The 144,179-nt window shown below is 42.3% G+C and overlaps 3 protein-coding genes and 1 long non-coding RNA gene across 8 annotated transcripts in view; 3 read left to right on the top strand and 1 right to left on the bottom strand.

Annotated features, from left to right (window-relative positions):
- ADAMTS2 (ADAM metallopeptidase with thrombospondin type 1 motif 2) overlaps positions 1-23,552 on the top strand; it is a 208,881-nt gene extending 185,329 nt beyond the window's left edge. Inside the window, exons 16-22 of the mRNA XM_035105612.2 lie at positions 4,358-4,521; positions 5,405-5,561; positions 6,932-7,064; positions 11,519-11,726; positions 13,601-13,730; positions 14,356-14,445; positions 21,283-23,552. Of these exons, the coding sequence (XP_034961503.2) occupies positions 4,358-4,521; positions 5,405-5,561; positions 6,932-7,064; positions 11,519-11,726; positions 13,601-13,730; positions 14,356-14,445; positions 21,283-21,746 (1,346 nt within the window). The 3' untranslated portion in view covers positions 21,747-23,552. The remainder of the gene's footprint in view (positions 1-4,357; positions 4,522-5,404; positions 5,562-6,931; positions 7,065-11,518; positions 11,727-13,600; positions 13,731-14,355; positions 14,446-21,282) is intronic.
- A 17,916-nt stretch (positions 23,553-41,468) lies between these two features.
- Positions 41,469-52,973, top strand: LOC118080399 (uncharacterized). The gene is made up of 2 exons (XM_035105611.2): positions 41,469-41,677; positions 46,555-52,973. Exon 2 carries the CDS (start codon positions 46,557-46,559, stop codon positions 47,529-47,531), a length of 975 nt encoding a protein of 324 aa, XP_034961502.2. The 5' UTR covers positions 41,469-41,677; positions 46,555-46,556; the 3' UTR covers positions 47,532-52,973.
- A 6,325-nt stretch (positions 52,974-59,298) lies between these two features.
- On the bottom strand, positions 59,299-95,419 carry CNOT6 (CCR4-NOT transcription complex subunit 6). Of its 3 annotated transcripts, none has more exons than XM_035105610.2 (13): positions 95,274-95,419; positions 84,473-84,601; positions 78,694-78,807; positions 76,003-76,189; positions 73,341-73,426; positions 72,781-72,885; positions 72,624-72,692; positions 71,532-71,689; positions 68,937-69,091; positions 68,242-68,396; positions 66,955-67,182; positions 66,102-66,304; positions 59,299-63,322 (listed from the first exon to the last, which is right to left on the bottom strand). In XM_035105610.2, exons 3-13 carry the CDS (start codon positions 78,803-78,805, stop codon positions 63,110-63,112), a joined length of 1,671 nt encoding a protein of 556 aa, XP_034961501.1. In that variant the 5' UTR covers positions 78,806-78,807; positions 84,473-84,601; positions 95,274-95,419; the 3' UTR covers positions 59,299-63,109. The 3 variants fall into 3 exon arrangements, with proteins under 3 accessions (XP_034961501.1, XP_034961497.1, XP_034961499.1); XM_035105606.2 differs by having other exon boundaries at positions 66,955-67,185; XM_035105608.2 differs by lacking the exon at positions 84,473-84,601 and having other exon boundaries at positions 66,955-67,185; positions 95,274-95,413.
- A 142-nt stretch (positions 95,420-95,561) lies between these two features.
- LOC118080397 (uncharacterized) lies at positions 95,562-111,737 on the top strand. 3 transcript variants are annotated; one of them, XR_009557139.1, is made up of 3 exons: positions 95,562-102,886; positions 103,137-104,595; positions 108,692-111,737. It is a non-coding gene; the product is annotated as an uncharacterized LOC118080397 (long non-coding RNA). The 3 variants fall into 3 exon arrangements; XR_009557141.1 differs by lacking the exon at positions 108,692-111,737 and having other exon boundaries at positions 103,137-103,355; positions 104,463-106,067; XR_009557140.1 differs by lacking the exon at positions 108,692-111,737 and having other exon boundaries at positions 95,562-97,088; positions 102,752-102,886; positions 103,137-106,067.
- Positions 111,738-144,179: the final 32,442 nt, after the last annotated feature.

The following is a 144,179-nucleotide window of genomic DNA, read 5'->3' on the forward strand; positions in this document are numbered from 1 at the left end:
ATTGTTCTATCACCATCTTTTTCTGTACATTTGCTTTTACTGACAATGTGAAAGAGAAGAATTTCTCCTTATGAGAAAACTAATGTTATAACAATGATATTGCTGAATACCACCCCAATCTCCAAGCGGTTTGAGATTCCAGAGGTTCCAGGCAGTTATGCAGGGTTTGGTTTCCTTGGAATGAGGGGCAGTGGAGACTGTGGTGTCTTTAGGATATATGGTTTATTTACATTTTGTCACACACCCCCTCAGTGATGACCCCCGGGGTGGCCCGCACCCCACCCCCTTCCTCCGCCCCTGCATGCAGTTTCCATATTCATTTGTTACAGGGAATGTGCTTCCTCGTCAATGGGCTCACTGGTTCTGCTTTTGCATGTGCCTTTATAGCATCCTGGTGCATTCCGTTTCAGATTCAGAGCCATCCATCGCAAGGATGCTCAATCAATCACAAAGCTTAAACAGTAATTGAAATCCTCTGCTTCCAATTCAGCGGATCAATAATAGACAATGTCTTGCAGAGTGTTATTAATTAGAAGTGGATTCAAAACAAATAGCCTCGTAACTGCCATGAATCACCCCTCCCCCCCCAAGTTTTACTTTAGTAAATGCTTCCCCTGCACTGATGTTCCGTAGAGCCTCATGGGACTCATAGCATTCTTTGTACAAACCTATTCCTTATGCTCGGCAAACTGTTTCTGATGAAGCACAGGCAATATATAAACCTTCGGCTTTTAAAGCCTGGTATCGACCCTGACAGCACTTTAGGAAACGATCGCAAGAGACATGAGGGTTGGTTCCCCCCCCCCGCCCCCCAGAGCAACAGAGAAGGCAAGGCAACGAGTGTATGAAACTGCCGCATTTGGAATTATGATTTTGACAGTCAAAGTAGGAAGGAAGATGAAAGGAGACTTAATTATTTTTAGAGATTGGCCAGGAAATTTGGCTGTAGCAAGGTTCAGTAGTAAAGGCTGCAGCAACATTTGAAGTGCAGAAAAGAGATAGAATGAGACAGTAGACCCCTCAAGTTCAAAGGGGCCTCATCTAATCCAGTCACCTTCACAGAGGAATGATTTGCTGTACTTAACATCTCAGCCAGCTGATTCAGCCGAAGCGATTTCCTTAGGTAATTGATTCCATTTGCTAAGTTCTTTCTGAAGATTAATAAAACTCAGATACAGCATACGCAGTTTCAGCCTGCACACATGTAACCCATTTGCAGTCTGCTAGCCGTGTAGAGCTTATAACCAGGAAGTCATTAACCTCTTGTTTTTGCCATCTACCTGGGGAAGCTAAAACAGGGAGCCGTCAAACACCTCTCAGGCCAGAAGTTACCTTCTTGCAACGTTAAGCCATTGATCCAAATTCAAGCACAGGGATATATCCTTAAATGGGGTGCATATGGAAAACTGCTCCCTTTTTTGAAGTCAGTAGGGAAGCCCACCCAGGCACAAACTGAGCATCTGAAAGCACATGGAGCTGTGCAACACAAACATTTACCTAGAACAGCATGTGTTGGCGTGTCTTGCTGATTCAGTTTCAGTTTCTCATCCAGTATAAGACCTTCTCAGTGATGGTGTTGGGTAGTCCTGTGCATTTGTTTGTTTGTTTCCTATGTGTGAAATTTTCAGATTGCAATCTTATATAGATTTACCACTATGGGGCTTAGTTCTGAGTAGACACATGTAAAATTGCACTGCAAATTTTTTTTTATGAGGGATCAAAGGAATTATACATAGGACTAAGCTCCATTCAGGTGTGTAGCTGAAATAGTTACACACTCCACCTGAAAAGAAATGGAAGCACTGAGGAAGCAGTGGGTGTGGAAAGAGGTGTAGCAGAGGGATGATGGATCCACACCCCCAAAAAGCAGCGAAACATCCAGGTGGAGAGGTTTGGAGCCCAATTTCTCTCAACTTATTTGATTATCCCCATGTTGTTGAAACCTGAATTTATAGAAGGGAAACATCAAGATTGGTGTTATTCAAGTATAACATTGTGTGCACTACACAAACTAAATGGGAATGCCAACAGCTACAAACATACACTGAACTCTAGTGTGGAAAAGCTCTGAGTGTAATAAATTGTTAGTCAGACTCAGAGTAGACCCACTGTAGTAGTAGTAGTAGTAGTAGTAATGATAACAATAACAATAATAATAATACTACAGTGGTGCCTCCTTAACGAATGCCCTGCTTAACGAAATTTCCACTTAACGAAAGGATTTTTCAAACGGAGGTTGCCTCGCTAGACAAATTCGTTTTATGAAAAATGCGTCTAGCGAATTGCGGTTTCCCATAGGAATGCATTGAAATTCAATTAATGCGTTCCTATGGGCAAAAAAATAAAAAAAATATTCAATGCATTCCTATGGGATTCACTAGACGAATTTTTCGTTATAAGAAAAGACCCGTGGAATGAATTAAATTCGTCTAGCGAGGCACCACTGTAATAATAATAATAATAAATATGTTCTACTTTGAGAATGACTAACATGGTATATTTCTCAGTAAAGAGATGGTGCCCCTGAGCCGGTGCAGAGTGAATTTTCTAAACCACTTTCTAATTATAGAGGGACCCCCACAAACCAGCAAAGAACAGGTGGGTTTGTTTCCAAACACACTAAAGCCCCAATATGTGTGTGTATTATATAGTGAAAATCACTACACATACTCTGTGGCATTCTTATCTTGTTACTTCGTGAAGAAAACAAGATTCTAGGGCAGGGATCCAAAGGGATAGGGGCAGGAGACTTGTAATGCAACAGGCAGGGCAATGCTAACAGAAATTCATCTGCTTGATCTGGAAACATAATGCATGATTAGCTCTGTTTTTCATCTCAGAGCTGATGTAAGACACCATTGAAGCAGATGAAAAAGACCAGGTAGCTGAAAAGATACTGGGGATGAAGAGGCAGGACGAGTATTTGTTTTGGTCTGCTAGAACAGAATTCACAATAGACGCCAGTTGTTCCTTGTGAATGTCTTTCTTCACAGCTCTGTTATCAGATAAGTCCAGCTGGTTCTCCAATTCCAGGTCTGCAATGCAAAATCAAATGAATGGCATAACATAGGCTCAGCCCCAAACAATTTATCAACTCTTAGATAAAACAGCTGGCTGCACTGAGGGCTTCCTTCCAAGGGAGAGGGCTGTGACAGGGTGTGAGAGTCAGCAGTGTCTGTTGCCTGATGACAGAGTCACTCCCTGTCGAGTCTGCAGTGCCAACATATTTTCCTTCAAATGTTGGGGAGGCGGCGTCTCCATCTCTGCACACCATACAGAACAGCAGCAGCAGCTCCTTGTGGTGAACTTTGCTGAGACTCAGATCCTTATAAGGAGAGGGCGAAGTAGGCTGTATGCCTGAAACCCTTCTAATTTCTGGATCCAGCAAGGATTGAATTCCTGGCTCTGGGGCCCCTTCCTCAACTCCTGGTAGTTAGAAAGATAAAGTCCAAATTTGAGAGTAGAGTTGTTGTTGTTGTTGTTGTTGTTTACCGCCCTATACCCAAAGGTTTATGCGAGCTAGAAGCTGGCAGGTTGCAGGCTGGGCAGCTGGGAGACAGAGCTATGCCTGTTTTTTGTTGGAATCCAAGGCTGTGACTATGGGGTGATAATGCTCTGAACCCCTCCATCGTAGGCTCAGGTTGTCTATAGTATGTGTAAATAAGCCATATATCATAAAGACGCCACCTTACAAAGGAAACACATACCCTGGGTAAGTGCCCAGAACCCTGGAATCTTGCACTGCTTGGAGTTTGGGGTGGAGTACAATCTCTACATTTTCCTTCTGGTCAGTCAAGATAGCACCACCTACAGATGAAATGGTGGACAGGGTTTGCCTTGCAGGCAACTTGGGTCCCTGGGTACCTAAAGGAAGGTTAGCTCCATATCAACCAACAGATGCTGAGATCACCTGACAGTGTTCTTCCTTGGATCCACCCATCATCCAAGATGAGGGGGGATGGTCATCAGAGAAAGGGCATTTTTGGTTGCGGAGTCCTCTCCCTAAAGAGGCCTGCTTGGCACCTGCTCTGTTGTCCTTTTGGCAAAGCGCCCCTGCCCCCCCCTTTTAGGGAGTTTTTAGATCCTAGTCTGCTGTCTTATTAGGTGTTTTTGTTCTCTTTTGCTTTTATGGCAATTGTCCTTTACATTTTTACTTTCATTTTTATATAAACCACATTGGGATCTTCTCTTTTTTTGTGAAAGGCAGTATATAAGTTCTCTAAATGCATCTAATAAATAAAGCAAGCAGACAGACCTCTTCCTGAAGACTTCCAGTCTCAGAAAAAGAGGGAGGGCAGAGAAAGAGAGAGTGAACTGAAGTCTCTAGAAGATGTTATATTTGTCCTGTTATTTCTAGCCATCAAGAACCGAGAAACAGGGAAATTTATTTTGAACGAAGAGAACTACGTGCCAGACTCCAAAGTGTTTGTCAACATGGGCGTGGAATGGGAGTATCGGAACGATGAGGATAGGGAAATGGTGCAAACTATGGGCCCCTTACGTAATGGAATCACCGTTCTGGTAAGTAACTTGAAGATGAGAGTGTCTAGATTAGACTGAGTCATACGTACAGTATTTTATGGATTGCATCTGTTAGGACATCTGTTTTAAGAATCAAGGACATATTTAATGGTAACAACTTTATATATTGCTACATCTGTGTGTAGGGGTTTCAGATGTAGATGTCCCAAAAAAACAGACAAGCCGTGGAACTATATTAAGACCTGGAAGGACAATTCCTCCTCTTCTTTCTCTACTCCAAGAGGTTTGCCTTGTACCTACCTCATTGTCCTTTTAGTGCCAGGAAACAATCTTTTATTTCCCCAAGCTGTCTTTAATTTGGGTGTGTGGGTGGGTGTTGTTGTTATTGCATTTACTTTTAAATTGTTTAATTGTACCCGCAGTAAATAAACAAATTCTCTACAGCTGTGGTAGCCGATGTGGTGCCTTTTGGATGTTGTTGGGCTACAGCTTCCATCAGGCCAAGGCAGCAAGGCCAAAGGTATTTGGAGTTGTGATCCAACATCTGGAAGGCACCCCACTGGCTACCCTGGCTCTACAGTTTTGAGTGTCTCCCCACAAGGAACAGTAGTGGACAGTCTCTTGGTCCTAATCCTGCCCATCTTTGTAGTAAGCCCTACTTGCAAATTCTATGAGAAAGAGAGACATGAGTGTTGTCATTAAAAGTAGTATATATCATAAGAATACAGGACCCTGAAGGCCAATCCCACACCTGGACTGGGAGAAAAGTTGCCCTCTATCTCAAAAATGTGTTCTGAAGCTTAAATTTAAACAAGGGGGAAAAAACCTGCCCTACTTTTCATGCTTTTCATCTGTTTTCAAAATGCCTCTGTGATATTCCAAATGACCTTGCTGAAAATGTATGCCTTATTTGTCTGACCAGGCAATTCCTCATGGTAACGTCAAGATTACATTGACATACAAGTACATGATCCATGAAGACTCTTTGAATGTTGACAACAACAATGTTTTGGAAGATTCAGTAACATTTGAGTGGGCTTTGAAAAAGTGGTCACAGTGCTCAAAACCCTGTGGAGGAGGTAAATAAAGGGTGCTAAACTGATGAATATGCATAGCTTTCTGAGGGTTACTTAGGGGGCAGTCCTATGCACACTTACCTGGAAGAAAGTCCCACTGAACTCAATAGGACTGTTTTCCAGGTATACATGCATAGGATTGTACTATGTAATTATTTGTGTTCAGACATGCAGGTGTAAATCAACAGCAGAACATAGGAAAGGCCTTCACTGAAAAGCCCCATGTTTGAGGTGATACCTGTAATGAATTATCCACCCATTAGCGATTGAGTCACTAATAACAAATTTGTACATGTAAACTAAATCAAAGAGTAAATGTACCTGAACGTCCTCAGTTGTGACTTAATGGGTGGGTAAATGAATGAATAGCATGAAAATGCAGGTCTAGAAACATTCTCTAGACAGGCTATTTATTGCTGCTCATTATTCATAGTGTATTGCACATTTAGAAAGCAGATAGCAGGTTGAATGCATGAGGACAGCTCCATTCAGTAACTGAGAGAATATAAATGAATGGGTGCTGGCAACATGTTTTAATGTATAAGCATTTCAGAAGAGAATGTGCATTGTAGCCCATAGAAGATTGAGCCATGGATAACTGCTAGTGGGTTCTGCTACCTGCTTCTGGAAGATGTATACATCTAAATCAGGGCCTGTTCATTCATTTCCTGGCTCTCAAAATTCTATCTGTTGTGCAATTTAGGACCTGCCTCAAGCTCTCTCATTCCACTTTTACCAGGGCTGCCCCATCTATTAGGAAAGGGGAAGCAGCTGCCTCAGGCAGCAGGATCCACAGGGGCAGCAGATCCGCCCTTCAAGCAATACATTGCCTTTTTTTGAGGTGCCAGCAGCAGCTGCAATGTGATCTTCACTCCCCTATTTTCCCCTTGGGGGTGGGGCAGCATTTTGTAATTCACCTCAGGTGCCAAAATGTATTGGGCCAGCCCTAACTCTACCCAACCGTAATGTTTTACCACATGCCAGGTAGAAGGTAGCAAGTACACTGGAAGATCCCACATCTTTGTAAGTGTGGGATCTCTGGCACAGTTCAGACACTTTGTCCCCCCCCCACTCCCCCCAGGATTGTGCGTGGGAGCTCTAGAAGCTGCCGTTAGGCTTGGGGTTACATGAAAATGCTGGTTGTATGAACTGATGCAGGAAGTGAAACAGACCAATAGAGTACATAACATTGGTTTGTCCACAGGATTCCAGCCAGGTGATCTCTGAGGGTGGTAAATAAGCATCTGAATCAGGCCTCCCTGCAAAACAGAGAAACTCGCATTTTACCCCTCGCTTAATAGGTCTCATAGCAGGCTTCAGGGCATTCTGAGTTGTGTGGAATGCTGAAGATAACAGAAAGTCTCTTTCCTAAGGTCATCAGTTTACAAAATATGGTTGTCGGAGGAAGACTGACCACAAGATGGTTCATCGCAGTTACTGTGACTCCATCCAGAAACCAAAGCCCATTCGCAGAGTGTGTAATCTCCAGGAATGTTCCCAGCCAATGTAAGCATTTCTCTCTACTGGAATAACTCATCACTGTTGCATAATAATCAAGAAGTGCCTGGAACTAGCCTCAAATGACCTCTCCACTCCCTTCCTTTGTGGCTGCTTTAGGTTAGAACTGCTTTCTAGCCATGGTGTGTAGAATATTGCCCCAACAGAGTTATGCAATGATGTAATGTAATTCCCAGAATTTAGTTTGTTGCGGGGGGAAATTTCCAAAAATGAATGATTCCCCAATTCCAAAGTAGATTTTGATTTGGCGGCGGCGGCGGCGGCAGCAGCAGGGGGTAATTTCTGTTTTATGGATTGCATACCCATTATGGGCTGTTATTGCAGAAAATGTCAAAGACTAGTCCTAATCGAAACACCAATAAAACTCGCAGCCTAGCTTTTAAAGATGTGGGTTTGTTGGGGAGTGGGTGGAAAGTAGGAAGTAGGAATTCTTGGCTTGCAGAAATAACTGTTTAAGCAATTAGGATATTTTCCAATTTCATGCTTTATTCTTATTACAGGGTTTGGTTTTTTGGGGGAAAAGATATCAATTTTTAATGGCTTGGATTAGGATGGATGATATACTGTTTGGCCCCATCCACCTAAAGAAATGCAATTTAAGGATGTATAAACAGTATTATGGATCATTATCACTTGTTGGATAGAGAACAATGAACATAATTCCATCACACTCTCAGATGCACATCCAAGGGCACACCCAACTGCGAATGCAGTAATTCTGCACTTTGTTGCTTTAAATAGGGAGCAGATTCCAATGTGCTTTCATATTTGCATCCCCATTCATGTCTCACACAACTAATCATGTCATTATTGTGTTTGCGCACAAATAGAGAGGGAGCCTGTTCATCCTTTAGCCGTTAGAAAACTGTATAATTATTTTGTGGGCATCACAACAAAGGAGGGCACTGATCAAGAGCTTTATTTTTGTTATTGTTGCGGGATTTTGAAAGTGAGTAGCCAAATTAACAGGAAATGGATGGGCAAAGATACCTCCAACCTGCATTCTGGCAATTCTGTCCCAAATCACTAGGCTGCAAGGAGTTGGAATCTTATTTTATTTCTCTGTTTAAGTTTCTAATGCATCCATAATGCACAGCTTGTAGCAAGTAACAACACAATATAAATAAAATTAATTAAAATTGTCACATGCTCTTTGGCTGGCCCTCAAATGCCAACTCAGACAAGGGAGTCTTTACAGTGCTTCTAAAAATGACTCTGACTTTGGTAAGTAAGCAAAGGACAGGAGTTCCTCTGTAGTAATAAAAAGCATTGATAAATATTTCTATGGGTGGTATTCAGTTACATTTTTACTCGGAGTAGATCCATTGTGAGGAATTCAACGTAGTGATATAGCCACTGCTTTTTTTCTGGGGGAATGAATACCCCTAAACATTTTGTGAATCAAAGTTTGGCCACATTGAGGGGCAGTATTTCAATATGAGTAGGAAAATGAGAGATACCCCTAAACATTTTTTGAGGGAAAAAGCACTGGTTACAACAGCAGTCACTCTGCCAACCCAAGCCTTTTAGCTTGCCAGGTGGAACAATCCCCCCTCTCCTCTGCTGGTGCACTGCTCTGTATATGGTTCTCCCAACCCCTGCCCAAGCCAATTTTGGGGGGTGCATGGGGAGGAGTGTGGGGGAAAGCCCCCTTGCACTAGCAGGATTCTTTGGGTTGGCTTCTGCTAGTGGCGGCACTTGTTAGTTGAATCCGGACAATGAAATCAATGGACCTAACTAAGGTCAGTGGGTCTACTGTGAATAAAATGTGGCTGAATGTCCCCCTATATGTGCTTATGCTATGGTCCAGAATTTTCAGGCGCTATAGATGTTCCTGGTTGAACTTAAAGAACATGAGTACCGTAGGCAGGCTAAGGCTTCAAAAACCCTTGCTGGGAGTAAGTCCCATGGAATGTGGTGGGACCTACTTCTGAGTCAACATACCTAATACTGTTCCCGCGAGGTAAATAATATCCAAGTCATTTTACATTTCAAAAAGATGACCTTCAGTTTTGCCCAGAAGGCAGCAGGAAGCCAGTGCAAGTTCTGGAACAATCTGTGCAACGCCCTCTGTCGTTTTGCACACCAGCGGGAGCTCACAAGCAGTCATCAAGGACAGGGCTATGTGGCCAGGGTCCTAGGAGAAAAGAGGTAGGAAAGGTAGTAGGAAAGAGGCCCCAAACCATGGACATTCATTTGAAGGTCTTTAAAGGAGCATGTGTAGATTGGGGGTGGCACCTCCACTGTGACCCCAGACCCTCCCTACAACATGTTCATTGTACCTAAATTTAAGGTCTGAGAGAGCACCTTCTAGGCCAGGCATCCCCAAACTGCGGCCCTCCAGATGTTTTGGCCTACAACTCCCATGATCCCTAGGTAACAGGACCAGTGGTCAGGGATGATGGGAGTGTAGTCCAAAACATCTGGAGGGCCGAAGTTTGGGGATGCCTGTTCTAGGCATTCCCAGGGAGACAAAAGTGGCCATTAGCTAGTTTGGCCCTAAATGATCAGGAGGGGTGTGAGCACCATCTACAGTCGGTGCTCCTGTTCACCCAGACCCCAGTCTGTTATTGAACTGTGTTTGCTCTTAGACTTTTTCGGGTACAGGAAACTGGGCTAAATGGAGCCCATTTAGGTTAGGAGTCTAACCTGACTCTCTAATGCACTTTGTTACATTTTCCACTATTTCCTTGGCAAAGCTTCAGGGTCAGAGGTTTGCAATGCTGGAGTTTTTAATGTTTGCATTTTTAGGACATAATTGCCATCCTCTGTGTCACCAAGGCTGGCTCTCAGCAACAGTGGGGTGATGAATGAAACTCCTTTTAACCCTACTGGGAGTTGCAAGCAGGCATCCTTGTCAGACTTAAAACTCCCTTTGCATCATGGTGTCTACTGAATTTTGAAAAATCCAGAAAGTACAGAGGTTAATATTCTATTCATTAGCATTGTACAGTAAAGATTTAGAAGGACTTTAGCGCTGCTCCTGAGAGAAACACATAAGATTGCTCTGAAAGCTTTATAATGGCAGGACAAACTGCATTACTGTGGCCCTCATTCTTTTTCATGCGGTTCCTTGGTTGATTGCTGAATTGCCAGCGTATCCAAAGCAGCAAATTCATCTCTAAGAATTATGCTGCTCCTATGCCAGCATCTACCAGCAACACTTGTTTTAGTGGTTTATTCCCCCTGCTGGTTTCCACATGAATTATTTAGAACATTACAAATAGCTGTTGTTACGGAGCCTAGAAGGAAATTCTTTTCCTGTAAATCCAGCGAAGCTGCCACAGACAAAAAAACAAACAAACATTTCTTGGAGAGGGATCTAGCACAATAATTCAGATCACTGTTAGGGTGCATAATGAGATCTCGTATCTTTTGTGCTTATGTAATAATATCTGTCGGTTTAATGGCTCAGTTTTTTTGTGGCCGTGTGAAGTTTCCATGATGAGCATTAGAATCCTTACGTTTAATTTTAATTTTGGGCAAAAGTTTAAAGATGTCAAACTAGGAAGAGGGAGGGCCATCAAAATGGTTTCTAACCTACAGGTTGTTTTTTTTTAAAAAACAACAACTACAAAGTGTTGAAGAGGATCAGTGAAGCTCCTGGCGTAGAATGTTTTGTTTCCTTCAACTGTCATAATTCAAGAATGGAACAAAATTAATAACTTGGAAAGATAATAATAAATTCAGTGACAGAAAACAATTAATTATTCAAATTAAAACAACAACATTACACAGATATAATGCCATGATTAAGCATTCTTAGAGACGTCCCACTAGGTTTTTCTTCCTTTTCAGCTTGAGCAGCTCCATGCCGTATCAATCATTCCATCATAGCATGCCTTCAGCTTGCCAGACAGAACAATGCAACCCCCGTGTAATCTCCCTGGAACCAAGCCAATTTAGGGGAGGGGGGAAGCTGTATTGTGCAAGTGGAAAGCCTTGCACACTGCTTCCACTGACAGAACTCACGGGTTGAATCCTGCCCCAGATGGTTCACTTGTCTCCTAGACAAGAAAGCAGCTTCATTTGACCCTTCTGTTTCCTTGCCAGAAGTTTGAATTCCTTCCTGCTTAGGGGAAGACTGAGTGAAATCAATGGGGCTTATGTTGGTCATGACTAAATTGTCCCATTGATTTCAACTGGTCCACTCTAAGCATGACCAAGGCTCAACCCAACTCCATGTGCCCTACATCAGTTGTGAAAAACTCTCACGAGTAGGTGGGGGATTAGGGCCTATAGGTTTCCCAGCTGGTGTAATGCGATTTGCACATGTGCATCCTACCTGATTGCCACACCATGGATATGTGTACAAGATGTGATGAGAGAAGCTGCCCTGAAACCTTGACATAAAGAAATATCAATCATCAAATTATTATTGTGTGACTTAAACATGTGCAATATAAACTCACCAGCCCGGACTTCTTTTTTCATTGAACCAGATGGGTTACAGGAGATTGGGAACCTTGCAGCAAAAGTTGTGGGAAGACAGGATATCAGGTACGTTCTGTCCGCTGCATCCAACCGCTGCACGATAACACAAACCGCTCTGTCCATGCCAAATACTGCAACAGCGATCGCCCAGAGGGCAGGAGGGTTTGCAACCGGGAGCTTTGCCCTGCGCAGTGGCGGATAGGACCCTGGTCACAGGTAAGCAGGATTTTGTTCTGTTGTTCAAATTACATTTGGAAGTGCCTATATTAATAAGGGTGGTGTCAAATTTGCATTAGTGAATTGGTTGTGAGCCTTAGTGTTTCACATCATGGGGGCGGGGGGAAACATCAAATGTCAAGATTGCACAAGATGCATGTTTGTTGGTTAACTTCCATAATTGTGCAGCAATATAACCATACTGTTAAAAATAAAGAATCTTTGCCTGTCCCTATACTATATTTGCACTCATCTGACATAATGCTGACAAACAGGTAGGGGGGTGGGGTGGGCAGAGTAAGCAGGCAGGCAGATGGGCACCCCAGGCAGGTCCTCCCATGTTCTTCCTGTTGCCACTGCCAGCTGACCCAGGTGGGTAGAAGAAAGCAGGACGGTGGTGCAGGCAGGCAATGCAGGTAAGCCGACAGGTGGAGCAAGCGAGAATGCTGGCAGCCCAGGCAAGCCTTGCTGCACTTCCTCTGTTGTTGCCAGCGCTTCTGCCACTGGTGGGGGAAGGGGGATAAGGGGGACTTCCCCCATCAGTGGCCGCCACACCAACACCAAAAGGAAGCCCACAAAGGCTTGGCGGTGGTGGGAGGATAAGGATGGGGACTAAGGTGGGAAATACTTTCTCCCCTTCTTTGCCCTCCCACCAGTGGGTAGTGGCAGGGTAGAAGGGTGCCCACCCACCTGGGATGGCAGCAACAGGGAGCATGGGGATGTTGGGTGAGCTATGGCAGAAGGGTTTGAGAACAAGCTGTGAGATGGAGGAGGAAGGACGGGCAAGCTGTGAAATGATGGGGAGGGGTTTGAGGTGAGTAAAGAGAGGGAGAGGCACTAGCCAGTTTTAAAGGCAGCATCCTCTAGAGCAGTTATAAGAATTGTGTTTGGCTGACACCCGGAATGTTAGGTAACTGGGTCACAGGTGAGGGGCAGAAACCTTTGGGGATATTCCTAGTACTACTTTGTACCATGTCAGGCTCCAGTGAGGCTTCATAGTCCCAAAATCCTGGGAGCGACTTTGTGGGCAAGAACTGGACCATGCGACCTGCCATCAAATCACAAGAATGCAAAACTGATCAGTGCAAGAGAGCAGAGACTACAAACCCATTACTGAGACTAGGGATGGTATTAACCAAATTTTACTTAGAGTTGGGTCCATCAATTTCAGGGGATCTGCTCTGAGTAAAAAAAAATGAATACCACTCTGTGAGTGGAAGCACACGCCAGGAGCTGGAACAAACAGTCAAATGTTTGTCATCAGTTCAATGAATGCAGAATCTGAAGAGGAGAGGCATGTGAAGGCTAAGCTGTGAGGAGGATCACATCAAGTTATGGGGGTCAGGGAAGCAATCTGGAACAATGAACCACCCGGAGGGCAGTAGCCTACATAGCAGGGGGTGCATGGACCAGCAATTCAGGATGCTAACTTACTGCAGAGTTCTGCAGTTGCTGTACTCAGTTGCTATTATTATTGCCATAATTGTTACAAACACTTCAGACAGGCAAACACCCCAAGTCAGAGCCCTTTGTGGGTTGCATTATGCACATAGAACACAAATACGCATGCAGCTTACCTCTTTATTTCAATGGACATAGTAGATCCACAGCAAAAAAGAAGCTCTCTGTGGTCATTGGAGCTCCTTTGCTCCAAAGAAATACAAGGCTGGCTTGTTGTAATCTAACATTACCATATATAGCAGTTAAGAGTCCACTTTGGTTTAGGGTTCTTGGTTGTACTGATGACGACAATGAACAGTGGTAAGTAACGATAAATAATCGTTTTCATATAAATCATGTTACCTGTGACAAATGCCAACTGCCGATAAATTAGCAAAAGCCAAGTTGACTCCTAGTTTCTGTTTTCTCTCCAGTGCTCTGTAACCTGTGGTAATGGTACCCAAGACAGACAAGTTCTGTGCAGGACAAGAGAAAACGTTATTGGCTTCTGTAAAGAAGACAAGCCAGAGACAAGAAGGTTATGCATTCTACCTTTGTGTCCCGGTGAGTGTTGATCTCCCTTTTCTGTTTATTTGGGGTGGATGCTTTGTGACAATTGTCCCAGTGATACAATTAAATTTTGTAATGATTTTTTAGAATACAGTAAGCCTGCAACTTACACACATTTAACTTCTGTGTGTTCAGCTTAGCAAAAGAAATAAAAAGGGGGCAGGTGTCCATTTTGGTTCTCTGATGACACTACCTTTCTACTGGTGTGGTACATATGTTTTCAAACAGGTCCAGGCTGCAACATTTTTAGGCATACATGTTGCAGACTGGACCTGTTTGAAAACGTGTACCACACCAGTAGAGAGGTAGAGTCATCAGAGAACCAAAATCGTATGTGTGACAAATCCTTGAAATGGTAGGAAGCCTGCATGAAAAAGCATGTGTGTGATACACAAATTTGTTCTGTTTTGTCTTGACTTTTCTGCAGACATTTCACCAATGTGATGAATTTGAGTAGAGGTGCCCCAACTTACATTCTTTAAAACTAATAATGTACTGCTGTAGCTTTTCAAAAGTTATTTTCTTTCTTAGAATAGTAGCTACTGATTCTGTTTAGTCAACCAAAATGGTGCATTAAGAAGCTTACAAATGTGCTAATATTTTTTTCCTTCACTTTCAGGAAATTCATCTGATACATCAAAGAAAACTTACATGATACAATGGCTGTCAAGACCGGACCCAGATTATCCCAGCCAGAAAATATCTTCAAGTAAAAGACCCATTTATAACTCTGCCTTTGCCCTTAAATGCATGCCACATCAAATGTGGACTTTGCCTTCTGCTCTATTCTTCTTCCTATATGGAAAATTTCCTTGAATCTGCCAAGTCTTACCTTGGGCTGAATCTTTTTTCCCCTACGCTGGGCCTTGGCGCACAGTGTCTTTCTTCTCTGGAGATTGAGTAGCACTTGCTGCAGTGGCGATCGTGAAGGTGTTGGATGTGTGAAGTTGGATCTCTTCGGTGTGTTGGAAGTCCTCTAAAAAGTGAGCTGGTATCAGTTTGCTTGTTGATTGGTGATGGTGAAAAAAGGCTCCTAACTGGCTCATGATTTCAGTTTGATGGTGAAACCGAGAACTTATTGTGAATGTGATCACATCACAATAATGACACCTTGTAGTGCTAAAAGTTCTCCTTTTGTCTAAAGGTCCTCTGTCTCACAACAAGTTAGCTTCAGTGTTTTTGCAGGGTAGTCAAATGAAAGTGCTCATTCCATCATGGTTCTTAATAGTCTCATTGCTTCTTAAATCATGCGTCACATTTTTTTTAATCCCTGGCTTTAACATTTTCATTTGTTTCCATGAAAGAAGTTTATTACTACAGGTAAATGAAACTCTTGATATTCCTGTCAAATGCTGCTACTGTACTATGCTTTTATTGAAGCTCTTCTACCTATATTTTTTTCTTTCCAAAACCAGCAAGGGAATCTTCACACAATTTTGCCAGAAAGTTCCTTATGTTATTATAATTAATATTTTTAAATACATATAATGCAAATAGAAAAACAATATGGCAAAACATGTGGTCTATGCTACAGGTTGTGGTGTGCAGTATTTTAATATCATGGAGACAATATGACATTGTCGTGCTGTGCAATGTCAAGAATTGTTCAGCAGTGAACTCTTTATACATCATTGCATCCATCAGTCTTTTTTCACCATTTGCATGTTTGACTTGACTGGTTCAGTTGTGTGTGTGTGTGTGTGTGTGCGTGTGCGCACGTGTATGTTTGTGATCTATAGATGTGTCAACTGGCAAACATAACAGCGTGAACAATGACAGAATTACCTCAATTTTTATTGCTTTGTTTCATTTTGCTTAGGGAGAAAGAAACTACATTTAGAAAAATGCCTTAAACTTTAACTGCATTGGCATTAACCACCAGTTCCAGCTTTAAATATACAAATAGTGCACTGGTACCATGAATTGATATTCATGTATGGTGTTTTTACTTGAATGCTAAAACACTGGACGGACATTTGCACAGTCGGTGTATGAGAAAGGAAAGGATCACTACCCACCTAAAAAAAAGGGGGGCCATTGCCCAACTTACCCTGTTTTAACTGGTAGATATTGCTTCGGCATGTGTTTGTGCTGAAGATCTATAACTCACTGTTCATAAAACCACTTATATAAACATCAAATAACAGGCGCATATCAGTACCTGGGGATCATGGCAACTTGCTTGCTACCTTTCTCCACCAAATCATATCCCTTAGGAAGGTGGTCCTGTGGATCTTCTAACAATGTAGCACTTCAAAATTGTCATTATCATGTGATCACATATTTAAATTTTGCTGTTACTATGATGATTGCCTGCAACCTGTTAGTAATTTTACATGGCAACTTAAATGGCAAAGACGCGTTATCTGGCACTAAATACTGTTATGTAAAATAATTGGTGTTTAACTGTTATCAACTTATTCATGACTGTTAGTTACCTTTAAATAGACAACTGTTGAGTGATGTTTCAAGCTATGGATGGCTATAGAGAATGGTGCAATAAGGTATCTGGGCATTGTGCACTAGATCTATATGCACTTTGGTTTATCAGGGATATTTTATTAGTGTTTTGTATGTATTTAACATATTATTAAAGATGTGCCAATTCAGTTTGCTTTTCAATATTTTTTTATGAGGCCAGTTGAAATGTGTACCAAAGTGACTGTGCAAATGACTATTTTTTTCTTACTGCTCAGTTGAAGACATACTTCCAGTCTGTCATGCATACTGCAAAATAAAATAAGATGAAAGTTCAGCAGGTCTGGCAGTTTTGCTTTAGGAAAACAAAATAAACTTACTCTGACATATATGCAAGAGAAACATCCAAGAGTGCACCTTAAAGACTAAGGTTTATTGTGGCATAAACTTTTGAGTGTGCAACTGGGTTGCAGCAGACAGGCATTTATGCCCACCAAAAATATGTTTAAGACTCTGATTCTGTTGTTTTTGCTGCAACAGACTAACATGGCTATCCTTCTGTAGATTTCTTTATATAAAATGTAATTATGAATGGGAAGTATATTGACTGTATCGCAAGAGTCAATTATTTCATGTGACTCTGATCTGCATGTTTTGGGGGAATGTTTCACTGTTGTTGAAATAAGGCATTTTTCTAAAGATGCTTGAAGAGGTTCTTTGAACAGCCAACAAACTTAAGTTTGAAATACTTGCTATGATTTACTCATTTTATAAATTTGGTGATATTCTAATCCTATTTCTTAGAATGAGTTTATATATAAAGAATATATGTTTTTACAGAAGTCTAGGGAAGTTCCTTTTCTCCCTTATTAATTTAACCCAACGGGATTCGAGTTCATAATGAACTGCCTAGTTAACACAATATCACCTTTTTTATTGTTCTCTAGCCCTCAAAACAAAAGAACTGTTAGTTCATGTAGAAAGGGGCTAATGTAAAGTTGTCTTCATTAATCAATTCTAAATTTCCTAGACTGATATGTTTGCCAACTAAACACACTCATACCCTAATTTATTTAAGTAGAGGATGCGTGAAGAGACGCCGTGTATCCTTTCTAAAATCAGTGAATGTGTCTGCATTTGATCAGGTGATGCTTTATGTTGCAATGTGGTTGAGAGCCTGACACACATGCTGCTGCTATACCTGCCTGCAGTGCTTGTGACGTTGCGATGACATCATGGTTACTTGCACCCTTCTCCTTAGAACACTTGAAAATGTGCATTTGGAACCTCATGGGGGACCAATGCTGCTGGGAGGGTGGATTTCAAGCAGAGAAATAGAATATTGGGTTAAGCCCTCCTCCACAAACACCACTCATTGCTTCTCTGCTCCTTGTTGCCCACATTGGAAGAAATAGCTCCTGCTCTAAAAGGGCCATTGAGCTTTACAAATGGATTTTTACCATTTGAGCCCTAGTTTTACCAGGGCAGGCCAAATACGTTCTGGTGCTTGAAGCACTCTTCCCACTAATTAAGAAAAGGTGAACTATCATCCTGGTGAACTCCATGGAGGCTTCATTGAAATGGACAAGAGCAATACAAGGTTCATTTCAGTGAGGCTTGCACTGGAAAGTTTCTCAGTGGATTGTAAATCATGATGGCACATCCGACAGTTCAAAATCTGCTTCCTCATGCAGCTGCATCACTCAGGCTTACCTTATGTTAAGGCGGCATGGGTGTCCTCCAGAAGTAAACACATAAAGGGATGAGTGACAGGAACATATTCTTGAGCAGTATTGTGCATGCCCCAGGGACCCTGAATTTGATCTCGCTGTCAATTCCTTGTCCGTACAAAGGTGTTTGGAAGAACCTGCCTCCTGTTCATCCTGTATATAATAGGTGCAGGAAACGTTGGTGTTAGACCAGTAGAACAGCAGCAAAATGGCACCATCTACAGCTGTGAGAGCGGTGTCTGCAGGTTCAGGAGAACCTCAAGGTTTGAAAAAGCACTGAAAAAACCTCAGGGGGGAAACACCTAACAGGGAAACTGAGCATGGGGGTCAGAAACCCACGTGGGAAGGAGAATGGAATGGCGTGTGTTGAATAGGGAGCATTGTACATTACAACTGCAACATTTGCTGCCATGGTAAAGTTCTTTCTTTCTTTCTTTCTTTCTTTCTTTCTTTCTTTCTTTCTTTCTTTCTTTCTTTCTTTCTTTCAGTATAGTATTTTTCCCTGCTTTGAGAGTTCTCCAGAACTTCTTCTACAATGTATTCACATTGACCTTCAATTTTTCATCATTGACCACCCATTCTGTATAACCCAATGCCACTGTTAAATTCTTTTAATCCTAGGAGGCCATGAAGCAGAAATCCTTCTTTTTGGGCAGCTTACCAAACCTGCTAGCTGGATGTCAATATACTAATGTAAAACAAATCCTTGCTGTAATCAAAACAACAACAGGGATGCAATTAAAAAAACAACAACGTCATCTGAGCTTCTAAAAAGTTACCTGAAGTTTCCATTGCAGCCCCTGGCTAAGGAAAATCAGAGCCTAGTGGCCAGCAATATAGATTGATTGACTGCCCCAGGAGTTCTTCAACTTAATGAACCAGGAGTCCGTTTCCAGTGGCACAAGCTAAAGCTGGTTGTTCAGGGCCAGGGGTGTGATGTTATGTGAGAGAAGCTATTGGAAGTGCTTCAGCATTAGGGTGGGTCATAAAAAACTTTTTTTGGAAAATGTTTCCTCCCTTGATCTCATATCAGGCGTATGGTATAAACATAGTCAAATTTCAAATTTGGGACAAATCAGTTAATATTTAGACCCTGCTCCTACAGATTGAAATTTTGCCTCACTACAAGTGATGAAAACATAGGAATTTGACTCATTTATTCTCTGTATGTTAAATTGTGAACTAATAAACATAAATTTTAGTTTTATGTAGAGCAATAATAGTTGCATACTATTATTTTCTGCAATATTTATTTATTTAAGATAAAACATGTTGATAATTTACATGAAAAACCAATGGTTTTGAACAAATAATATGGAAGAATTAAGCAAACGGTGTACTAAACAAGTAAACATAAACAATAAACAATAAAACACCACTCATATTATGTGTTGTGTCAAAACATCATATTATACTTAATTACTTACGGTAGGTATAAATTGTACTAAATGCTTACATTTTGTGTAATTAATAAAATTATGCCTTATGCAATATTATACATTGTACATGTACACCATATTATATCATGCTAAAAATATGCTTTTATGCCTTACACTAAACGTCTATTTTGGTGCAAAGTCCTTATTTGTTTCTTGTTTTGGGAATTTAGAGTGATTGTTCATTGTTGTTTTGATGGTATCATCACGTCTTTTCTCTCCAATAACTATCCTAGATGCTCTAGTAACCTCCTTCACTGCACGTTCAACCATTTGCGAATGGCACTTGAATTTTGGAATTGTTAATGGAGTGGTCACAATATTTAACAGTTCATTGTTTGTCATGTTCCTGATTACTGGTGGCTCATATATGTCTCTGTTTCCGACCATTTTATCATTTGTTCCATACAGTCGGCAGATACGACAGGCACTAGTGAGCCACCTGCTATGGCTGCATGGGCCAATTCTGAGCAGCTGTAAGTCACTGCTGAATTCTCCAGAGATGAGTGCAGATGTAACTTGCCACAAATACTTTTTGTCAGTAGATAGATTTTTCCAAACTACTTATGGCATTTCTGGGATTGAATCTGATCGTGCAAAGCATTTATATTCAACAACTGGCAAATCAGTGACACTGGGCAGTAATTTCCCAATATGCCCTGAAAAGGTGTTAGCTCCAGATGTGGGTCCATCTAGTTCAATGATGAGATGTTGTAGAGGCAGTTCATTGGCAGGAAGGAGGCAAATATTCCATTGCAATGGCCGGCCAATGTCTATTTCAATAAGATGGTTAATTCCTCCCGGGGCACCTATGTTTGTGTTTGTCCCATCAAAGCAACTGCTGCAAGTAGACTCACACTAGGTCTTTTTCTCTGAGAAATGAGATAAGAGAATTTGCAATAGATTTCACCTTGCTATCAACTGGTGTAACATGACCACCAATGTAATTTCCATCAGGCAATGAAACAATTGAAATATGCTACTCTGTTAAATTTTATTAATTACACAAAATGTAAGCATTTAGTATGATTTATACCTAAGTAATTAAGTATAATGTGATGTTTTGACGCAACACATAATATGAGTGGTGTTTTATTGTTTATTGTTTATGTTTACTTGTTTAGTACACCATTTGCTTAATTCTTCCATATTATTTGTTCAAAACCATTGGTTTTTCATGTAAATTATCAACATGTTTTATCTTAAATAAATAAATATTGCAGAAAATAATATTATGCAACTATTATTGCTCTACATAAAACCTAAAATATATGTTTATTAGTTCACAATTTAACATACTGAGAATAAATGAGTCAAATTCCCATGTTTTCATCACTCGTAGTGAGGCAAAATTTCAATCTGTAGGAGCAGGGTCTAAATATTAACCGATTTGTCCCAAATTTGAAATTTGACTATGTTTATACCATACGCCTGATATGAGATCAAGGGAGGAAACATTTTCAAAAAAAAGTTTTTTATGACCCACCCTATTCAGCATGGTGACAGCAACATGCAACCCCTCCAGTGTGTCAGAGATGTTCATGAATTTCCACACTCAATGCCAGCTGCGGATACAAGTGTAAGGAAATTCTCCATGTGATTAAGGTAATCCATCTGGTGAGCGGTCCCTCCCAGACACCATATGGATCCATTGCTACACAATTGCATCCCATTAAGCAGCCATAATGTGTGTGAGTCTGAGGCAAGAGCATCTTGAAACCACAACATTCAGGAATGTAAGTGGGTCCCCTTCTAATTTGTCATCACATATCATAAAGCTTGGAGCAGTGTGTAAAATTCTGATGTGAAATTTTAGATCACTGCAAGAAACGTGAGAATGCTTCAGTCAAGGCCCAGTATCAGGTCTTAGTAATATTGTATACATGAGCCTCTAAGTTCAAGTTTGCTTGATTCTGACTCTGGTTTTATAGTATACACATAATTCCTGTTTTTCTCTTCCAGAAGAACGTTGCCAAGGAGACAAGTCAATGTTTTGTCGCATGGAAGTTCTCTCTCGGTACTGTACAATTCCTGGTTACAATAAACTATGTTGCAAGTCTTGTAAAATGTACAGTAACAAAACAGGAAGTGTAAACTCAACAGAATCCAACCATAGCAAGGCTAATGATATCGAAGAGGCTACCTCTCCAACACTTACAACACCTGTTGACGTTCACATCTCACATACCACTTCAGGCCCACCCATTGTTCCCAAGATAACCCTCACCGGTTCCAATGCAACTGAAGATCGGCCAGAAGGCAACACACTGGATGTTCCGTATAAAATTCACGGACTGGAAAATGAAGTGCCACACCACAACATCATCTTGCGGAGGAGACCACCTTACGAACGGACAAGGAACCAAAGGATTCAAGAGCTGATGGCTGAAAAAAGGAAACAAGAAATGCTCAGGAAATTGCATTAAAATGGAAAGATAACACAAAGTTGTTTTCCTCTCTTATAGAGAGATGTTACCAACTCTGCAGCAAAGCCCATGTCATCATAGAGACTTAGATACAAATAGTGGTGCTATGGCAGAAATGCCAGATGCTATAGCCTGCAATAAAAAAGAAATTTAGGATTATTTAAGTTAATATAAATATTATAATGGCTAGGGTTACAAGGTGCCACAGATACTAGTGCAATATCCTCATAAGTTCCACTGCTACTTAGTGGTGGTGCCTCACTAAGGTCAACAGGGTTCTTTTGTGGGCTCTCTTGTGCCCTCAGGGTATGTTCTTGAGTCCAACAGAATGTTTCTGGGGTGCACTCTGTAGAATTAAGAAGAGATTCTAATAGCTTGATCCAAATCCCTCAGCAATGTTTAGAGGCCTATTGATAGAACCTCAGCTTCAGGGAAGCACATGTCTGTGTTTTTTTTTTTAAAAAAGGGGGGGAAATCAAGTCCTAAATATACTTATTTGGAAATAAGTTCTATTTATTTCAGTGGAACTTATGTCAAAGTCAGTGTGCTGGAATCTGGTGTGCCATTTTTGCCTGTCTTTCCATTGAATTAAATGGCGGTGCTACCATACTCAGACGGCAGCAAAAAAAGGGGGGGGCTACCATGATATAAAGGACCTAATTCAGATCCTGTTTCAGGAATCAAGCATAAATCAAGCTTTCTGTTAACCACTTGAAAAACAAAGTAGGTCAGAAGTGATGCTACGTAATGTACAAAATCTGGTTGGGAAGGGAGGGTTCTTCAGAGGTTGCATAAGAAAGCAAAAACAACAACAGAATGATGATTACTACATGCAGCACAAGTCAGACCAAAGTAGCTTTTAACACTGTTGTCCTTGTAGAAGGAACATTTTGCATGCTAGTGTTGGGGGTTGCTCCAGTAAAAGGCATCATCACTGTATCTGCTTTTTCTCACACTTAGGGACCAATGCATTCTTAACATTAATCAATATACTAGCCCCAATCAACTTCAGCTAGAGGAGTAGCACACTAAACTTTAGCACCATGTTCTAAAATAATAGCATTCAGGAAAATAGGTTTTAAATTATTAATATATTCACTCACCGGATCGAGCTGCATTGCCCCCAGTCACCTCTGGTCTGAATGTCATCATCTTAAATTCCTGCAATGCAATTACTACAGAGTTTTAACGGTGTAGATCATTTCCCCCAAATTTTACCAATACTCCGATTCATTTAAATGACTGGATTGCCCTTTGATTTCATTTGGTGCTTTTTGTGTGTGAAGAAAATGTAGCTTTTGCTTATTCCGTTTTTTGTTTTTGTTTTACAGTGCAATGTTATGTAACTGTGATGGTGAACAACTTGGGTTTTCAGCCATTCATTAGGACAACTGTACTGTAGCAGAAGCAAACGCATGTCATTATGCATATATATGTATACACAGTACTGAATCGCTTAGCAATGTATAGTTTGACAGCCCTTTGAGTACTGGTTTCATCCCACACAGCACTTTCAGGAAGCTTGCAGCATCATAGTCGGTTATCATCCATATTAATTCCTGACTAGGTATGGTCTTAAAGCTTGAGCCAGCTCTGAAAACAAAGTTTTCCCATCAATTTAACTTGATAGTGAAATAGATCACACTCCCAGGGATATCTGCTATTTTTACACATCTAGTGGCTGCTGGGGAAAATGGCTGAGCAAAGGGAAATATTGTGGGTGCTATTGCTAGTAGTTCAATGGCTGCATGGACTAATAAGCGTGTGTGTGTGTGTGTGTGTGTGTGTGTGTGTGTGTGTGAGAGAGAGAGAGAGAGAGAGAGAGAGAGAGAGAGAAATCTTCCTGCCCTGACTACCATGTTTATCTGAGCTTCTTAATGCTTACCAGTTAATGCGAGATTCTGTTTTTTTTTAAAAAATATTTTTATTAATTTTCCAATTAAAACCAATTATATCACATTCAATATTTCAAATTATACACATATATATATCAATCAAACCGAATGTTATGCCAAATCATCTAAATAATTTATTTTTGGGTTCCCATGCTTCAAGAAATTGGGAATTCCTCGCAACTGTCCACTGCCGTCTTATTTCTAAAGTTCAAATCGTCCTCCAAGCTCATAATATTCCAAATCTTCCCCTTACAGTCACCTAGATGTTTTCCACTTTCATCCGATTGTTCCAGCTGCTGAGATAAATGTCAAACGAAGTTTCACAGATGTTCTTTCTCCTGTGTGAGTTAATCAGTCCAGCCTCCCCATAAATCTTCTTAGTGGAGCTCCCTGTTGCGACGGAGTAGCAGCGCCATCTTAAAAGGCTCAAATCACTTTCATTTTCTCTCATAGCCATGAAGATTTACGATTTATTTATCTTTATAGAATTTACAGCTTTTTCAGGCAGGCGACCCAAACATCCAACCATGAACTCTTGGTAAATTAATGGATCTCCTTGCCCTATAGCTGAACTTAGCTTCAGGTCGCTGCTCCAATTTAAAGTGCGTCACAGCTCATAAATCCTCCGAACGCGTCCAGAACTCCTTCCGTCTGACTAGGGGGGGGCTTTTCTCATCGGCAACTTCACATCTTTAAGAAATATGTTCAGTAACAACAGCTAACAAAGTTCAACTCACACAGTCTTTTGCTTCTCTTTCACTCCAAACAAGCCAGGACATCGCGTCCGGGAAGATACGAGGCAACAATATGAAGAAAAAATAAAAACTTGCTTCCCTTATCGCTCCGTCCCCATCAATCCTTCTTCCAGATGCCGTACATTCTTTGACTCCTCTCGCTCAGCAGCATAAAATTCTCAGCAGTAAACAGCGCTTCTTCCCCTCCTTCTGAAGTATGTCCATAGATTTAAGCCTAATTATCTTCTTTAACCATGGAAATCCCCGCCATGCAGATTAGCGTCCGGGAGTCCTGGCCGTCGTAAGTGCTCAGCCCAAGCTCCCCCCACTCCAAAAACAGTCGGAGTGGGTCTGGGGGCATCGCGGGCCAGCGGCCCCTCTCCGTAACCCCCGGAGAGGGTAGGGGGTTGCCATTTACTCCCCTAGCAACCGCCAAATTCCTTACGAAGGTCAGAGAGATGGAAAACAGGTCCGCCATTCCTGCAGGCGGAAACCGGAACCTCAGTTAATGCGAGATTCTGGATGCTGTTGCTGTCTTCATAATCTAACTGAACAGCAGCTCATTAGTACAAGTTAAACCACAGATTTCAGAGGCAAATTATTAAGCAATCCAAAATTTTCATTGGCATACCTTGTAAGTGGCAAATAGATGGTGGTTGTTCAAAATCATCCATGTTAATTAATGAGTAGATTCTATTTCAACCAGATCTAATGAGACCAATATCTGGATATCTTATAATTAGCCACATCACTCTTTTACATTCACAGGGAATAAAATTTGGCATGCTATTATCATCATGGCATACAATATAGGATGGGTTTTATATTCAAGCTGCGCGAGTTCCCCTTTTAAAATGTATTGCTCCTGATCTCATTCTAGCCACATGCAACAACTCCTGGCATAATCCCAGCAGTGTTAGTCTGCTTCTACACAGATATCTTTATCGGGATCAGGATGGTTGTTCCATGAGTGAGAGTTCCAACGTACAGTACTATTGACATAGCAGAACATTCTGGAAACAGTAAACATCTCAAGACTACTACCAGGGCCGGCCCATTCATGAGGCAAAGTGAGGTGAATGCCTCAGGTGACAGGATTCACTGGGGCAGCAGATCCTGATGTTCCTTAGCACCATTTTGGAGCCAAAATGTCCTGGGCTGGCCCTGGCTGGTCTTCCTCTGAAATTGTAGAACTCATCTGAAAGACATAGGTTTGCTTTTTTGCCAAACAGTCTGATTCCACTTTCTCTCGCTCTTTGTCCCCTTTCTTATTAATGCACTTCCATGAACACCTATGGTGGAAAATATTTCCCAAATGACAGCCTATTTAGTGGGAGAGGTCTTTCCAGTGTAAGGCCTGATATAATCTTAATCTTGGCTTAATTCAGAAGTTAGTTTCTCCGCCCTACCCCCTCAAAAAAAGGGGGCAATTGCATGTTCTGTTCTGTTCACTGTATATGTAGCATAATAATGTGGTCTGAAGAAATAATTCCCATGACAGCTAATTAATTTTATTGGAACTTGCTAATGATATTGGAAGCAATTAGGGGCATGTGTTAGTAATTAGGGACATAGAATTGCTCAGTTTTTCTGGAAAGGCAGCCACCCAGCAGAATGCTTTGTAGCACAATATTATGCCATCACTTCATGGAAATGAGGACAATTTCATACATATTTTTTTGTTCCAAACAAATGGATAAAAGTGGCTTTTGGTCTGTTTAGGCCACTATCTAGAGGTGCATTTGAATAAGAGCTTCACATGGCCAGTGGGTCTTTCACCTCGTATCATACTAACCCCCCCCCTTGATGTATTGTAAGCAGCTTTTAAAATGTTGGGGGCTTCAGTGAGGCAAAGAAATGGGGGGAGGAAGCCCAGCAGGGCACACTTGAGCTCTCCCTTACAGACTGAAAATGGTACACTGTGCCTATAGCCTTCATTAATGTGGAAGTCAAGTGGCAATGGGAGATATGTATTAAAGTAGCTCCACTATCCTTGGTATTTCTCCCCTCAAAAATGGTTTCCCCGTAATCCTGATATGATGGGGGAAAGGGCATCACTGCAGATCTTCTTGCTGTCCCATATTTATTTTATCACCTCAAGTTTTCCCATCCCATTGCTTCCACAAGACTCTTTGATACAGTGATAGGGCTTCTGTGCCTTTAAAACTCATATGGGTAGAAGTCTGAGAGGCACAGCTTACCTTATAACTGAAACTCGGTGCTGGGAAGAACTTCAGCTGTTAGATTCGTGCCTATTGTCCTGCTGTTCAGGGCATATGAGACCTACAAGAAAGAAAAAGAAACTGTTTACAAGTCCTACAGTGGTGCTGCCCAGTAACATTGGAGCACATTGCCAGCTAAATAATGAGAAAAGTACTTATTGTTTAACTGTTAATGGAGAAGAATTTCTATATTTACAAAATTTAAAATGTGGGCTTATTATTTTTTTCTTTAGAACATATACAGATCTTTTCCTTCCTCGCTGCTTCCTCTCTTTCTGCTGCATCTGTAGTTTTGTATTAGAAGATAACTTTACCCTGACCAAGGCACACTTTGTGACAGTACTTACTGCTACGGAATACTGTCACCTTTTAATTTCTTTTTGTATTTCCACCCTACAAAAAACAAACAAACCACAAAAGCACTGCCAAACAAAATCCCCTTTCTTTGTAGCTGTTTCCTAGTTGCTTTTTAGCGACAGAGGTGGCTGCCAGCATGTTGACAGAATAGGCTATTTACTTACTGCATGTCTAAGCATACATACTAGATATGGAAGTGGAATGCAAAAAGGGAAATCACAGGGGGAAATCAACTGTCTCATGCCTGACCCAGGCTGGATCTACACACATCAAAGAAGCGTTTCAGTTAAACGCGTTGTAAACTTTGTATGAGAAATCAGGTTAGCAAAAACAGGACTCCACGGTGCCATCTGCTTGGCACAGGGTTATATCGCACATGCAACGCATATAAATCACTTTTTCTTTACCAATTTAGCTGAGTCCTAGACTATTATAGTACTTGATTTCTCTTGTGCTGGAATAACTGGGTTAATTTTTGTTCGACGAAGCTTTCATAAGTTGTTGACTCTATTGTGGAGCATGCAATGTCTTCTTTTTCATTGTATACCTAGCACTCTACACAGTAGCCTAATGCTACTTGTCATTTTAAAGCATAGCTACGCCTCTGGTGCACCACAGTAGAGTGACACAGCTCTTCTAACTACTGCTGCCCTGAGTTTTTAGAAGAGGCTGGCAGGATCCTTGGCACAATCCACAAATGAAAGATAGTAAAAGACCCTATTCTTAAATGTGATAGTTTTGGTCCTGAAAACACTTGGAAGGATATAACATTCAATTGGAATTGGCAACTCCCACCCACTTTTTTTTCTTTTCTTTTTGCTTCTTTAATAGCTGCTTGATCTGCAAACCTGAGCAGATGATTATGTTTCTTTTCAGGCTGTGAAAGGCTTTAGTGGCTGGTTCCTGCAGCTCAAGGTGTTGCAAAGGATATTTTTCTAGTTCATTGAAACCCTTAAGTTCAACTGCCTCAGTAAGCGTGTTTCATGTAAATTACTGCTGCCCCCCCCCATTATTTTATTTTTTTACCCCTGTTAAAATCTGGCTGTGGCTGCATTGCCTTTAGCACCACACTGTAACTGTTTTAATCTATCCCCATATATCAAAGCCCTATGTTTTAATGTACAAGAGTTTTCAGAACTAAGTTATTCATCTGAATGCAGAATTTTCTCTCCTCAGTTAACACTGCCATTCAAAAGCTGTGCACCCACGGAGACCAAATTGGGGCCTTTAAACATGAGCATCTGACATGTGTTAGGCCCTTGACAATCCTGTGCCTACTGGCTCATTGTCCGAGGCCAGCTGTACAAATGGACCCACATCCAAGTGCAAGATTCAACATGCATTTGGAATTGCAAGGAAAATGCTCCTTGTTGCCAGGCATGGGTCCTGCTGGCGGTGGGTACAGGGAATTGCCAGCACATGCCAGATTTTCAAGCCTTTTCCAACAAGTGCCCTATGTCATGTGAACTGACCCTTAGAATGCCTTGCTTGAAATATCTCCAAATGGTGCTTCACCCAGTACTCAAAGGGTTTTTGTGATTTACTTTTACTATGTACATTTACATTTACTTCTACTATATTTACTCACCTACAATGCACAGTATTACCTATGTTCGTATGGCACAGCCATTCACATACAATGCATATGCCTTATCGTCAGCTGCAATGAATAGCCATGAATTGTATATTAAAATGTATATACAAATCAGAACCTTTAATTTTATAATTTATTAAAGTCCAGATGTCTGGGTTCTTTTGCAAAGGAGTTTGACTTTTTAACTTTGATTAATCAATCCGTGCTCCTAGTGCCGTTCGGTAGCCAGGGGGCTTAACCTTTTTCAAACCGCAACACTAAAGCCTGTTGTCTCTTCAGCCTCCATTCCTCCCCTCTGCACCCTCTATGACATGTCTTCAGTGTCCCACCACCATAGAATCGGAAGGGACACAAGGGTCATCTAGTCCAGGCACCCCCAAACTTGGCCCTCCAGATGTTTTGGGACTACAATTCCAATCATCCCTGACCACTGGTCCTGTTAGCTAGGGATGATGGAAGCTGTAGTCCCAAAACATCTGGAGGCCCAAGTTTGGGGATGCCTGATCTAGTCCAACCCCCTGGCTCTGAGACTTCTTCCTCTGGGACTTCTCTAGGGCAGCGTTTCTCAACCACTGTTCCGCGGCACACTAGTGTGCCACGAGACGCTGGCTGGTGTGCCGCGACGTGCGGCGACGAGAAGGGCGATTTGCATTGTCACGTGCCTGGCGGCCGCCAATACACAGCACTAACCCACCGGAAAGGAAGCCGGCCGGGTCACGATGCGGGGCGAGCGCAGCTCTCAACAGCCACCACCACGGGAGGGTGGTTTTAGACAAACTTAAAGAAGCTGGCTGGATGAGCTCAACCTGAAACTTGCTGAGCAAAGGATTGTGCTGGCAGAGAAATCAGCGGCTTGTGAAGCCTTATTACAGGAGATTGCAACCGACACAGCAATTGGCAAGTGTTTCTTACAGTCATAATTATATAGTCAATATAGGGCGGCACAGAGTTAAAATTTTTAACTTTTTTAATGGTGGTGTGCCTCGTGATTTTTTTCATGGAACAAGTGTGCCTTGGCCCAAAAAAGGTTGAGAAACACTGCTCTAGGGGGTTCCCCAGCTAGTGCCTTCCACCACTCCTCTTCATCCAGCCAGTCCCTGACAGATACTTCATTGTGGCAAGAAGTTATGAGGGTGAGCAGGAGAACTGGTGGGGGAATAGGACAGGTGGTGCAGAGCATTTAAATAACTGGCACATTATCTGGGGCAGGACTTGACAACTTTTTTAAAAAAACTGCATTGCTTTGCAATAAGATATGTGGAGGCCCTGTTTATTTGAAAAGATGCTATGCTAGTGGCACAACACTTCAAAGCAGCTTCCACTTCAACACTCTGCTTGACAATAAGTTCTGAAACCTTGAAAGCCTGTCTGTCCTCTAACAAAATAAAATATACAACCATCTCCCATGAAAGCACAAGAGTCCAATGATATATGGTGAACATCAGGGGTGAGATATGTCTCGTCCCCCCAGAAGTCAGTAGACTACAACTCCCATCATCCCTGACTATTGGCCGTGCTAGCTGAGGATGACTTTCCTACCCAGTCCACCCTTCCTCCCACAGGAGGCCAAGGTGGCAAGCAACTGCTGGTCAGTGGGGGTTGGGTAGAACAGACAGGGACCCTTTGGCTCCACTTTATGGCAGGGGAGGGCTGAAAGTTACGTCTCAGTGGATATTTTATCCACAGCCTAGGTATTGTCCAGCAGGAGGCTGCAGGATCTCTCTGCCCCCACCGTGCCCCAATTTCCTCAAGTGAGAGGGGGTCCACACTTTGACCTTGTGCTTCTGCTCATTTTAGGTCCTACTTCAGGCATCCCCAAACTTCGGCCCTCCAGATGTTTTGGACTACAATTCCCATCTTCCCCGACCACTGGTCCTGTTAGCTAGGGATCATGGGAGTTGTAGGCCAAAACATCTGGAGGGCCGCAGTTTGAGGATGCCTGTCCTACTTGTTATAGTTAACAAAACTGTGACTCTTAAACCACTTACTGCCTCTTCAGTGTTCATCTGAAAGTTAGGGGGAGGGGGAAAATATCCATTACTTCCAGAGTTATCATCTAATTCAGTACAACAACAGCTCTATGCTCTTAGATCGGGAAGAGATTCAACTACCGTATATCATTTTCTCACTTCCACAGCACTCCGGTTGCCTGACATAAGCACTGTGCAGTGCACCTGGAAATAAAACCTTTCTTTCTCCCTGTCTCAGAGGCATTAGTTCAATCTTCCTTGAACACCTCCTCTGGTGACAATAAAAACAGAAGATCTGCCTTCTTCAACCCTCTGCCCTTTCAGTAAATCTACTTCCCTTATCAAAGTTCTTACCGGTACCTGAAATTGGTCTTGTGTCAAGTTGGCCTTCAGTCCATACATATGCAAAGCTCTTGCCCTCAGGAGAGTGCTCCAATTGGCCAACCCCATGGGATGATGCTTACACTGCTACTTATGCTTTTGCTTATGGACAAGCTCTCAAAGGGGTAGAAATCACTGCTTGAAGACACCAGAGAAAAGACAGAAGCAGGCAGGCAGTGTCTCCAGGCCAGTAGCAAGAAAAAGTATCCTAAGGAAAAACTGGGCAGTGTAGAATATAGTTGCCCACAGTCCATTTTTATACCCTGGCAGAAACCCAGCTGGTGTGGCATGCATCTGTGTGGCACATCAGAAAAGAGTTGTGGCTCTGGGGCATAAATAAAATGTGCTGCCTCCCTATGAGACTGACAGTTCATTGAAGAGTCTCGCACATGCAAATGGCCCTCGCTCAGACAAACCTGCATGAAGCTCATGATTAACTGTGACTTAGCACTAGCTGAAAAGGTTAATCAACTAAAGATGATCATAGCTGTCCTTTTGTAACAGCCAACTGACTCATTAGGCCTCATTTTGCTTAAGCCCATAACCATAACCTTCAGTTATGCCACACTTTTGCAGTTATGCCATCCTTGGCATTTAATTAGCATTATATCCATCTGACATAGATGGACTGCCTTATGAAAGTGCTTTTAATTCTATACGTTGTTAGCTAACATCTCCGCGTGCCCTACTTGCATGCGTCAGCAACACATGGAAGCAAATGCTGAGGTAAAGGTAAAGGGACCCCTGATCATTAGGTCCAGTGGTGACCGACTCTGGGGTTGCAGCGCTCATCTCACGTTATTGACTGAGGGAGCTGGAGAACAGCTTCCAGGTCATGTGGCCAGCATGACAAAGCTGCTTCTGGCGAACCAGAGTAGCGCATGGAAACGCCGTTTACCTTCCCGCTGTAGCGGTACCTATTTATGTACTTGCACTTTGACGTGCTTTCAAACTGCTAGGTTGGCAGGAAAATGCTGAGGTACTTGCAGGCAATTCCTAGCTACAACCAGAAGTTAAGTTTCCTGCAGAATGCATTTTTTGCATTCTGTTGTCCTACCTTCTGGCAGTAGGAACATTATGAAAGAAAAATAGGTTCTATTTTTGACAGCAGAAACAAAGGAGGCATTAACATAAAACATTAGCGCCAAAGAGGACACATCCTGCCTTTTCTTCGTATTGTCATATTGTATCCTGCAGTCACCGCAAATTGTGAGTGTTTCATGGAGGGCATATTGGCAAACAATAAGCAAACTTTGTTCCTTCTGACCGCCTTGGCTCCATAAATTAAACCTACAGCTTCACCACTACTGTTTCACAAAAACTGCTGAGCTAGGGAAAGCTAGAAACCCCGTTTTTAAAGTATAAAGCTGTTTTGCTGTACTAAGCTTGTTCCTTGAGTTCCGCACCAGATCCTTTGAAGGGCAGAGTAGGTACCTGATGGCAACAAGTCAAAACTTCTTCTTATTCATTTTTAAGCTGACAGTAAAAGTAATCTGACAGTAAGAGATGGGTCCTATCTAGTTATGCAAAGGGACTCTGGACTAAGCCCATTAAAGAAGGTTGCCCAAGCTAAGGACCCGAGGCTGCTTGGCACATGATATAGTTGGCATGTGGCACTGCTGAAATAACATCACAACAGCTCCCATTCTGTGGGGGTACAGGTAACAGCATGTACATTCCCATTGCCTGTATGCCAAGTATACATTGTCTTGGCAGTGGCCAATCCAAAACATTGGGAATATCCTGTTATAAACTGCTGCTCCTACCTACGTCACACAGATATGGAGACCAGCCATACTATTAAGCCAGTTTTGGGTACAGTCACAGAGCAAATAAATGAATAAAATAAAATATCTGATATTATTCTATTTTGGATGTCCTGCTTCAGAATCAGCCAGATGCCTAAGAGAAGCCCAGAATCAGGATATGAGGGCAATCACCCTCTGATGCTGTTTGTTTTTCAGCGATTGATATTCAGAAGCATCTCTGATCCTGGAGGTAGCGTGACTAACAGATGCTGATAGCCTTATCATGCATGCCGGAAGCACAACACAGACTGTTCCTATCTCTGCCCAGCTGTCCTGTTCTGTAACTTGACCAAGTGGAGGAAGAGGGCATGCCCTCAGATAGCCCACTGCATTGCCTGTGTACATGCACAGAAAATGGAGTGGAGAAGCAGCACTGCCTTGCACCCTGTGAGGACCCTTCCACAGGTTTTTTTCCCCCAACCTGTGAGATTAAAGGTCTTGCCCCAAATGCCTTGGGCATCTGCTGGAAAAGAGTTTGGATTTGATATCCCACTTTGTCACTACCCGAAGGAGTCTCAAAGTGGCTAACATTTTCCTTTCCCTTCCTCCCCCACAACAAACACTCTGAGAGGTGGGTGGGGCTGAGAGACTTCAGAGAAGTGTGACTAGCCCAAGGTCACCCAGCAGCGCATGTGGAGGAGCGGAGACGTGAACCCAGTTCCCCAGATTACAAGTCTATGGCTCTTAACCACTACACCACACTGGTACACACCAGCACACCACTACACACCAGCAGATAATCAGCCCATATCATATACATTAATATATTTATTCATATATAGTGTCTGTAACCGCTAGCTGTTGAATGAAAATTAAACATAACATAGGCCCCGCCCTTAAATTTATAATATAAAGGAACTATGGGCCGTGGCTCAGTGGGATAGCATCTGCTTTGCATGCTGACAGTTCCAGGTTCAATTCCTGGCACCTCAAGGTTGTACTTTGTCTGAAATCCAGTCCTGGAGAGTCGCAGCTACTCAGTGCAGACAATATTGCACAAGACGGACTGTTGGGCTGACAAGCAGCTCCCTATGTTCCTATGAGGGTCAATCAATAAAAAGGAAAAGGGGGTGAACGTGAATGAAACCTGAATGTAACCGGCTCATTCCACAACGACAAAGTTATTCAGCAACACAAAGCCACTAAATAATATTGATTACAAATCAGACAAGTCATTAAATACCAGTTGCCAAGCCGCGTGACTGCAGACAAGTGTGAGTGAGAGGAGCAGTAGCCACACAGAGCAGGCTCCTGGGGCATTCAGATTATTATTATTATCAGTGCTTTTTTTTCTTTTAAAAAAATGTTTAGGGGCACTCCCATTTTCCTACTCATATTGAAATACTGTCCCTCAATGAGGCCAAACTTAGATTCACAAAATGTTTAGGGGTATGCGTACCCCTGTGTACCCCCAGAAAAAAAGCACTGATTATTATTATTTATTGAATTTATATACCACCCTATACCCAGAGGTCTCAGGCCGGTTCACAAGACGAAATCAAAATATAAAACCACAAAAAATACAATCAAAATATAAACAACAACCCAATAACACCCCCTAATGTATGGATCAGGCTACAAACCTGCCGGCAGCCAGGGAGGCAACTTAAACAGCCTAGATAGGCACATAGCTACAGTCTCAAACTCTAAGCCCTGTAGGCAAAGAACACGTCTCTCTACCCAGCTTGGTTCAAATGAAGGCTTGCAGTTCACCAGGTTATCCTTCTAGACTTTTCCACACAGAGAACTATAAACTGGACATACCAAAATCACTGGGGGGGAAACCAAAACACGCAGACGTTGATCTGTAAAAACAACGCCACCGTGGGCATCAGTTCTGCAGCATAAGAAAGAGCTTCAGATAATGGACACATTGTAGGCCATCAGCCACTAGATGTCGGCACATGAAAGCAAATGAGGGAATAGATGGAAAAGAATTGCTTTATTATTAGACTCCTGTGGCTTTTGAAGGGGGCTGGGTTTCTTGAGCACAAGGAGATAATATTGGCTTAACCCCCTTTTAAAAAAAAACTAAAGAGGAGCTACTGACTCTTAGCTTGAGTCCCACTCACTCCAACACATTTATAAAGGCTGGCACAGATAGCTGAGAGAGAGAAAAGCAGTAGGAGCAGCTTGCCCCTTTGTGCTACAGCCACACTAAGGGGTCTCTGTCTGCTTTTTTCTTTAACAGCAAGAGCTGTACGGGGTGAGGGTGTTAGATCTGGACTGCAGCACACAAGGATGGTGGGTTTAACCCTCTCCTGTGCACTTTAGTCCTGCCACACCTACACCAACCTGGTATTGGCCCCAGGAGAGAAGTTTCTATTGATAGGAATAAGAGCTTGCCTCCTGTATCATGCACCAGATTTGGAGGTTACAGGTAGGTAGCCGTGTTGGTCTGCCGTAGTCGAAACAAACAAACAAAAATCCTTCCAGTAGCATCTTAGAGACCAACTAGGTTTGCCATTGGTATGAGCTTCCGTGTTCATGCACACTTCTTCATGCATGCACATGAAAGCTCATACCAATGACAAACTTAGTTGGTCTCTAAGGTGCTACTGGAAGGAATTTATTTTGTTCAGATTTGGAGGGTGAGACTAGTGGGACCACAAGGGAAGAACACTAAACTCAAGAAAAAGGAGGAAACAGAAACATTTAGATCATATGTGTGTGCATGCCTTGGACATTTTTATGGAAAGGTCTGCAAAAATAAAAGTTGTAGTTTCTGAAATGGCAAAGCAATACTGCAAGGGAGCTCGCTCCTATTTTTGACTCATGTTTACTAAAAGACGCATGATTTAAATAATCAACACATGGAAATTCAAAGTCAACCTGCAAGATTACCCCTGTTGCCTCAATCTCTCATTAATTCCCCCCCCCACTAACAAGAGACCTCACAGTTCCAGCTAAACATGAGCTCTTGAAACAACATTTTCCATTGTGCTTCTTTAAAAAGAATGACCTTTCTGTTATTTTCCTCCAGGTTATCTATCTGGGCCCCTGGTGACTTTACAGGTGTGCTACTTCAGTAATTAGCAGAGAGCTCTGAATGAGTCCTGGATGATGGCTGGCAAAACCAGCCCTGTCTAGCTACATAATACCCACCCGCTCATTAACGCTTCCCAGCAATTGTCTTTGGTACATACCAGAGTATCTATCACTCATAAAGCACAACTGGCTAATTGGCTATGTAAATATAATTAGATAAGGCAAATGCTATCCACCAGCTCTGTCTCCTTTTAATATGTGGTGTAAATGTGAAGGCTGTCCATGATCTCATCAGTTGTTTGGTTTTTAAATATATGTTTAAAATATATATATCTCAGCAACTGCTTGGTTTGTTTAAACTTATGTATGCACAACAAAAATTGCATTAGCAATGTGATCTGATGACTCAGAAAGCCATTCAATGTGGCTTACTCCTAGCTAAGTGGGTACAGGATTGCTGTCCACAAAGATTTTTAGATAAACAGAAGGAACAGGCCAAGTTTTAAATTTTCATCGCTCCTCTCCTCCCACCACTAGGTGAAAGTTAAGTCTTTGCTAATTAGTTAAGTGATAGCCTCCTTTGGATACAGTACCTGTATCTCCCTGAATCGGAAATTTTACCATGGTCCATTCCATTCTCCTGTTCAGGACATACCTGGGAGATTCAAGGAGCAGATGGAAATGCTGTGCTAGCATCCTGGAACGACAGCTGCCTTCAGTAGATTAAGTGAAGATGTCGACCCAATGTGTGGCAGCCATGAAAAAGGCAGATTCTAGGGAGCCTTTGGAACAGAATTGAGAATGAAACTGCTAATTATTACAATGCGTTGAACAAATCTATGGCGAGGCTGCATTTGGAATATTGTGTACAGTTCTGGTCGCCTTACCTCAAAAAGGATATTGTTGAATGGCAAAAAAATTCAGAAAAGGGCAGTCAAAACAATCAAGGGCATGGCGGGACTCCCTGATGACGGAAGGTTGCAACGTTTGGGTTTTTTTTTTGGTTTGGAGAAAAGGTGAGTTAGAGGGGGCATGATAGAAGTCTATAAAATTATGCACGGCATGGAGAAAGTGGATAGAGAAAAGTTTTTTTCTCCCTCTCTCATGACACTAGTACTCATGGACATCCAACGAAGCTGAATATTGGAAGATTTAGGACAGATTAACCATACACTGGGGGCAGCAATGCTTTTGACGCCAGTTAATGGAAACCACAGGAGGCGAGAGTGCTCTCGTACTTGGGTCCTGCTTGCCATTTCCCCACAGGCATCTCGTTGGGCACTATCAGAACAGGATGCTGGACCAGATGGACCACTGGCCTGATACAACACACTACAGTCATAACTTGGATCTTGAACGTCTTGGCTCCCAAACAAATCGGCTCCCGAATGATCGAAACCCGGAAGTGAGTGTTCCGGTTTTCGAACGTTCTTTTGGAAGCCAAACGTCCAACAGGGTTTCCGCAGCTTCCGATTGGCTGCAGGAGCTTCCTGCAGCCAATCAGAAGCCACGCTTTGGTTTCTGAACATTATGGAAGTCAAATGGACTTCTGGAAAGGATTCCATTCAACTTCCAAGGTACAACTGTATTCTTATTTTCTTATGTATTGTGTGGGGTGCCCACCATACTGCGGCCTGTTGGAACTGCCTACCAGAAGAGGCGTATCCCATTTGCCAAGCATAGGGTGTGTTGCTACTCCTTAAAGAGGCTGCTGCCACTAGCAGTTTGGCTTCCTCCCTCTGGTTCTGTTTCCAAGCGCAATTCAATTAATTTAGCTAGGTGCCCCTAGGTGGCAGAACAGCAAGCATGGTGTTTTGATTTAAGGACCGAGCTAGTATAGGCACTGGAAGCTCATGTCACATGGACCCATCCTTCCTTGCCCCTTCATGGTTGTCTACCTTAGCTGCTGCTGCTTCTTTGGGTGGAGCAAGCATGAGAGTTAGAGAAGGGCTTCTCGCTTTCACTCTGCCCTATGCCCATCTCATGCTTCCGGCTTGACTTCTCTGCCTCTTCCCTTAGCAAGAGGGATTGGTGTGACCTGTGTAGGTGTATTCAACAGCTCTTGGTTTTGGAGGGCTCTGGATCCTTTCCCCTCCTATCTGCTTCCTGCAATACAACCTCAGAGCAATGGCCTCATGGCGAGTGGACAAGGAACACCCAGTTAAAATGTCTCTGAAAATGTCTTAGTAACAACCACACAGGGTTTCTCGACCTCCCACCCTCAGATTAAAGAATGCCACTTGAAGAAATTGCGCATTCTGAGCTTTCAGCCAAGCTTGGAATAACAGACCAGAGAAGCAGCACACACATTAACTCCCAACATTTTTTGAGTTGGGCGATAGTTCAGCATGCCCCAACCTGCATTTGTGTGGGATGTGAAGCTATCAGTGTCTTAGCAACATTTCCATTAAATGCTCTGGCAGGATCATGTAATCTGGAGCAACTTTTGGGGGGGGGCAGTCAGACCAGTGTGGCCTCTCAAGCTTATATATAGTTCACCTTAGAACATCTGCCTCCTCTTTGGGACACCGTTGTGCACATGCATCCATCCATCTAAAAGATTTATTGCATTACCTCCACCATGAAGTCCAAAAGCAGGTTACCACAATACTGCCTAACCATGCAATTAAAAACAAGTGAGACGGTTAATGCAATTGTAAAAAAGCAACAGGAAGAAGTAAATTCCCATCGAAAGCAGCAAGTCTAGGTGAAATGAAATAGAAACGCTGTATCCCACAATAAGTACTTTAACCTCAAAACACCATAGAAGTTGAAATGCCCCTGCTGGCTGACAGGGCTGTAGCTTTCAAGCCTCAAATTTTGGAGCTTCTGGCTGAATATCTGGAATGTTGCACCCAACAAACTATTTCAACCACGCCTGATAAGAATCCAGGTCAGGTTTGGGAAATGCTTGGCTGGGGAGAAACTGTTTTCAAACTGGTGCAGGGGGTTATTGGACTTCAACCCAAGACAGCCAGGTGGCCCAGGATGGTGTGGGTGGGGTGGTGGTGGGGCATGGGGTGCAAAGCAGGGTTGGCTCAGGGAGGGTGGCATGAGAAGTTCAATAACATCTGGAGGGCAGAGGTTAATCTCTCCTAATCTACGCCTTCCTCCGTTAGATTCCACCCTTGAGCTCCAAAATGCTCTTGCACCTCAAGGTTATGTACACAGTGATTTTTCCTGGCTCCAGCATGCTCCAACCACTGGTATAGAAAGGTAGAGTACTAAAGGCCCACAAAAATATCTTGCCCACTTGGATATTGTTGTTCTTAATTGTTTTGCTGCTGCTGCTGCTGTTTTTAACATTGCTGTCAACCATTTTGGATCAACTTGTCCTTTTGTTATTGTTCATTGCTATTTGTTCATTGCCTAAACGGCTTCGGCCCAGTATACCTGAAGGAGCGTCTCCACCTCCATCGCTCTGCCCGGACACTGAGGTCCAGCACCGAGGGCCTTCTGGCGGTTCCCTCGTTGCGAGAAGCCAAGTTGCAGGGAACTAGGCAGAGGGCCTTCTCGGTGGTGGCGCCTGCCCTGTGGAATGCCCTCCCATCAGATGTCAAAAAGGAAAACAACTACCAGACTTTTAGAAGACATCTGAAGGCAGCCCTGTTCAGGGAGGCTTTTAATGTTTAATAGATTACTGTGTTTTATTTTTCTGTTGGAAGCCACCCAGAGTGGCTGGGGAAACCCAGCCAGATGGGCGGGGTATAAATAATAAATTATTATGATTATGATTATTTCACAGAATTATAGAATCGTAAAGTTGGAAGGGATTCCTACCCCCATGGTTATACTCATTATCCTGCTTTATTAGCAAGGTGGGAAAGGCTAGAGATGTCAGAAAGAAAGGAGTAAAAGAAATATCAGTGCGATATCTTAAGTGCTTTTCAGCAACGCACAAGTTTTCTCTAGTCCATAGGATATGTTGGGCACTTTCAAGACTGTGTTTTTCTCCTGCACTGCTGGGCTCAGAGGAGCAAATACCCAGAAAGCTACAAGTTAAAGGGCAGCCCCATGGTTTCAGTCTGTTAACTAGTTATCTGTTTGTCTGAGCCAGCACTGCCCTGCCACCCTCTTCCCTCCACGCCCCTACTGATTTATGACATTCCTTTAAAGGTATAAATACTGAAACATTCTTCAGCTTAAGGCACTATAAAAACAAGGGATTCTTCAAAGGTTCCATCTCTGATTTTGACAACCAACTGAAGAAACACCAGAAGAAAGACAGTGGCTTAAGAGGTAAATAAAAGGCTCTTTTATGCTATATTAAAGGAATGCTTTGGGCACAGAATGAGTGCCTTTTGAAATATGCATGTGACACTAAAGACATTTAAAAATGCTTTTAGGTCATCAATAATTAAAAGCAGCGGAGCCATATAGAGAAAATGCTTCATTCTGCTTGATGTAATGCATTATTAACATACTTCTGTATGTGGATCAATACAACCTATAACTAGAGCTGTCAAATCATCCTGTCTTCTTATAAAATAAATGTACACAAATTTGCATATTAACAAAACCTCTGTAAATTTGTCCTTTTAAGAATATTAGAGGAAATGCATTGTTCCTCTTAGATGTGAAAAAGGACCTCTTTAAATGTTTTTAATTTTTTGGAAAAAAGGATCTCTTTAAATGTTTTTAATTTAGTTTGGAAATCTTGAAAATGCAGTAAAACACCACAGCCAAAACAAGTTCAAAAAGGCACAAGCTGAAACCTCCTCTATATTATGGAAGGTCCATGTGAAAAGATGTTCAGTCATATATTAGAGTACAGTTCATAGCAGCTTAAGAAGGGCCCGACTGAACCAAGGCCCATCTTGTCCGGCATTCTGGAATTAATTCTGACTGAAATTATGTACATTGCAATGTATTATCTGAAAAGCACGAAGGGAATTTTTTTGTCTAAACAGACAGCATCTCTAAATGGGGGGGGGCATTCTCTCTCTCTCTCTCTCTCTCTCTCTCTCTCTGTGTGTGTGTGTGTGTGTGTGTGTGAGAGAGAGAGAGAGAGAGAGAGAGAGAGAGAGAGACAGAGACAGAGACAGAGACAGAGACAGAGAGAGGCAGGCAGACAGACACTGTTTTCTATTTTCTGTGGGGAACCTGACCCTCCATATATTGCTAGACTGCAATTCCTGGTCATTGGAGCTGGGATAGCTCAGTCAGTAGGGCACGAGACTCTTAATCTCAGGGTCATGGGTTCAATCCCCATGTTGGGCCAAAGATTCCTGCGTTGTCCTTCCAACTCTACAATTCTATGATTGGCCCTGCTGGCTAAGACCTACCTGCCACGGCTATCTACCTGCTGGCTAGGAGTTAGCTGGCTAGGAGTTAGCTAGCCAACATCTGGGGGTGGGGGTGGGCACAGGTTTCATATCCCTGCTTTGGAATACAGAGATGAATTTGGTCACCCCAGATTATTTGAAAGCAGAAAGAGAATTCCTGTTAACCATAGCCTCCACATGCATTTTTAAAATATATATATATAAATTCCACTTCCCACACCAAAAGAAGAGCCAGCAGCTTGGAATTTGGTTCGCTCTGCTAACTGCTTCCTACGGATGCAAATGCACAACACATATAGATACTCCTTTTCCAGTGCCCTGGGCCTATTGAATAATTCAGAAAATAAAGCACAAGTTGGTGCTCTTCTATTTGCTATGGAGATCATCTCTGAACTGTTGTGCTCCCCGTCCCCACCCCGCCCCGATTCCCTGCTTTCTACCCTTCCAGTAAGACAAGGCACTTATCATATTAGAATGCTTGGGAAACAGAGTGGCATCTACCAGTCTATATTTAGCAGCGGCAGCCAAAAAGCAGCTGAATCAGCTGACTGGAAGCTGCTACCCTGATGTGCAGCCTTGGTTTAGACAGCAACACACTCAGTGCTGGAAATCAAGGAGAACAGACAGCGCAGAAGAGAGACGCTGAGCCTGGAGATTTCGAAAGAGTCCAGCCGTAGCTGCCACAAACAGCAATCAGGTAAGAAAGGAGCAAGAGCGTCCTAACAGAAAATGTGGTCGGTCATAATAAATGTTGTGGTGAGAATTTAGAGCTCAAAGGAGGCAAGGCTGGGGGGAATAATTATACAAGTATGGATTAGGCCACTGTTGCCAGCTTAGTGCTTGCCATTTTTGTGACCAAGGAAGCAGGAAAAACCAGAGGGGGCCTGGAATAGCGGTGGAGGAAGGGAGCCGCATTGTGGACCTCTGTTCGTAATGACCGCGGGAGCAGTAATGCCAGGGAGATCGTTATTTGGTGTGTTTGCCAATCCTACTGATGTAAGCAAGTGTACAGTGGAACCTCGGTTTATGAACACCTCGGTTTATGAATTTTCGGTTTATGAACACCGTGGACCCATCTGGAACGGATTAATTCATTTTCCATTACTTTCAATGGGAAAGTTCGCTTCAGTTTATGAACGCTTCAGTTTATGAACAGACTTCCGGAACCAATTACACCCATGCTTCAGTTTATGAACGCTTCAGTTTAAGTACTCCGCGGACCCGTCTGGAACGGATTAATCCACTTTCCATTACTTTCAATGGGAAAGTTCGCTTCAGTTTATGAACGCTTCAGTTTAAGTACTCTGCGGACCGTCTGGAACGGATTAATCCACTTTCCATTACTTTCAATGGAAAAGTTCGCTTCAGTTTATGAACGCTTCAGTTTATGAACAGACTTCCGGAACCAATTGTGTTCATAAACCGAGGTACCACTGTACTACTTGCTGTGCTAAGGACCTGAGGTGAAAAGGTCAGTTACATCGGGTTTTGATGCATCGTGGGGCTACAACATCAAGCCTAATTCTAGGACTTTCTCCCCTGTTCCCGCCTCATTTCCCCAACACCCACTCGGTGCAGTATCTTGCCTGACGAAGACTTCAAAAGAAATCAACAGCTTAGTAATTTGTGACATTTTGGATAGTCCTAATAAAAGCACTGCACAACTGTGGGAGTTAATAAAGGGAAGAGGAACGCAGAGAGAGAGAGATTAAGATGCTACAATCACTTTTAAAGTGAGCTTTCCCTGCCCCAGCCAGTAAATACTGAATTCTATTGCCTTTTTTTCTTATCAAGTTGCCACTGTTACATTTTGCATTTCTTCATCGACTCCTTGGGGCTGGTTCCCACCATCTTCCTGTCATCTGGCCACCTCCCTCTTTCTTCAACCTGGAGCCCTCCATCTCTTTGGGACTACATGGTAGGCACCAGGTAGGCAAAGGTTGGCGTAGCGCATCAGGAAACCTGACCAGCAGGTGAGGGAGAGGGCCTGAGGAAAGGGCCAAGGGGAGAATGAGCAGAAAGAGACAGGCCTCCATTTTCTCTTCATTCAACTAGAGATTTAAATGGCAAGAGTCCACTGCCTGGGGCAGTCCTCTAAGGACTACCAAAGTCAAAGCGTCTGGAAAGCTTAAAAGAAAGTAAGCTTTCATTTTAAGCAACTAGACATAGCAGTTTGATCAGAGCAATGAAGCTCTCACATGACTTCCCCCAAAGAACCCTGGGAACTGTAGTTCACCACTCACAGAACTGCAATTTCTCACAGAACTACAATTCCTCTTAAAAAGCTGCAGTTCCCAGGATTCTTTGGGGGAAGCTATGCGATTTAAATGTATGGTGTGGGTGTGACCTGAATTCAATGCCCCCTGGGCCCTGTGAGTAAACAGGAAAACGTGGAAAGAGCTATTCATTGTGCAGTTGTAGGTCTAGAGAGCTGTTGAGTAAAGTGTTACAGAAGTCGGGGCAGCTGCTATGAGACATATACTGTATCTTTCCCATATCAAGGAGAAAGGAATTATCCTTTTGAGGTAGAACTGCCCCAGGCATTTAAACTGGTTTGAATTTGCCTTGTATTCCCTGGAAGAACCTTGGGGATTTTAGTTTGATAAGACCGCTGAGGGTTCTTTGCAATTACGCTGGCTAAGATTTGCTTTGTAGCCATAGCCAATATTTTGTGGTTCCTTGCTCCTGAATTTATCCCCAGCTCCTCCTCCCAAATTTTTTCCTTACCCATCATTCAGCGAACTCAACTATATAGCCAAAATGGCAATGTGGTCTATGCTCTGGTAATCTCTAGGTTAGATTACTGCACTGTGTTATATGTGGGGCTGCTTCTGAAGACAGTTTGGAAACTTCAGCTGGTGCAGAAGTCAGCAGCCATGTTGCTCACCGAGGCAGGATCATACCTGCCAAGTTCCTGTCGGAGAAATAAGGGATCAGACCGGAAGTAGTGCTGCCGCCATTTTGGAACTGGGCGGAGCATGCTCAGAAGCGACTTTTGATGCTGCTCTGCGCAGTCCCAAAATGGCCGCCACGCCAGAAGTCGCACTGCAGCCATTTTGGAACTGGGCAGAGCAGCATCAAAAGTCGCTTCTGAGCATGCTCCGCCCACTTCCAAAATGGCCTCTGTGCCAGAATAAACCGGGGGGAAACAAAAAAAATCCGTTTTTTCAGCTGGGAACAGCTGGGAAAACGCGGGTTTCCCGGGGAATACGGGAGACTTGGCAGCTATGGGCAGGATGGTTTGAGCATACAACACCAAACCTAACCCGACTGCACTTGCTACCGAATAGTTTCTGGCTCCAATTTAAAGTGCCTGCTTTGACCTGTAAAACCTTAAATGGCTCAGGACCACAATGCATCAAGGACCAACTCTCCCCATATGAATGGACCCAGACCCTGCGATCATCCTCTTGAGATCCTCTCTGTGTGCCTCCTCCACAAGGTGTCCAGAGGGTGACAACACAAGAAAGGGCCTTTTCTGTGGTGGCTCCCCATTTGTGGAATGCTCCCTCCAAGGAGGCTTCATTCTTATTGCTAGGTACCTCTTCAACCAGGCCTTGGGCTGATTAAACAATCTGTAGTATTTTAAATGTGTTGGGAGTATTGATGATGGCAGTGTTAATGTGTTTTATGTTGTAAACCACCCTGTGATCTTCAGGTGAAGGGTGGCATATAAATCTAATAAATAATAACAACAATAATTGGAGGCTTGGGGAAACCCAAAGTTTGGCAGAGGTACAAACTGCTTTAGAAAGAAAATACTAACCCAGGGAAATGGATCTAAAGGTAACTCAGCGAGGTCTGAGTACAGTCATACCTAGGTTTAAGTAGACCTCGGTTTGAGTATTTTCAGTTTAAGTACTCCGCGGACCTGTCTGGAACGGATTAATCCACTTCCACTACTTTAAATGGGAAAGTTCGCTTCAGGTTAAGTACGCTTCAGGTTAAGTACGGACTTCCAGAACCAATTACACTCATACCTCGGGTTAAGTACGCTTCAGGTTGAATACTCCACGGACCCGTCTGGAACGGATTAATCCACTTTCCATTATTTTCAATGGGAAAGTTCGCTTCAGGTTAAGTACACTTCAGTTTAAGTACTCCACGGACCGTCTGGAACGGATTAATCCACTTTCCATTACTTTCAATGGGAAAGTTCGCTTCAGGTTAAGTACGCTTCAGGTTAAGTACAGACTTCCAAAACCAATTGTGTTTGTAAACCGAGGTACCACTGTATGGCTGTTAGGTGGGACAGGGTAGGGAGCATGGTCTGAATAGAGATCGCTCACTTAAAAATGAGGGATTTCAACTCACGGGTGACGTGATTTAGTTTATTACTAATATTTGGTTAACAACATTTGTATACTGTTTTTCAACCATAATGGTTCTCTTGCTCTCTTTTAAAAATGTGGTGGGAGGTGCAGTGCGAGGGATATGATTTGTGTGTTTCCCTTTCTATGGGTGGAAAGGACCACTGCCATTGATCCTTCACTGTGCAGAAGCAGATCTGGATCCACTGGAGTATGGATCCCCACCCCGCGGAGCCCATGGGGAGAGCATATTCTCAAATAAACACCACAGAAAGGGGAAGAGGAAAAAGAAAAACACCACCAGCTTGTCCCAGTCCAAATCTTCTGAATTTAGTAGTTCCTCCACCTCAAATTTTCCTCATCTCATGGAATCGCTTTGCCCTATCTGGTTCTTTATCAAATTGCTATCCTACTCTCCCTCACACCCATAGGAGCCGAGGGTGGCACCCAAACAAGTAACAAAACAGTGAAAAATAAAATTAAAACTTGTTTAAAATATCAAGTATGTCTATTCAAAAAAATAATATATATGAAACACTCCACAAGCATAAACACTTATATATCAGGAAATTTATGTTCAGTCCAAGGGTTAAGCAGCATTTCCAAACTTGGGTCTCCTGCTGTTGTTGCGACTACAATTCCCACCATCCCTGACCACTGCTTCTGGTAGCTAGAGATGATGGGAGTTGGAGTCCAAAAACAGCCAGAGACCCAAGTTTGGAAAACTCTGGGTTAAACTATCAGGGCTGCCTACAACTAACCAGCCCTACTAGGAGAAGCCCACAAAGACTTCCATGCAACAGGGCTTTCATCCCTCTCCTCTTTCCATGCTCCCTTTCAGTTGCCTCGTGGGGCTGAAGAGAACCCTCACAACAGTGCAGAGGTTGAGGAGAGGGGAGAGATTGTTCCATCAGGCAAGCAGAAGTGCTTGTACCAACAGAGTGATAACCTTAGAGCTATACTGAACTCCTCCCATAGAGAACTTCAACATCTACCAATAAAATTTATCCTGTCCCACTCTCATCCACAAACACCTATCATTTCATAGAAGATCCTTTCACCTAACATGCATGTTGCCAGCTACAACACACACACAGCAAAGGCAAACCCAACTTTCACAAACGTATCAGAACCTACAGCTTCTGCTTCAGCAGAAACTTTCCATTTATTAAGCTATGGTGCTTGCTTATAGAGTGTGGCCATGACAGCAACATCTTTGTAGTGTGTTCCCATTGGCTAATTATATCCTGCATATTCTTTACAGTAATGGCTCCCCGGATAAGACTGAACATAGCAAAGCCTCTTCCCACCATAAGTGAAGCCCTTGAGGATATTCTAGATGACATAACAAGCAACACAAAAGGTTTTGGAAATGCTTGCACGAGCCCAGATTCTTCTTCTGGTGAAGACTACCTTCAGTCTATCTGCCAGCTGGCAAGACCTACCTTCCCAGTCCTACCTGAGAGTCAGCGTAAAGTCCAAGACACAGAGAAACTGGGAATGCTGCATAATAGTCACAGAGTCTTCAGCTTGTCTGAGACACCAAAAATGGTCTCCGGGTTTAAAATAACTGACATTCTGCCTAATGTGAGGAGATTTGAAAGAAATAGCTCCATTCTAGATTGTATCAAAACCTACTCAAGCTCTAAAGTCGACCCGCTAGAAGAGTTGTACACGGAAGCTGAGAGGACTCATCGGTGGAGATGTCCCAATGGAAGTGAGAACACTGACCATTCACAACATAATTTCCAAGGCATTAGTGTATCTGAACCTCGAGAAAAAGCTATGGAGAAACCCAATGCTCTCGGCTTCCCCACACTTCCTTCCCCAAGACCAATGCAGAGAGAAAACAGCTGCCCAGAGCTTAAAGGTCAGAGAAACCAAGGCAAGATGCCAACTCTGGAAAGTCCCCCATATCAGAAAGAGATTGACCCTCTCATTGTTAATGGTAAATCGATCTGGCTGCGCCCACCCAGAGAAACTCCACCAGACACCAAGATTTTGAGATATTCACAAAGGGGGCAGCAGACTCTGAAGGCAGCAGCCTTCGCTCAAAGAGAGCAGCAGCCAAAGCCTTCCATTTATAATCAAAATGTGAAAGGAGAGGTGAGCAACCGAGTGGGATGTGGGGGATACTTCCATAAAAGAAACACAAGCTGTGACTGGATTTCAGAATACCAAAGTGCTTGGAAAGAAGCAAAGGTGAGAGCTTGCCTGTTGCCTGCCATTGCAGAATCATGAATGGCTACTTTATGCGAAGAAAATACGGAGTGTTTATATGCAGCCACTGTCTGCTGCAAAGTGCATTGTCCAGATGACCTGGAGAACATTCAGAGCTTCAGAGTATCAAGGGTGGAGGAGAAATGGCAGCGCCGAAAGGAGAATGCATTGCAGACTCGGTTATTTTAGCTATTCAGATATTGAGTTGTAATGATTATACATTGTATCTTTGGCTCTGTGAAAATAGATGGTCCCTCCCTATCCTAATTAAGTTCCTCTCTTAAGGGTCCTCAGAGTTCATCTATACAGTTCTGTACCGTAGAAGCATTTCTTGATAACAGAATTTTATAATTCTGCATGTGCAGATCCTGCACAGAAATATTAGCTGTGCAAACTTTTTTAAAAAAAAATAAATCAAGAAAATAGAGTGGAAATACATAGGCTTCATCTACCCACCCAAAGAGCAACTTCAGTCTTGCTGGATTTTTAGTATCATCGCTACCAATGCAAAATAGAAAACTAGTCCAGAAGGGCTTAGAAGCAAAGGCCTAAGTTAATAAGGGCATAAGGACACAAGAAACAGCCAGCTGGATCAGACCAAAAGGTCTGTTTAGTCCAGCATCCTGTTTCCCAAAGTGATGCACCTGGGGAGCCTCCAAGCAAGGCACAAAGTCCATAGCTCAGTAGCTGGGCATCTGCCTTACATGCATTGAACCTTACAAGTCCCAGGTTAATCCCCAGCATCTCCAGGCAAAGTTGGAAGGACCCCTACCTGAAACCCTGGAGAGTGCCAGTAAGTGTAGACAACCCTGAATGGGATGGACCAATCACCTGGCTCAGTATAACACAGGCTCCACCCTGTTGGTGCCACACTATTCAAACAACATGCTGCCTCTCAAAATGGAGGCTTGATATAGCCATCATGACTAATGGCCACTGACAAACCTTTATCCTCCATGAATTTGTCTAACCCCACCTTAGAGCCATTTATCTTCAAGAGCATATTGTATCTTCAAGAGTCACAACTTAATTAATCTGCCATGTGAAAATGTTGTCTCCCTTGAGCATCAGGTTCCCAGGTAGATTATATACTCATACGTAGAAGTTGCAGTGTCAGCTACTGAACATTCCCTGTTGCCTGTTCCTCTTAGCCTTTGTCATTTCTCCCCCCCCCCATCATCCTTTTTGCGTGTTTAGACCTTTAAACCTCCCCCTTACATAAATTCAAATAAGACTCAAATTTTGGTTTGGTTTTTGGCAGAATTTAGGCCACAACTTTATTGATTACAGCAAGTGAGTGGTTGCATAGGCTCTGGTTCGACTAGCTCCCTGCACCGTTGCAGGTAGCGCTGACCCAGGGCACTACCATAGGTCAGCCTAGGGTGAACACCTGGAATGACGGGAAGCTAGGGACATGCTATGTCCACCACCCAGATGTCCCCCTGGACTCAGGCACGGGCACAAACCCTCTCAGGGTTGACCAAACCATTGAGTCCCTGGATTCCTTTAACGGCATGAGAGCGCTCCCCCATCCCTATCACCTGAACCAGAGCCTGTCCCAACAACAGACGATACAGGACACACGGCGCGCAAGCCCTAAATATAGGGAGAGGTGGGCAGGTGTTCCGATGCACGGACCAAGAGAGAAAGTTCAGGGTCACATGCAAAGGCATATATAGGTCCCTTGATCCATTTTGGCTAGCGTCCCATTGGTCAGATTGAACCCAGCATCAAGGGACCTACCAATAAGGTGTTGTGGCTATCCATTCGTACCCACCCACAACACAAGGGTTTGGTTGCCAGGTCTCACCGCAACACGTGCCCTCTTTGAGGGACGACACGATTTATAGGGCTTAGGCCCCGCCCCTCAGCTGCCACTTCCTTGGAGGAAGTCGGGTCCCAGCTGCTTCCTGAGCAATGGTCCAACAACCCTGTAGCCAGCTCTTTTTCACCTCTGCCAAGTTACACCTGCTAAGTTGTATAAAGAAATACTTTTGTTGTTCTGCAAGCATAATAATGAAGCAACTTTTTTGGGGCTTTTGGTTACTCTAGAACAGGCACCCCCAAACTTGGCCCTCCAGATGTTTTGGGACTACAATTCCCATCATCCCTGACCACTGGTCCTGTTAGCTAGGGGTGATGGGAGTTGTAGTCCCAAAACATCTGGAGGGCCTAGTTTGGGAATGCCTGCTCTAGAATAAGAGTAAGGTAACACAGTACTTTCTTCACGGGAGAAGCAGAAGTGCAAAGTTCCTGTTTCTCTTAGAGAGGAGGAGGAGGAGGCCTGTCATTTGGTCTAAGGGAGAGAAACAAGTTGGTGCTTGACCCCTTTTGGTGTCTAGCTATAAGTGGCTCCCAGAACCTTTTCCTCTTTTTTTACACGTACATGTAAAGTGATGTTTTAATGCGGCTTATGTCTATTGATATAAAATTCGTAAACAGAAGGCTGGTGACTCTGTTTCGCTCTATTTTAGAGGGACCAAGCAAAACTTGCCTGGAGGTTACTGCTCATTTTCTCTGGCATCAGCTGAACAGGGAAGTCAGGCTGCCAGTACCTATCTGGAATTCTCTTGCTACTTGTCTAGTGTTGTTATTTAGGTGGTTTTTTTTAAAGAATCAAACCCATTTTGCATTTGCAAGCCAGCTGGCATTGTGGCATCCACCCCTCCCCCCGCCTCCCAAGCATGTTGCACTACTACTTTCTGCATCAACATTAATAGCAATTAATTTTATATTATGTCCGGTATCCAGCTATTACTGTTCAAAGGGCTGCTTCTCATGCTATCACATTGGCAAGTATGGGATATGGAACAACAAACCAACACTACCAGAACAGGCTTATGAATATAAAGGACAATTTTACTAGAATAAGTGTATAAACTCATAAACCTACTAAACAATGAGAAAACTAAAGTGCAATGTACATAACCAAGCCAGGAGATACTCATAAACATAGAATGAACCAGTGTCTCTCTCATTGCTATACCAGTTATGTATGCGGTAAGTATGTCATTACACGGCTGGAATAAACAAACCATTCTTCAAATAGTTGTTCACTGGAAGCACAAAGCCATATGTGATGTGGGCCTTTGGTTACATCTAACTGGGATACATATTTCTCTCTGTCTCTTCCTAGTATGTACATGTAATGTGGACTCAGAACTAGCATGTGAAATGTACGTAAGCCAAGAACTGTGTCTGGTTTTGATTTGTTGCTAACTTTGTAATGTTTGAAGTGGACCAAAGAGAAACCCTGCAGTTGCCATGTTGTGCAGTTGGCTGTTGTAAAGCGTGGCCCAAAGAGGCCATTTGTTTGGTGTGCTGTTCCAAGAAACATTGATTTTTAAACATTGTACATATGAGGGGTATCAACATTTACAAACCCATCCCTCCTTGTGTTGAAAGAGGTGATATGAACATTCATGTCATGTCAGCCTTGATTGATAAGGAAGCCTCTGTTCTGAATGGGATGAGTGGGAATCTCGTCTCCAGTATTAGTGCAAAATCATGCTGTCAGCCAGAGAAAAAGCCTCACTTCAGTCCAAGAACAAAGCTGCCAATATATTCAGTGGTATAGTCTGCAATCCTGGAGTCACTTACTGTAACTAGGAGTAAACCCAGTGGAAGAACTCAATAGCACTTACATTATAGGATTGCTGTGTTAGCTGCCCTCTTTATACTTATGGTACAATGGGCACTAAATCACTTCAGACTTCAGATGCGGCAAAATATTTTTAAGGCTCCCTTATGTTTTTAATCTCTCTGCAAATAGAAACCCAGCACAGCAAGGAAATAGCTGGCAATTAAACTTTTCTCCCTGATGTGATAGGGTGGGGTGGTTTTTTGTTCAACTAGAGGGAGCATTTGAAATTAGTACCCACTTGTGTGTGCCTATACACATTCACATACTTACAAATATCATGTAGGGTGATTCTCTTTCCAGCTTAGCTACTGGCAAACATCTTGATTTCAGTAAGCCCTGTAATTCCATGGCCCAGTTTCTAATGAGGCTACTCATGACAATTCATTCCTGTTTAAATGTGCAGTGAATCATACATGATTTGTATATTTTTGCCATGTGTCATCTACAGCGACCCAAGTAACATACCGGTATATAGATTTCTGTTATCGTCAAACTCCTAAGAGCATAGCACATTGCAAGCTAACTGTATTGTGCGTTTCAGGAGCTTAAAAGAGACATCTCATTAAATGTGCAATTTACTATATCGTCATTATTGAAATGCGCTTACCAAAAATGTTCTAACTAGAATCAGTGCTCATTCATGCTTTTGGTTCAATCAATAGCTGAAATGAAAAAGCACAGACATTTCCATGGTGTTTACTGCTAATCAAGCTTGTGCAGCCCTTGGGGGAAGGAAAACTGATAACAAAATCAGTTACATGGTCCAAAAATGCAAATTGCTATAAGCATACGTGGGACGAAGCTCATAAGTCACTCTCTGCAGTGTCCTATGTCTTTGTGGATTCTGTCGTGAGCAGAGGCAGCGTAAAAATAAAATTAATGTTATGCTCTAAAGCTTCAACCTACACAAAGCTAATTAGGAGTATGGAAATTGGTATGACGCACTTCCAAGTAAACATGCATTACTGGGAAGTAAGCTCCATCGCACTCCCTGAGGTTTCTAAGTAAACATGATTTTAGAGCTGGGATGTTAAACCCTCCTGGAAGAAAAATGCTTCAGAAAACAAAACCATCAGGAAAAAGCAGTTTTAAGTGTATATGGGAGAAATTGACAGCTAGATCACTATGGTACTTTTTAAGAGTACAGCTTGACTGATTTGACTATTCCCTTATATTTTTCTGCTTTATCATGATGTCAAAAACTGTGGGACAAATTGCCACCTTAATTTCCGCCCCACAGCTATGATTCTTGCGCACTTACTTAGAAGTAGCTTTCTGTGGGGCAGTTTGTGTGTGCAGGAGTGCCACGTCAAACACTCGTTACTGCACGTGTGCTAGTATGGGCATACCCACAAACAGAATTTCCCAACATCTCACGCACACACTGCTTTATCATGCCGTGAGTTCGCACATTCAGCAGGCCAGCAACAGAGCACAGAGAAAGCATTTGTAAATCAGGGCAGGAATCTAAAAATCTTGCACAAGAAGGTCACAGCCAAAGTGATAATCTAAGATGGCCTTTAAGCTTCCTGGAATTGTCTGAAAACAAAGAAAAGCAGAGTCCTCTAGCCATCCAAGCTTTTAAACAGAGGTGCTTCTATAAGTATGCTTTACTCTTTTTTTTTAAGCACCTCTCTCTTCTCCCACTTAAAAAAAAGGGGGGGAAAGCACCTCTCTCTTCTCCCACGAGGACCCAGGTGGCGCTGTGGTTAAACCACTGAGCCTAGGGCTTGCTGATCAGAAGGTCGGCGGTTCGAATCCCTGTGACGGGGTGAGCTCCCGTTACTTGGTCCCAGCTCCTGCCAACCTAGCAGTTCGAAAGCACGTCAAAATGCAAGTAGATAAATAGGAACCGCTACAGCGGGAAGGTAAACGGCGTTTCCATGTGCTGCTCTGGTTTGCCAGAAGCAGCTTTGTCATGCTGGCCACATGACCTGGAAGCTGTACGCCGGCTCCCTCGGCCAATAATGCGAGATGAGCGCGCAACCCCAGAGTCGGTCACGACTGGACCTAATGGTCAGGGGTCCCTTTATCTTTACTCTTCTCCCACATATCTTAATCTGATTCTGAATATCCCTTCAATGTCAAAAGTGATTTGCAAGTGAAATGAAATGCATGGCCAGCATCCCCGGCCTAGACCTTGCTGAAAGGTTTTTTTTTGTATCTTTCAGATTGGATTTAAGACACTTAAGAGCAGGATTCAACTAACTGGTTCCACTAGTGCAGGCATGTCCGAAGTCCATTCTGGGGGCCTTATCCAGCCCGCCGGTCAGTTTAATCTGGCCCCTGTGGCAGTTTATTTCCTGGTGCAAAATCCTAAAAAAAAGCTCAACAACTTTGGTTGGCCCCCACGGCCCTTCACTTCATCAGATCTGGCCCCCTTTGAAAGTTTGGACACCACTGCACTAGTGGAAGCTAGTGAAATGAGTTCCTGCATTGCTTATCGTGTGGCAGTGGCTTACAGCGTGATCTCTGAGATCTCGTGGAACTCTTCGTGAGATCTTGCTAGAAGTCACCACCGCATGCCCTGGTTGTGTGATGTTGAATTCCACTTGCAGTCTTTGCGTTTGATATTCTTTCCCCATCTACGGTAGTTCTCAAGTTTTTGCTCTGCAGAACACCCAAGCTCTTCAGTCCAGAAGTATATTGTTTGGAGATTACAGCCCTTATATGAATGGATTCCAATAGGCCAGCCTTGGTCAACCTGAACCTCAGTCTCTGGCAGCTTGGCCATGCCAACTGGGCCTGATGGAAGTTGTAGTCCCAAACATCTGGAGGGCACCAGATTGGCCAAGACCTCTTCTGCATATCCTCCCCCCAGTATACCATCTATCAAAGGATTTGTGAAAAGTCAGTGCCTAGCTAGCAAATCTGCTGTGCTATATGTAGGATTTTGATCCTGATAATGATGTGTGCGCTTTGAGAATTTATGCAAATAAACATGTAAAAGCTCTCCTTGCTGTGGTGATTAAAATCACATTTCTCTTATTGTCACAAAGCACAGAATGAAAAAGGGAAATGGGGAAAGGCAATCTCATGGAACCAGCTGGACTCCCAAGACAGAGAAAATTGCTTCTACTGTTGTTACAGCTAAATTCAAATCCAGTTTGTTCTCATAGAATCAATGTGTTGGAAGGAACCCTGAGGATCATCTAATCCAATCCAGCGCAAGAATAAGCAGCTGTCCCTTATCGGGATTGAACCAGCAGCCTTGACATTGTCAGCACCACACGCTAACCGAGCTATCCAGTTTCATTGTTATACAGTGGTACCTCGGTTTATGAACACAATTGGTTCCGGAAGTCTGTTCATAAACTGAAGCGTTCATAAACTGAAGCGAACTTTCCCATTGAAAGTAATGGAAAGTGGATTAATCCGTTCCAGATGGTCCGCGGGGTACTTAAACTGAAGCGTTCATAAACTGAATCATGGGTGTAATTGGTTCCGGAAGTCTGTTCATAAACTGAAGCGAACTTTCCCATTGAAAGTAATGGAAAATGAATTAATCCGTTCCAGATGGGTCCGCGGCGTTCATAAACCGAAAATTCATAAACCGAGGTGTTCATAAACCGAGGTTCCACTGTACATGAACTCCAGGGGTGTGTGGGTGTGTGTGAGAGAGAGGGGGGGATATATATGGGTAGGGTAGAAATAAATTATTATTATTACAGTAATTTTAATTATTATTATTATTATTTATTATTATTCCTCCTCCCTCCCTCCCACACAGTGTAGTTTCTGCTCTAAGTACAAAGGAAAGTTATTCATGCAACAACGTATATAAGAAGCTAGGCCAGTGCTTTCACATTCGAAAAAGAAGACACTATGAGGATTAGTATTCCATGTTTGAGAGCTGCATCACTATGTTCAGGAAAGCATTTTTGTTACTAATTTAAATCAGTGCTTTCTCACACCACCCTCCTCTTCATCAGTACAGGTTTCTTCACCCACAGATCTCCTTACATTCTCACATTTCAGACAGCCTTCTCTTCCCTTTCCTTACCTGACAAGTTGCTCTGCACCATTACCTCCACATTGCTCTTTCCCCACAATACTTTTTTAAAATCTCTGCACTACCGCTTGTGGATCTGTACTTTCACATACTTACACATGCTTCCTTCCTTTTTATGGGGGGTGTCTGTTCTAGCTAAGCTTCTGTAACTCCACCATACAACCAATGAACTTCCTCCCTATGCGGTGGCAGCAATCCACAAGGCTCTCCCCAGCAATGTAGCACACCAAGGGAGAATAGGGGTGCCCCCCACAGCCCCTCTCCTTTCATGTCATTGTTGCCTCTCCCACAGCCCTCCATATCATGCACTGGGGGGCTGTACCATTTCAGCAAGGAGCCGTTTCTCTTTGCATAGGCTCCATGTGTCATTTAGAACCCTGATCTTTCAGGCTTTCTAACTTGTGCTGGGACCCTGCACAAGTATATAAAAAGCCCCCCTGCTCCAGGGGCTTGGTCCCTAACAACAGGCAAAAAGCTGTGGGAATGGCGATGGTGACACAAGGGGCTTGCCACAATGTGGGATAGAATGCCTGGGTAATGCTAAAAGGTTAGCGCTAACCTGGTGCCCTCCTGAATTTGTGGGACTATAGTTTGCATTATCCATGTTGGCTGGGGCTGGTGGGAATTGGAGTGCCACAACTTTTGGAGGGCATAATTTTGACTGCACCTTTTGGTCTGGGGAATGGGCACACAGGTGCAAAACTAGAAATGGATTAAGAATCTTAAGAGGTAAGGGTGCCTGAAGCAGTGAAAAGTATTATCAACAGTAAACATCCATATTACATGTAGGTCCTGCTATCTGCCCACTCTTTATGCAAAAATTCAGTTATCCGAACATAAAGAATTATATGCCCAAACCTTGCTATACATACCACATATTCAGGTATCTGAAAAGCTGGAGTTGGCCCACTCCCTTCTTCCTGCTTTGTTGGTCAGCAGCAGCCATCCTTGGGAAGAAATCATGCAGCAAGGGAAATTGGAAAAACCAGTTTTCTTTTTCTGCTAGTTGGCTACAACCATTTCAGGAAGAATCCATGGAGACAGAGAGATTAGACAAATCACTGATTAGAGATGTTCCCATGGGAATCAATGTACATTGTGGACTTCTTATGCACCTCCCTAACATGATTTCCAGGGAACACATTGTGCTTGTTAAGTAGGACCTCACCTCTTCTCCTTGCTCTGCACACTGTCAGCTGCATCCTTCCACAAAGATCTGAATGTTTGGGTGATCTCAGACATCAGCTGTGATTGATTCTAATAAATTTCTTTCCTAATTGCCAGCTAAGAGTGAAGCACAGCAGAAATGCAACACAGCTGCAAAATGTTAACAGAAGTGAGATTTCAGCAGGGTTGGGGAACCTGTAGTTCTTCAGCTGGTGTTGGGACTCCAGCTCCAATCAGCTCCAGCAAGCAGAAAAATGTGCAAGATACTCCATATAACCCTGAACCCTTCTGAGGGCCAGGCACTTAAGGCAGGATAAAGAACCTGTGGCTTCTGAGATGTTCCTGGACCACAACTCCCAGCATCTCTAACCATTGGTCATGCTGGTGGGAGTTGATGGGTGTTGGTACCCAATGACATTTGGAGGTCCATAGATTCCCCACTCTTGGGACAAGAGACATGCAAACACCATTTTCTGCCACTGGACTATTTTCACTTCTTCATTCTTCTGTCCTAGAGCTTAGCTACCAGGAACCATTTCAGGTATTGTGGCTGACCTGCAGAAGCTGTTTGTAGTCATCTCTTGCAGAAGTTGGCTTGTCAACTAGCAAGGGTTTCCAGTCCAAGGAACCCTCTTTCGCCAATGCCAAACCTGGGAACTGAGGTTGGAAGTAAACTGTGATTCTATTGCACCCAAAAGTGCCCATATCTTTGGGATGGCTCATGATACAGGAGTCCTGAGAGTGCTTCACCGCACGACTAACACACCACAACATACTTAGTGTGCAGTTGCCAGACCATTTCCAGAAGGTTCACATTGGCACACAGATGTTTCTTTTAGTAAAGGAATGTATGATAAAATGGGCAATAGATCTAGGGCACAATATTGAGTTTGACGATTGGACAAAATTATGGAAGGAAAACCTTAAATTTACAGCATGTACAACCCTAAAAGAGAACATAATGAAAATGGTATACCGTTGGTATATGACGCCAGTAAAACTGGCTAGAATGTATACCGTAGAAAGAAGGATAAAGTATGCTGGAAATGCAAGGCAGCAGAAGGCCATTTCTACCACATGTGGTGAACATGTGACAAAGTTAAAAGTTGGACTATGCTAAAGAGAATTATAAGAATTTAAAGACTCGGGTATAAACTAGATCCTACAAGGTTGATGTATTATAGATACAATCTTTGTTAGAGTTAACATTTATTTCTGGTAAGTGATGAAATTCTAAAATGCGCGAGTAAAGTGAACTATACTACCTACTTAAGGGGGGGGGAAGGGAAGTCCGAGCTCAACGGAGCTAGATACTGTATAAAGATGAAATTTATATGCTGATGAAATTTATATGCTGATGTAAAGTTTTGTGAAAATCAATAAAAAAATTATTTTTAAAAAAGAGAGATGTTTCTTTTAAATTAACTTCTTTTGGGCGTTTTTTTTCTGTTAAACATCTAAAGCAGGTATACAAAAAATATTTTGAAAAAGTCCATGTCACTTATACACTCAAGTAGTGATTAAAAAAAGAACAACCATTTTCACGGATTTAAACACCCTAGTCCTTTTAAGAAAGTTCTGCAAAAGAAAAGACTCAACTGCTAAAGCAACAGGGATCCCAAGCCACTGAGAGATGGATGTGGGCAGGAAAAGTCTTAAGTAAAATATGAAGTTATGGCTTCTTCATTTGAAACTGAAGAACCTGTCTGCAGGAAACACAAACACCACACTGGAGCAGCTGAATAAAGAAAGATCATATATAGCTTCTCTGCAAATATGTAAATTTCAACATGGATGGAACATTTCTTTGCTGCTTTTTATGTTTCTAGAGGGGCTTCACCTATGTGGAAATCACACCTACATATACATTATGGATAATATTTGTGCTATTATGCACACTATAGGCCCCTGGAGAAATTTGAATTATAGTCCTCCGACAGAGGAAAATATCCAGATCCTAAACATACTCGGTACTTGCTTTGCTTTATTTGCTACTGAGGAAATGTCAGGTCTTCCTCTCAAATGTTTCAACACTTGCCCTGCCCTTTCACAACAGGTACTATTGCACCCATAAAAAACTGGGGGTTCCTTTTCTACACACTAGTTTCTGGAAATGCATGCATGCACTTGTTGCTCCACCCACTTTTGCTTCTGGCCCCGCCCACCCCAATGGTGCAGCCCTTAGAAGGTTGCATATGAGGAAATGTGGCGCTGGTATTTGGTTCTGGATTGTGAAACCTAGTTTTGTAAAAGGATAAAGCGGTCAAGACTGCATTCTGACAATTATTGGAATGCTAGAATAGGTTTCACCGAGGTATGCATGCCAGTTACTTTCCAGTAGCTGCCTTTCCTTATTGTAACACATTCATTAAATAGTACACCTGACTGTTAGTGGCATACCTGTAGGTCCTGCTATCAGGACGAGTGTTATCCAAAATGTTAATTTTATACCCAAACCTCACTACACGAATGGCTGACTCCGATATCTGAACAGATGCGAGTTTACCCGCTTCCTTGCTTGTGTTTTGCTGGCCGGTGGCAGTCATTTTGGGTGGAAACCATGAAGAGAAGGAGCAAGATCAGACAAATCACAGATTAGAAATGTTCTCATGGGAAATTATGGAAAACCATCAGCTTATGTGAAAGCTCGCCTAATGAACAATTCCCTGGGAACACATTGTGTTCTGATAGTGGAACCTGCATGTCCTGCCCATCGGCTTTACCCGGGATCCTGAGAAAGTTTTCAATTCTCTTCGAGACAGAAAAGGAAAGCCTAGAGGCCAAGAAACTGGACAGGCCTGCACAGATATCTCTGCTTCAGGACTGGACATGTGCTGCTTTCCATCTGAAGCCTTATTCTTTTTGTAGTTAGGACCGAGAATTAAACGCTTAATGTAACAGCAATCCCAGCGGTCCTGTCTGTTTTACAGGCGGAGGTGAAAAAGGTAAATTATTAGACTTCAAAAGAAATTTGAAACAGATATTGAATTTATTGGTCAGCTATGAGTAGGAAAATACATTGGTAAAGGAAAAAAAGACAACCCTGTATATAAATATAATACTAGCTAGTTAAAATTTGACCAAGAAGAAAGTTCCACTGAAGAGAACAGTAAAAGCCCTTGTTTACCATCAGACCATTTTCAATTTCCCATTTATCTTATTGAAGAGCTGCCTATAGACAAATGCAACATTCTTTGAGCTTAGTGCAGATGATGTGCTGGTTTTTGTTTTTGTTTTGTTACACATATGGTAAACAAGAGTTAGTCCAGTGCATTACACGTTATACAGAAGTACTGTGAATAAAGACTAGGGATTCTAATTTTTAGATACTACTTAAGCATACCAAGATACCTACATTTTAAAAAAGCTTAGACAACCAAAAAGTATAGCAGGAGTTAACATATACTAAAACACTGAGTCAGGCTGGATGGGGAAAAACAGAGTCACTACATAAGCAGTAGTAAATTTGACTTGAAAAATCTTGCAGTGCGATTAATTCTGCTGAAAATGTTAGTGCAATTATTTTGGCTTTGAGTTCTTTGCCCCATAGATAAAGTGGGAACTTGACATCTGAAACTACTTTTAGACATTTAAGTCACAGCAGAATTCAAATAACTTTATCAGAGTTTTCAGATGCAAGTTTGCATCCTGAATGGTTAACTTTACAATTGAGGCTTGAGCCCACAAATAAAAAAGGGACAGAATAATTACACACATTTCCTAGAGCTTTTTCTGTCACTGTCTTTAAAATAGAAAATCCCATATATTTTATATTTCCTGCTTAAATTCCACCATAATTGATTTTATCGCCTTAAGATCACTTTTATCCAGAAATGGGCAGGTTGTAGGTATTAGGTTTTTCAATATGTGACCATCCCTAGTCAGACATCTAGTTTGATTAAACTGGGGAATGGGGCAAGGGATCCTCAGGCCCTCCAATGCTCTACGTCCTTAAATAATAATAATAATAATGTGATTACATTAAGAAACACTGAACATTTGTTATGGCAACATCCAAAGCCACCTTAAATTAAGTGTTAGGATTATTGGAAATTAGCATTTTGTGAACACATATAGTTTATTGCATTCATTTATGAAATGTATGAATTTGTTTGATGCAGAAAACTGTATTAAAAGTATGACTATTCTGATATTGACTGCCAGACACATTAGGTGCAACTTCTTATTCTGCAGAGTATTTCTTCAGTGTGAGCGTCACTTTGGTACTGTGGGATCTGACCAAAGGCTCACTGAAGTCAAGGGGGATCAGGTTTCTTATTTTTCTGAGCTCTCATACTTCAATAATCTTATTATGCCAAACATGGAAAAGGAATTTCAAGTGCCCATAGATTGCAACATGTCCAGGCAAGAACAGAGTCCTTGAGTACATGAACGGGCTGTAACCTTTTAATGTGCTGCCATAAATTCATATAGATATATATTTAAGATTGAACAAAGAAATGTGAAAATGCATGTGTAAAGCTTAAACCTTTAGGATTTACCAAGTGCACTCAAGCTCCAGCTTAAAAGGAAAAATTAATCCCTTCTAAGGAATATAAAATGAATAAGTGCTTCCCTTCCATAAAGCTTTCTGGACATACAATTAAATAATCCAGATAATCAGGAAACAAAATAGGTTGCTGAGTATGAAAAGCTAAATTGGCTCCATTGCCACTGAAAATTGTCATGATGCACATTACCAACACATTGTTAAGGAAACATGAGTAAAACGCCTTTTATTCACACTTGTACAAAATAACCCCCAAACCCAAAAAACAAGAACAGAAAAAGCAACATTACTAATTGAATCTACTACATCAATTATTACCAGCATTCCGATGTACTGATTATAAACTGGACATGTTTGGTGTTTGCACAACTAAAAAAACATGTAACAAAAGAAAAATCAGGTCCTAGACAAGGATTCAAGATCTGGACTTTTCCTACTAAATTTTTTTCAAATGCTTGTTTGCTAAACATGAACTTGTTGCAATTTTATTGTATTCTTTAAAACAAAATGGTGGCGCACTTCTAAGTGCCTATAGTTTCTTCTTTATAAAATTTTCAATCATTATTGCCCTTTTTTATTCATTATATTCAGAATTTCTCAATTCAAGAAAGAGCTTTTGTTTCTCTGCCTGCAGTTGAAACAAAAGCAGTTTGACCAAGTTCTCTCTCTAAATAAGAAACAGACTTATTAATGAAGGTATGTTTGCTAAGGATTAGATAGAATTTCCCTTTTATGGACAGATTTTATATATATATATCTATTTATATATACCGTATATATACTTGGCTTTCAAACACTAATGGCACTATGAGGGCATACTACAACCTTGGTTTTGTTGACACTTTGTAGAATAGGACTTGGTCACTTTAATGCTCGATCTGAAATGTTGTCTAGGGAACCTGTACTGAAAATGCATCTCTAGTTACACTGCTTCATAGAACAGAAGACTGTATACTTTTAGCTTCAAGGAATGACGACCGAGGAATGACTGGGGAGGAATATGCTTAAACTGAAAGGGACTTCACATGATAGTATTACGTGGAGAGGGGAGAACAAACCAAACAAACAGCATTGTGCAAGGACACTGAAAGAAGCAGTGCATGGGGATCAGAAGCTTAGGATTTGTGTACCCACCATCTGAACGTGTTCAAAAAGTGATATTCAACGCTTTGCAAAGGAAAAAAAATAGATGCCACAGCTTATACAAAAGTATCTTCATAAAATTTTCACAAAATGTTAACATTATTTTAAAAAAAATAAAAGAGGATGCACAGGTTCTCTCTGCATGCACAGGCAGTGCTAATTGAGAACAAAATGAAGCAGGCACAGTGGAGATAGGAAATGAGTGACTTAACACAGAAACTAAAAAGCTTTCACACAATATTCTGCCATTCCACTTCTGGCAGAAAAATGTTAGAATGTAGATATCGATAAGGGCTATCAATCCACAAAGCCTAATCAGTCACTGCTTAGCTTATCTGTTCCAAGAACGTTTGCGCTGTTGCTTTAAGTTAAAAGAAAGAAAGAAATGAATGTATGTATGTATGTTAACTAGCTTGAAGAAATTTGCTGTCATTTAACCAAATTTAGATTTAAAAGCAGTGTTCTCAATTTTAAAAAATGAAGTAGTACATAAGGGCTAAAAACCCTAACAGTGCAAATCATTAGCAGAGAAAGCCTGCTGCAACTTCTTTTACAAGCTGGCCTTTATAACACATGAAACAGATAAAAATTTAGCCTTAGTTTACAATACAATCATTTTCCAAATCTGGTTTTTTTTAAAGTACAAAATCTCATAAATCAGGTTTTCTGTTGTTCATATACAATCAATAAAGGCTAAATTCAAATTCTATATTTTACAAACAAACAAGTCTGAAAAAGAAGGGAGTGAAGTATGGAAGAATGGTCTTTTGATGTTTTACTACTGGCCTCAAAAAAGTAGTGCTACAGATATCTGTGCAAAGAGAATTTATTATAGTAATTCCCCATTTTCAAGGCATGAAATATTACATTGGATAGAACAGATTACTTGTAACAAATCTAAGAGAGGTGCCAACACACCAGTCCCTGTCTAACAGTAAATAAAGCATGTTGGGCTCAGAATTGTGTGTCTGATAGCACCTGGCTTTTACTATTTCTTTATGAAATAATTAGATTTAAAATTAAGATCATTAAGAAAGATCCCTGTTGGCCATACCTCACTCCTCTATATTCAGATTTTACAATTTTACAAATTAGACTGAGGTTGCCCTCTAAAATGTACTTGACTACCTCCTGCTAGGCAGATGGATTCCATTTACCGGCGGCAGGAAAGGCAGCACCAGCTCCAGTTGTGCAAAAAGTGAGAAGTGGTCAGAAGGAATGAGCGGGTGTGGACAGCCACTTATATTGTTCTCTATTAGCCAATGGTGATCCAAAGGTCCCAGGATGCCAAGAATATTCAGCTGAGGTTTTGAGTAGAAGATGTAGTCAATAATACCCTTTTGAAAAGAGAGAAAATGGAGTGAATATTTTCAAAAATGGAAGACACACAACTGGAAGCAATTTCAACTGATATCAGGTATGGACTTCAGTAACCACATTACTCTAGTGCTGAAGCACCTACCCTGACTACGGTCACGGTCCCAAGGCAAATTCAGGTGCCTAAATGGTATGGATCCCAGACACACTGAGGACCACTTGTTCTCATATGATTCTACCCTACTTTTAAAAGACATCTGAAGGCAGCCCTCTTTAGGGAAGTTTTTAATGTTTAATGCTGTATTGTGTTTTTAAAATTCGATTGGGAGCCATCCAGAGTGGCTAGGGAAACCTAGCCAGATGGGCGGGGTATAAATAATAAATAACAGCCCAAACAAAAGTTCCAGAAAGATTGGGGAAAGTGTAGAGAATATTTTAAAAAGCAGTGCCCCCAAATAAATACCTGGTCTTGTTTCAATTAACTTGGAAAAATAGTAAAAATAATTCAAAAAAGAGACAGTTTAGAAGGAGAAAATAGAAAACCGTGTACAGGATGAAGGAAGTCGAGACAGAAGAATTTGGAATGAAAATATAGTATATACTAGCTGGCCCTGCACGCGTTGCTGTGCGTTAGTCTGTGAAATGGAGGGTAATAGCCCCCCTTCAGATCCCCCTGAGCCTCAGAGTCCCCCTGAGTCGAGGCGAGACTCTGTGGAGAGGGCAGGTTTCATCCCTGTGTCTCCCTCCCCCCGTTCTGACCCATTACGTATCCCTGCCCTCTATTGCCCCCCACCTCCACTTGGCCTGGTCTGGAAAGCGGCCTAGTCTGCAAAGCCGAGGGGAGATATTGTAAATGGGGTGGGGTGGGGGTGGCCACTGCAAATATCTGAGGACTTAAACTGGGGAGAGAAAGTGCATGGTTGTTTTTTTTTATAAAAAAAAAGACACAGAGGCTTACAATCAGTTGTTTCTCCTAAAATAAGACATACCCATAAAATAAGCCATAGCAGGATTTCTAAGCATTACACAACGACCACTAAATTATAAAGCGAAAACCCCTCGTTGTGCCCCCAAGTGTGTGTTAGGAGACATGATGAATGACTGCCTAATGCTGCCAGGCGTTTATTAATGCAGCCGCCGGGAGAGGCTTTGGGCTTGGGGTGGAATGGCTGTTTCGGTGGCTGTTGGACAGTTGCTCCCCCCAACCTACGTCAGCCCATGTCCTATTTGGGCTTCTCCTCCCCCCACCTCCCACCCAGGGCTCCATTCGGGATAGTATTTAAAGGGCTGTAGAGCTGAGGCCTAGTCTGTAAAATGGAGCCAAGGCCTCCTGTTTTACAGGATCTCGTGGCGGAGGCGGGGTTTGTGGGTTATCTTACCCCCCCAGGCCTAGTGGAGGCCTAGCAGCCTGGCAGGGCCTAGGGGTTTGATAATGGGCGACTTTCAGTTGCTTGGTTGATGATGTCATTTGATTTGTGGGTGTGGCTTAGATTTCACAGGAAGGGAGGGGGTGTACTGTGGGAGGAATTCCACTTGAGGGCGCTGTTTGACTTGGTGGAAAAGCGGGTCAAATCCTGCCAAGGTGTGTGATTTGAGGTTTTTCATGTCCCCTACAACCCTCGGGGAGTGGCCTGGATCGCTGTGTCAAAATTTCAGGACGATCGGTCAAGCGGTTACGGAGAACATAGCGGCCGTCAATTTCAAGATTTTTACATTTTTATATATATAGATTATGGGTGACAATTTTTTCTTTTATTTTTTTGTTTTCTTGTTTGGTTCTGTTTTACTGTCTTGTTTGTTTTGCTTTGGGGGTCAATGGTAGTGGTTTGTTCCGTTTTTGTTGTCAGTGTAATTGATTTATGTTCTAAATAAAATAATAAGAAGTATTTGCGGCGTGCTTGCTTTGCGCATGCGCAAACGGCGGTTTCGGGTTATGAACTTTTCGGGTTACGAACTGCAACCCGAGGTACCACTGTAATAAGATTTATGTTCTAAATAATAATAATAATGATAATAATAATAATTCACAGAGTTTGAAGAAATGCAATGTCCTGCTTCAGATTCCATCATGCTCAAAGCAAGTCCATCTCTACTGCTGCCCCAGAACTGTGAAATGCTCCTTTTCATGCTGTAGGTTTAGTATTACCCCTTCTAGTGTTCTGGGGGCAGCTTAAGATAGTCTTGTTGCAACATGAGCTCTTTTCGTGGTCATTTATGCTTTGCCTTCCCCTTGATTTCACGTTCTTGTTTCTTTGTTTTATTTAGATGCTAACGCGCTTATTGTAACATACTTTATGACAACTTGCCTTAGAAAGCTGTATGTAAATAAATGATTTTAAAAAATGTTTTATTTGTTTTGTCAACTGCTATAAAATCATTGAATGATAGGAGAGAAACTTTTGAGATAATTCTTAAACAGTTAGTCATCATAAGGTGTTCACATGCTATGCTACTGAGATTCACATATATTTCTTGTTAATATCTCTGAAGAGGCAATATTACCCCTAGGAATTATTGTGTAAAGTTAGGCAACTTTTTGGTCACGACCTTCCCATGGCCATGGGCCTCTTAAGCACAAGCAATGGCTACTGCTGTTGAGCTGTTTCCTGTGATTGGGAGAGCATCCTTTTCAATTATCAGCCTGCTTTATTCTCTTCAAATGTGCTTCCAAAACCTGACAATTAATTTGTCACTAACCCTTCCAATTTTGTTTTAATAGTTCATCTAACTTCTTGCACACCTATGCTGAATAAGCAATAAAACAGTAATAGTGCAATGGGAATTTATTTCAACTCTCACCTTGAAATCAAATGTGTAATTCGTATAAGGCATTAGTCCATTCTCATAGGCACTCTTCAACTTGAAACCATGAGTAATCCTTCCATTGGTGGTTCCATTTTTCCCATTACAATTGAAGTTAGTGAGACTTTCATTGTATCTCAGTTCCTTAAAATCTTTATGGTTTGTTTCCACTCCACCGGTACTCAAATATTCAACCACACCTATGGCGAAGGAAATATTTTTTTATAAAAAACACACCGAACAAGCGGTCCCTCTTAAATAGTATTACATTCATGATGGATGATCCATCTCAATAGCCCAAGCAGAATGTACAATCCACCCCCACCCCCACCCCATTACACACACAATCTCTCTCTCGGCTGGAATTTAGGGACCATAAAATTTGATTAAGGGTGAAGTGTTAGACTAGATGTCTCTGATTTAGTGGTGGTAAACTTCCAACTCACAGGGGTCCTAATTTGTCCTGTGAAGCTGTTTCCCCAAAATCATGCTCACCTGCCATTATACGTGGACAAATAAAGACATGGCTGCAATGGAACAATTGAGAGCTTGAAGTGGGCATGCAACTGTTTCTCGGCAAGCAGACTCTCTCTCTCAGCACACACAGGGAACTTTACCAGGGAGTCTGAGCTGGGGAGCCCTTCATGAGGAACTCACTAGTGCAGCCAAGAGGGCTTTCAGTGTCTTATCAGCTGGTGAGCTCTGAGAGCCGCCCCTCAAGTTCATTTCTGCACAGCCTTCGAAAGGGCTCTGGGAGCCCCTTTCACTATCAAGTTTTATTCAACTTCCAGCAGTTTCAGTAAAATGCAGTGTTACAACACTTCAGCAAGTGGAATATGATTGCACTTACCTGAATCTGGCAGAGAATTCAGATCTGCACACAATACAAGTGGAATTGTTGCGTGTTCCCCCGAAATACCAGGCTTGAGACTCCGAGAGGCTTTGTCAATTATGTTCTTTACCTCAGAAAGGAACATCATGGTCTGAACCAGCTTTACATCAGAATACTCTGGGTCCCAGTGCATGTGTGCATTTGCTACAAGGACCAGCTGTTTATCCATTCCTGGGTGTGGCTTGCCTGCTAAAATGGAAAATAAAAAACCCTTCAGAAAACAGCAGTGATACTGCATAGATTGCATTGGTGAAAAGGGCTTTAAAAATACTGCTAAAGAGATATATAAAACTAATCGGCAGTAATTAAGTGGGACTTTACAAATACAGGATTCCTTATCTCAACCAGCCATTTTATGAGTTTAAAACAAAAAAGGGCTCTGTGCTCCCTCTGCTGGCTTTATTGCATTATCGACATGATAACGAACAGCCACTGTGATGGACTGCAAATAAGTTGTAAGCTACTATATATACAATTTTCTAGCAAACATAATATGCATTTTAACTGCAGTATTTGTCAGTCATTGCCCTTTCCCCATACAGCAATAAAGACAAATACCATGCAAAAGAATTCTGCAATCTAGACAGATACTGTTTGCAGTGACAAAGGGTATTAGTATCTACTTAACTGAAAATACAGGCTACATTAATCACCTGCAAATACAGTTTGTCATCCATGCTAAGCTAAGCAGCATCTTTACCGCAGATGTGTGCAAATACTAGGGCAGTCAAAGGAACAAATCATGGCCAATAGGGAAGCACAGACACAGAGTTGAGAAAATAGTGATGACATAGAAATCTTTTTCTAGCCTCAAGAATCTTCCCATCTTCCCATTCCACTTTGATCCCATTTCACTTCCCTTTTAAACTAAAACATTTTTTTAAAAAAGTTTTTGTTTTTTTACAGTAAATTTTAAAAGTTGTATTGACAGGTAGATGCATGAAAAACCATTCTCCAGTTTGGGGCAGCATGACTACTCCATACACCTTAAACAGTATGCAAAAAATTAAGTTGGTGGTGGTGGGCAAAAACAAATTTTGTGGTTAAGCAACTGTCTTCATCTCCTTGGAAGGTTTTTCATTTCACACTAAGTTCTGAAAGTTAGAAGTAGAGACTTCTCCTATCCAGAACTGGTCGATAAACCTGTTCTCAACTCTTTTCTAAAGCAGAAAAGGGTTTGTGTGTACATGAGGAAGATAGCTGCAGAGTCCAGTCGAAAACTGGATTTGCATTTACTGTACTTACATGACATTTCTATTAACTCCTTTCGTAGCTCTAGCAACACAGCAACTCCAATGTTGTCTTTTGTCATTACTCTGTTCAGCATTGCTTCTGATCCTTCTGAGTTTGCCATAGCCAGCTGATTAAATTCAACAGTATGCTTCTGAACCAAGGTGAACCTGAAAGCAATAAAATCAATTTAAAGCAAGATCTGCACAGAACACCGTATTTTTCATTTTATCACAATATGATTCACATATATTCTATTTGCACAGCTGTCAGAAATTAGTTAAATAGACTTCTCAATGTGAATATAATGGCTGTGAAAACTTACCACAACTGTGGCCATCATAAATGCTTGAACACATACAAGCAGACATGCAGACATTTTCTTAAATAAAAATAACCATCACTATTCACCATTCCACCAAAAGCTGTGAACTATTATGAGAATTCATAGAAGGCCACTACTTTATTCATATTTAATGAGTGAACAATTTTACTACTCAAGTTACCTAGTCCTAAACAGCCAAAGTATTGATAGGCTCCCCAAATTACTGAAATAATCTTTTTGGAACAAGAATTTATAGTATAATGACATGAAAGACATTGAAACAAAGCTATAGGACTGCCTCTGGTTTCATAGAGGATTAAAAACTGATGTTGCTGTGCAACCTCATTCACTGTAGCCAGAGAACAAGATAAATTTTTTATCTTACTTTTCTGTCTTGAAAAATATTGCACAACCATCAACATGTTTCCTCTCGTGTTCTGACATTGTCCTAGCTCTGGATTTCGGACTGAAGAATCCGTTGTATCCACGCTCTTTCAATTCTGCTAGGAAAAAACTGTAGTACTGCTCAGTTTCAACCTCCTAAAATGTAAGACAGCGCAAGAATTAGGTGAGCTATCAAATGCATCACAATGCAACTTTTAAAAAGAAAATGAATTCAAGTCTCCAACAAAGATCAAGTCTCTTTTGGATACCCCTTTAAAGCAGGCCTCTGAAGAACTAGTGTTACATTTTATTTTACTGATATGTATGTATACATATGCCTTTCTGTAGAACAGCTTATGTGGGACTCTGACTTGTCTGCCAACCATATACAATACAATAGGAACAAAGCAGCAGCAGGAATCCATCATCAGTGTACCTCCCTTCAGGATAGAAAGCCTAACACAGGAATAGCTAACATTTTTGACCAGAGGGCTTTGAGGCTCACATGCCATCAATGGGTGTAACCAGTGCTACACATGCACCATACATACACCACAAATACACACACCTTCCTGTTTCCTGAGCCTCTAAGAGCTTCTAACAATACTGTTGCACCCAAGGGAGAAGCGGTGCTTTTCAAAGATAAAAACATGCACCTGATTTCGAAAAACAGTTGCAGATTACTAAAAACAGCATTGTGAGCCAGGTTCAACCTATAGCATAGCTAACAGTCTGGGATGACCTGATGCTAGAAGATTGTTCAAGCTAGTTGACATACTGTCAAAACACCTAGGAAACAGATCACTGGTGGGTCATGTAAGCTGCTCTGAGCTTTCTAAGGAAGAATGGGATACCTCCATCTGGAGATTGGGGACACAAGGAGCTGCAGTGGGAAGGAGGAGTCTGTGAAACTCAACTACCCCCTTCTGCCGGCAGAAGTGTCACAATTCAAACTCCACTCAGCGGATGCTCCAAGTCAATATAAGAAGCAGTCAGTCATCAGACATCAGTCATTTTACATTACTGTGAAATGGATTAAGCCACAATGCTAGTCCAGAATAAAATGTGCCATTTTAGCATGCTTGCCAAGCATGTAGCTCAGGATGAATGAAATAGTAAGAATAGTCATAGAAACACTGTCAGCTGATCTGGCAGTTTCCCCTCCCCTCCATCTAAATAGTGACTGATGGTAACAGTCTAAAATTCAAAGGGCACCACATATCAGAGGACACAATGGAGTAAGCAATTAAATTAAATATAAAAGTAGAACAGTGGGGCGTTTATAGGGTATAAAAAGGACCCAATGCAGAAGACTGTTGAGAATAGTAATAGTACAAAGTCACAAAAATATTTGTTTGAAAAATCCCAATTAAACTTTATCCCTGCCAAGCTATTAAATCTGGAGCTCACAGAAAATCAGATGCCATGGTCATTGAACTCCTTTCCACAAAATCATCATCTTGAGTCATACATTAAGTGAACCCCAGCCATTGTATTAAAGAATTCAGAGTACATTAACAACTGCAAAAACTATCTTGCAGTTACTTAATACTAGTAGCAATACTGAGTTTTTCTGTGACCAAAATGGGCAGCTTTAAGAACTCAGTGAGCAAAAATATAAGGCTTCCACATGCAACTATCTTCAACAGCTGGAGAACCTGCAATTAGTAGAAAGCCCTCCACAAACTTGGATGCAGCAACCAACAGCTTGGAGAGAACACTACAAATATATTAAACACCAAAATTCTCTGCTATGCACAAAATTCTCTGTTACACTCTGCTACACACAATAAAAATGGTGTGTAGCAGAGTCCTTCAGAAAAGGTCATCAGAATAATGCAAACAGAAGATACACACTAGACTAGTTCAGAGAAAGAAGTATGTCCGCAACACTAGGAAAAACAACCAGGCCAGAATGCAATAAACTGCTTATTTTAAGCAACAATGGAAGGGAGGAAAAGACAATGGAAGGAGGGGAACACACAGAAGGGAGGAAAGGGGGAAATACCTGGACAGAGTTGTGACCCATTTTAACAGCAATTTACATATTTTATATATATTTTTGATCGACTGCTGCCCACCTCAAGCTCTTAAAGACAGTACAGGCTATGATCTTTAATAAACAGAACAGAATTTCCCTGGCTTGGTGAAATGTCTATTGGCCAGCAGGGTTGACCCTAATTCCTGTTTTCTGCTTCAAGGCCCATGTAATCCCTGGCAGAAAAGCTCTGCAACCCTTTTCACTGCATCTGCTAGTTTGGCACATCATCTGCAGCCACATAACCCAGCCTCCTAACAGATGGGAGGGCAAATGAATCTCGACACAGGGATGATAAATCAGGAAGAGACTCTCACTGGGCTGGGGAGTAAAGGCAACAACAAATATTTAAGCTTCATAGGCATCCTTTACTAGTCCCCTATTCATTTTACTGTATTATTGGAATTTCATCCAAATAGTTCTCAGAGCATGCTTAAGAGCATATTGTATGGTTCTTGTAATGATTCACATCTTATATGTAGAAAGAAAATTGCTTAAGTTAAAAACATTTAAAAATGGATGCATACATAAACAAAAAAGAACAAAGTCATTTCTCACCTGAAGACTAATGATGTCTGCATTACAGCTTAAGATTTCCTGCATAATAGCCTTTTTTCTGTATTCCCAGTTCAATGCCCATGATGGGCAGTAGCCATATAGCTGCCGAGTAGCATATTTATCACAGAGGACATTGTAACACATGACAGAAAACAGGGCTGCAGTATAAGAGAGTTTTACTTAGACAGAGAAATTGTCTGATTTAAACATACATTTTTCACTTTCCCTTTAAATAAGTTGATCAGCTTTAGGCTTTGCTTACTTTAACTCCAAGATAAATTTGAGCAGCTGACCTATAATAATGCAGTATTATTTAGATTTTCTCTCTCCAGAAACTAGGTTGGTAGTTCCACCATTCACCAAATAGCCAGACAATACAATATAATGTACTGGTTCAATCTGTGTTGGAATAAGCACAAAACCTCCCCTACAAGGTCAATAGCTGTTACCGTAGCCAGCATAAAGCCAGCTTATATAAATAACTTTTTCCAAGATGAGGGTAACCCTTAAACTACTTAGGAGCTCTTATTGAATTTCAGGTCTAAATCAATTGAAGCTTTGTTTCGTAACTAAGCTACAATACTATGCACAGGACATAAGCCCCACTAAACTCAGCACTTAACTGGTGAGTAAACATGATACATAGGATTGGGTTGCCATTATGACGAAATGGATCTACACAGTTTGAGGCCATACTTAATTCTGATTTTAACATCCACTCACGTTCTTTAATAATTTACTTCTATAGATGCCACCAATGGCTGTGCCATCGTTTGGACAGCATTCGGTTTTGGTGATGGTGTTTTTATTCAGAAAGCTTTACAGATTTCCAAACAGTACAGTGGATATACATATGGGAAAATGCCTTTTTAAAAAAAGTGTATTTCTGCCATGTTAATAATGTAGTATATAGAAAATTTTCAAAAGAATGAGAAACACAAGATGTTTCAATTTCTAAATATATATGACTTCCCTTTTAAAAATGTCTATACTACTTGCTATAAAAAATAAAGCAAAATGGAACGAAGATGCACAGGCAAGGTAATACAAAATTTCACTGATTGGAAAGAAAGCAGATTTATTCAGTTCTACCTGTTGGTCTTGTTCGATCTGGTTCTTGCAACATAATCCAAGATCTGGGAGGTGGCTGTTCTGTTGAAACTATTTGCAGAAGACAAAATAATAATAAGGATGTAATGATATTTATTTTACATGCCACAAATAGGTGTTCTAGGAAGTCACTACTTACTTCTTTTTGCAGTACCTGCCAGGTTATCAAGCAAATAATTCAGTAGCCTTCTTGTTCCATCTGGTTCTTGATAGAGATTCAGTATATCCTGTGTAAGTGGGTTTCCTGTAGAAGTGTTTGGGGAAGAGGGTGAGAAAATGAGACCTCAAGAACATTGAGAGTTTTTTATTTCAAGTGTCTAGTTCAGGAAACTGTTTTTTGCTGAAAATCTCAGACTCTCACTCTATAGAAATATCACCAAACTGGAGTGGTGGGGGAGGAGGGGGGAGAGAAGAAAGAAGCAGATACATACATACACTATATAATATGGACTCTAAGGTTGTACAGGCAAGAAGAAACAGTAAAATTAGCTCAACTTCTTATAAAGGTGGGAAATGATCTTCAAAACAAATGCAGTTTAGAGAAATTTGTAAAAATCATGATTTCAAAGTGCCTGAATCTTAGTATGCCATTTCCAGTTTAGGTAGCAATTTTATTTCTTAAAATATCAGCTGGTTGAGGAATGAGATCAACTGAAAATTGCAAGCAATGGGCAAGGGGGAAATAGTTAAAATTCATACCTTTCAAACCCAATGTCTGTAACTGAAAGAGTTTTCCCAGCTCAAATGGTAGGACTCGTAACAGGTTGTTATTTAAATGGAGTTCCCTAAGTCACATGAAGACAAAAGTAGTAAGATATATACAGTTAATTGTTTTAAATGAAAATTGTCTCACTACAAAAGAGAAACTGCGCTAACGTAGCACATTTCAAAAGCAATGGAAAACTGAACAGCAAAGATTATTGATCTTGCAGTAGTTAAAGACAATGATAAATTAAAGCAAACTGACTAACACATCTTCTAAACGTAAACTTGTTAAACCATTAATGAAGTAAAACCATGGAGAAAGTACTTCTACAGTCAAAATTACTAAACAAAATAATGTAAGGTAGTTACTATAAGAAATAGGCTAACTATAAGAAAGCTACTGGGGCTCTTTACCACTCCCCCCCCCACCTTAATTCATTGCTCAGTTCACTGAAATCACAATTTCCTGAGCTTCTTTTCATCACAAGCAGTTAGAAAGTTGAGCTATTTTATAGTTTTAGCCTTCTGATATACTATTGAGGTTTTTGTTTTTTTAAAAAGAAAACCTGCTAGGTAAGAGAAGATTGTTTACCAGGCAGTCAGCAACCCACCTCTTGAAGAAGAGATAAAAGTGAAATCGGGTAGCTTTGCTCAATAAGAACATCTATAAAAGGACTCCAACTCGTATTTTATTAGTCATAGTCACACTCCTACGACCATTTGAAAACTCGGCTATTAGGTAGGACCGGAGGCTTCTGCCAACTGCAGAGACGTTCTACCTTCTTTTTAAAATTGCTTAGTTAAGCACAAAAGGGAGCACAAAAGGGAGTGTACTATGGATGAATGTTCCCTCATGCCTCCAAGAAATATATCCAACCCTCGGCCTTTTGAAGCACACAGGTATCCTATACCCTAGTGTGGTACCCTTCAGATGTTGTTGAGCTCCTAAGCAGCAAGAATAATGACCAGGGCTGATGGGAGCTAGAGTCCAACAGCATCTAGAGGACACCTTTGCCCTTGTGCCATCCTCTCAGGGACTGGATTAGGAGCCTAGATCAACTAGGCACTTTCAACTACCTTGGCCCCTGAACTAATAACTGAGGGTCTGCTTGGTCCTCTGTAGAAACACACCCTGAAGCGCTCCTCCACTGAGCAAAATTTCCCCACCCCCACAATAATTTTTATCCCCCCCCCAATGTGAAGAAGGCATAGGAACAGGAGATGAGACACAAGGTGGGAGAGAGGAGGGTGAGGTGGAACAAGACTTTTCTTCCTTCTTTGATCCTCTCTTCTCCTCACCATTCATTCAGCATTTCATGCAGTGGAAACGTTTAGCAGACTGCCAGACATCTCCTTGCAGCAAAATGAAAAATACACTGGCACAAGGCAATCCAACACACTCCCTGGGGCCTTTTTTGGTGGCCCTCAGCAATATGGATGCTCCCTGCTGCAGTCCTCTCGCACCTGCCTTCCCAAAGCTGGGTAAGAAAGATGCTGGGCTTTAGGAAGGAGGCATGAAGACTCTGACAGGGTCCTAGAGTCCTCCATCCTCCTTCCCAAAGCCTAGTTTGTGCTTTTCCAGCTTTCGGAAGGTGATGGGAGGGCTCTAGGACCCTGTCAGAGCCTTACACCTCCTTCCCCAAGCCCAGCACCTTTGTTGGCCAGTTTGGGGAAGGCAGCGCAAGGGCTGGGCTGGGCTGGTGGTCAAATTTTGCCCCCCCCTTCCCACCTCCCATATTACAAGGCAGTGTGTGGCCCATGGGTTCTGTGTCAAAGTACCCTTGCAGACCACTTAGTATGAAAAGTTGGACTGTCCTGCACTGGCAACTTTTTCCAATACCAGATGCATGCAAGAATGATATGATAACACGTAACGGAATAGTTTCAGAAAGCTGTTAGGAGCAACTTTGAGAAAGTATCACAATAATGACACACAAATTAAAATAGTAGGCTTTATGAAATTTATGTGACTGTACTTATTATGACCACTATGATACCACTCCTTTATGTATTGCATTGAATACCAAAGTGGATGCTGCTTTTATCCTTGTTTAGAAATGTTTTAACCTTGCCATGGGGATTACCAATAAGCCAGCAGGGAAAAGAACCATTAAAGTAAGTGGATTTATCATTTTTTTCAGGGGAGCACATTACACACAAGATTACAGGATTTCATGAAGAGACAACTCTGGATGGCAAATTTGGTATTTAGGAAATGTAACACTTCAAATAAGCAACAAAAATATGAACAGCTGTTTATTTCCATAAAGTACAAATATTTTTAGAAAAACTTTGGAGTTTTAAACCAGTCATCCAGGTTCAAATTGACTCCTTATCTGAGCAGCCATAAAGCAAGCTAAGAGCCTAAAATTGAACTTTAACCTCTTTCTGAATAGCTGGGCAATATACTCCTGAAATTGGAGCATGTTCAGAAGCGAACATGAATATATTTCAACCTTCCCCAAACACCAGTAGGCAGAAAGATTGCAATACAAATTGGAAATAAATCAGCCAAGAAGCAGCTAATGTGGGATAGCTTTCTGCTTAATACTACTACTACTACTACTAATAATAATAATAATAATAAACTGCAATATAAAACAATACAGAAACCTGAAGTGACATCATACTGGCCTCACAGATGCATTTTGTTTACCTGAGTGACACCATGTTTCCGAGCTCTGCTGGTAAACTGCGGATTTTATTAGATGACAGGTCCAAATATACCAGATTGTGAAGCTTGGCAATGTCTGAAGGAATACGGGATAAGGAGTTGTCACTGAGATGCAAAGCTGTTAAGTGGGTCAGTGACCACAAGGATGAACTTAGGCTTCTTACTTTTCCTGAAAGACAAGAGGGAAACATTTTCTGTCTCGTCTCACATTTGTGCAAGTACTTCTGCAAATGAATCAAAACAGTTTCTGCAACTATCTACTTCCCCTTCTTGTGTTAGGTACTTTTCAATTCAACCACCAAAACACCAACTAATTTGCCTTTTATTTTAAAATGTATTTCAACGGATACATTTGAAATATATGCCCAAAAATTTAACTCCTCACAGTTTTTGTTTAGTTTTGTGATGCACTATGGAAATGGGAATTCAAGGCTTTTGTGCTTCAAAAGTGATCAAATGCTTCTTCATAATAAAGTAGAAATCAGAGGTAGGGGAAGCAAGATCAACAGGTTCCCAAACACCCCTCCCCCAAGATCACCTGAAAATCGTTGAGGGTCTTGATGGACCACTTAATGATTTTTCTGCCTGTTGTAACAACTGTAATGTGTTATATTATATACTCTATGATATTTAATTGTATTTACAGATTTGCTGCAGACCATTTGAGTGAAGCTTGTGCATCACCACCATTTTGGAACCCCTGATCTAGACAGTAGCTACTAATTCATCAGCAAAATAGAAAGATATTTATTTTGAAATGCTAAGAAATCTCCCAACTGAATCAGATTTTTTAAAGAAAATTCCAAGGTTCCAGAATCTTTTTTTTAAAGGATCAGGCATCACATTTTGGTAGAACAACCTCTGTACTGAGTTCCATAAATATCACTCAACTAATTGATACCAGAATAAAATACCTGCATGCATGGACAACTTGCTGCCTTTGAGATTTATAGATCTTTACACGAGTACCTACAGAATACTCAACTAATAGGCTAATGGCCATAGCATAGTACATCAGCATGCATCATTTATTACGTTTCTAATCAGAAACTAAAGATCAGGGGTAAATGGCTGATTCTCAACATCAAAAAGGTTGCAAAGCAGTTTTTAAGCTGATTTCTGAGGGGAAGACAACAGGAGCTGGTGAACATCTGGCTCAGGATGATTCACCTTTTAGGAACTCTCAGGTGGCTAAACTAGGGGATATGGAGAGCTTAGAAAATATCAGGACAAAAATAACAGTGATTTTTAGAGACAAAAAGGAATTGTAGGAAAAACTGCATACAAAAAGGAGATTTGAAAATGTATCTATATATAGCCTTTTATATTCTAATGCTAGAGGCTTTTAAGCTAAGGCGGGGGAGAAAAACCTGGGTGTATAGTACTAAAACAGAATGTAGCTGTTGCAACATTAAGAGAACCTAGTAGGAAGATGAGAATCATTGGGATATAGGTATCCTTTTATATACAGAAAGAACAGGGAAGGCCATGTTGGGGTAGTGTTAATTAGAATGTCAAAAAGCAGAATAGATCATGTCACATTATGTAAATATGAATTTGATTGCAGCCCTGATGCAGGGAGCATGTCCCTCCCCTGACCAAAAGTGATGGAGAATGAAATCAGATAAAGGAGAAAGTGTAATAACCAATGGCTACAATTACCCTAACGTGGACTACATTCAAAATTGCAACACATAACATGTCTAGATGTAATAGATGGCTGTCCTTTGAATTGACTAGGAGGGAAGAGACCTTGGACTTGAATGGAAAGAGGTACAGTATCCACAATTGGCTGAGAGATGGGAGTTTTGTTGAATCAATTGGAAAACACTGAACACAGTGCTATCAAATTCAACATATATATTAATGGTAAGTTGCCTGTAAAGAGTGTGTGAAGGTTTTTTTAAATCTACAAGTAAAATAAAAAGAGAATAAGAGATTTACCAGTTAAAACCTTGGTCTGGATGGCATATACCTGAAAGCTCTTAAAGAACTTAAGTATGCAAAATTCTGACCTTATGAGAGGCTGGAATTGGGAAGACAAAAAACATACCACAATTTGAAAAAGGGAATCAGGAAATAACAGACTATTCAGCCTAGTATTGGGTAAACTGATACGAAGCATTACCATATCCACAACCATTAAAATGAAGGTTGCTCAAGAGAATGTGGTTTCTGCAAAGTGAAGTTCTCAGTCATCAAGGTTTGAGATTTATTTTTTTGCTTGTCAGCAAGCATGTAGACTGGAAAGATTCAGAAGACATTGTGAGCAGGATCCAGATTGGAAGAAAACTCAAAACAGAAGAGAGAAAGAATTCTTCATCTATTTAACTTACAGCATTCATTTCCACAAGTATTTCAGCAATTTACAATGCAATCCTCTGCATGTCTATTCAGAAGTAAGTGTCATCAAGTTCAATAAAACTTACTTCTAGGTAAGTGTCTACTGGACTGCAGTTTTGGATGTTTTTAAAAGCTAGGCTTTCACACTGTGTTTGACAAAGGGTGACAAATTTAATTAAGATACCGAAAGTTTAAAAATTAACATGCTTTAAATTTTAAACCACATTGCTGTGCTGGAACATTTAATAAAACTAAGTAAAATACTTTTTTTATATAAAAAAAAGACTATTTGCCATGCTACTCTCGTGCATCCAATATCTCTCCACTTACCACTTATTTCCAACTCCGCCCAGTGTGACTTTTTTCCATTGGCTGCTTCCTCTGAGGACATAATTGTGTACATCCTCCGTGGGTCAGGTGGCTCGTACTTCTCTTTGGGCATTCCTGTCAGAAATAACAGAAAAACACGTGGTTCCAGGAAACATCGCCAAAACAAAATTCTTAAAGAAGCACCTCCGTATAGACTAGAATACTAGAATAATGCCAATTATTGATGAAGGCAATAATTACTATTACAGTGGTACCTCAGTTTAAGAACAGCCCTGTTTATGAACTATTCGGTTTACAAACTCCGCAAAACCAGAAGTAGTGTCCAAGTTGCGAACCTCGGTCTAAGAACGGAAGCTGAATGGTGGAAGGGCACCGGCGGGGGGGAGGCCTCATTAGGGAAATCAGTTTAAGAACTGATTTGGTTTAAGAACAGATTTCCGGAACGGATTAAGTTCGTAAACCGAGGTACCACTGTACTTCCTAACAAGAAAAAGCGGCAACCTCACTCCTATGCTAATGTCATATCATCCACACATTTGATGGCTTGTAAAAACTCAAGTCACTTTAAGTGTGCATTTAAAAAATGAAATTGGCTTGGTATGAATAACTCCAAAACCTCCAGACCCATATCAATCAAGAACACATACAGAATGGCTACATTCTGATTAATTGTCTGGCATTTCCACACTTTGTTTTAGGTATGAGCACTAGAGAGCAGGGGAGGGAGGATGGACCTGAGGTTCTGGGTAAAATGTTCCACACACACCAACCTCACTATCTGGCCCTCAAGACTCTTTCCCTGGTGCCTGCTCCGTGCCGTCCTGGCTTGCTTCTGCCTGAATGTCCCTTTAAACTATGATAATGCCTCTTCCATGCCTGTATGGAAGATGGCAGATGGAGATGTGCTTGTGTGTAGCAATGCCTGAACTTTGCATGGCTGGACTACTGTTCCAAGACTAGAGTTACACCTGTTGCGCTACCCAGTTTTGTCACATCCATTTTGCCCCTGTCCCCAAGCACTACTAGCATAAGGCTAAGCATGAAGGAATGAGGCACTCAGGCTGAAAAGATTCCCCACTGCTGCATGTGCCCAAGTTTCACTGCTACTTATTCCCAATCCTCCAAACCATGGTTTGAGCATTCCCTGAATATGAACTCTACGTTGCTACGTTCCGCACAATGTCTAATCTGCCAGTGACATTTAATACATGCTAATTGGAAGTACTTTCCTGAATCATTAAAAAGAAAAAAACAGAGTTTGGATTATTCTGATCCACCCATTCTGATCCATGTTATTGCCACTGCTTGCCATTTTATCAGCTAACCCCATGTGCACTACGTTTTCTGATAAACAGGATTCCCTAATGCTTGATTATTTCTGTTGTTCTGCAAGTGGAAGATGGGAGTTAATTTGAGGTGTAAACTCCTTTGTGCAGAGGAATAGCACATATGGTCAATCTCAGCAAAGCACTCCCAGCTTGACTTAAGAAGGGGAAATGTCTGCCATACCCTTTCCTCAGGTCACACACACAAACATTCCTGGCCTTGAGTACAAAAGAACAAGTCTCAATGGCCCCTATGAAGCATGAACAATTGTAATACAAAGTAGGAATTGAGATCTATTAGAGGAAAGTTTTATAACAAATATAAAAATATTTTAAAAAGTACAGTGTAAACATCAACATTCATTGCCTCCAATGAAATCTGCATGATTATCTTCAGTTTGGAAGCAAAATGGAGACTCCATCCTCCTCACACACACTATACAGTCGAACCTCTGTTTATGTAACCCTCTGGTTATGTAAACTTTGGGATGCAGAAGTATTTTACCGGGTTTCACTGTGCGTGCATGCACAGAAGCGGTCCTCAGGTTGCGGAAACCTTGGGATCTGATCGGACCTCCGGAACAGATTCCGTCTGCAACCGGAGGTACCACTGTATACCATTATAGCATTCAGGTTTAAGGCTGACAGCCAGTCTGGATCCTGAGATGCACTCCATAGCTTAAGGGGTGTTAATAAAAATGGTGTCCTAAGCAGTGTGACAAGGTTTCTGTTTCACAACAGAAGCACTCCTCTCAAGCACTGCAATATTTTAAAAACTCAATAGCCTCTAAAATAACAATTTAGCTGGCTACCATTTATTTATGATATTGCGTATATAGATTTATATTCATTCCATTAACTCACTCTGCATCACAGTGTTAAGAGTTCTACATGTAAAAACTGCCCAGCTCAATTTCCTTGCTTGGGGAACTTTTCACTGGCATTCATACTCTTTTCTCCCTCTACTCACGGAAATATCAAAATTAAGGTACACTGATTAGAAACCTGTGTGTTAGTACCACACAGTCCAAACTGTAGTATTTTGGCATTCAACGGGTAAGATTCGGGACATGGAATTCACTTCATAATGAAGGCCAGCCCAGGGCCAGAGAAGGCAAGATACAGGAGATGGAATGTGGACCTCTTAAAACACTATTGCCCTTTCATACATTTCAATTGGGCCTAGACTGAAAAACTTCCCTCTCATCATAGTAGCTAGGAATATGCATGCAATTTGCATTCCAAAGTAAAACCTTTGCCAATCTGATGCCCTCCAGATGCCTTGGACCACACTGGAAAGTTTCAGAGATACAGAAGAAAACAAACCTGTTCCTGCTATCACTTGTGAGCCACTGCATTATCAGTAGCTCTAGCCATACAACCATTGGGGCTTGATGACAGACACAGCATTTGCATGAGTGTGCACAAACTGAAAGAGATATACCCATCTCTGCAGGCATCTTACACTGTGCTGCATTTGGCCAATTTTCCTACAAAGAAGCAGGCTTTTGTGCAATTTGTGCAGACACCATTCCAGTTAAATCAATCAGAAATCCATGCATGGATACACGTTATCTGGGTGAGGGTCACATATTTTAAGATTAATTTTATAAATACAGTGCCAAAATACCACACAACACTGGCATTACTAGAAAGCTCCCTAAAAGTGAAGCAAGAATTGTTTTTTAACAAAACTTACTGATGCAAGCAGTTTAAAAAGGAGATGAAAAGAGAATATAGACCATTCTGATTGATTTAACTGGAATGGAGTCCGACAGGCTGTAATCCATTGCTTCATTGAGTTGTAAGCATGTGCACTTGTGCTAAGACTGGAACCAATTTGGTACATAGCAAAATCTTAACACACAACCATTTTTTAAAGATTTTACTGTTCAATTTACATGTTTACTGCTAGAATACACTACTAAGAGTTAAAGATTAAGCAATGTAATAGTCAGTGCAATGTAAGAAAATTTCTTTGTGCCTTATTTCAAGTTTAGGCACCTCTTTTGGTAGTTCCCACAGTTCTCTCACTCTGTCCCATTCCAATAGGGGTTGGAACAGCATCACCCAGTTCAGATGCAGGTTTTGCCTAATACAAGCAAAATTATATTAGTAGGGCAAGTGACATAACTGTTGTATGCCCCTCCCTTGGGAGCTGAATAATACTGAAAATCTATGAATGTACAATGAAGCTCTTTTTTCCATTTCTTCAGCCCCAGGAGCTAGGGAAAACCAAAGAGAAAGGAGTGCATTTCAGACTTTTGGCTTTTAAAGTCCCCACTAGCTACTAAAACAGAAGTAGTGACAGCCATTTTACACAGCCTATAAACCAATGTTCTGTGACAGGAAAGTGTGTTGAACTAGATGCTTGCTATCCTGTGGGAGCAGGCAAGGCAACAGAGAAAAATTTCCCTTGTTCTTTGTACACCAAACATTATAAGTCTGTATGCATACTGCAAGTATGATTTAAAAGGACTAAAGTACTTCAACCAATTCTCCTTAAAAGCATGATTAAGACAATAGGGACATAGCATATAAACAAGTTGTGTTTATAAAAAATGCAATACTTGTCATTTTTGTAGATTGGAAATTTACAGGCCCTATAGAGGACTGGTCTATTAATTGGGCAGGTAGCCAGAATTTATCTATTAATTAGATAGGTAGCCAAGAAAGCTCATTTCCTGGCTAAAAGCAATCCCTTTTCTCCATTTATTTCATTTCTTAACCTATTGGGTGGCTATAGACAATCATTTACAAAATGTAAGGAACGTTCAGAGAAAGTTGGCAACCAGTAAACTTTACATCATCACCGGGCCCCCTTTCTTACAAAGCGTGCAGTAAGCTTCACTTTATCATGACTATATGTCATGGATGGCCAATTCCTGTTATAGCTGCATACTCAAAGCAAGCCTCTAGTAAACAACTTCTGCAATCTGCTGATCTTTAAAACTTTAGGTTCTTAATGAAGAGAATTTTTAATCTTCAGAGATCTCTCAAACACAATAAAAATGTGTTTATTTACCTGCCTTATTTACCTGTCTGCATTTGCATAGCAATAGTTTTAATCTCTGCATTACAAAAAACAATTGCTATTTGTCTGTTCTGGACCTGACAGGTTGTTTTAGAAGTTTTTGCTGCTATCATACTCCGCCCCTCATAGTTTTTTTTCATGAAAGGAAAAAAAAAACAGAAAATGCAAGTTCTGACTGTGTAAATAAATTTTACTGCTAAAAAAAAGAAAGTCTGATCTTTCAAGGAGTCCTGTCGCACCATAAGGACTAAACTTTTTTGTAGCTAGCTGACTGCAGCCCTATGCATGGTTTCCTGGAAGTAAGCTTCACTGAACTTATTGGTGCTTACTTTTGACTGCATAGGTTTAAAACTTCCTAAACAAAGCGAACTTTAAGAAAAGGTCTTTAGTAATATGAATGCACCCATTAGGGTTTAGTTATAAATGCAAACAGTATTTCAAATAAGTGCTACTGTTTAAATTACTAAGATGAAGTAGAAATCCCAATCAAAAAAAATTTTTTTTAAAGCCTCGTTACCACCTCATTCATTTGCCAGAGCAAAAAGGAACTGTCTGTCACCCTGGCACTCCAGATGATGATGCCATCACTCCTTCTCTAACCCCATCTCCCCCCCCCGCCCCTGTTCTGATGCCCTGTTCCCCCCTCCAATAAATCACTGTTTGTGTGAACCAAGAGTCTAGAATTCAACCCTGCCAGACCATGTTTCTGAAGCAAAATCCTTTCAACTCTAGGAATAAATATGCTTGTAAAGAACTCACAGTATTTTTAAAACGATCTTTTGGATAAAAATATTGAATCAGCAGAAGTCACATTTTAGATTACAGAGTTCAAAATTCCACACTGTAGCCACAGACTACCATCTAATCTAACCAAAACAAGCATATTGATAAAACCAGCCTTGCAAAGGCAAGTTCATTCAAAACAGCTCAGCAAACCTCCAACTATCACCAGGTTTGAAAAATAGGTGTCAACTGGTTGGGACAGACATCCCTAATGCTTAATATCCATTAGGTTTTCATGGATGTGATTCCCAGGTGCTCCTACAATGTACCCATGTACCCCTCTTATCTGTCTGTTTCTATGAACTATAAGAGTCAAAAGCTCCCTGCAAAAACAAAATCTCACATGACACCAATACTGGAAAACCTATCAATTCAAATACTTAGTCCAGAATTAATGCTATTAAGTATGTTTTGCATAATTGCCATATTTTAACTTATACTGGAACTGAATAAGAAAGAAGAGCATCTGGATACAGTATATGCATATTCATCATTCTTGTTAATTTGCAAAAAAACCTAGCATCTCAATAGCTATTGTACACTTACTAAGTACATCAAACAAGCAAGAGTTTCTCCCTTGAAGTCTAATTCCCTATCAGTTGACTATTTAAGGCTGCTAAATTTACACAATATTTACCGGTATGAATGTGGCAGGAAAATAAGGAAATTTCACGCTGCTCTGGATTTTGTACTCCCTGCCATCAGATTTGCAGTACTCCCAGTCAAATCCACATTGGAAGCCACATATGGCTGACCACTAGGAGAGCTGCAAAACAGATTAAGAAAAAGAAGAGGAAATCCAGTTAGGCTAACGGTCCTATTTTTGGTAAAAGGAATTGTAGCAAATAAGCTAAAAACTGGAAGACTTAAAAGCTTATTTGCATTGTTTTAATTTATCAAGACAGAAAATCTGTAACACCTGCTATTGACACCCCCTAAGGAACTTGACAGTACTTTAACATTTTGGTGAAGCAAGTTAGGCTTGGTGTTGTTGATTTTTAAAGAGATGCAAGGAGACACTCAAATACCTGAAAGTCAAGGTCACTGCCTCCCACATTTTCAAACTGTGAGAGATGAAGCTCTATGCTGAGCTAGTGTCAAAAGAAGCAAAACACACTATGGCTGGTGCAAAGTTCTTCATTTTTTGTCTCATTTTCAGTTATTTCATCAGATACAAAGTAGAGTTAAATGTAATGAACCCTACAATCCAACTGCTTAACACACACTGACATTGCATCTCCAAGGAGAAGGATGCATTAGTGATAAAAGATTACCACAGCACGGGCATACCGTGTTTCCCCTTTTTTAATACGTAGTCATAAAGTAAGCCATGGGAGGGTTTTTCTAGAAGCAAGATAAGTAAGACGTACCCCGAAAGCCACCATTGTTCCTGTCACCTCCTCAGCCCCTCCTGTGTGCTCAGGGAGCCAGCGAACCAGCGACAGGCGTGGGGGAAAAACGCGCCTCTCAGCTGATTTCTCCACCGCCTGCTGAGCGCACAGGGAGAGGGGTGGGGGGGGGAAGCCTCTTCCTGCCCCTCTGGAGCAGGCCTGTCTTTCCTATTGGGGCTACTGGTGCTTTCCTTTTCGACCCTGGGAGGCAGCGAATACATCCAACGGTCAGGGCGCTTTGGGGCGCCCATCTCTCCCCGTCTGTACCTTTTCTCCTCCTTCTGGGCCAGCATGCACCCTATTTTGCTCGCTCCCTGCCTCTCCCGTGACAATAGGCAGCGGCAGTGGCGGCAGCCACAGCCGGCTGCAAGGCAGAGAAGCTAAGCCCAGCGGAGCCGAGGTGCTGCTGAGCGGCTGCGGGCTCCCTTTGGTCGGCCTTCCTTGTGTGCGCCTGGCCGCGATGCGCCTCCCTCCTCCTCCTCCTCCGGCGTAGCAACGGCAGCGGGAGGCTCCTCCTCCTCCGGCAGCGGCAGTGGCGGCTCCCGCTTGGGTATGCACCCCTCCAGCCAGCAGCCGGCCAGGCGGCTCCCACGAGGGCTGCAGCGGTGGCTGGTGGTGCGGCAGCGGGGAAGGCCGCCTAGCCAAGCAAGTGAGCTATGTGCCCTCTCCACCCGCCTCCCTTTTTCCACCTCCACCACCTCCTCCACCAGCCAGCCAGCCTCGCCGCCGCTTTTGGAAGCCTGCCTCCGTCCTCCTCCTGCTGCTGCTGCCCGGCTGGGCTCCAGCTGTCACTGCCCAGCCGCCTCTGCGGCCCCCAGGGGCTAGCAGCAGCCTCGCCTCCTCCTCGCCCGACAGCAACAGCAGCAGCAACAGCAGTGGGAGGACGAGGATGACACTGCTGGGTCCCGCTGCCTTGAACCGAGTGGCGCTGCTGCGCGCTTTGTTGGGGCTGCAGCAACCGCTGGTTCCAGGCGCCTGCCTCCTATTGCAGCGGCCAGCGTTGCTCCTGCTGGCTCGGTACTCTCCTTCCGCGTGGAAGGATTGCTTTTTTAAAAAAAAAAACCAAGATTGCTTAATAAAAAATAGATTGCTTAATTAAAAAACCAAGACACCCCCCCAAAATAAGCCATAGGCTTATTTTCTTGAGTAAAATAAATATAAGACGGTGTCTTAAAATGTGGGAAACACGGTAGGTCTTAGCAGTGGATACAGCACAAATAATGTGGTTCTTAGAAATGTGAAAAAGGCAACAGGATTAATGAGCGGGATGCAGGCAAGTGGGATAGGAAAGGGAGAAGACAGATCTGAAACAATGGTAAAATAAGTAAGAAAGAGTGGGTGACTTCAGTAAGAAATGTAAAGCTCCTTTTCTGTCATTTTCAGCTTGACAACTTGCTAGGACACTGAAAAGGAAGGGGACAGGGATTTGGGGGTGGAAGACTACCGTAATTTACAGTCACAAGCATAAATTTGAAGCTGAAGCTAAGACAAAACACATACCAGTAACCACTGTGTGCACAGTAAGAGAGGTAACAGGACAAAGTCTGGATTTTTATGTATCAGTCATGACATATCACTGCTATCACATCTGCAGCATATTCCCATACCTTCTTATTCATCCAAACATAAAATATTCTGTTCAAATCTTTCAGACTGCTCTCCTTTGAAATCATTAATTGAAACCCATCCTTCTTAAAAATGAAGAAACTGAACAATATTCCAAAAGAAGAATCTTCACTTTACAGCTGAATACTGCTCTAGTCATACTGAAACAAACTTAGGTAAAGGTACTGTAAAGGTAAAGGGGCCCCTGACCAGTCGTGTCTGACTCTGGGGTTGCGACGCTCATCTCGCTCTATAGGCCTAGGGAGCCGGCGTTTGTCCGCAGACAGCTTCCGGGTCATGTGGCCAGCATGACAAAGCTGCTTCTGGCAAACCAGAGCAGCGCACGGAAACGCAATTTACCTTCCCACTGGAGCAGTCCCTATTTATCTACCTGCACTTTGATGTGCTTTCAAACTGCTAGGTGGGCAGGAGCTGGGACCGAGCAATGGGAGCTCACCCCGTTGCAGGGATTCGAACTGCCGACCTTCTGATCAGCAAGCCCTAGACTCTGTGGTTTAACCCACAGCGCCACCTGGGTCCCCATGAAACAAACTTAGCATCTGCAAAAACAGTGTTTCCTTCCTTTTAGGCTATTATCATCATCCTGGGATTGCCCATAACCTCAAAGGCCTTTTCCTCCTTAACTGTTTTTAGTGGGTGACCTTCTGTGTAATAATACTGGAAAATAAGCATGTAACTAGCTACTCACGCTGGCACTGTATATTCCCTCCCTTGTCTGAAAATTGTAATGCATAAGCAGAAATGCACTCTTTTCTAAGCAGGACATTATGGGAAGGTTATCTGAGGGAAATTCCCAGAGTATGACATTGCTTTTTTAAATATGAGTATTCACTCAAAATGCATAGGGAATGAATCCTAAACCTGCATTTCCTATGAACTCAAAACAATCTTAACTTTGAAAGACAAAACTATAGCAAGCTATAAGCAGTGTTCAATGAATACTACTCAGCACAGTGTAAACATTTCGAACATGAGCCTCATGGGTAAACTACTATGTTACTCATCCAAATTACAAGTAAGCAAAGAGACATTAACCCCCACCCCATACTGTGAAAGGTGTCATTGCACAGAGTAAGATACGGATTTTAATTCAATGGTGCACACGTTTATTACAGGCATGCACAATACGGGTTGTGTTCAGTCTCTCTATCACAGTAGGGCACTACAACATACTGTTCAATCTTCCAAGCACAATTTATCTAAAAGTAGTTTAAGCCCCAAACAGGTGTGGGGGGTGTATTACTTCTAGTATTTAGTATACACAGTAGATCTAGACAAGGAGGAATATGCATGAACATTTGTATGTACTCTATACAAAAAATCAAGAACTAAGCATCATTTAGCTTAATAATCTAAACATCTAGATGTTTTTCACTGTAATTACGCTACCACAAGCCCCTGGACCTAATTTTACTTCCTCTTTAGCTTTGGTTTCTTATATATTTGGAAGTGTCAATTTACAACACACTTTTATGACTGTATCCTGTAACAGCCTCTTCACATGAGGAATGTAACTTTAATTTTCAAAGTCCATGTTCGCATATCAAACATGTCATAATAAAGACATTGCAGTTTTTCTGCATATATTATGACAATACAATATAGATTACCTAAATAATGTGCTATTTATCTGGGGAATATAGAAACTGTGCAAGTTGGGTGAACAGCTGACAGCCCAACACACTTCCCTATTAACCCTTTTCTCACTGCTCACGTCACTATTTACCTGCAAATGGCAGCCACCACAGTGCTGTGCTGTTTTCCTACCTTGTGGAAATGCAGCCAAGTATAATGGCTGCTTTTGCATGCTCTTGTCCCCTCAGAGCACATGTAAGCTCAGACTTACAGCTTCTATAGTGCTGGAACCCTACAAGGACCACTATGCACATTTTAGGTCAAAGATTAGGGGGTGGGGGATTTCAACAACTTTAAGAGCTGACCACTATAGCAGGAAAACCACTTTGCACAGAAGGAAATCCCCCCTCACTAATACCAACAGACTGTTAATCTCCACAGTCTGCTGCAGGAGATTGCAGTAAAATAGGAGAGGGTTCCCATCCTGCACACTACCTTCCAGCCCTTCATGATGGTATAGCCTGGACAAATCCAAGATGCATACAAAGCCTTTCAGTTACCAGTATTAGCTTTGTGTGGTCATGATTTGTTCTGGTTCGGCCGAGTCAAATCTTAGGCTCTCTCCTTTTTTGAGGTTCAGAGACATTCACATAACTTAGGATCTTTTATCTTCTGCCTTGTCAACTGTTGGTTTGATGCCATGAATTATACAGAACTTTGCACTTAGCCATTTACTAAGGAGCAAATAATTCCTATGCTGCATAAACAAAGAAGAGCTCAATTTTCACCTTGTCACAGATAAACACTTGCATGACCTTACACTATATTGATCCTGCATCCCTTACTCTAACAAACAGGGAAAATACTCAGTGAAAGAATCACAGAACTCCACTATCTATTTCAGTTCTTTAGCTCAAATACTTGAATGCAACTGTATTGATTAGTACAGAGATCATATCCTTCTGACATGGTTCTTGTTTAAAACCTCACATTTTAGGGGAAGCTTACAGGAATCTGATTTTCAATGCACAGCACAATGTGCCCAATAATTATGAAACAGCACATGTTCTTACAAAACTAACATGCTACTTCTTAAACAGAGGTTATGTTTAGACAGGTCAGTGTTTCTCTTACTATCAGTTAATTCTTAGAGACACCATCAGTTCTCAGATACTCCACCAGTGGCCCTTTTTTGGGAATAAAACATAGACATGATGTATCAAGGCTATACTTCACAAATTTATTTCTAAGCTACAGACTTTAGGGGATAATTAATGCTGCTTAGCGATCAGGTTAAACTATATGTTGTCAGTGCCAACAGGTATGTCTAACACACAGGCTACTCAGCTTTAAGGGTAAAGGTTAAGGGACCCCTGACCATTAGGTCCAGTCGTGACAGCCTCTGGGGTTGCGGCGCTCATCTCGCTCTATTCGGTGTACAGCTTCCAGGTCATGTGGCCAGCATGACAAAGCTGCTTCTGGCGAACCAGAGCAGTACACAGAAATGCCGTTTACCTTCCCACTGTAGCGCTACCTATTTATCTACTTGCACTTTGAGGTGCTTTCGAACTGCTAAGTTGGCAGGAGCTGGGACCGAGCAACGGAGCTCTCCCCATCGCGGGGATTTGAACCGTCAACCTTCTGATTGGCAAGCCCTAGGCACTGTGGTTTAACCCACAGCACCACCTGCTTTAAGAGTAACTACATGTAAAAACTACATAAGAAAGGAGTTTGTATGTTAAGTGAAATTTTATGGACTAATTAAAATGTGAGAAATATTAAAAAGACCTTACTACTACACTACTAATGAGCATTTGATTTCTCTTGGCACCACACCTCAGTCTGAAGTAGGTAACAGGGTTCCATGAAGCATTTAAGGTAGATTAGAACAGGGGTAGGCAACCTAAGGCCCGGGGGCCGGATGCGGCCCAATCACCTTCTAAATCCGGCCCTCGGACAGTCCGGGAATCAGCATGTTTTTACGTGAGTAGAATGTGTCCTGTCATTTAAAATGCAACTTTGCGTTATTTGTGGGGCATAGGAATTCGTTCATATATTTCCCCAAAATATAGTCCGGCCCAACACATGGTCTGAGGGACGGTGGACCACAGCTGAAAAAGATTGCTGACCCCTGGATTAGACTGTTGCCACAAGTGAAATCTGAGTTTACCTTGAACTTAAAATAATGACATTTTTAAATGTTAACACACATACACACATCTCAAATGCTTCAGTGTTAACTAGTTTCATAGCCTTGTAAGATAAATTGCAAGTTACCAAATATGGTAGACCTAGTATAGCCTTGTTTTTAACCCATTGCCCAGTTGTCATATGTGATAAGGAATTTAACACAGGTGAGTGAATGAACTGCCCCAAAGGGAGACAACCTATTTGCTCCCCCCACTTCCCCCATTCCATGCAGCGGCTCATTGCATTTCTATAGTGGGTGGGGAGGAGAGTAAGCCCCCTCCTTCCTGTCTAGGACATGAAGCGCTTCATCCTTCCTCTGGCAGACCACTGCATTTCAATATTTGGTGTGTAGGAGGTGAAGCTTCCTCCCCTGCATCCAGCACAGAAACCAAGAAAGCTGGTGGTGGAAGGAAGAAGTACTGCTTCCTGCTGCACGTCTGCAAGAAAGACACATAAACAATCAAATCTCCCACACCTTTATCGTAGAAACACAGCACACTGGTGGTAAAGGGACAGAGTAATCCCCAGCATGCCTCAGTTCTATACTGTACTGGATGCATGGGAAGTGAAGCACAATGCTGCATGTCCTACATGGTATCACAGTGGGCTAGCAGATGGATTCTGAGCATCCAAAGGGTGGTTTTTGTGTTTTATGTACATGCTGGTGGCAAAGTGACAGGGCAATCTGTGACAATGCCACAAGCCTACTAAGCATCTATGCATGGGAGACGTGGCCCCTTCCTGCATGTTTGGCATAGAAACCATGCAGGATAGCTGTAGAGGAGGTAGTGCACTATTAGAGGGACTGGCAAAGAAGGGAAGGAGTGCTCCATTTGTGTTCCATTGTTCCTTGAACAAGTTTTTAAAAGTGCAGGCTTATAATTTTTGGTAGCTAATCCATATACACTTTTGCCTCCTTAGCCAAATACCAATGTTCAAATGCTATACATGGAAGAATCTTCACTCTCCAGCCCCATCCATGCCTAACATTTACAGTACACAGTTGATGCAACTTTTGCCTACAAGCAGATTTCAATGCAGAAAGAACCTATCAGTGTAATATGTACACTGTTAAAATAAGATGTACAGATCACACAAATTTTCTTTCATCCAAACGTTCATAGAAGCATGCTGATGTGATCCCAGTGCTACATTATATGTACAATTTGAATGTGCATAGGGTTATACAGAAATTAAGGTGCAAGTTATTTAACTAATCTGCATCTAAATTCCATACCAAAATAGCCAGATTTAATGTACCATACCCAGGATTTTGGTGGACCATTTTTCTATCAAAAGAATGCAACTTCTTTCTTAAAATAAAGCTGTCATACACTGGGTGGGTTTTTAAAACAAATTTGAGAAATGCAAGGGCTAGCATTACAACATACTTACTAAAAATACACCTTATTAATCCACACAAGCCAATATGTACATCTAAAGATATACATTACCAAAAATAATTACCTGCCCATGCAGTAGTGTAGTTTTATTTATTTTTATATTTAAGTTCTTCCTTAATTACTGAAACACAAATAGCCTGAACTTGTCAAGACTACACTTAGGATTTCATTACAAAATGACACTGAGCAATCTCCCTTAGAAAGAAAAATGAACTGATCCAAGTGCTTCAAGTGAAAAGTGAGTACTGTAATGCATTAATCCATATGTGAATGGTTCCATTTCAACAATATTGTGAATAACCCCCAGAGAAGATTTCATTCCTAGCAGTCCACTCCAGAGTCCAGATGAACCAGCAGGAAGAACACAGGGTGGATCATTCTGTAAAATTACCCCAGTGGAAATGTTGACAAATCCCCAATTACGAGACCTGCTCTAGGATGAAAAGAAATGCAAGAGACAATACAATTACCAGTCAACACTTGCCAATCTTCACATTCATACCAAATAATTACCATAAATATTCCTTAATCCTTTTGAATTTTAAGTCTCTGTTACCAATATGGTAAAATTCAGATAAGAAAATAACCCTGAGTCATACCAGACATTGTGGAAATCCCCACACAATTCAAAAATCTCTGCAGGAAACCCCAACATAATCATATAAATGCTAGATCTTTATTATTTTAGAATATGAGAATAATGGAATTCCCATTATCTATCTTTAAGTTATAGTGAAAAATTGTGAGGTTTTCCTAAAAATCCTTGTCTTGTACTACAGATAATTAAAAGGCTTAACGCAAAACAAAAACTCACCTTAAATAAATTTTAAAACCTTCCAGATTGTTCAACCAGTAAAAGATGAAGGTTTGCCAAAACAGGTGCTATTTTTAATTATCACTTTATTTTTTACTTTTGGGTTATGCCCCTTCACCAATACAAAAGTAAAACTCAACATAAAAATCTACTACTAAAAACACAAAACTCACAAGCAACCTGTACATAAAAACATATTTCCTACCATATATTTTGGATCAAATTCACAATTGTATTCTACCCCTTAGAACAGGCATCCCCAAACTTCGGCCCTCCAGATGTTTTGGACTACAATTCCCATCTTCCCCAACCACTGAACCTGTTAGCTAGGGATCATGGGAGTTGTAGGCCAAAACATCTGGAGGGCCACAGTTTGGGGATGCCTGCCTTAGAATCTCACCCTTATAAGGAACAGCCTGCTGAAGTTTTGCTTTCTTAGCAGCCTAAAACAGAGCTTCATTAGACACCCCCACTGACACAAAAACATATAGAACAAACTTGCTGTTGTAGGCAACCCCAAGAGATCTGCATTCAAATCCTGTTTACCTCTAAAGTGGTACCTCGGTTTACGAACTTAATCCTTTCCAGAAGTCCATTCTTAAACCGAATCCTTTCTTAAACCAAGGCGTGCTTTCACTGAGGCCTCCCACCACTGGTGCCCTTCCACTGTTCAGCTTCCGTCCGTAAACAGAGGTAAAGTTTGCAAACCGGAACACTACTTCTGGCTTTGCGGAGTTCATAAACAGGACTGTTTGTAAACCGAGGTACTGTACCACTGTATATGTGTGTGTGTTCTACAGAATGAGGCCCAGCCAACCTACCTGCATATAAACACTATTCCTGCCCCCAGCTCATTACATTGGACAGCACAGCTGTCAATCATTCGTGCTAAAGCTCTTTCCTTTCTATTTCAGACACAGGCTGTCTATTGTGGCCTTATTGCAAGCTAGGCCTTTCAGCTACAAGCAAGCTTAAATTTATCCTGAAGTGCAGGTTTTGTTCCCAAGAACCAGGCCTATTTATCCACGGCAAATATGGATCTATAGTTTTTAAATTTATACCTGCCTGTTCTATTTAAATTAATTTTAAGAGGTTATGGAGGTGTGGAGAAGAAAAACAGCTGTGCAATGCAAGCTTTCCATTCTTCGTGCTTATTTTCAGAAGTGTTTACACTTTCAGTTTTTATTAAACTAGCTTTCCCCCCACTACACCTGTACTTTTATCTTAGTTGCTTTTAAATGCAAAATAAATAAATAAAATAAAAAATAGCAGTTTGATGCATTTGTATGGATAGAGCCATGCCAACCCCCCACAAATCCGAATCCTAACACACTTTATTAGACAAATGAGCCCTTCCCCCCTACCCCCACACTACTCCCACCGCCCCACAGCTCTTGTCAACAGGCATTGAGCACGTCACTTCCTCCAGAACCTTCCCACAGCTTCCAGGAAGGCTCAGCCACCCCTTCCAAGTGCAAAACACCAACCCCCGTCTCTACTTTCCCAGACCAAAAACTTTTTTTTCCTCGGGAGAACTCCTCCTCCCTGCCAGCCCCAACAGGGCTCCTTTTGTTTCCTGAAGAGCAATAATGCCCTCCAAATCAATTGTGCCAGCTCCAAAGCACCACCACACACGCCAGTAATTTTTGTTTTGTTTCAAAACACCACCTTCACCGCAATAGGCCGCTCGCCTCACCGCCTCGTACACAGTTTTATTTACTACCCCAGCGCCCCCTGAACGCCTCCCCAGCACAACACGCTCGCTTCAAAAGCCCTCGCCCAACAACCACCACCCACCCGCCCCGTCCTCGTCCAGAGATGCATTTCACGCACTCCGGAGGCGCAGGGCCTGGAGACCCCCGCTTCGTATCTCGCGACATATTTACATCGCCCGTCTGCCTCCGCGCCCCTTCCCCGAAGAGGAGCCGCGTTCCCCTTCCCCTCCCCGGCTGGATTATTATAAAAATAGTAACACCGACAACCTATCCCCAACACCTCACAGGACCCGAACACAACCCCCGCTCCCCCTCTCTGGTCAGCAGCCCCCCCCGTTAACCTTGTCAACACGACACCCCCCCCCCCAACAAACCGACTCAGAAACATCTCCTCGAACCCCCCACCCACCCCGGAAAGTCAGCCATCTCTCTCCCCGTCCCACTGCACCTCAAATGCGCCGCCGCCGCTCTCCGCGCCTCCCACCAAAATAATCCTTCGGTTCCCCCCCCCCGCGCCCCCATAATGATTACCCGGGGCAGTTCTAACCGCCCCCATCCCGTCAGAAACCTGCTTTCCTCAGGCCGCGGCCCCGGCTGCCGTCACCCCCGCCCCATAGATTCATTCGACGGGGTGGGGGGGGGCGGTTGAGGAAGAGCCGCCTCGACCCCCGCTCCCTCTTCCTCGCCTCCGCCTTTTCCGTCGCCGCGGCCGCCGCCCCCGTACCTGTAGCTGCAGCATCCCCGTCTCTGCGCTGCCTCTGCCTGGCTCTTTGTTTCCTGCCGCGGGCCGGACGGGAGAACGGGCTCCCCCCGCCTCCTCCTTCTCCTCCTCCTCTTCCTCCTCCGCCTCCTTCTCACACTCATTGAAAGCAAACAAGCATCATGGCGGCGGCGGCGGCGGCAGCAGCGGCAGCGCTTAGGCCCGGCCCACATCGCCTCGGCTCACAGGCTCCGGGCGCCGAGGCCGCCCCCTCCTCCCGCCGCCAGGACGCGCGATTGGGTGGCGGGCGCTGGGCGGGCGGTGCTCCGCTGGCCCGGCCGAGGAGCGAGCGCAGGCGGAGAGGGGGCGCCGGGGCGCCGCTGCGCCTTCCCGGGGAGCAAGAGGCGGGCGCCCAGTCCACGCGCGGAGGGCCAGTCCCTGCTGCCCCGTAGGAGGCAGCTCCACTGGACCCACTTACCTCTGAGGAAACGGACACGGGGAGCCGGGCGGTTGGAGGAGGGCTAGGCCTCGACCCTGCGGCGGGGCAGAGTTAGGCGCGCCTCAGGCCGGCATCCGTCGGGGTTTCGCCCGCCCGGCTTGTGCCTGGGACCCGGCTGCAAGAAGTGCACACTCTCGGAAGGAAGTCGCTGGGACTTGCCTCGGAGTAGGAGCGGCCTGCATAAACCCTCCATGGGAGGGAGCGTTGCTGAAGTTGGTTGGGGGGGTTGCTCCGGAGGAGGCTCGGTGCTCGGTAGTGGGAAGGGGTGCCCGGTAGTTGGAAGGGGTCGAAGTGGAGTGAATGGCCGGAGGATTGAAGGGCAAAAGCGAAGGGGCTCGGGATGTCTGCCACCTTCTGGGCAAGGATTAACAGCGCCGTCTTAATTTTGCATGCGAGCGATTGGTGCATTAACGACATGCAGCCAGTATCGGTTTGATTATGATTATCCTGCCACTGCGGACCCATCTGTTGAATTCCTCCTCCAAAGGCGCGCAGGTCAGCCCTCCGTGGTGAGAAGGAGAAAGACGGTAACTGCTGTTTGGAATTCCAGGGCGGCAGCCAAAAGCTGATGCCATCATAAATTTGTTGGACTCAACGGTGCTACCCGATTCTTTTGTTCTGGTTGTGTTGATGCGGTAAAAAATTGACCGCTTGTAATGTCACAAACCCAAAATTGAGGCCTTTACTTCACATTGGTTAATAAATTCTAACTTCTTCCCCCTGGTTCTCAGTTCTTATATTGAAAGGATGGTTTTTACCTCTGAAAATTACCATTCAAAAGGGCTGTTGAGAAGATACTCTCCCTGTTTAAAATGTCTCACATGGCAATCCTAACCAAGCCTTAAATTTAGGAAACACGTTGCTGGTGTGGGGGCTGAGAGTGCTAGTTTCACCCTTGGTCATTGTTCTGCTCTCCCTCCACAACTTGGAAGGTGATTTTCTGAAGTTGGGAGTCTCCTGTACAGTGGTACCTCGGGTTGCGGACCCAATCCATTCTGGGGTGCCGTTCTCACCCTGAAAAGTCCGCAACCCAAGCGGCGTTTTTGTGCATGCACAAAAGCTCAATAGAGCACTTCTGCGCATGCGCACGGGGCGAAACCCAGAAAGTAAGCACTTCCGGGTCCACCGCGTCCGCAACATTAAAAAGTGCAACCCACAGTGGATGCAACACGAGGTATTACAGTACTCTATGTTTAATTTTTTTCAGGGTGAAAGCATGATGGCTATGTACTATCTTTGTTTGACCTCACAGTGTTAACAAATTCTTCACTAGGCTCCAGATGCATAGATGAAGGGCTGCTAACAAAAGTGAACAAGACAGAAACAAAGAAAAAGCCTAGGTGAGATACCACACTCATGGTAAATAAATGTGCAAAAAAACCCCACATTCAATTGCTTTAAAAGTGGTGTAAGAAATTTATGATACAGGCGAAAATGAATTTTTTCATACCCCATTTTTGAGAAGTTGCTGGAATGGACTGCAGTTATCTTAGGTGATTTGATAGTTTCACTTTCTCATCTTTTCAATAGGGATAAATTGCACCTCTGACAATGGGCTTTGGTGTAAACTGGAGAGGGAAATTGAGGGAGTGGATTGGTTTGGGTAAGGTTGTAGAAAACAGGAATTTGGTACAGATTATTTGTTGAAGATCTGAAAGAAGGAATTAATCAAGTTGAGTGGTAGGGGTATCTGGAAGGTGAGTGCAAGGATTGAAGGTCTTTGCATGGTTTGAGGAGTGGCACTAATGGGGAAAATATCGGTACTATTTGGTTAAGATACAGGATAGGGATTTTGAAGTATGAGAACTCTTGGAGAGTGTGAGGTCATATACAGTATAGAGTTATCAGAGGACAAGCTCTGAACAATATTGGGAGCAGATGGGGTTCCCCAATGCAGAGTGAGCAACCCCAGAAACTTGTAACATATTCTTCACACCATCCAGATTAGGATATTTTAAAGTTACTTGACAGGTGAAATATAAAAATTAACATTATAATACAGAAGAGAGAAGTTTGATGTTAATAATCATTGCATGTTCAGTTATTCATTTAGCTGAGTTATTTTAAAGCCAAACATATGAAATCAACTATTAACAATTTAATTGTTGTAAATGTTCAGGGATTAGTCTTAAAAGACATGAACATTATTCAAAGCAGAACAGCTATAGAAGAAGAAATGGAAATATTTTGAAAAGGAAGTTCGGATTTTACTGTAGACTGGAATACCATTTGGGATGTGGGTCATGCTAGCTTAGAGCATGTTATTTCATAAGCTAGTTATTGGGATCTATCCCAAATGGTATTCAGTCCCCAGTAAAAAAGAGAATTTTAAAAAGTATTTCCAAGCAGCTCACTTTTGTTTACATATGGGACTCAGCCGTTTTAGCAAAACCTTTTTGAACTCCTTGATGCATAAAACAAATACATTATTATCAGAGCTTTATACTTTACATTTTCCAAGGAAATAGTTGCACATAGAGGGCTCAGCATGAAACTGCAATCCCACAAATAGGTTTATTTAACATCTTACAGGTTATACATTTTATTCAGTTTTGAAAGTGGGTTTACTTCAACAAAGCATTCCCTAGCTGGAGCCCTGTGCATTAAGAAGCAGCACAAAGGCATATTGGGGATGGTGTGAGTTGCAGATAGTGTAATGCAAGCATGCCAAGTATACCTTTGCTCATTCATACACTTGCATTTGTTTTGCTGCATATAGCTGTCATCAATACCCTAAGAAGGCATTTTGAGCAGATGGTTAGTGACAGGATTAGCTTTCTCGTCTGGATGTTTAATGGGATCTAAGAATGTAATGTGAGGTTTTCATTTAGTATGTCTTACCCAGCAACTGTACTGTGTTAAGTTTGATCATGTTCCTCAATATTATGCATCCACTCCCCCTGCCCCCCATGTATTACTCTAAATGTTAACCTGGAAGAATGAAAAATTTACCAAAAAGTCTACCTAGCCTACAGGCATGTCAAACCTGCGGCCCTCCAGATGTTTTGGACCACAATTCCCATCTTCCCCAACCACTGGTCCTGCTAGCTAGGGATCATAGGAGTTGTAGGCCAAAACATCTGGAGGGCCGCAGGTTTGACATGCCTGCCTTAGAATGTCGCTCCCGTCACAACAATACGCTTCAAAACTTTAGGTTTTTGTTTTTTTAAAATGCAGTTCTAAGTACACTTACAAGGGAGTAATTCCTGTTTAATTTGGTAAGATACACTTCCAGGTAAACATGCTTAGACTTGTCCTGCATGAAATATTGCTTGTCAGAAAAGAAAACAGGAACAGGGTGGTGGTGACAGCGTGAAGAAATTAGTTGCCCTATTTGTGTCCCTTTCAACTTCCGGTATGCGGTACTGTAGAAGGGCTGTTCTGTCACCCAGAACAGGAGCACTTGTCTTATACTTTCTAATGGTAAACTCTGTTGGTCAGCAAGCATCTGTTCATAAGCAAAACAGGGTATTATAAAAATAAAAATAAAAAGTAGTGGTGCTACATACCTGAGGGTCTCCTTCAGTACACAGAAATATTAGCAAAGAAGGTATGAGATTAAACCCCCCAAGTTAGCCTGAGAAGGACAGCTTCCAGGATTTATGGACTGTTGAAGGCAACAGCATACAGTATAGGAAAATATTCTAAGTCAACTCACCCCATTATCTATAAATGGAGATTCTGGGTTCTTCTATTTATTTCATAAAATGTGTACACTGCCTAATTGTAACCTGCTCTAATGTGTGTGTGTTTTTAATATGTGAATAATATGTGTGTGTGTGTTTTTAATATGTGAATAAAACATTTAAATTATCAATAAAAAAGCTCTGTAAATCATACAAAATATAAAATAAACAGTAAACTTAAAGAGACAACTTCTCTCCTGAGATGCGAGTGATTCTATGGATGACTTTCAGAAATCCAGAATTTTAGCATAGCTGTGATGGGCCAGAAGCATGAGCTGCCAGAAACATGCAGAGAAGATACAATGTGTGTTATTTTGTGTGGAAAACAAAACAAAACAAAAAACTACTTTTTAAATACAACTTAGGTGTAAGCATGTTCATGGAGCACAAAGCTTCTTCCTGCATTTGAATGCTGGATTTAGATTGGGAGGAAGTCTAAGAAAATATAATTTAAGTAGATTGACCTTTCCAAGTCTAACCTGAGGTACAGTACATTTTATCAGGAAGATTTTTGGCTGAAAATCTAAATCAACCTCAGCCCCACATCTAACCTACACTGTTAACATAATAGACTATAGGAATGTTGTAAGTTTATCCCTGTCTCAGCCACAGGCCCCTGAACCTACAATATGCTCTAGAACAGAGGTATCCAACCGGTTGACCACGATCAACAGGTCGATCCCCAGATGACCATGGTTGATTGCGGGATCCTTTCCACTCGCATTGTTTAGAATCATGTCTCTGCCCCCTCTGTCTTTCCCTGCGTCTCGTTTAATGGATGTTCCTTTGTTGTCTGCTGTAGTGCTGCATTCACCTGTTAGCAACTGTGTTTTTGGTAAGCAATTTATTGCAATTCTTCACACTTAACTGTTAAAAAATGAGTTTTTTGAAGCCCCCCCCCAAAAGCTCAACAACTTTGATTATCTACCCTAAAAAAAGAAAGCTCAACAACTCTGAGCTGCCCCCCCCCTAACTAAAAAAAGCTCGGCAACTCTGAACACCCTCCCCCCAAAAAATTGGTAGATCACTGCCCGTTTTATTCCCCTAGAAGTAAATCACAGTCTCTTGTGAGTTGGTCGTCCCTCCTCTAGAATATTGCTTAATCGGGAGCTCTTGCCTCTTTGGATAAACAACCCCTAGTTTAACTATTAGTTAAGCAGAATATAGTTAGTTTCATCAGTGATTAACTGAATGAAAATGATACTAATATTCTGCAGTGACTGACTAAGCCTTGTAGCCTGATTCTCAAACGTGTTTTAGCTGGCTTTCATCACACCTAAATCAGTGATGTCCTGTGGGTGAGTGTGTTTTAAAGAACTGAGCAAGTACTGCAGGCTGCTACAATGGGGCTGGCACAGAAATGATGCCTTATGATTCTGGCTCAGGAGACACTTGGATGTGGTGCTGGGCAGAATCAAAGAAAGGCTTGATGTCATGGCATCATCTGAGCCACAGTTTTGTCCTGCTTACTCTATTCTGTTCTGCTATAGGTGTGTTTCTGCCTATTGGCTCGCTGATAAAGTTAATAGCCCTTTTCAGGGACTCAACCTTAAAATATCTTCCATTAACTGAACATGTATTGCTGGATTTTTATAGCTGTTTAAACTGGCAGCTTTAATGTAGCCATGCAGAACTGTAAAAACATTTCAAGCACTCTCTCTGAGACAATGTGGTTTTACTAAAGGCTACAGAGTAATGACTGTAAAAGTAAAAGGAGTCGAGTATCTCTTGTTCCAGAAGGAAAAGGCAAAAGCCAGTTCTATAAAATCAGAGTTTTATCATAAATTCAGCAATCCTTGTGTAGTAGGGATTGATCCTTTTTGCATCTTCCCCACTGTGGCTGGGCTAAGGTTTTCTGTAGTAGGTCTTATCGCTTAATGCATCAAGCAGCACCACTTTACAAGTTATTATATCAGCTGCCTATTTGGGCAGCATTGCAAATCTTTCAGCCAGCTACTGTAGTTGTGCCTTTAATGTGCAAGCATTAGCACAATGATTGGGAATGTTTTCTGGGTGGCGGCACATGCTACCATGATAGACAGCTTTGGGGGGCTGCATTCCAGAGCCACACACAGTCACACATCCTTAACACACACACAAAACTATTAGCCATGGAAACAAAGGCATATGCTTAAGTCTTAGTAACTCCACTTGAATTTTACATTCCATTTTACCTATAAACTATTTTTTTAAAAAAAAATAAAGTTCATTAAAAACAACAGCAGCACTCCTACACCCTTTATTGGCCTGACTATTCAAAAGGTAAAAAGAGCTCAGTAATCCTAGCAGAGGAATGCAGATAACATCAATGCACAGCTGAACTGCAGGCCCTGCCTGACAGCTATTCAAAGCCTCAAACTTAAAAATACAATTCCCTCCCAAAAATGATATGCACGCAGATGCAAAATGCAGGGGCTCTTTTTTTGTTGTTGCACATTTGGAAGGAACAGATGTCTGTCTCCCTTCTGAGACATTTCCCCCTCTACTTTAATCTTGGAGCAGATCCTTGCAGAGAAAGGAGCTGCAGTTGCACAATTTGCACAGCATCAAAGCCTTTTCCCCACCCAGCTGCTCACTGCAGAACAGCTGATAGGTAGGAGGGGATCCCGAGGGCTTCATGAAATGGCCAGGGGCTCCCCACCCCAGTCTCAGCAGGTGACTGCTTGCAGGTGATTTTGTTTGCTTGTTGTGGTCTGGCCAGTTGGCAATCAGTGCTGAGTGCTGGCTATCTTATCAATAACACATTCTTATTTCATGGCCATAATAGGCAGCTGAAATTCTTGAGGTTTATTTTAGAACAGTAAGTAACAACTCTTGGTCACTTCTGACAATTGAGAATGTACTCCAGGTGGAGAGGGGCTTAAAGGTGATAAGAAGGGGGACGGTTCACAGATCTGCTTGTTCTGTTATGCTAAATGGTCAGAATAATTTGGAAATGACTTGGCAGCTTAGTTCAGGTAACCAAGTAAGATGATCTATGTTTTCTCCTGTTGACAGTAAGCAGATATACACTAATTAAAGGACCAGTATCAGAGAAGCCTCTTTAAAATAAAGTGGGGGGGGGGGGGAGAGGCAGGAATATTTGCTGACTGAACTAAATGAAACTTACTGTATGCATATTTAAGATCCTGCAAGTATTGCAGGACTGTTGTGAGGCACCTAGTGCTATATTTAGTGTCATGTGGAAATCCCATTTTAGTTCCACTTCCAGCTAATTTCAGAAAATCTTCGGTTTTGGTCTCATAAGAAATCTATTTACTCCTAAATCTTTAGCAATCCACAGCTAATCCACATGTCTGAATCTTCACTGTACCCAGCAGATTAGTCTGGGATGGTTGCATCAGGCCCATGAAGGGGGAGCATCCAGGTCCCCTTGCCCCAGGCCTTGGAGGGCTAAGCTGGCTGAGGGCCCCACTAGGACTTCCGCTGCCTTGCCAAGAACAAGACCAGGGGTAAGCAACCTCAGGCCCCGTGGGCCGGATGCGGCCCAATCGCCTTCTCAAGCCGGCCCGTGGACAGTCGAGGAATCAGCGTGTTTTTACATGAGTAGACTGTGTCCTTATATTTAAAATGCATCTCTGGGTTATTTGTGGGGCCTGCCTGGTGTTTTTACATGAGTAGAATGTGTGCTTTTATTTAAAATGCAACTTTGGGTTATTTGTGGGGCATAAGAATTCATTCATTTTTTCTCCCAAAATATAGTCTGGCCCACCACATGGTCTGAGGGACGGTGGACCGGCCCATGGTTGAAAAAGGTTGCTGACCTTTGAACAAGACTCTGGTCCTGGGGCTCACAAACTGCATGGCCCAGGGTTGCATGGACAGTTCTTCTAGACCAGGGACATCCAACTCCCAAGAGACTGCAATCTACTCACAGAATAAAAAACTGGCAGTGATCTACCCCTTTTGGGAGGATTTCAGGTCAAAGTTGTTAAGCTTTTTTTTAGAGGGGAATATCCCATTTTGGGGGGGTTCAGGTCAAACTTGTTGAGCTTTTTTAAGGGAGGGGAATTGTTTCCGCTAAGGAAATAATCTACCTCACAGCGAAAACTCTGTCTAATGCCACCGAAAAGGAAAAGGAGCCCGTGGTCGACCAAAGTCAACCAGAACCTCCCGGGATCGACCTGTCGGACATCCCTGTTCTATGCAAATAATTTAGAAATAACTTTATACTGCCTGCGTTTCCTTGCTGCTGTATGCAAAAGCACATGAATCTGACCTTTGAATAGTTTATAAGTAAACCAAATGTGTGGTCTTTTTCTATGCAAAGGGAAGTAGGAACTTTGCAAGCAACTTAGAAAGGGGTATTTTAAATGTCTAACAGCCTATATTTCTACGCTTTATCATCTGCTCATTTTGTAGTTTTATATATGTTGGGGTACTTGCCCCAAACCTGGGTTAGCACTGAAAGCTAATCAGATTCCTTTAAAATCTGCTTTAAATATCTTTCAAATTGTGCTAAAGTTCTCTCAACCCAAACCCAGATGTGAGTCTCTCATGTCCAAATTGGTGTGGCCAAAATTTCAGAGTAGGCATGACCCAAGTATAAAAGTGGATGTGGCCAATTTGTGTTGGGTAGGGGTTGAGTATGTAGCATATTGCTTGCATTTTTAAAGGGCTCTGTAAGTGTTCCCACATACTAACATAGAAGATGCACTGGATTTTGAAAAGGATGCAGTTCTGGGAATAAAGATCCCTAAATTTACAATTTGAGTGCTGTGATTTCCCTGCAATACATGCTAGCGTGAGGAAATATATTTGGGGTTGCATGTAACACTATGCAATTAACAGTGCACCGGGAAACGGCATTTGGAAAGTCCAGCTATCCTGACAGTTAAGTGCTAAAGCCCTCCATGAGCTAAAAGCATATTTAAAATAGTTTCTGAAAACTCTTGCTAATATTGGCTTGGCCGTGTTATTTGATGTGTCATAGGGTGTGTTGGATGTTTTGCTCAATGTTACTCACATAATGTTAGCTGAATCCAAAGTGATTGTGAAATGTTTTGGCTTCCACGGTTCACGTCATAGGAGAAATATTATGATCAGCGTGGCTGTTAAAGATGGTTCAGCGGAAGGCCTGGTCTTGGAAATGGTTAGAAAATATAGATCCGTATGTGACAGTCAATGCTAACAAGCCAATTCCAAATATGGTTACTCCGAAGTAAGTGCTGCTGAGCTCAGTGCAACTCCTTTGTGTGGCTAGAACTGAAGCCATTTTGCCAGCTGTGTTAAGATTTGGTTAGCAGCCAGGTCTAGCTGAGGGATGGGGAACCTTTGTCTTCCTACGGTAGATGTTTTCAGGCTTTAGCTCTCTTCATCCTTGACCACCGGCCATGCTGGCTGCAACTAAAGGGATCTGGAGTCCAAAAACATTTGCTGCAACAAAGGTTGCCCATTCCTGTGCTAGCTGATAGGCTGAAACCGGAAGCATGGCAACTCTGTTTCTAAGGATCCCCAAGAGTTGCAGGCAGGATTCACCTAATAAACACCGTTAGCAGAAAGCCCTGCACAAGGACTTCCACTTGTGCAATGGGGCTTGGCCTCCTCTCCTCCCCTGTACCCCCCCCCACACACACCTGAAATGGACTGAGAGGGGTGTATCAGGAGAACTCGTAGAACAGTGCACCGAATGAGGAGTGGGGAGGGGATATTTCCAAACTGAAATGCTTGCATGGACAGAAGGTTCATCATAGTGTGACGCTGAATTCCATCCTGCGTCTCTGAATTTGTGTGGGTTCCTCCTTGTCTCTTAATGAGCACAAAAAGCAATTCATTTTATTTCTTATGTTGTATTTTATTGAATTACAAGATAAGAAATAAAAGAAGCAACGCAATACAATTAAAGTCAGTGTGACTATTTAATGCCATGGGTGCACCATCTCATGTCTCCAACTACAACTCCACAGATGCCACAGGCCACCTGAATGAAGCTTGTAGACCACAGTTTGAGGACCCCCTGAAGTATTAAAGTATTGTTAAGTGCCCCCTAGTTAATTTGTCTTCAACTGGTTGGTTTGGATCAGCAACTACGTTGCAACCTGAGCCTAGAGAGTGTGGCAGAAGCACTACCACCATACAGATATATGGTAATAAAAACTGAGAAGGTGGATCCTGGGTCTAAAAAGGTTGAAGACTACTGTCCTAGGCTTTAGAGAGCTTTGTCAGTTTGATATCTGAAATGAATGAATGTAATTAATTAAATACTGCCATTCACAAAGCAAAGACACTGGTTTCCTTGAACAAATTACTATGTCTTCTTAGGGCTGCATGCCTTCCCTCAAAACAGGGCTGCAAACCTGTATGGATCACTGAAGAGAAGGGGCGAGGAGGCTTTTTTATTTTTATTTTTATGAAAAAAGCTTCACCACAAAGTATTTAATTGCAATGGCAACTGTTCACCACTAGAGGCTACTGTGTTCCTTTTAACAAAACAAAATGCCTCAAGTTTTTTGGGCATTGTCGTTTGTTGCTATTTGTTAGGACACAGAGAAACCTTAATATATTTTATCACACAGATGGGAGCTTTGAATTTAAGTCTTCAAACTGTATGTGTGATTTAACAACGTCAATGGAAAAATCACCAAAATCATTTCTGCATCATTGCTGGGGGAAGCCCACCAAGAGCAATGATACCTTAGCTCAGCGTTTCTCAACCGCTCTTCCGCGGCACACTAGTGTGCCGCGAGACGCTGGCTGGTGTGCCGCGAGGTGCGGCGACGAGAAGGGCGATTTGCATTGTCACAAATCGCCCTTCTCGTCGCCGCACGTCGCGGCAAAATTTAGACAAACTAAACTAAAATTTAGACAAACTTAAAGAAGCTGGCTGGATGAGCTCAACCTGAAACTTGCTGAGCAAAGGATTGTGCTGGCAGAGAAATCAGCGGCTTGTGAAGCCTTATTACAGGAGATTGCAACCAACACAGCAATTGGCAAGTGTTTCTTACAGTCATAATTATATAGTCAATATAGGGCGGCACAGAGTTAAATTTTTTAACTTTTTTAATGGTGGTGTGCCTCGTGATTTTTTCATGGAACAAGTGTGCCTTGGCCCAATAAAGGTTGAGAAACACTGCCTTAGCTCAGTGATCTCTTCCAAAGATTATTCATATACATTGTTGAGAACTTGTCTTTTGAACTTGGAACATGTCCCAGTTTTTATCTTCTTCCACTTGCGATGGTGTGTGAATGTGTAGAATTATGTGACACAGGGTGGGTGGAAGGCTGTGCTAAGACATTAAAAGTTTCATAGGACTTAAGTGTGAGTGTTCGTTCTGCAAGGCCTTTTGTTTTGTGAAAGGTGCGCAAACAAATGAGTTTCAGTTTATCCAGCTGGTGATGTCTTAAAATACCTTTTAGTTGGTTTCAAGTAGATTAGAATCAGAGGACTTCTAAGGGATAGTCTGCAGCTCCATGAGAAAGCACAGGAAGTCTCAGGTTCAAAGATCTCTTACTGGGAAATACTTTTGCCATTTTTACCAGAACCCAGTGATCCATCAACTAGAGCCAGCTACAAAATACATACAGTTGTACCTTGGATCCCAAATGCCTTGGTACTCAAACGTTTTGGCTCCCGAATGCCGCAAAGCTAGAAGTGAGTGTTCCAGTTTGCGAATGTTTTTGGGAAGTCGAACGTCCGAGGGGGCTTCCGTGGCTTCCAATTGGCTACAGGAGCTTCCTGCAGCCAATCAGAAGCTGCACTTTGGTTTCCGAATGTTTAGGAAGTCGAACAAACTTCTGAAATGGATTCCGTTTGACTTCCAAGGTACAACTGTACACTTAGAATTAAAGACTTCTGAGCTCAGACATTTGTTCTGGTTACCAAAACTGAATTTAGTTCATAGTCTTGGTTACTACACACTTGCTTTGATTCAGCAGTATTTGCAGGGGGTCGTTAGTTTCTGCCCCACCCTTCAACCTGAATATTTATGGGGCAGTTCACAATATTCCAAGAAAGCACTTCATAAAATTTATCCCGGTAAACTGTCCAGATAAAAACGTAAGGCCAGTTTACAGCAACCCAGCAAGGAGAAGCACTTTTTTCCTACATCAGCCTCAATATACCGGTAGTTTCAGTGTAACATCGGGGGGGGGGGTGTAATTTAGGGGACGATCACATTTCCAAGGAGAAGGGAATTCTGCATCTGGGATGCCATAGAAGAGAAGACCTTGCCCCATTTTGGCGCATAGCAAACTGCAGATACTGATGGAACCACGAGCAAGGCTTCAAGGTGCAGGTTGGCAGATAATGGAAAAAGGAGTTCATTCAAATACTTGGGTTCCAAGCTGTGTAGACAATTGTCAGCTGCTTAAAATGGGCCCAGTAGTAAACAGGCACCCAGTTCACCTCTTTGTGGACGGGTGCAATGTGGTACCATTTTTCAGAGATAGTCAATAGCTTGGTAGCTGCATCATGCACTAGCTGCAATTTTTGGACCATCTTCAAGGACTGCTCCACATAGAACACATTGCAGTAGTCTAAACCTGAGGTTACTAGAGGCTGTATCATTGCAGCTAGGCTATGCCGACCCAGAAGAGTCTGTGACTGGCAAACCATCTGGAACTGGATGTGAGCACTCCTTGCTACAGAGACTACCTGGGCCTCATACAACACTGATGGGCCAGTAGAACCCCAAGACTATGACATTTCTCCAGGAGGGCAGACATGGCTTAAGCGTTAGTGGTAAGCTAAAATCCATTGTGGAGTTATTCCACTGTATAGAGAACATTAGTTTCAGCTTAAAGCCAGTCCAGTCTTATGTTGATGATGAAGGTCATGGGTCAAAAGTGGATGGCTTTTGTGACTCGCTGATGTAACCTTGGAAAGATTTAAGCAGCAGTTTGCGTAATGCAGAACGATATCTTCCTGAAGAAGACTGTTTTAGTTCCACATTTCCATAGCAACCTAGGACATAATAAAACAAGCAGATGTTAGGGAGGGTTTCAAAGTTAAAAGTTCCAAAAAAATAATAATAATTGCATCAATCAGACAAGTTAATCGTAATGGCAAGACAAATACATATTTGGAGAGGCTTAAGATGCTCAAAGGATATGAGAATTTGAGCATTTCTGGGAGCTAGTCATTTGGTTTGGCATACTTTTTTCATTCTACTTATTTTAATTTCACCTTGTTCTCTCTCTTTCATTTTTCCATATCCTTTTACTCTCGTATCCATTGTACAATCCATAAACTACCTAACCTGGAATAGCTGGATCTAAAGCTAACTATGAAGGCTGTTTTATCTACTCTCTGGTCACAGGCAATACGCCTCTGAATGCCAGTCGCTGGGAATCATAAGTCAGGAAAGGGCTGTTGCACTCAATTCCTGTTTACGGGCTTCCCATAGGATCTGGTTGGCTGCTGTGAGAACAGAATGTTGGACCTCACAGAACTATGACCTGATCAAACAAGGATCAGCTTATGTTCTTAAACAGTTTGACTGTATTCCCCTTGGTCCAGCAGTTTTCTGTGATTGGGTGCACATGGAGGTGCCAACCATCATTCCAATGCCGGAGGCAGGTCCCCACCCACAAAGGACTGCCCAGGATTAATGAGTAGTCAAGAAGGCTATTTCCATATTCCAACTGACAGCGGGAGGAGCTGCTAGCACCTAACATAGTGGGAAGGAGACGAATTGTGCCACTGTGGACCATTGTGCCATACAGCCCTTCACCCAAAAATCATAGGGCGGATTACAAGTTTTATAAAATTATATGTTTATTAAATTTATTGCTGGCACTAAAAAGGTCCTCGAGCAATTTACAACCAAAGTAAAAAAAAAAGATGCAATAATAAACACCATTAACATGGATTTAACAATATAATATGTCACGCTGGAGCACAAGAAAGCAAAAACGACTTTGGTGCTGAAACAATGGCAAGGCTGGGGTCAGGCAAGCCTCTGTGGAGAAAGCATTCCTGTTGCTGCCACCCTCTGGACTTCTCTTGAAGGTGACATGTAGAGAAGAGCCGCAGGTGATCTCAGGTTCAGGCAAGTTAGTGTGGGAAAGGCTGTCTTAGTCTTGTTAATGGACCGCATGGAGGGTGGCGCCGGGAGGACTCCATCTCAACCTGCCTTGTCCATCCTTATCCCTCCTTGGTGCTCCTCACCTGGGCCCAATGCTAGGCAGGGACTTGTGAAGCTGGTTCCTGTCCCTTCTATCCCCTCGCATCTGACGCTGTTTCCCACAGGGCAACGCCATACTCATACAATGCAGCCTGGAATGGCACAGTCTAAGCAAAGCTTTTAAACAGAACAAACCTCTTTTTTAGGACTAGAGAGGACTGAAGTTAATCATAGGTGGGCATGAAATTAATAAACCCAATGTGAAAATTGCATGCTTCTTGACGAGTTCGCAGCTCAACCTACTGAATGTAGGGTGATACAGTAACACTAAATAAAGAGTCAGACTCAAAGACTTTGTCCCCACTTCGTTTGCCTGCAAAGGTATTCCTTCCACTTTCAAAGGAAGACTTTTTACACCTAGTCCTCTGGAAAAAGTTAAGGCATTGAATGACCCCATGATAATTCTGTAGACATTTGGAACCCATATGGGGCATATAGACTGAAGACTTGTTGGCATGTGGACTCTGAATATCCTGTCACAACAATACATGTAAATTATGACCACCACACACACTTAACCCCCCCCCCACTTCTTTCCCGCAAGCCATCTGTACAGCATTAGGGGAGGTGGGAAGAAAGAGGGAACAAAAAAATAAATAAATGGAAATAATACTGAATAGAGTCCTTCAGAAGTCTTGAAATCCAGAAAAATGCTTCTGGCACAGAGGTGCCGAAGAGATGCAAAAGAAATTCACGAGGCTGGTGATGATTCTTTTTGAACACAAACTAGACGTGTCCTCGTACAAACACAAACTAGTAGAGGGTTCGTCTCATTTTCTCAGGCACATAATGATTCATTTACAGGCTGTCAACTACTTAACATTGGCGTGTCCTGCCACCCAGTTGATTTTTCTTATCATGTCATTAACGTATTAAAATGTTTTTCCAGCCTCAGTGGAAGGGATGGTTTGGAGGCGCTTAACCAAGATCCACTTTCCTTGACTGACCAAACGTAGACAAACCAATTGGTGTTATAAAAATATTTGTGTCCTTTACTGCAGTCTACATGAAACCCTGTTAAAAATTACAGGGGAGAGGAATAACTTCGCATCTGTAGATAATGAGTTGGCACCCAAGTCCTAAAGGTTTGTATCAGCTAGAATATTTGTGTGAGAGAGTGAGAGGGTAGCACCACATCTCTGCAAGGTCAGCAGCTCTGCTTTATGTTTTAGGTGCGCCATATATAATTATACTATTTGCTGTTGTATAATTTAATACAACACGTGCCTGGCGTGCTCTGGTCCATGGGGTCACGAAGAGTCGGACACGACTAAATGACTAAACAACAACAAATTTTATATTACTGATGGGTTGTAGTAACCTGATATGAGTTGCCTCGTGAGTTCTGCCATGTCAAACTTGCAGAAAAGAGAGAGGGAAAGGACTCAAAGCAAAATCTTAAGAGCATATAAAGAGCCTGCTGGATCAGGCCAATGGCCCATCTACTCTAGCATCCTTTTCTCACAGTGGCAACCCAATGCCTGTGGGAAACACACAAGCAAGACCTGAGCACAGCACCTTCTCCTTTCCTGTGGTTCCTAGTAACTAATATTCGGAAGCATTTCTAGTACCTGCAACTGGGGTGGCAGAGCATATCTTCATGTCTACTAGTCATCAATAGCCCTCTCCTCCACAAATGTGTCTAAAGTCATCTTTAGACTTTTAAAGTCATCTAGGTTGCTGGCCGTCACTGCCTTCTGTGGAAGCAAGTTCTATAGTTTACGCTCTACATAAAGAAATACTTTCTTTTTGTTGTTGTTGTTGTTTAGTCGTTTAGTCGTGTCCGACTCTTCGTGACCCCATGGACCATAGCATGCCAGGCACTCCTGTCTTCCACTGCCTCCCGCAGTTTGGTCAAACTCATGTTCGTAGCTTCGAGAACACTGTCCAACCATCTCGTCCTCTGTCGTCCCCTTCTCCTAGCGCCCTCCATCTTTCCCAACATCAAGGTCTTTTCCAAGGATTCTTCTCTTCTCATGAGGTGGCCAAAGTATTGGAGCCTCAGCTTCACGATCTGTCCTTCCAGTGAGCACTCAGGGCTGATTTCCTTAAGAATGGATAGGTTTGATCTTCTTGCAGTCCATGGGACTCTCAAGAGTCTCCTCCAGCACCATAATTCAAAAGCATCAATTCTTCGGCGATCAGCCTTCTTTATGGTCCAGCTCTCACTTCCATACATCACTACTGGGAAAACCATAGCTTTAACTATACGGACCTTTGTCGGCAAGGTAATGTCTCTGCTTTTTAAGATGCTGTCTAGGTTTGTCATTGCTTTTCTCCCAAGAAGCAGGCGTCTTTTAATTTTGTGACTGCTGTCACCATCTGCAGTGATCAAGGAGCCCAAGAAAGTAAAATCTCTCACTGCCTCCATTTCTTCCCCTTTTATCCATCCCAAATCTTCCAACATTCAGCTTCATTGGATGTCCACAAGTTCTAGTGTTATCTTATCATGCTGAGCTATCTGCTCTGTTTATTTTATGAGATACCCCATAAACTGACATTGTTTTCAAGGCTTTAATCCTTGGATTAAATGCTGCCCACCAGACAGAAATTGGTCTGTGCTTTGTATCTAGGGAAACATTTGACTCACACACTCCAACGTTCAGGAGTGGAAGGAAGCAGAAGGGGCAGGGCAACCATGTTCCCCCTCTTGCCCTGCCAGCCCTCTTCTGTGTCACTTGGTTTGTGCTTATGCCAACTTTTCTCAAAAGGTCGGGCGGGCCCTTGTGCATCATTAAAAAACAGGAACTGCATTGCTCATAGCAGGACAAAGGGGAGGTCATATTTGCATGCAACAAGTCCATATGGGGAGATGCACATTTATAAATAATTACAGTGGTACCTCGGGTTAAGAACCTAATTTGTTCTGGAGGTCTGTTCTTAACCTGAAACTGTTCTTAACCTGAGGTACCACTTTAGCTAATGGGGCCGCTGCGCGATTTCTGTTCTCATCCTGGGGCAAAGTTCTTCACCCGAAGTACTATTTCTGGGTTAGCTGAGTCTGTAACCTGAAGCGTCTGTAACCTGAAGTGTTTGTAACCCGAGGTACCACTGTACTATAATTTAAATAGAAATACAGTACATCGCACCACCTTGGGGAAGCCTATGGATAGAAAGAGATAAACCCTGGATAAGTGAGTGAGAACTTGAAGGCCCAAATGCAACACTTGGAATTGTACTGCTTAGTATTAAGGGGATTATATGACAACAGTTCTGATAGTGTTTCTATTCCTATTACAGAAGGGCCCTTTTTGTAGTGGCACCCCAGTTATTAAACAGGCTTCCTAGAAAGGTTCGTCTGGCATGATCTTTATGGCTTGTTCACTGATCATTCTATTCACCCAGGTCTTTTAAATAACTTTTATGTTTTTAGACTCTGGGCATTCATTTTTAGCTGTGTTTCAATTTTGTAGTTTTTTATCGCTGCTTTTTTTTTGTACTGTATGTTAATTGTGTTTGTGTGTTTGCCCTGTGAGCCACCCAAAGAACTCTTGTTAGTGGCTGTTTAAATGCAGAAAATAAATGTATAAAACAACCTATTCCAACGTTCTCTTATTGTCTTGAATTTGCAATGAAAATGGAATATAATATTGTAACTCTCTTTGTTTTAAAAAATGCAAAACATGTTTTTGCTTTTAAAAAAAATGCGACTTAGTGAGACTTACTTCTGAGTAACCAATTCATAGCTATGGCCTATGAGTGTGTTCATTATTAATACATTGGTTTTAATATCATGTATCTCCATAGTAGCCTGGCCTTTGACACTATTAGATTGTTTTTAACTGATTTCCATATTCTGTGTTGTAAATCACCCTGGGACTTTATGGTGTTTGAAAAATGAAAATAAGAACAACTTTTATTACTGTATATCCCTACCATGCCACTTGAAGCTATTGCCACTGTAGAGCTGGAATTCTGTGCTAAGGTTTCTTATGTTATTGATTAAGGTTTATGAAAAATCTAATTATCTTGTCTAAAGAACAATTCTAAGTCGAAAGGCAAATAGTGAGCTAAAGGCAAATATTTCACCATTTGAGGATTCCATATTGTTCTGCTTTATAAGAATGCAAAGGGACATTTTGTGCTCAGTTGGGAAAGGAATTATGAGCAAAGAAGTCAAGAGATATTGGATGCCAAAGAGGGGCTGAATTTTACATTTTGATTTGAATTAAATATACTGTACAGGACCCAGGTGGCGCTGTGGGCTAAACCACTGAGCCTAGGGCTTGCTGATCAGAAGGTCGGCGGTTCGAATCCCCGCGACGGGGTGAGCTCCTGTTGCTTGGTCCCAGCTCCTGCCAACCTAGCAGTTCGAAAGCACATCAAAATGCAAGTAGATAAATAGGTACCGCTACAGCGGGAAGGTAAATAAATGACTTTTCTGTGTGCTGCTCTGCTTCACCAGAAGCGGCTTTGTCATGCTGGCCACAGGACCTGGAAGCTGTACGCTGGCTCCCTCGGCCAATAATGCGAGATGAGCGCGCAACCCCAGAGTCGGTCACGACTGAACCTAATGGTCAGAGGTCCCTTTACCTTTACCTTTTATACTGTACAGTTCTTGGCCTCCAGGTCTCTAGTTTGATCTTTGGGGTGCATCAGCCTCATGCACTAGGTTTTCCCTGTCTCAATTTCACCCTGGAACAAGAAGAATCCCAGTTAGAGTGGGGGTAACCTCAAGTGGAGCAAACCGCAGAACATGGGTAGCCCTTCAGATGTTGTAGAGTACAATCTCCATCAATCTCAGCCAGCAGGGCTAGTGGTCAGGGGTGGTGGGAGTTGTAGCCCATGACATCTGGAAGGCGGCATCACATTGGCAACCCCTGCCTTGGATGAAGAAGAAACCTCCCAGCCACGAAGGTAGCAGCAACCCAAAAGTCATCCCTGGAGAAGGGGAGCACAAGACAGCTAGTGCTACAGCTCCAAAATATTCATTCAGCCAGAGAAGCAGAAGAGGCCATGGGATTTCTGGGATTTCTCTTGGCCACAGGCAGCCTGGTGTTGGAGAGCAGAAGGAGAATGTGTGAGAACCAGCCGCCTTCTGCTGAGGGCTACTGGTTGGGGAAATCACCAAGGAGGGACATATCTCGGTATTTCAGTGGTATGGGCTTTGTAAAATGAGTATAAAGAAGAACTCTAAAAGAACATGTAGAGATGACAAGGTTCCAAACAGAATGAATATGGGACGCAGTTAATAGTGGAACGAAAATTGGATTCTGAGTATATAGCGACAGTGGAAACGCAATTTTGATTTCAAAATGTATTCTAAGATCCATTGCCAAGCATGTGTCCTTAGTCACATTATGAGAAGCAATGGGTGTTTCTTCTTTCAAAAAGGAACAAATTCCCTCATTATAAATTGCTGGCTGTCAGAAAGAAGCATCTGGCTCATATTACTGAGTTTGCGTTCACTGTTGACTTCCCAGAGGTACCTCTTGCCGTATGAACCATTCACTGCCTGGTCTAAATAACATAAAGCATCAAGGGCCAGGCCCCACATTGGCCCAACATGCCATTTTTATAAGCTATAGAATTTTGAGGGTTATGATGACAGAACCTTATTTTTGCTGCTCACCTTAAATATAGGAGCACTCTTCGTTATATATTGCAAGTTTGTGCCCCCCTTCCTTTAAGGTTCTCAAATTCTCCCTTTACCCCATTTTCCCTCTTAAAATCCTTGTGGGGGAGCTTATGCCAACAGATATTGATTCGCCCAAGGCCACCCAGTGAACATTGTGGCTGAGTGAGGCTTTGAACCTAAGCCTGTCCTCTCTTGGTCCGACAACTTACTCACTAAGCCACACTACATGTAAATCTCTTTTAGAAACACCGGCTTTCTGAAATAAACTGTAAAATAAGTAGGGAGCACAATCCACAGCTAGTGCGTTGTTCATTGAGAGCAATCCATGGCAATTGTAAGATAAGTGGCTAAAAGATTGTGGGATTTCCAGCGCAGTTACCGTAGTGACTTTAAAGAAATCTTTGCCGGCTTTTATCCCCAGAGCCTCACAAACAAGAACATAGCATCAGAACATAAGAAAAGCCTGCTGGATTAGGCCAATGGCCCATCTAGGCCAGCATCCTGGCCAAACAGATGCCTGTGATTAACTCACAAGCAGGATCCGAGCACTCTCCTTTCCTGAGGTTTCCAGCAACTGGTATTCAGATATATAAATTCCTCCAAATGTGGAGGCAGAGCTTAACCACCATAGCTCGTAGCCATTGAAAGCCTTATCCCCTGTGAAAGCCAGGCAAGTTGGTGGCCATCATTGCCTCCTGTGGAAGTGAGTTCCATAGTTTAACTGTGCACTGTGTAAAGTAGTACAGCAGTACTTTCTTATATCCACCCTGAATCTTCCAACATTCAGCTCCAGTGGATGTTCCTGTGTTATAAGAGAGGGAGAAAAACTTTTCTCAATCAATTTCCTCCATGTCATGCATAGCTTTATAAACTTATATCATGCCACCTCTTACTCACATTTTCCCAAGTGTTGCAATCCCCAAGTGCTTCAACCTTTCATCATAGGGGAGCTCTTCCATCCCCTTGATCATGGGTAGGCAAACGAAAGCCTCAATCGCCTTCTAAATCCGGCCCGTGGACGGTCCGGAAATCAGCATGTTTTTACATGAGTAGAATGTGTCTTTTTATTTAAAATGCATCTCTGAGTTATTTGTGGGGCCTGCCTGGTGTTTTTACATGAGTAGAATGTGTGCTTTTATTTAAAATGCATCTCCGGGTTATTTGTGGGGCATAGGAATTCATTCATATATTTTTTCCAAAATATAGTCCGGCCCCCAACAAGGTCTGAGGGACAGTGGACCGGCCCCCTGCTGAAAAGGTTTGCTGACCCCTGCCCTTGATAATTTAGATTGCCCTTTTCTGAATCTTTTCCAACTCTGCAATATCCTCTACAAGCAAAGCATATCCAAGATGCTGAATTTTTGTAGAGATAAATAACCCTGAAACAAGGTCCTCCTCATAACACAAAATAACCCACAAAGGCATCTGCTGACAGATAACGTTCAGAGGAACAGAATCAGAAAAAGTTGTCTACTGAAAAAGCCTTGCCTAAATATTTTTCCCTGGCAGTTTTCCTGATATTTCAGCAGCTTGCAAGAGGAGTGCTTCTGCTTAAAACACATCGTAGTTCCACGGGGGTCTCTATCCTAATGCTGACCATTCATGGAAAGGGGTGGGGTGGCCTTGGCAGAGTGGGGGGAAAAAGGCATCTGAAAAAATAAATAAAAAATAAAAAAGAGATCCTCACAGTTCAGTAATTATTTATATGTCCTTAATGTTGTTAGCTGTACCAGACACCAGAGTAGCAGGCCAAACAGATGAGTATGATTTCTCCTCCCCTCAAACTGGATTGGTTAAAAAGCCATTTCATTCACAGATGGAATTTATCTGCGGAGACTGAGATGGCGACTTTGTCTGCGTAAATTGTGTGCTCTTTGGGGACTTAAATCTGCAGGCCACTGGAGTTCATTTGAATCTGCTATGTTTAATCCTAGTGGGCTATGGATCAAACTCTAAATGGAGGAGTTTTTCTATCATGATGTGAAGTAAGTTTCAGTGTCCTTGGCACAGACCCTACTGCCTTGTATGTTTCTTGGCTTAGTTTAAGCAGACAAGTGTGTATGAAACATGAGTAAGAGCTACTGACAGCTCTCGCTAGAGAATTATCCTCCCTTGCCTTCACCCCACCCAATGTCTCCTTTCAGCACATGCATGTAACTCAGTTCCTTTTCTATGGAGTCTTTCGCAACTTTGTAATAAAAGCAGAACCTTCCCAGTTTGATTCTTTTTGTCATCCCTCTCGTATAATAATATTATTTACACATAAAGCAGAAAGGAAAGGAAAACCATTTATTAGATTTATCTGCCATGCTTCTTATGCTTTGTCCCTAATGGAATTTAATGCATAGGATTCTCAAGCGGTGTGCTATGAAAATGGCTTCTTAACTTTTGCTCCAGTGAGCTAGTGGTAGTAAGCTGAAAGTGACCAGCAGCCCTGGGAAGATTTATTTAAATCAAAGCACAGAAATGAGGAAGTTATACAAACCCAGCAGTAACTGAAATATAAGATTAAAAAGGATGTACAAATCAATTTATAAATGAAAACAATATTACACTGGTAGATAAAAATAATTGGCGCTGTGGTCTAAACCACAGAGCCTAGGGCTTGCCAATCAGAAGGTTGGCAGTTCGAATCCCCGCAATGGGGTGAGCTCTCGTTGCTCAGTCCCTGCTCCTGCCAACCTAGCAGTTCGAAAGCATGTCAAAGTGCAAGTAGATAAATAGGTACCGCTCCAGCGGGAAGGTAAACGGCGTTTCCGTGTGCTGCTCTGGTTTGCCAGAAGCGGCTTAGTCATGCTGGCCACATGACCTGGAAGCTGTCTGCGGACAAACGCCAGCTCCCTCGGCCTATAGAGTGAGATGAGTGCCACAACTCCAGAGTCGTCTGCGACTGGACCTAACGGTCTGGGGTACCTTTACCTTTACCAATACTAATAAAGCATGTATGTTACTAAGCTCCAAATTGAATCTTCTGAAAACTTTCACCACTTCAAACGAGTTAAATCTGCTAATTTCACAGACTTCTAGCTGTGTGACCTAAAGACAGTGGTGGAGGGAGCGGATTGCTCTACTAATCCAAGCAAGGACCCAAGGAACAGGCTTCCATGGATTTATGGGGAAAGTTGGGAAAGATAAATATAGGATCCAGTTTATAGGATCCAGAGTGGTCCAAATGGGAAATAGGTTCAGGTAAAAGAAGAGGGGAGTGGAAATTAAAATTGGAATCATGAATCCTAAACCTCACAAGGGAATAAACAAAATGTAAAATTGACATAATACTGTTTTAGGGGAAAGAAAATCCTGTAAAAACTGCGTTTGTTCAAAACTGTTCATGAGCCAAACATCCAGACCACAAAAGGCTCTGTGCAAATGGAGAAGAGTGAAAACTGAAGGAGGGACATGTTCAAAGCAAGAAATTCATTCTCTCAAAGAAAAGGCAATAATGTTTCAAAGGCCTCAAGGAGGTTATTGGTTTGGTTTTGGCTTTGGATTTTATTATGTATTCTGTGTTCTCATTTTGTATTTTTATGCCAGATGATCTTTGGAGGAAGGGCAGTATACAAATTTTAATAATAATAATAATAATAATAATAATAATAATAATATTTTTTACGTTTTTCTTTTTGTTTTTGTTTACTCATCTGCTCTAGCAAGTGCTTGCCTTTTATCATCCATTTTGTCCATCAATTCCAGGGACAGTAAACTGCCAAGATTCTGTGCCTGATCCAGCCCATGGCACCTTTGGATCAAGCCTGCGGTCTGAGTTACCACCTTCTTTCCCCAACTCCAATCCCTCACCAACCTTAAAAATCTCTCCATTCTGGTGCTTCTGCTGCTGACTGGAGCTCGGTCCTCCCCCTGCCCCTTCCTGCCTTGATTACCGGGTGCCTATTCCAACACTTATGCTTGGTTTTTGCTCTCTGCTCCACCCCGAACCATCTCTGTTTCACTGATGTCTCCACAGTTTCTATGTATACATTGGAACCTCAGATTCTCTGGACTCCTGAGATCTGCATTGCACCTAACCTCCCTTTGGTGCCAGAAGCCATACACAGATTCTAGCCTGGAGACAATAACTTTGTGCAAAACTTAGAATGGAACAAAATTTAGCACTCGGTAGTCCTGGATTTGAAAGCAGCTCCTGCAACACTTCCCATTAAATCTTTTTTTGCACAAAACAAGTGTACTCTGCCATGCACTATGAGCCACAATTGTTCGTGCTTGTGGTTGATTCTTCCTTTGAAGCAATGCCTGAAGAATGCAGACTGAAGAGGGGAAGAAGGGTGTGTGTGTTAGCGTCTTTCCCATGTGGTTTCGTTTCTGTGCTTCACACCTACTGAGCTTTGTTTGGTTCCTCACTCATAGACCCTTTAAAATGGAACATGCAGCCAACATGGCAGAGATGCATTCAAGCAGTATAAGCTACAAACCACGACTACTAAGGCGGGGTGGAATGTGTGTGATGTGAGGCCTCCTGGTTTCCAAAACAAGTGCTTTGCTGCCAGCCATTCATAATACGCCAGCTAAGCTGCTAAGAGTGCTTACCTAAAGTGGCGGTGGAGTTACGAGCACACTTGATGACACAGCCTTTAGTCAACCATTTGAACCAGCCATGCCTATTTACTCATGTAGCATAATGTCTTGGTCTAGTCTTTTATATCACCACATCCAAAATCAAATATACACCGCAATATTTTCAGTTGCACAGCCACCTGCTTACGTCCTGACTGTTATCGGCTCCTTGCTGCAGATGTATTAGATGCACAACAGCTTTTTAAAAGAAACTTTGAATCCCAGATGACTTAAGCCAGGCATCCCCAAACTGCGGCCCTCCAGATGTTTTGGCCTACAACTCCCATGATCCTACCTAAGAGGACCAGTGGTCAGGGATGATGGAAATTGTAGTCCAAAACATCTGGAGGGCCGAAGTTTGGGGGTGCCTGACTTAAGCCAACTACTACTACTACCAGGAAGAAAACTGGAGCCAGAAGTTAACATAAGACAAGACCTGGTAACTTTCATACACCCCAATGCAATCAGATAGCCCTGGCTTTACACTCCATAATGTGTTGGGTTTTGTGTCCATCTTTGATAGTTTTTGATTACCATATATACTCGAGTATAAGCCTACTTTTCCAGCACCAAAATGTGCTGAAAAAGCCACCCTCGGCTTATACTCAAGTGAGGCGGGCGGCAGTAGAGAAAGGCACAGGACCGGGGGTTTGGAGAAGCGCTGTGCTGCGACTTTCCGAACCTCTGTCCTATGCCTGCTTTGTGCAAGGCGGCAGGGAGGGAGAAGCGGCGAGGAAGGGATCTTTCCTCGCCGCTTCTCCCCTCACCCTGCCACCGACAGCTGGGAAAGGCATAGGATGGTATTTATTTTTTATTTTTGAAATTTACCAGTAGCTGCTGCATTTCCCACCCTCGGCTTATACTCGAGTCAATAAGCTTTCCCAGTTTTTTTTTTTTGAGGTAAAATTAGGTGCCTCGGCTTATATTCGGGTCGGCTTATGCTTGATTATGTACGATATTTCCTTTGAGCTATTTAAATGGGGCAGCAGACCCCCTAGGCTTACATCTTGATCTTCTTCATAGATCCAGCGAAGTAAAATGGGTTTAGTAATGTCCTTGTTCAAACATAGTCTGTGACCGTTTGTAATGGTCTGTGATTATGGTCAGGCATTTCTTTCTGAGCAATTTCAAAGTGTGTGAGACAGAGAGAAAGAGAGAGAAGGGGAGGGATTCAGGAAGTTCAGCATCTGGAAGCAATTGGCCTCTTATTATGCAGTCATTCTATACTGATGTGGAATCTGAAGACAAAAACGGGGGGGGGGGATCAGAGTGTGCTACCAGTATTTTGGTTACAGGTAGGTAGCCGTGTTGGTCTGGATCGAAGTAAAATAAAAAAATTCCTTCAGTAGCACCTTAAAGACCAACTAAGTTTTTATTTTGGTATGAGTATCTGAAGAAGTGTGCATGCACACGAAAGCTCATACCAAAATAAAAACTTAGTTGGTCTTTAAGGTGCTACTGAAGGAATTTTTTTATTTTACTACCAGTATTTTGTTTATTATTATTCCTCTTTCAAAGCTTCTCTGCAAAAAGAACCTTACAGCCTCAACTCACATCCTTCAGCAGAAAATGTCAACTGACCACTGGCTATGTGGGCCTTTAAAAACAGATTTGAGAAAATTCAAATGAAGTTGTTCTAGGGCACATAGACTAACCTCTTGCTCAATACAGGATCTGCAAGGCAGGATGCGGATACAGCATCTGTATCTGAACACCTCCAGAAAAGAAGAGCCCACCACTTTCCAAGATAGTTGGACAGCTCTTACCAATCAGAAAGCTCTTTTAATATAAAGCTGAACTCTGTTCTTCTGCATTTCCCCCTGTTGGTTCTAGTTCTGCCTTTGGAGGTAAGTCTGCTACTCCATCTTACGCATAGTCCTTCAGAGGAGGGGCAAGAGGAGGGAAAGAAGGTGGTTAACCTTTCCCTGACACTAATATTCCTTCTTACAAGGGCCTGCTCAAGGTCAAAAAGATATGAGCACAAGCCATTAATGATATTGTTTGTTTGTTGACCTCATCTGGTGTAAGCACCCGGAGAAAGGCTTCCAAAGATGATCTTAAAGTAGGAAAAGGCATTCCTTTAAATAAAGTCCCCCAGACAAAACAGACAAAAAATGAGTGTTTCAACTGCACTCTTTTGTTCACAATTTTTAGTCACCCGAAGTATAATTTGGGGCATTATGTGGATCTTCAAAAACCTGGACTGCTTGCACTTCTGATGAAATATCTAAGGTTGGGGGGCTGCCCTTTATATGATACGCTGGATTCCTGTATACCAGCACATTGAGCTCTGCAACCCCTGCTTCAGATGTTGCAATATCTTGGCTCCCAGATTGTTCCTTGTTTGTCTTTCTTTCTGAGCACCATACATTTATGAGTGCCCAAGATAATGGCCATGAACAAGAAAATTTGCATAGTCTCAAATGCTTAGATGGCATGGAATCAAAATAAGAGCCCCCAGTCCTTTCCCACTTGCTTCTGTTTTCAGTTAACCTCTTCACAGTGTACACAATTTTTTTAAATTCTATTGATATTGATGCTGCATTTTATGTTGCGTTTTATGCTGTTTTTAAGTCACATTTTAATCAATGTTTTATATTTGCTATTATCTGCCCTGAGCCTGGTTTTTAAATTGGGAAGGGTGGGGTATTAATAATAATAATAATAATAATAATAATAATAATAATAATAATTAATAATTAGACAGGAAAGGCCTTGGTAGAAGGCTTTTGCTGGCAGGTGGAATAAGGGGGTGCTCCTCTACTGGGTCTCCTTGGTCTCTCAGTGGTTTTTGAAACCATTCCTTCTGGGCTGCCTTGCTGGACAGGGGCTGGGAGCGAGGCGCTGTAGCTCCAAGCATTCCTGAAGCACAGGTCCCAGAAAGTATTACTCTACTAGGAGCCTGCTGACATGCCCCTTGGCTTTTTGGCATGGGTTGTTCCACAGTTTCATCTTGTATCCTATGGCCATTTGCAGCTACACAAAACTGTTGGGTGAGGTTGTCCAGAGATTTGGGTGGAGATATCATCAGAAATGCTGATGATTTCATGATAGCCATGTCTTTCCATCTGATGCCAAGGAGCAGGCAATGGAAGTTCTGAACCAGTGTCTGAGGCCAGTGATGTACTGGATGTAAGTGACCAAACTGGAGCTTGATCCAGACATGACAGAGGTACTGTGGGCTGGTGGGGGGAGGGGTTCCTTTGATTTGGGACTCGGAGTGAAACCCCATCTGGCTTGTAGCATAGGGATGCTTTCAGATCCATAACTGAAAAAGTAGCAGTAATGGCGCAATCTCATCAAGTAAGTTAAGAAGAAATGACCAGTTGGACTCCTATAGCAACATACATACATTAAAAGCGATCTGGGTATTGCTAATATAGGATCACACTGCATGCTTCTATATAATGTGAATATTCTGAAATGTAAAATAGAGATTATGTATTTGAAATTTAAACATTTTTTCTTGACATATGTATTGTCTATTAATATCGTGTCTCATATCTGATCTTGATATATAATTAATGTTTGACTGTACACTGAATATTGTGATAATGGAAGCTTATAAATAAAAATAAAATTTAAGAAAATGAAAATGAAAATAACAGTAACTAAAATTAAAATCAGACAAAAAAAATATGCACTTGGTCCAGCTGTTTTTAATTTGCTCCCTCTACTTTCATCCTTTACCATGCCTCTCACTTTTAGAGTCCTTTTCCATCCCCCATTCAGTCTCCTTCCCAATCTTTGATATTCCAAGCTGAAGACACTTCATTTTAAAATGTAAACTGGGGAGTGAAGGTGTTTCAGAAATTTACATTTTTAATAAAGTCATCAACTCGTGATATGCTACATCTACGACAACTAGATTTGATATATCCAAGGGTTAATGTGGTGTGACTAAAAGCAATTTAAATGGAAGCAATTTGTTTCCACGAGCTGATATAGCTTTCAGCTGAAAATGGGTGTATCTCAGTGTAAGATTTTCACCCTTGATACATGAACATGTTTGCTAGCTTTAGGCACAGGGAAAAATTGGAATAATTCAGGTCTCATGAAAGATGAGAGCAATGTGTGACTTCTAACTCATACAAACAGAGGTGGGGGTTCTGCTAATTTTAAAAATAGTAATAATGAAGAATGATACAGCTCTAAAAAAGAGATGATTAACTAAATGTTACCACTGTCCTTCACACATCACATTATTTCATGCTGTCTCATCAGGGAAAGTGTCTTGGGGAAAATCACTTTCCTTTCTATGATTATATCACGTGGGAGTGGCTTTGCACTACTTTCATTCTGTCTACCTTTTCTATCTTAAGGATTGTTAATGGGAAGGTAGGGACAACCTTCTGGATTGTGAGAACTTTATGAGTATCTCCAACAACTCTGAGCTTTGCATTCTTTCTTTCTTTTCATACATGCTACTTTTCAACCAGGAAAAGTTTAGTCTAAGAAGAAAAGGGGTTTATTTTAGAGACCCAGATATAACCACACTTTATGCAAGATTACTAAAACAATTGTGAATATGGCTACAGTCACCACAGAGAAGAACCTTCCTCCAGCAGTGCCTGAGTCTTCCTCTTTGAGTAGCACAGATCCTGCATTCAAAGTAGAATAATGAATTTGGAAGGTTCCTCAATGGTCATCTGATCCAACCCCCTCTTTAGGCAGGAAATGTGTGGCTACAGCATCCCTGACAGGTGCCCACCCAATCTTTCCCTCTCTGATGGAAGAGATGGAAAGAAGATAAAGAGATGGAAAGAAGATAAAGTCCTGACCAGAGAGGAATGGCAGATTAAGTTGATGGATTATACCGAAATGGCAAACATGACCAGAAGAATCAGAAATCAGGAAGAATTTTTTTTAATAAGGAATGGGGAAAATTTACAATTTATCTTAAAATCATTGTAAACAGTTGAAATCATTAGTAGGATTGGAATAAAACTTGTAGTTTAATGGCGAATTTTGGATAAAAAGGAGATGTGAAAGATTTGGATTATTATAAAAGATGCAGGAGCCAATAAGGGGAGGAATCCAGGAGATTCTATGGAATCTTGTTTTTATGACGTATGTTGGATATGTGATTGTAAAGCTTTAAATTGAAAAACCAAATAAATAAATTTACAAAAAAAGATGCCCAGCCAATCTTCACTTAGAAACTCCTAACGAAGGACAACCCAGCACCTTCTGAGACAGTCTCCATTGTAATAGTTACAGGTAGGTAGCCGTGTTGGTCTGACGTAGTCGAAACAAAAAAATAAAAATCCTTCCAGTAGCACCTTAGAGACCAACTAAGTTTGTCATAGGTATGAGCTTTGAGCTCTGAAGAAGTGTGCATGCACACGAAAGCTCATACCTATTTTGTCTCTAAGGTGCTACTGGAAGGAATTTTTTTTGTTTCCATTGTAATAATAATTAATAATTATTTATTTATTTATACCCTGCCCATCTGGCTAGGTTTCCCCAGCCACTCTGGGTGGCTTACAGCATATGTTGAAACATAATAAAACATCAAACAACAAAAACTTCATGATACAGGGCTGCCTTTAGATGTTTCAAAGTTCTCTCTTGTGTCAAACACCTTGTACCAAAGTTGTGTATGTGCTTGGGTCATGGAACTGAGATCTTCTGCAGTATATTTTAAGTCTTCTCCTTACCCTAGCATCCAACTGGTGTCAAATAAATTGGAACAGAATGGAAGGATTGTTACCAGGTAGCTAGCTGCTTTTGCACCAGCAGATTATCTTAGCAATGCATTTTAGTTTAACTGTTGGAATTTGGTTGTTGTTGTTTTTTTAATTGTTAAACCATATGGTTGAAACCAAACAAAATAGTAACTTACTTTTACTTAAAGTGAGACACTATTGGAGGTTCTTAATCAGATTTTAGTATTTGTCTGGATCTCTTTGTTGAAATGCTGGAGAATATTGAGCAACGTCAAACCACATGGGAACTTGCCACATCATCCTTCGATGAGCAAGTGTGGCTTTTGTGTGTGCGTGTGGCTGTGACTCTGTTCCGGTCTATCAAATCTGCTGAGTCTTAATTTGCAACTTTTGCAGCTCCAGTGCAAAGGGCACTATGGGCAGCTATAGGCACAGTATTTTTCCATTCCATGAAGAGGCTGTAGCTCAGCAGCAGAGCACATGCTTTCCATGCAAGAGGTCTTAAGATCCATCTCCAGGTAGGGATAGAGAGGAAATCCTGTCTATAACCCTGGAGAGCATAGCTGCCAAGTTATCCCTTTTTTAAAGGGATTTTCCATTATGCTGAATAGGCTTCCTTGCGAGAAAAGGGAAAACTTGGCAGCTATGCTGGAGAGCTACTGCCAGTCAACATGGAGAATAAAGATAAAGAGGGATCCGTGGCCTAAGGCAGCTTCCTATGTTCCTATGGCCGCTAATTTAAATAAATGAATTTAGTCATTTGTGTAAAAGTATACTGAGTAAGCCAGGCATGGCCAAACTTGGCCCTCCAGATGTTTTGGGACTACAATTCCCATCATCCCTGACCATTGGTCCTGTTACCTAGGGATGATGGGAGTTGTAGTCCCAAAACATCTGGAGGGCCAAGTTTGGCCATGCCTGGAATAAGCAAACTTCTGCTTGAGGTCCCTGTTATGTCACACGTCTGCTTTGGAGACGTTAGCTAAGCTGATATTCACTCTCCTTCCAGTATTTTTTTCACCCCCTGAAAGCAGCTGTGCATACATTAGTACTAATCTAAAAGCAGTCTCATTTCCCAACCAATTTGAATTGTTTAATTTCTTAACCCAAAGAGTTCCTCACTCGGCCTGGCCCTCGTCTGCGTACTGAAGAACACCTCACCAGGGAACATTAAGACCTTCTACAACTCTTGCCTGTAATTAAAACCACACTGCAGCAGAGTCCTCGAGGCTGGGGAGGGGGTGTACATTGGCACAAGAAACCAGGATGACCTCAGCAAGTCATGTTAAAGGGGAAATTGCAGTGCTGTCTTTCTTGAACGCAGGCCAAAGGCTCAGAAACCCCGTTCAGTTAAAAAAGAATAAGAAAAGATTCTCTTCTTGCTTCTTTGCCTAGGAGAAGCAGTCAGGGAACAAGCAAAACAGGGGGGGGGGAACCACCCCTCATTGTCCTCAGGTTGTAAGGGTGTGTTTTGTGTTGTGCTTTTGCGGTAGGAAGGGAATATTATGAGGATGTGTGGCAATGAGGCTGGAAACCCAGCTTCCCTAAGTCCTGAGCTTACTAACTACTAGCATCTCTGTGGGACTTGCTTTCCAAGTAAACATGCCTTTGGATTGGCCCAAAAAGGCTTGGAGCCTGCAACCTGACAGGAAACTCATCCGAGTGCTTGCGTCAGACTTTGGGACTTGTAACAACAGTGTTGCTGAAAGGAATGGAATTAGGTTTGTAGGGAGAAGGGGGAAATAGGAGGGGGGGGACAGCAGTAATTATGGGTCTGCAAACATTCAATTTGCCCTTGACGTGGGAAGAACTGCTCTTTTTGCTGCCATGTACAAGAACTATGAAAAATGTTAACCAAGACAAAGCTGAACGACTAAAGATGAAGTGAGAGCCATATTCTGTGGGAGTAAAAATTGCTGCAAGGACTTTAAAATGAATTAGCCGTTCCGATAACTTTTTCTTTGTTAGTGGTTCACTGGGCAGTTAGAATGCAGGCGGGACATTTCTGGTTGTCTGATGCCCAATTACGCTATTTTTATTCATTTCACAAAATATATGTACTGCTTGACAGTAAGAAAACCTCAAAGCACTTTACTAAAAGAATAAAACAATACAATTATGAGGGGGGGAAACAGTTAAAAGCAACTATTCGTTTTTACGCTAGTGGTGGAAAGAAACGGGGACTCCTCTTCAACTAGATTTTGCCAAGGGAAAGTTTACATGCTCAAGTATCACAATATTTCTTCCTGGCTACTCATGGTTGCACACAGTTCCTATTAAATGCAGCGCCACATGGCAAAATCAAATCAAGGTCCAACCACATCAAAGGCAAACTTTTGACCTTTCCATTTCACACGACTGAATGCTTGTGCTTTATGATCCAGTGGCTCAGTCACAAAGTAGACCTTCAAGCATACTGGGCTTTCCGTCCTGTGGCACCAAGCAAGTGGATGTTATGTGAAATGCATTCAGCATTTAGCTGCCATTCCCTCTAATAGCAAACTTGGTTGGTAAAGTGCCTAGCTGCTTGGAATAATAATGATGGTGGTGATGATAGCATCTGTCTGTCTTGAGAGACAATTGAGTGTGCCTCCAGGGGTGAAGCCAAACCATTGTGTTAGCAGCACTGAAGCGACCTCCCCAGGGTGCAAGCCTGGGCAGTGTGTATGGAGGTCCTGGGCTGCCCAGACAAGACCCCTCTCTCTGCCTTACTGATGTTGTGCAAAGGAAAGCAGAGCAATACGTCTGGCACCAGCTTGGCTGCAGGAGTTGCTGGAAGGAGGCATACAAGGCGCTATCCAACCATCTTAGAGACTCCACGCTGGATTTTTGTAGGGTTCATTCCTTAGCTTTTTCTTCTCCTGAAAATATGCTACAAGGCAGTGGAAGTTTAGGATCAGAGTTTCCTTCTCCTAGATGGGCTACCTTCCCAGGTTGATGAGCCCCATCTGCCCCTCACTTCCCCCATACACCACATGCAGAAACCACCTTCTTGACTGTGGGACCTACTATTGGCCTTGTCTGCTCAATCCTCCAGAGCCTGTCTTCCCATGCAAGGGTAGTCCTTAACTCACCAAAGGTTTGAGACCCATTGGCTACCTCACTTGGTTTAGCCAGCCAATTGAAGCCATTCCCAGAGTGTGGCTGCAGTCCCATGCTGACAGCTTCTAGGAGCCACAGGTGAGAGCTGAGTGCAGGGTGGGGACCAAACCTGGACAAACCACCCCAGAAGAAGCATGACATGTCCCCCACCAGAGGTACTCCTCCTCCCCTAACACCCCATACAACCCAATAATAATTAAGGCAGTGGTTTCTGCATACAGAGAAAGTAAATTCTATGCAGAAATAAATGAAGGAACATACAGTTTAAACCCTAAAGTGGTCTGACAGAGACCTTCTACACTATCAGCATGGTGATGGCATTGAGCCCATAGAGCAGGGTGGTCTCATCGGCCCTAGCCAGCATGGCCAATGGTCAGGGATGATGAGAGCTGTAGGCCAACATCTGGAGGGCTGCACATTTCGTTGTTGAGTAGGAGGAAAAATTGCCCCCCCCTGGAGCTATCCAACTTTCCTGTTCCTTCCCAGTTCTTTGTTCCTTCTGCATTCCTCTTCTGTTAAAGTGGGGAAGAAGTGAAGCAATCTCTTCATCCTGGTGAAAGAACTAGCAGAAGATAAGCACTGTTTATTTCAAGGAACAGTATAACAGTAAAAGTTAGTATTACTAAATAAGGAAGAGTTCATGTTCCACAGCCTACGGTCAGCATGCGGCCCCTGACAGATTACTCTGAGAGAATGTGGCACTTGAAACTCACACCCCGAAAAAGGTTCTTTCTGAATCTTGACCTCCAGCAAGAACCAGAACCACAGTCCTCCCAATCCCCATTCTAGCAAGACAACCAAGAAGACTACTATGGTCAATACTATCAAAGGCTGCTGTGAGGTACAGCAGAATCGACCAGGGCACCCTCCCCTGCCCACTTCCCAGATCAAGACCATCAGTTAAGCTAGAGCAATCAGGGTCATTTCTGTCTAAAAACTGTGGCAGAACTCAGCCACTGCTGCAGTTGCCATAGAGCAGGCATGGGGAACCCATGGCCTTCCAGATGATGCTAGACTCCAGTTCTCATAATCCCCGAATACTGACTGTGCCTTCTGAGGTTGATGGAGTCCATATGGAGGACCACAGCTTAGCCTCCACTGCTAAGTTATTGGGTGCAACTCAGAAACTCCTGAGGGTGGGAGGAGAAATTGTGGCCTTGCCGCAGCACCATCAACTCCCTCCCATTCTGTATACAAATTGGTTTGGTCCACTATTGAAAGGTGCCTCCGGTTTATTGCTAAAGCCTCCATTCCTTCCCAATTCCAGACCTCAGCATTTCTGAATCACTTGCAGAAGGAAAGCTTCACTTCAAGAGATGCTGGTTTATGTTTGTGGGGTTTTGTTTCAAATGAGAGCTCTGGCATGGTTGCTTTTCCTATTGTGAAATCTGACTCATCTTTCTGAATCCATGGATTTTTTTTTATTGCCCCTGATTGCATATAACATAAGATTGTACATTCCATAGAAATAGTAAACAACTGAGGTAACCACACAGCTACTAGCAATTAAGAGCCACTGCAAAGTGGTCACTCAAATGCTTAAAAAAATACTGAAGGATTTCCTAACCCAAATAAATTATGGCTAGCTACATTATTCAGCACATACCAATGTCTCTCACAATATACGGTAGATTGTATCTTCTTGGCTTCTTTGAGAATAAAATATTTAATCACCATCCTTAAATCAATTACCTGTGAATAAGCCCCTTTGAACTCAGTGGGACTTACTTCTTAGCAGACTAAGTGTGTTACCAGGGACTTCATCTTTTTACTAATGCATCATGGAGATGAACTGCCATGCCACAGCAGTAACACAGGAAATAGGTTTATTTATTCAGTTATTTGTAAATTCATAATCTGCTCTTTCTTGAAATATAACAAGGCAGTTTACAACATATAAAATATTGTAAGATCTGTCTATAAAGCATAATTCAAAACATCAATAGAAAGTATGAATTGGTTTAAAGAAAAATGCATATTGTGAAGGCCTGTCTGAACAGCACAGTTTCCAGAAGTCGTCTGAAAGCAAGGATGATTCCTGCCAAACTTCTACAGGTAGGAAGATCCACAGGGCAGGGCCTGCCACACTAAAGACTCAGTCCCTAGTGGAGGGCAACTGGACTTCAGGCGAGTGAGGAACTACCAGAAGTGCCCCATTGGATTATCTCAGTGACTGAGGAAAAGTATAAAGGATTGGGTGGTCCTTAAGGGCCCAAGTAGTTTAAGAGCTTGCCAGTTAATACAAGAACCTTGAAGCTGGTGTAGTAGCCAATCAGCAACCAGTGCAACTCTCTCAGCAGGGGAGTAAACTCTTGTGAGTAGTCTGTTCCTGTGACCAGTCTGAATGCTGCAATCTGCTGTAGATGCAACTTCTGGGCCAGATACAAGGGCAGTCCCACATAAAGCGTGCTGCAGTAATCAAGTCTTGAGATTACCAAAGCATGGACCACTGTGGTCAGGCTGTCACAATCTAGCAACCATCATAGTTGGCATACCAGACAGAGCTGGTAAAAAACACTCCTGTCCACAGAGATGGCAGAGAGAGATCAAGGAGTGCCCCCAACAGCAACATGTCAGCAGCTTAAATTTAAGACACGGAAGAGAACATATTTTATTTATGTGAAATTCCCACCCACTATTTAGGGAGATTTGCAACACTTTAAAATCGCAATACTGTACAGTGAACTACAATAAAAAATATAAACAACAGTAAAAAAAGCACTTAAAACTAGAGCAGATAAAAATGACCATCAGATATAAAATGTAGCAGTCAAAAGCTTGCTAGAATAAAAACAAGAGCACTAAGCCAAATCCATAAAGGCACATGCCAAGATCTTTATCATGATAATCTGTGGTTGTATTGAAACTTGTCAGGTTCCAACATATCGCCTTCTAGTTCCTCCTGCTGTAAAATTCTCACTTGAATGACGAAATGTATTTCATTCCATAGCGGATGGTAGCACTGCAGTTTTCAAACATTCTCACGCAGGTTTTTGTGCTGAAATGAACAAAATTGTGACTGAAGAATGACAGGAAAAAATACAAATTAGAAAACACCTCTGTTGTGGAACTTAGTTCGGAATTCCATCAAACTAAAGATACTCCTATACATCTGATCAGGATGACATAAAGATCTTTGGAAAGCATTTCACCGGTGCTCAAGACGGGCATCAGGACTTGGCATGGTGAGTAGGGTTGCTGTATATTCACAATTTCCCAAACATATCCGGAATACTGCTGTCTCTAGCAGGGTCCAGGCGGAACGGTAAAATCCGTAAACAGCATTGCCAAAAAAGCTCAACAACTCTTCTGTCCGGATTTTCACTGTTTGAAATACGGCAACCCTAATGGTGAGGCAAATGATGGCGCCCATAGGCATGCTTTGTTTGATAAAATATGGTTTAATAAACGATGGTTTAACTTTAGCTTAGCATGATGTGCAAACCAGGCCGGGGAGGGGGGGGGCAGAGAGCAGGGAATGGAGTAGTGAAGGAAAAGATGGAGAAGGGCAAAGCCTAGCTGTTTCCAAAACCAGTGCTTGACGGGGATATAAAGCTTTTTATTCCAGTCCAGTAGCAAAGATGCATGGTGAATCCCCTTCTTTTTGCCATGTCTGCCTTCAGCTTCACTTGAAAATTGTACCCAACATTTGTTATTGCTGTATTAATCAAAGAGCAAAGTGGAGGGATGCTATCAACAGGCAGGGAAACACTAGAATAATCATTTCTGGGTGGTGGTTGTTTTGTAAAAAAATAAATGCTGGTGTACATCATGTTGGAGCATGGCATTTCCACAGTGGGGCTAAAAGCAGCTGAACAGCTGCATGAAGCTTAAAGACCAGAGAGAAAAGAGGGGTGGACAAGATGTGTTGGCTTACATCTTTAATTCAGTGCAGTGCCAAGGAGCTTAATGATCACAAGAGTTCCTTCTCCCGCCTTCTGATGTTCATGCTTGGATGGCAATTTTCACTTCAGCTTGAAAGAAGACGTCTTTATGCCCCAAATGAGCCGTCAGTAGAAAACACAGCAGCAGTAATGAGTAATTTGAGTTGCAGCTCTTGTTATTGGAAGTAAGGAGTCAATAACACTGGGCCTTTTTTTTTCAGCCAGAACTCAATTCTGCCACCTCTCAGGTGGGCACCATTGCCATTCTAAGAGAATGGGGAGTGTTCGTGGTGAGTGTTCTGGTACCTATTATTCTAGAAAAATAGCACTGGGTATATAACATATTAGAATACAACATAATGCAACCAAAATGATCAATGACTAATAAAAACAGCAGTAGTAAAAACACGCCCTGAGAACTAAAATAGCATAGGTAAAGGTACCCCTGACCGTTAGGTCCAGTCACGGACGACTCTGGGGTTGCGGCGCTCATCTCGCTTTACTGGCCGAGGGAGCTGGCGTATAGCTTCTGGGTCATGTGGCCAGCATGACTAAGCCGCTTCTGGCAAAACCAGAGCAGCGCATGGAAACGCCATTTACCTTCCCGCCAGAGCAGTACAGTACCTATTTATCTACTACTTGCACTTTGACGTGCTTTCGATATTTACGTAATGATAAATAGCAGTGAATTCAAACAAGATTAGATGAAGCATCAAGATGGAGAGATGCGTCTACTTTAAAAAGAGAGATTGAGAGAATTTCAGTGTGGAATTTTAAGTTAAAATCATATTCATATTGTAGAAATACAAATGCTGGTTTATAAGACATGTAAGTGTACATGATGCAAGTCCTTCATAATTTGTGGAGCTGCATGAGTTTCGGTATTCATGGAAATATTTCCAGGGCTGCATATCTAGCACACTTCATATGTCACAGTTCTGCTCCTTGAGTGTGTTTTCATTTATTAAAACATTTCATTTTTTCCTGCCAAGAAATGCTTGTCCTACATGCACAAAGACACACGCAAAGAGAAAATATTAAAAAATTGTTCCATTTGCAGCATGAGGAAGTGTCGACCCATCACTGCACGGCTCATAGTGAGATTGCCATTAATGGAATGATTGCCAGCATCAGGAGGATGGAGAGGGGAGGAGCCTCTATTCATTCATGGGCTAGTTCCCTACTTTTAGCATCTGGCCCCGACCTGGTGGAACGCTCTGTCTCCTGAGACCAGGGTCCTGCGGGACCTGATTTCTTTCCGCAGGGCCTGTAAGACAGAGTTGTTCCGCCTAGCATTTGGCCTGGAGCCAACCTGATCCCCTCCCCCATTTTCCCTTTCTTTTCCCCTTTTGTATGAGGCTGCATTTTTAATTTTTTAATTTTAATTTTAATGTATTTAGTCTTGTTGTTGAATTGTATTTTAAGTAGTTGTTTTATATTTGGTGTTAGCCGCTCTGAGCCCAGCCTTGGCTGGAGAGGGCGGGGTATAAATAAAAAAAATTATTATTTATTCATTATTTATACTATATCAAGAAATTTTCATTTTTGTTGGTGCTCATTCTAAGGCGTAAACTTCTTAATTAGCACTAACACAAAGCATCAACTAAATTTAGTCGGTTAAATTAGTAATGCCAGGTTTATTTAACTTGTTTAAATGGCACAGCTTCTAGGGAAAGTTAACTGCCACAGTTTTGCCAGTTCAATATGGAAGAAAAATTATCTCATACACATTCCGGTTCATTTGCTTCAATATTACAACACTGGTTGGGGTTTTTTCGTTCTTTCTAGTGTGTGCATTATAAATTGTGTAAACATAATCACAATTCTGTCCATATTTTGCTGCCCTTTATGCAGCTGGGCTCCGCTTGCAACCTAACCTTCAGAGAATGCAGCTGGATGTACAGTTCAGAAATCTGGAATTCATTAGTGGAATTTGCAGATCCACCCCCCCCACACACACACACTTTTTTAAGGCTTAGTTACAAGAAGTCAAAGCAAACAGGGCTGGAATCTCCAAGTGTGGAGGAGTTGCAGAGTTTTCATTTACTGAAAATGAACACGCAGAAAAATAAATGTAGTTTTTACTCTCTGATAAGGCCGCTTGCCTCCATAAATTATTTCCAAATGCTAGAGGTTTAGGCTGTGTACACCATCCTGTTTACTCTGTATCCAGTTTGCTCCCACTACTGGTTTAGGAAGTGGTACACTTAAGATGTTTGTCACAACAATCCATATCTACCCTGTTGTTTCTTGTGAAATACTTAATAGAATCATAGAATCATAGAGTTGGAAGAGACCACAAGGACCATCCAGTCCAACCCCCTGCCAAGCAGGAAACACCATCAAAGCATTCTTGACATATGGCTGTCAAGCCTCTGCTTAAAGACCTCCAAAGAAGGAGACTCCACCACACTTCTTGGCAGCAAATTCCACTGTCAAACAGCTCTTACTGTCAGGCAGTTCTTCATTTTGATGCATTTTCCCCCAAACCAGTTTCTATCTGAATTGAAAAAAGGGATGTCCCAGCTGCATATTAAGCCGGTGATGTGCACACAGCCAGAGAAAAGCTCCTGCTACAGGTTTTTTTTTTATTGGTACAGTATTGATCACTGTTAAAGCCCATTTTGAGCTAGGTGTGGGCTAAACATTAGCATTAATGCGGAGAATTTCTGCAAGAGGAAAAGTCATTCAGATGTCATGACATTTGTGTTTTCCAGTGGGATTGCAACAGGAACACAACTTTCTGGACAAGCTTTTTTAGGTGTGTTGCTTGACATTTAGTTTTCAAAACAAATGCCCAATAAATTCCGAGCTGATTAATCATTCTGAATTAGATTATGTCACTTGGCTACCATATTTGGATAGCATTCATTTTTGAATGCTAGCTGCGAAAATAGAGGAAAACTCCAAAAAATAAATTGTGATTTATTTATTTGCTTTAAAAGACCTGCAAGAGTAACTGTAGAATATATGTGGGAGATTCCACTCCCAGCTTTCCTTCTATCAAAATCTCCCTCACATGAGATTCTTGCACCTTAAGGACCATGCATTTAACCTAAACCTGACACAAATGTGTCCCATACACAGAGAGACTTTGACAGTGGGTTGTTTGGCCACAGTAAACCAGACCAAAAGAGTGTGAGTACTACAGCTGGCCTGCAATTTGCATACATTCAGCTTTACACGTAGAGCAAAACATATATATATATATATATATATATATATATATATATATATATGGGGGTGGAAAGGGATTTGGGTTCTGTGAAAAATAAATAAATCTGGGTGGTCCAGTGGTACTTTACAAAGTGTGGTTGCATGGCCAGTTTAGCCATTAAAAGGTAAAGGTAAAGGACCCTGCCCTGACAGTTAAGTCCAGTCGTGTACGACTCTGGGGTTGCGGCGCTCATCTTGCTTTACTGGCCGAGGGAGCTGACACAGTTTTTCCGGGTCATGTGGCCAGCATGACTAAGCTGCTTCTGGCGAAACCAGAGCAGCGCACGGAAATGCTGTTTACCTTCCCGCCAGAGTGGTACCTATTTATCTACTTGCACCTTGACTTTTGAACTGCTAGGTTGGCAGGAGCTGGGACCAAGCAGCTTTTGAACTGCTAGGTTGGCAGGAGCTTTTGAACTGCTAGGTTGGCAGGAGCTGGGACCGAGCAACGGGAGCTCACCCTGTCACGGGGATTCGAACCGCTGACCTTTTGATCGGCAAGCCCAAGGCTCAGTGGTTTAGACCACAGTGCCACCCGCGTCCCCTTATTTAGCCATTAGACAGGACAAGTGATAGTTTTTTTTCCCTAAGGGTAGGAAGAGCCGACTGTTTTTCAGAAACTGAAGGCTGTTATGATAGAGCTCTTGTCAAAAGTCCACATGCTCGTTTTGAAAACATCCCAGATTATGCAGGTGTCAGAATCACTGCAACAACTTGCAATGTTTCTCTGACCAAATCCCACAGTGGGGGAGAAAAAAAATGAATGCCAGACGTTGGAAGTTTAACTTTCTGTCTAGTTGTAAACATAATTATTGCTTCTACAATTATTGCTTCAGGTTTCTCAAAAAATCTAGAGCTCCATCCCCATGATGAGGGAATTGGACACAATGAAGAACAGGGGAAGAATGTGTGATTAATGCAATTAGCCATACTTAGGCTTTGACATGGGAAATATGAGTTTGTGCCAAAGGCTTCAAGGTAAGTTTTCTGGATGGATTTGAAGAGGGAGGCAACATTGTGCAAGTGATCTGGGTGGCAGTTCCAAGCAGAAAGAATAGCAAGGAGAAAGGGCAGAGTCTTTGGAAAGAGCAGAAGACCTTTGGCGTGCTGAAGGTTTTGATTCATTTTGGCAAAGAGTTCTTAAAATATGCTAGACCTCAGCATCAAGGATGCTAGAATAATTGATACGGCATTCAAATGATTGCTGGCTGTTATGGTTGAGTGCCGCCTCTGAGGGGAAAATGCATTTGCCATAAACTAGTATTAAAAAAACCCCAACCATATCAAACCATCAGCAAGGTCCTATTTCTCATGAAGTTGGTCTGAAATAGCTGTTCTTTAACAGCACATTATTTGTTCATTGTATATAAATTGTGACACATCCAAATTTACCAGTCTAAAGAATCTAATTAAGGTGCAGTGTGGGAGAAGCAATTTCTGGTGTGCGTGTTCTCTTGGTATCCCTGGGCTGGATTTGGATTCTGCTGAAGCAAAAACTGGATTGAAAAATGGCTCCCTGGAGTGCCCCTAGAGTTGTGTGTGTGTGTGTGTGTGTGTGTGTGTGTGTGTGTGTGATTAATGAAGAACTATGCCATGATCAGGATGGCCACACAAGGGAAACCATATAAGGCTTTAATAGTTAATATTTTAATCTGATGCTGAGATAAACTAGTGCTTTTGTGAGTCAGCATCCATCTGGTTTATGGCTACTTTATTCACATCCGGCTTGGAAGTTGCTTTTGGAGGAGTTACACTTTTAAAAAAAATGGTCAAAAAGCTATTCATACCATACTTATGATATTAGTTTCAGACTTCATTTTCACAGTAGCAGATGCAGTAAAAAGAGTCTTTCAGAGAGAGGAAGAGAGAAATGTGCATACATTTGTCTTTAAATAGTGAATAAAGGTAAAGGGACCCCTGACCATTAGGTCCAGTTGTGACCGACTCTGGGATTGCGGCGCTCATCTCGTGTTATTGGCCGAGGGAACCAGCGTACAGCTTCCAGGTCATGTGGCCAGCATGACAAAGCTGCTTCTGGCGAACCAGAGCAGCACACGGAAATGCTGTTTACCTTCCCGCTGGAGCAGTACCTATTTATCTACTTGCACTTTGACGTGCTTTCAAACTACTAGGTTGGCAGGAGCTGGGACCGAGCAACAGGAGCTCACCCCATCGCGGGGATTCAAACCGCTGACCTTCTGATCGGCAAGCCCTAGGCTCAGTGGTTCAACCCACAGTGCCACCCGCATCCCAATAGTGAATAGGCAGGATTTAAAAAATCAGTTGTCATGTCTGTCTACCAAAGTTAGCTTTAAATTAACTTCATGTTCATATGAACAGGCACAACTCTCAATATTAGAAATATCCTCTTTCTATGTGAATGAAGGTAAGATGAACAATTACTTCAATACTAGAACCATTTGCCAAGATAAAAAACCACAAAGGAACAATTTCAATAAGATTATGGGTATGGGGACTAGATTTGTGAGGTGTTATAGATTTTCAGAAATCCAAAGGACATTCTCTGTCTAACTGCTATATGTTGACTGAGGAATGAAGTCCCTTCTGGTTCCCTTATTCCTGCACTTCTACATGAAAGCCCATCTCTAATCAGATTAAACCAATCAGAAGTCAAACCAACAGCTGGCAACACACATTTCCTGGCTTAGAGCAGCCAGGTTGCAGTCTACTGCCTAATTACAATCTCTATTGTTCCTGTCACCTAGACACCTTAGTTTTGTCTCTGCTCCCTTGGAATAGCACTGGGGTGGAATGTTCACAGGAGAGAAAGTGGCTTCTGATGTATTGTTTAATGATTCCCTATTTAGTTTTTACCATCCTGGATCGGATGCAGGCTATTTGAGTTATTAACCCAAGATATGCACAAGCCATGTAAATATCTAAGCCACCCCTTCCCTCCTCTCTTCTCAGCATGCCACAGCTGAAGACTTCCAGGGTTCGTTAACAATAGTTTCCTGTTCTATTAGGAAACCTTGGTACAGAACAAACCAGAATCTGAAACCAACTTCAAAGCATCGTTTCTGATCCCGGTTTGTTCTGAGATAACATTACATATAAACTAGACCACAGTCTCTGGTTCAGGGCTGAGGCAGCTGTCTCAGACAGTGGAATCCAAAGGGTGCCATCATGGGCTCCACCACCAAAGCTGCTGCTGCACTAGTGAAGAAAAGCAACAGTGGCTTCCAGGATCTGGTGAGATCTTGTGAGAGCCCTGTGAAATTTCATGAGAGCCCGCAAGATCTCATGAAACTCTCACAAGTTTTTGCAGATTTCTCGCGAGATCTCATTGGGCTCTTGCAAGATCTCGCCAGAACCTGGAAGCCATCACAGTGCAACTCTGGTATGTATGCATAGCTACATTGGCACAGGGAGGCACTTTCACATTTCCCCTCAGGTGGTGAAATGGGACAGACTGTTCCTGCTCTGTTTGCTATCTTATTATAAATGATATGGGTGTTATGCAATTTTAATTGAGTTGTTGATTTTTCAATTGTACTTAATTAAGCCACCGTGAGAGCAACAAGAATGGTGGGAAAGTGGTGTGTAGGGTTGCCAGACTCAATAGAGGACAGGACTTCTTGTGCCTTTAATTGCCCTGCTCTCTTTTGAGTTTGGAAACCTTAAAGAGAAACCATCAGGCCCTTTGTTTAATTTCCAAGCAAAGGGTCTGCTGGTTTCCAGACTCAAAAGAGAGCAGGGCAATTAAAGGCACAGAAGTCCTGCCCTCTATTGAGTCTGGCAACCCTAGTGGTGTGTAAATGCATTAATACTAAGAACAATAATATTGTGTTTTGATTGCTGAGATTTTCAGCAGTATAAAGCCTGGATTCAAGTTTCTAGGTCTGGGTTTCCAAAACTGATAAACCTCTGAACTCTGTAGTATCTGGTGACAGTGGTAGTTCTTCAACAGCGGCTGAGGTATTAAATTAATCTACTAGTTTTCCTTTAAAGCCTCAGCATAGCGATTCAGTGGGGTTTAAACTTATTAAGTATGTACAGAGCTGCAGCTGAAATATAGACCTGTCTGTATAAAGCATTCAGTGAAAAGATCCTGGTCATAAAACAGGATCAGATCAATATTGGTGACTCCCATGTAAGGATTATACAAATAATTTTGGGATTGTACATTTTTATCATACCAGTCAGTAGATCCAATGAAGGCTGGTCCATGAAGGAAAATGAGGTACTGCCCAGGAACCTCAGGAAATCCTCAGTCTGCTGCCAATTACCTGTCTTCTTAACTTGCAAGCAGATCAGAGTGGCACTTGACTGTCAGCTTCCTCCTTCTTAGCATTCCTAGCCCCCTTGGCCTTCTAGAACTCAGCAAGGATGGGGAGGGGAACAAAAGTAGAATTTATTGGTTCTGCCTGTCATTGGCTCTGGCTCTGGCCAATGTTAGGAGCCCTGCCTTCTGCCCTACCAGTCCCAGTGGGCACCGGCCACCACAGAGTGGGACAGTGAATCTACTGTTTGATCATTAAAAGATTGCCATTGATGCACAGTAAAGTGTGATGTGTATTTAAGTATAGAAAGTCTGTCTCCAACAATCGGCACAATCCAGTCAAAGCTAATCGCTTTTGCAGCCCATGAGTTCAATGGGAGAAAAAGGCATGCGTTACATGTACACCACTGAAATCAAGGCCGTTTTAAATGTGCTCAGCTCTGGCAGAATTATTCCCATTGTTTTGGAGCTGCTTCTTACAGTACATTTTGTACTCCAGTTCTGATACTGCAACACAAAACTCATGTGTCCTTTGTCTCGGTCTTTGAAGTGTACACACACATGCATAAATAATAGCTTCTCTGTCTCCGATCTGAATACCTGCAAGCGGTGGCTGGAGGACTGGGTTCCTGCTTCTGCCATTTGAGAAACAGAAGTATGATTTATACATCTGGGCATCATATAAATTATGTGAGGCAAGTATTGTGTATGTTTATGCTAGGTCAGTCTTCCTCAACCTCGGCCCTTCAGATGTTTTTGGCCTACAACTCCCATGATCCCAAGCTAGCAGGACCAGTGGTCAGGGATGCTGAGAATTGCAGTCTCAAAACATCTGGAGGGCTGCCCGCCACCAGCACTGCTTTCTGTCTCACCTGCCTGCTGTTTGTCACCCTGCAGTGGGCATGGTCGTCTATTGGTTGCCACATGACAATAGCTTTATATTTTAATGCATTGTTGCGCACCACCCCAGTCTCCGAAACCCAGGGGTTCCAGGTGTGCTTTATCCAGGATTGCTGTTTCCTTTTGGGAATGAGACCCAGTGGAGACTGTGGTCTCTTTATGATCTATGGTTTATTTACACACTAGTATCTTGAAGCCCGTTAAAATAATGGGCGCTAGAGCGCGTGTCTCGGCAGCGGCACGTCCAGATCGCAACCCCAGCGCTCGGCTATAGGAGAAGCCGGGGCCGCGATGCCGCCTCCTCGGCTAGGCCTGTCCCGGCCTACGGGGAGGAGGCTCGCCAGCCTCGGAATCCACCCACCGTCGCCTCCTTTCCGCCCCTTGGTTTCCTGCCACCATGGGCGCCGCTGGGAGAAGGAGAGGTGTCAGGGCTCAGGCAGCCAAAAGCGGAAAAGAGGCAGCGATGGGTAGATCCCAGGGCCAGCGAGCCTACTCCCCGTAGGGGAGGCGGGCTGAGGAGGGCGGCCCGGGCTGAGGCGGCGGGCGTCGAGCTGAGGGGGCCACCGAGGAGGTCAGTGGCGAGGAGCGGGGCATCGCCATAGCCTCTGCCGCATGAGGGCAAGGCGCACCCGTGAGAAGCCGCGAGGGGCGGCCAGAGCTGCCGGGAGGTGGGAGGAGGGGGTCCTGCCATTGTCCCACCCAGAGGGGTCGTGAGGAGGAGGCGGAAGAGGCATCGGGCTCCGGGGCTGCAGCGGCGGCGGCTGCGGGAGCCGGACCGGGCTCCTCAAAGGCGCCCTTCCTCCCCCCATTCACCTCCGCCAGCCTCCACCCTCGCTTCCCCGACGCGCCCTGCCTCCCTCAGCCGGCGCCGAGGCGCTACACTGGGGAGGAGAAGCTCCTTCCCCGCCCTGGCCTGGCTTGGCTGGAAGCAGCACCAGGGGGGGAGCGTAGGGGGGGAAGGGGAAAAAAAGCAGCCTCCTCCTCCTCGCACGTGTGCGTCCAGTCTCTGCGTCCAATCCCTGTGTCCGTGGGGCACATGCGCAATAGCGCAAACCCAGGGACACAGGGACTGGACACAGAGACACAGGGACTTTATTATATAGGATACCGTATATACAACCTGAGCCTGGGCTAGTGGGGTTCACAGCATCAACACCCCGTAAGCATCTTGCTTCTCCCATAGCAGTAACCTTGGATTCAAACAGACACCAACCACTCCTCTCAGATGCTGCTCTTGAATCTCCTACTCACTGCTCACTTTCTTCGTCATATTACTCATACTCCCTACTCTAAGCTTCTACCTCACATTGCTTCTAACTCTCTAAGCTCCGGCTTTATCTGTTGAGGGAGGGGCCCTACTCATTTGCCATGTCACACCCGGTCCCTTTGATCCTCTGTTCTCTTAATTGCCCATCACCCCAGGCAATTACCTTATCAATTACCTTATCAGGAAACTAGCCTGGCTCAATTAGCTTTTAACACTTGTTGATCTGAGGATTAGAGAGGTCTAGCAAACAGTTTAGCACCCCAAACCTTAAATAGATTCTAACAACTTTGCTAGCTCTGGGGATTATAGTGGTCTGGCAATTTCCCATAATTAGAAGCCTTTGATTAAATTCTAACACTTACTGGTTCCAAGAGTATAGAAATGTCTAGCCCCCACAAGCTCATAACAGTAAATGGCAATACATACACCCACCCACATACAGGAATAGGGACACAAGGAAAATTCCCCATAAGAAGTAGCCCATGATGTGGAGATGATCACAAAATTTCTTTAACAACAATTTTTGAAAAATGCATGTGTTAAAAAAAGTTCCATTGATTTCAGAAAGAAGAATGAATAGCTAATAGGGACAGGTTTAAAAATGCCTAAAACAAAGAAAGCACAACAAACACGTTTGACATTTTGGAAGGGCAAAATTTGGAGCAAATATTTCCTCATTTCCCCCACTATCTCCACCCTCTTCTCTCATCTGCCTTTCCCATTCCCTTGTGTATATTGACCAATATCAATGGCAGGAATCCCACAAAAATACCAAGGAATATCTATGCAACATCTGTAACCTCTGAAGCAGACTGATGTTTGGTTACATTGTTAGTGAAGGAAGGGAAACATTTCATTATCTATCTTGACTATGTAAAAAAGAAAAGCTTCGTGCAGACTGAATATTTAGGAATATGAGGTCAACAGTAATTCCATCAGCATTTTACTCAATTGTTGTTAGCTAGCTAATTAGCAACATGGTTTGAGCTGGAAAAGGCTTCTTCTTGATCCACCCCATGTCTCATAAAATAAACAACTATATAATCCATGATAGAAGGGTGTCAAGCATAGTCTTGAATAGCGTTAGTGATAAAAAGTCACTGTTGGCAGTTTGTGCCATTACCTAACTATTTCTAGGAATTTTCCTGATATTTAGCGTAAATTGAGGCTCCAAGAGTTGACGCCCATTCCTGTTTGTTTTGTCTCTTTTGCTCATATCCTGGCTAGTATGTACAAAAGTGCCATCATGTGCACACACAAAAAAGTGTGAATTCACATGTGTACTTTTGGAGGGTGGGGATGAGGCCTGCTTTCATCAACAATATGCTCCTATTCTTTTCTGCATTGAATATAAGTTTTGCCCAACACATAGCCACGGTCTACTGCTCCGACTCCCACATCAGATCCCTGGGTGGCAGCCAGCAACCTAAGATGCTCAGCTCTCTTTCCCCCTAGAGAAATGCTTTACCACATGAAAACACAGTGAAGGGTGTACTCTTTGCTATTACATTCACACAACCCCTTGTTTATTCTGTAGGGAAACACAGGAACCTGATGATCAAAAGTGTCAGGCGAGAAGAAGGATGAACAGTTGGCCACTGGTGCCCTCAAGCTCCCTTCCAAATAGGTTCCTTTCATCCGGTGCCTTCTTACTATATTACTGGTACAACTATAAATTGGCATGATAAAATAATGGTTTGCTAATGAGAAGTAGTTGTTGCATTTCTTTCCCAAGTAAAAGAATTTGAGTTTTCTGTCAACATTCATTGGTAAACAAACCTTCATTCCCATCCTCATTCTACTTAGAAGGCTTTCAGAGATAAGGTTTCAAAGTTTCTTTAAAGAGTAGATAACAATGGGTTCTGTCAGTGACAAGCCACAGGTCTCTTACTTCATTATACAAGTAGTGCTAATTATCTAAAGCACAACAACTATTTGCTTGCCCTGTCACAGAAATATACAGTTGCTCTTGGATTTATGGATCTCTGAATCCATGGATGACTCATTCCAGATGCTAAATAATTTCATGAAATGAAAGCATGTATTGGGCAAAGAGAGTATGTATTCGGTAAAACATAGAATTCGTTTATTATGCTTGTTTTCAAAAAGCTATTTACATGTACAACGTGAGTGTAATGGACGGTAGTAATGGATAAATTACAAAACTGAACAATTATTATAAGGCTGTTT

This window comes from Zootoca vivipara, chromosome 2 (assembly GCF_963506605.1).
Source record: "Zootoca vivipara chromosome 2, rZooViv1.1, whole genome shotgun sequence".
Classification (NCBI taxonomy): domain Eukaryota; kingdom Metazoa; phylum Chordata; class Lepidosauria; order Squamata; family Lacertidae; genus Zootoca; species Zootoca vivipara.

Excerpts from the sequence above, each read along its gene's own strand:
- CNOT6 (XM_035105606.2), bottom strand. The coding sequence starts at position 78,805 with ATGCCCAAAGAGAAGTACGAGCCACCTGACCCACGGAGGATGTACACA. Across the intron at positions 76,190-78,693 it reads GGCGGAGTTGGAAATAAGTG|GAAAAGTAAGAAGCCTAAGT; the intron begins GTAAGTGGAGAG and ends CTTGTCTTTCAG. Across the intron at positions 68,397-68,936 it reads ATATTTTTCAAGACAGAAAA|GTTCACCTTGGTTCAGAAGC; the intron begins GTAAGATAAAAA and ends TATTGCTTTCAG.
- LOC118080399 (XM_035105611.2), top strand. The coding sequence starts at position 46,557 with ATGGCTCCCCGGATAAGACTGAACATAGCAAAGCCTCTTCCCACCATA.